The 119,386-nt window shown below is 40.3% G+C and overlaps 1 protein-coding gene across 9 annotated transcripts; it reads left to right on the top strand.

Moving 5' to 3' along the window:
* The first annotated feature begins 1,512 nt into the window (after nucleotides 1-1,512).
* On the top strand, nucleotides 1,513-87,456 carry add3a (adducin 3 (gamma) a). Of its 9 annotated transcripts, none has more exons than XM_058064919.2 (17): nucleotides 1,515-1,677; nucleotides 33,440-33,522; nucleotides 57,643-57,890; nucleotides 67,708-67,846; nucleotides 68,248-68,399; nucleotides 69,635-69,715; nucleotides 74,322-74,471; nucleotides 75,804-75,947; nucleotides 76,219-76,317; nucleotides 76,827-77,003; nucleotides 77,102-77,356; nucleotides 78,113-78,217; nucleotides 78,339-78,425; nucleotides 78,791-78,814; nucleotides 79,311-79,431; nucleotides 81,589-81,681; nucleotides 84,696-87,456. In XM_058064919.2, exons 3-17 carry the CDS (start codon nucleotides 57,693-57,695, stop codon nucleotides 84,944-84,946), a joined length of 2,076 nt encoding a protein of 691 aa, XP_057920902.2. In that variant the 5' UTR covers nucleotides 1,515-1,677; nucleotides 33,440-33,522; nucleotides 57,643-57,692; the 3' UTR covers nucleotides 84,947-87,456. The 9 variants fall into 9 exon arrangements, with proteins under 9 accessions (XP_057920978.2, XP_057920902.2, XP_057920725.2 ...); XM_058064742.2 differs by lacking the exon at nucleotides 1,515-1,677 and adding an exon at nucleotides 26,914-27,226; XM_058064995.2 differs by lacking the exon at nucleotides 33,440-33,522 and having other exon boundaries at nucleotides 1,513-1,677.
* The last annotated feature ends 31,930 nt before the right edge of the window (nucleotides 87,457-119,386 follow it).

A 119,386-nucleotide genomic window follows, 5' to 3' on the forward strand; every position in this document is an offset into this window, starting at 1 on the left:
CTGCTTTTAGAATCTATTTTTAAATGGTACTACTCAGCTGCCCTTGTGACAGGGTTGAGCAAAATAGTAACATACTCTAAGAATAGCAGCCACCCCAATGGCTCATCATTTTGGGCTGTTTTGGGTAGGCTACACAGTTATTTACACACCCAAGAGGGCCCGTGAAGTGGGTTAGGTCCATCATTTGCTTTCGTATCCCTGATTGCAACAGAAGCTACAATTGCGATGTGACTATTTCTGTGTCCCTGCAAAAAGGCACAGCGCAAGCACAATGCAGGTTTACAGTTTGTGTGCGGTACAGCAGAATATGCATCGGATGGGCGGTGGTGTCGGTCAGTTGATTTTTATGTTGCTGAAATGTAGTCGTCGTGCATCGTGGTGCATACACCTCATAAACTGTGCCACACTGTTTTGTTGTAGGCAGTTATTTGGGTTATAAACATTAAAAACACAAAGCTACTGGTAAACAGAGTTTACTTCTTCCAGTGAAACTGGTATAAATATCACAGCGGAAGAGGAGTTAATATTATTGCTGCCTCTCTTGGTCAGGTCAAACCTGAGGTTTTTATGTTGGGAGTGTTCCTGGTCCAAGAACATGACATTTATGTTAACTGAAGATTGTCCTCTAATTGTCCTCTAATTGATGTTAATTAATGACTGTCCTCAACAATTAATTAAACGAGGAATGGGGAATGTAGAATTAACTAGGGAGGAGCAATGAACAAGAGTGTCTAAGGACCGGATGGTCCACATTCAAGTGAGATAAACAATTAAAATAAAAAACAGCACAGTCATTGTTTTCGTCATCTTGAAACTGAAAGAATTCGATATTATTGCTATTTTTTTAAAAGCTGTATGATGTATTATTTTTGTGTTATTTTTTTTGTTCTAGTGTTGGGTGAGCTGTTTAATCATTTTCCATCCATTTTCTATGCCGGTTATGCTCACTGGTCCTGGACTGGTTGCCAGCCAGGCAGTGTTTCATCATTTTGTATTCAGTAATGCACTTTCTAAAAGAAAAAAAAGCCTTGAAATGCATCTGTATAAACTAAAACACTACAAGTTTTATATACTGTAAACTGGATAATCAATAATTAAATACATAGCTTTTCTAGCAATAGCTTGAAGTTACTGGAATTTCACTTTTGCTTTCAGGTGATTGGACCCATTTGACCTCTTTTTCATTCAAAAATATATTTTTAGTTCTTGAACTGCATACCCGCTAGATGGAGCCAGCATAGCATCTTTCAAGTCACACAGGTTTTCCTGTCTAAACACAGCTATTGCAACATTCTACGTGTATATAAAAAATATGTCATGCCCATACAATACCCCCTTAATTATAATAAACTAATGATATAATGATTAAATAAAAGATGTTTTACATCAAATGTTCTGTACATCAAAATTTTGACGTAACACATGTGTCTTTAAAAGCAGCTAAGTATTTGCCAAAAATACATCCCCCTCTGAAAGGAATGGGACTCAACTTCCTGCCATTTAGTGCGACAACGCTTCCGCTTCTGAATGAATGAACAAACACACACGCTGCACTCTGCTGTGTTCTAATTGACTGAATGTCACTGAACGCGTTCAGACCGAAGTCGAACCACAGTCCAAATTCCATTTTGGTTTGGTATATTTGGCTCTGCTGATGATTGACTGACGTCACGGAAGGTAAGTGCGCACCCGTCACTTTCGCTGTCACATTGGAGAAGATCTCACAGTTGATATGTGAGTCATGTTTATTGAAGGCAGTGCGTTCTCAGCCACTCACGTTTGATAATTACAGTGATTTTGGGTTCAAGGTGAGCCTTAAGTGGAATAACCTAATTGTCTAAATGGTTGTCATGTTTAACAACCGCATTCTGTGTGTCTGGCTGCCTGTCGGTATGACGTGCGTCAATTACAGTTCTTCCTCAATTGGTTTGGATTATTTCTTTAAACAGATATTACATTCCCAAAGTAAAAGGTTATTTTGGCCAAATAGTCTTGCATTTCAGCACTTGCAAAAGCTCATATATCTCTCAAAAGTGTTCACTCATGCTTCAAAGCTAATTCTGTGCCACCAAAATGTAACGATCCTTCTAAGTTGCTTTGTATATACTTACAGTACTTACTTCAGTACAACACCAGGGTTCACATGTAAAAGCACCTTTAAAAAAGTAGTTTTTTTTGTCGAGCTGATATAATACATTTGTGTATAAAACTGATTTTCTTTTTTACATGTTAGCATAACAATACCATCCAATGTTTGACGTCACACATTGCACTCAATCTGCTAAGGAAAGTGGAACTATTTTTACTCACAAACGGAACGTATCTTCCACACATTGGAGTAATACGAAAATTGTGTTTAGTATATGGAATAAACCGCAATTTAAACACATAAATAAAAAAAGTAGGAGTTTCACAACACAGATTCCTATCCACATCAGAGCATGAGTTCTAGTTTCATCTGACTGTCAAATAATCAACTCATCCAAAGTTCCACAACATTTATATATGGTATCCAATGAAATGAGGCTGACATGTTCATTCATTCATTCATTTTCTACCGCTTTTCCTCACGAGGGTCGCGGGGGGTGCTGGAGCCTATCCCAGCTGTCTACGGGCGAGAGGCAGGGTACACCCTGGACTGGTCACCAGCCAATCACAGGGCACATATAGACAAACAACCATTCACACTCACATTCATACCTATGGACGATTTGGAGTCACCAATTAACCTAGCATGTTTTTGGAATGGGGAGAACATGCAAACTCCACACAGAGATGGCCGAGGGTGGAATTGAACCCTGGTCTCCTAGCTGCCGACATGTTTTGGAGAGAAAAATATTATACTTGAGAATGGACCATCAGTTTAGATCAGCATGATCTGTTCAATTGGAAATTGTGCTAAATGTCGAATAACGGTGTTATCTGTAGGTTCCTGTACATAATTGTTCACAAAGATGGACCTACACATGGCATGAACATTTGCAATTTGACGAAATGAGTGACCAAATCGGCGACTCCAAATTGTCCATAGGTATGAATGTGAGTGTGAATGGTTGTTTGTCGAGATGTGCCCTGTGATTGGCTGGCGACCAGTCCAGGGTGTACCCCACCTCTCGCCTGAAGACAGCTGGGGTAGGCTCCAGCACCCTCCACGACCACGAGAAAATGAATGAATGAATGAATGAATGAATGAGTGACCAAATCAATTCCGTTGTGAACAATTTCCAGGTTGGTTGGAGGTTATTTATTATGGTACTAGGTTATTTTAAATGTATGTCATTTCTGTTGCAAGAAATGAGCCAAACCAATGGAGAAAAATCTGAGCACAGTGGCCCCTAACTTTATAACTTTTAGGAGTACCAGCAGAACATTTGGGGGCGCACACCGAAATCGACTTGCAAACTCCCGACTTGTAAATATTCACATTTCAGAATGTTGGTGTGTCAGCATCTATTTTGATACCACCATAGTCTGTGGGGTACTGTTATATTATGTGTTCCACACTGTGATGAGCACCTGTTGGTTTGTGATGTGTGAGAAAGGGTGTCAAAGGTGTAAATATTATACTCATTATTTTGCTTTTTCCACTTTTCTGGCCTATAAATGTAGTTAGAATGTTGTCTTCTCACGTTAAATGATGCCAACGTTTCAGATAATGACGTTTGCGCATTTGGAAGTGAGCCGTGAAAGAAGTTTGGCATTGCTCAAAACACTCTGTTTGAAAAGGTGTGGTTAAAACCGTTCCTTTGTGATGTCACAGATGGACGAACTTCCTAATATGGTTCATAATTAGGAAGCACTTTGTGCGTGTGACCAATCCCAGTGGAGTGGGCATGATAGTAATAATAATAGTTCCCTTTTAGCCTGATTCACTGCAGATACAAAACATCTCTTAAAAACAAGTTGATGTTTGACTAAGTTGAAGGTGGCTGCTGTCATTAATTACTTGGAAGAGGGGGCGCTGGCATTATTGACTGTAAATGATACATTCTATTCTGCTGAACTACAGTGTCTGTTAATATGTGGGCTATTTTTTCGTTAACTTGTAATGAGTTGCCGTGACTGTTTATTTTGGACAAAGTTTCTGCTGCCATTAATTTCTTTGCAAGATGAGGTCATGAATTTAATTGACCATCATTATCATGCACACAGTTATTGCGTGTGAACGAGCGTGCCGGAGGTTTCACTTTTGATTATTATACAGTCCATGACTTCACTGTACTTGTATGTGTGTATGGAATAGAGTAGACTACATTTAGCATTCATGCGGCCATAGACTGCATTCACAAATGTCCTGGACTTTAGGTGCAAAGTGGACCAATCACTGTATGGTTGGCTTAGCCTGAGCACAATCAAAGTATGCGTCAGAACAGATAAGCCAAAAGTTGATTTGTCATTGTCCCCAGGAAGGAACGTCAATGAAAGTTGTTTTTGCAGTTTGAATATGATAACAATGCTGCCAACCGTGACAAATCTTCTAAATGCCTTAATTATAGCGGGGGTGTTTATTCCGAGAAAAGTGTTATTAAAGATGGAACTTCAAGTCAAGTCAGCCAACATTCCTTGTATACATGATGCCATTTCACCAGAGAAGTTATCTCAAGGCGCTTTATACATTGAGCAGATATAGAACCCCAACCTTCATACAAAAAGAGAAGCAACTGAACCCCACATGAGCAAGCAGCAACGGAAGCAAGGAAAAACGTCCTCTTGACTGTAAACTAGCCCTGTATTTGATGATAATCAGCCATAAATCTTCAGATTAATCCATTTTGGAGACATGCACCATGTATCGCGATAGAGGCATAGAAAAACCTTCTCATGATCTTCTAAATCAGGGGTCTCAAACACGCGGCCCGTGGGCCATATGTGACCCGCAGGACACTAGTTTGAGGCCCCCGCCTTGATATGAAAGTTTAATGTTAGTGCGGCCCGCGCAAGTTTGATATGGATGCTGTATGGTATCATGTACCCAGAAAAAATTATTACGTTTGATTAATGTTCATGTTAAAGGTTAAATAACTGTTAATAGTTATCCTCCCTATCCGTGTGGAAGTGGTAAGTTTTTGGCTATTTAAGTTTAAAGGAAATAACTTGAAGGCTACCGTTTAGGGCGCTAGCTCTCTAGTTTGCGAGTTAGCATGTGTCTCAAGACCCTGCAGTTGCGCAATATGTTGTAAATAAAAAGAGTATAAATGTGACTATAGTCGTGTTTTGTCATGTCTACAGGGCTCTAATAATATTTTGTTCATTTTAATCTGAAAAAAATAATTTGTCTACCCACCAACTATATGTGGTTTCTTAAGTTTTTATTATTTGCCGTTTTATTATTATTATTATTATTATATTTATTTATTTATTACTGATTGATTGATTTTCTTTATTCTTGATTTGTCTATTTATTTTTCATCTTATTTAGTGTAGAAAAATAAAAAGTAAGATATTTGAGAACAGTGAAATGTTTTATCAGAGCTTTTCTTGTAGAAAATTGGAACCAATCGAAGTTTTTTACATTTTTTTGTTTTTAATAAATGCGTTTGTTTTTTTGTTTTTTTTGGAAAACCTGATGCGGCCCAGTCTCACCCAGACCCTAGCTCCAGTGGCCCCCAAGTAAATTGAGTTTGAGACCCTTGTTCTAAATACAGGTTTTTACCATTGATAGAGCCCCGCGTACAAGAAATAACACCCCTATAGTCACCTTTACACTTGTATTACCCAATATGGTAGACATCTTAGACATAAATACGATGAGAAACGTTAGCATAGACAGTGTACTTTACATTTGAGCTCATTGAGTGGTGAAATCAATGATGAAACAGTTACAACGCTCAGTGTATCTTTATTTAATCAAGTATTAGACATTGTGGAAGTATAAATCTCCCTTGCTGCAGATTGCTTGTATTCTTCCTACTGACTGTCCAGCCATTCATCTTTTACCGCTTATCCGAAGTCAGGTTGCTGGGGTAGCAGCCTCAGCAGGGAAGCCCTCACTTCCCTTTCCATGGCACTTTGTCCAGCTCCTCCCGGCGGATCCCAAGGCGTTCCCAGGCCAGTTGAGCGACATAGTCTCTCCAATGTGTCCTGGGTCTTCTCTGAGGCCTGAGGCCTGAAGACCTGACCAGATGCCTGAGCAACCTCATTTGGCTCCTCTCAATGAGGAGCAGCGGTTCCACTTCGAATTTCTCCCGGCTCCTAGCAAACTAGCAAACTCCTCCACCCAATAAGGTTGTTGCTCAGGGAGGTGTCTTATGAGTTATAACTGACTTCTTATTGACAGAAAGTTCTATAAATCTGATTTTGGACAGTATTTTTTTTATTTCTTAGACATACATGTCTGTGGTTGGAGAAATCCCAGTAGATTTATTGTCCTCCTGCACTTGTGAACTTCAAGAGGACAGAGATGACTTCATCATTACCTCACTCGGTTCTGCTTCGAGGACTTATGAAAAACATGTGACTCCACACTTTCTATACAAGACAAAATGAGTCTCAGATGCCAGTGTTGTTTTCCTTTGTTACAAGATAGCATAGCTGAGTGTTTTATTACGGTGGTTTGCCTCGCTGTGAGGTGTGTTGTCATTTGTCACCAATTTGGCCTTTTTCAGCCTTCAACTCTCTGGGTTTGGTCACAACAATTCATTTTCTACCGCATAAGCCTTTAAAGGAACTTTTCTATTTACCTTGGTATTTAGAAATACTCCCCCTGCAAAAACAACCCAGCCCAAAAGATTTCCCTAGCTTCCAGAAAGGTTCCAGGTTGCCACTAAGATCTTTTTCAATAGTTTCTGGAACTTTTGTGAGCTGAAGAATTTTTATTAGTTGATTGAAATCTGTTTGAGAATTTAGAATTTTAGTTTTTAGAATTTTGTTTTTTGCATTTTACACTTTTTTTTTTTTTACCAGCATAACGTGTCTGCTTTTTGGGTTAGTGAATAAAATGTCAGTGAATTAAATGCAAAAATCCTCTGGATGATTTTGCCCAGTAATTGAAAAATGGATGTAGCCTGGTTCCCTTTTGTAATTGGATGTCACACATTGCTACAAAACCTTCAACAAACAAACCTTCACAGCTGTGCTTGTGATTTAATTCATTTTGTCATGTTATTGTATTCACATGTTTTAATTGAATTTTCTGGGATAATTATATTAAGATTTCCAAATAATTTACATTTATATTTTTTCTTTCCATTTCTGTTAATTTAGACCACATATACACGCATACCGTAAAACACATTCTTGTGATATTCGGAGCTTCCTTGAATGCATCTCGCGGTCAATGGAGTGACATAGAAGTGTTGTTGCAATGACGAATGGACTTGATTTGGACTTCCTGAAGGTCACCAAATGTGAACAGGACCTCAGATATACCTTGAATCTATTCTGAAATGTTCATTAAAATTGGCACGCTTTGTTGTTTTGCATTACCTTAATTCAAACTGCACAGATATTCGATTAGAATACAAAACGATTAAGATTAAGATATGCCTTTATTCGTCCCTCAGTGGGGAAATTTTCATTGCACAGCAGCAAGAGTACAGAAATCAGTTAAGCAGTACAAAAATACACAATATAGAAAAATAAACAATATAAAAAGTATTTGTATTGACAAAAATCACCAGTTTTCCCAGAGTTATATACAATACAGTATGTAGATAATATGAAACGAGATGAGATATATGACCAGTCTATACACTGAGATCTTGCTAGTGAGTTAATATGAGGCATTATGGAAATACTTCACATAGAACTTAGTATATTGCATTTAGTTCCCTTAATATTGCACATGGAGGTTGAATTCTGCAGTTTTAATCGACGCTTGTCATTAGTGTGCTGGTACGTCCTGCAGTTAAACCAATTCAGAACCACTGTTTCAAAGTATAGTTCTGGCAGAAAAAGAAGTGATGTAAAAAAAAAAACCATGAAGTAATAAATCATGTTTTCTGCTTGCAACACACGCAGGAGTTCAGATAATTTCACGATATTCATGTCAAAATGGCCAAAGCTTTTCTGTCTTAGTTCAGTTGCCAACTCAAACTGTGGTTTCACCTTGATTACACTGCTAGGTGCTAATTACACTTTTGTCACGCCATGTTATGTGGCTTCTTGAGTCATGCTATTGTAAAGCCAGAGTTGGAATGCTTTCCGTGGGAAGTTGTGACGCTTTTAGTTTAACCGCATGGTTAATGGCTGTATTAACTGCCAAGATGAGACACTTGGTTACATGTCGGTGTTCACACACAGTACAGTACCTCACAAAAGTGAGTACACGCCTCACATTTCTGCCAGCATTTTATCTTTCATGGGAAAACACCAATGGTGACCACTTCAGGCGCCCGTGAGGCATGTGTTAAAAATAGCACTGGTCACAAATTATCATTATTATTTTGTACTTTAAATTTTGAATCAGAATTGCTTACATTTAATGTATTTTTTAAAATACAGTAAAGTCTCGTTATATCGATATCGGTTAAAACAAATTGCTACTTATTACGATACTATTTTCATTTCCCGGCAAATTTCTAGTCTTTTATGATATAATTAGCTCCGTTAGTACGATACCCGGTTATTATGATAATCCGGTTACTACGATGTCCTTTTCATCTCCCGCCAGCCAATTTGGTCTGCTTATATCGATACAAAAGCAGCTTAAATCAATCTTTGCTTAAGGATTTCAATACCAAAAAAGAACACGGCGAACGGCTGCTTCCAGTCAACTTTATTTTTCACACTTCCACCACCAGAGTGCAGCACACACAGCGGAAAACACCCGTCCCTCGCGCCTACCCCTCCGGGTGGCAACACCTTCCCTATCGATAGTTCCGGGGTGAATTATGTCCCGGTAACCGGTAATCACTACAGCGTAAGTTTATTTTTATTTACTGTAGTACAAAATTTATTGTAGTACAAAAGCATGCTAGATACGCAATCCATGAACTCAAGGAGAAAATTACATGCCATATCAAAGATCCGCCCACTTTTAATGCAGTTCGGCGCAGGATCGGATATATGGATAGTCCGGTTATATCAATATTTTTTCCGACTCCCGAGAATATCGATATAACGAGACTTTACTGTAACGTCTTATAACACCAAAAATTAAAACAAAGATATTTTATGCATAATGAACTCTGACCTCAAGTCAAAGTTCATGTGTGCGTGCGTCACCTCAAACGTTTTCCTCATACAGTGAAGCGGTAATGAGGAGTTAGCTTACTTGTGCAGTTTAGCTTAAAAAAACATGCCAGAAAAGCGTAAAAGGACTTACAATTTTCACAGTGACTGGGAAAAAGAGTTTTTTTTTTAACTTTCTTTTCAAGAAAAATACAGGGTGACCCAAAAAAAAACGGGCCCCAACTCTAATTAGGCCCCGTTTCCTAGTGTTTTGTCTGAATGAAATGAAACTTTGGTCATAACTAGTTTTATATTCAAAACATCACATCAAAACATTAGGTTCTTTGGCCTTTTTTTCTCCGTTCTACAGCATATGTTCTAGATGGCTTCCATTTAGCTCCGTGCATTTCTTGAGGAGCAGCACGAAGTTGTCCATGACGTTCTTACAGACTGAATTGGTAATGGCTCTTATCTCCTCCCTGATGGCTTTCTTGAGTTCCGTAATGGTTCTTGGTTTCCCTGTGTAGACTCTGTCCTTAAGATAGCCCCAAAGAAAAAAATCAGGGGGGGCTTAGGTCCGGGCTATGGGGCGCCCACTCAAAATCAGTCTTGAGACTGATCACTCGAGGTGTGAGAACTTGCTCCGTCTTGCTGGAACCAGAACTTGCTCATGAGCGACGGGTAGATGGTCTGGAGTTCATTCTTGAAGGTTTTGAGGACCTCCACATACCGCTCCTTGGTGACACTTGGTGTCACTGCTATGTCGGAGAACTTAACAAAGTAACTGGATCAGGATATCACTAGGTGCAGGTGCTTTAGCATTCGGTGTGACGGGTCGGTGGATACTTGACCGAGCCTTTTTAACAGATTTGACTGAGAAACTGAACGGTTTGAATCGTGAGCTGCAAGGTAAAGTTAAGACCGTCACTCACATAATTGCAGTAAATGCATATAAAACAAAGACGAACATTTTTCAGTGCTTTTACAGAGCAAAAAAAAAAATGCTGCACTATCCCTTTGTGCGGTGAGTGTTGGATAACAATGCTCCTGCACCTGCAACTCTGGACAAAGCAGTACACAAGTACTCCCAAGTTATTAACAGGCTAGGACAGGTTTTGTGACTTTAATCAACTTGAACCATGTGTGTCATTCATTACAAATCCCTTCATGCAAGTGGACATGACATCCATTGCTGAGCAGCTCACTGCTTTGTTCAACTTTGACGTTGGACAGGTAGAGCAGGGCTCGACAATAACGAAGTACCGATGGCCCGGGGCAAGTTTAAAACAAAATTCGGGCAAGTAAATCCAATCAGTGATATTGTGTTCCTTATGCGGTCTTGCCCCAAAGCTTGGATGTCTTCCCTTTCTGATGTTAATTGTTGAAAATCGTCCTCTCTGATTGCTTAGATCAGGGGTCTCAAACACGCAGCCCGCGGGCCAAATGTGGCCCGCAGGACACTCGTTTGAAAGTTTGATATGGATGCTGTATGGTATCATGTACCCAGAAAAAATTATTACGTTTGATTAATGTTCATGTTAAAGGTTAAATAACTGTTAATAGTTATCCTCCTTATCCGTGTGGAAGTGGTAAGTTTTTGGCTATTTAAGCTTAAAGGAAATAACTTGAAGGCTACCGTTTAGGTCGCTAGCTCTCTAGTTTGCGAGTTAGCATGTGTCTCAGTTGCGCAATATGTTGTAAATAAAAAAAGTATAAATGTGACTATAGTCGTGTTTTGTCATGTCTACATGGCTCTAATAATGCTTTGGTAATTTTAATCTGAAAAAAATAATTTGTCTACCCACCAACTATATGTGGTTTCTTAAGTTTTTATTATTTGCCGTTTTATTATTATTATTATTATATTTATTTATTACTGATTTATTGATTTGTTTATTTATTTTTCATCTTATTTTGTGCAGAAAAATAAAAATTAAGATATTTGAGAACAGTGGAATGTTTTATCAGAGCTTTTATTGTAGAAAATCGGAACCAAAGCACTGAAAAAGTTTGGATATTTTTCTGTTTTTAATAAATGCGTTTTTTTTTTTTTGAAAACCTGATGTGGCCCAGCCTTGCCCAGACCCTAGCTCCAGTGGCCCCCAGGTAAATTGAGTTTGATACCCCTGGCTTAGGTGCAATGCTGGCAATGGGCTCTGTCACCGCTTGTTGGGCGGAAGAAGCGATGTTGATGGAAGAAGTGTGTTGGTTTGTCGGGAGGAGGCATTGTCGGAGCGAGGAGGGGGTCGCCACAGCCTGTGAGTGAGGGATACACACAAGCACACAAGTGACTGTATGCTTGTTCTTGATTTTCATGCTATTCTATGTCTTGACCCTCCATTACATTCACACTTCCTAGTTATTCCTTCTTTCCCTACTTTCTGATTCCTTTCTCATACCATTTGCTCCCCACCTCGCCGGAAAGTCTTATCTTTCGCTGCGACAATGCTCAACATGTGTCAGTTATGTTATGTCTTGTGTTGTGATCGATTGTCAGTGGGTCTTCCTTGAAGCATACTGAACACGTCAGTATATGAAAGCTGATTGCGTGAGTCCTCAATTTTAACTGGAAGTCTTTAGTTTTATACAAGAAAACAAACATTGCAATTAACTATTTCAGGGTCATAATTGGTTGTGAATGCAAGGAAATGGTTTCCTTTCACCACATTATTTACTCACTTCTCGAGGTCACAGCAATGATTTGGTTCCTGTTCCAGTTTGTGCACGCACGCACGCACGCATGCATGCATGCACGCACGCACGCATGCATGCACGCACAATGATAAATCACAGTTGGCAGGTCCGTGCCTGGCTGGCGTTACCGTGGGTACGTACTGTTTGCTGCTGTGTTGTCCTTTTATTTAACTGGGTCAGCTTGTGTACCAAATGATGACGCTCATCCTCACTGTCTCACAGCTAAAACCCTGTCAACACAGCTTAGCAGCGCCTTAATGTTGTGCTTGTTTATTGGATTTATTGTGTTTGAGTGGCCGGATGTGTACCAGAATCTTATTCTACAAAAATAGTCTTAATATAAAAATTAGTTTAAAAGGTAACTGTTTCTAGTCTGTGACATGGTAATTTTTTTGCACAATTACTTATCCTGGATGAGATCATAACATATTAAATGAGCAGAAAGTATTTTTAAAATGTTAAATGGTGAGAAAAAAACAATTGAACCACATTCACTGACCTGCAAAAACAAGTGAAAATGCTAAAATATACAGTACATGCATGGCAGTAGTTATTGTTAATTTGTAAAGAAACAGTGCAACACCAGTCGCTTGTCTGTTGTGGTCTTCCCTAACTGTGCTTTGAACACCTTTTGCCGGTGTACACTTAGAAACCTGTATCACGCATGCATGTTCTTAATCTATACCTTCAGAGAACCAAACGTTCCCTTCAGAATAAGCTTTAACGTGTTTGTGCTTATATCAACTTTTCAGTTTAAACACACGGTTAAATCAAACTACACTTTGTTTACATTTTTAGCTATCTGCTCATACAACAGGGCGGCACGGCGGGGAAGTGGTTAGCGTGCAGACCTCACAGCTAGGAGACCAGGGTTCAATTCCACCCTCGGCCATATCTGTGTGGAGTTTGCATGTTCTCCCCGTGCATGCGTGGGTTTTCTCTGGGTACTCCGATTTCCTCCCACATTCCAAAAACATGCTGGGTTAATTAGCGACTCCAAATTGTCCACAGGTATGAATGTGAGTGTGAATTGTTGTTTGTCTATATGTGCCCTGTGATTGGCTGCCGACCAGTCCAGGGTGTACCCCCGCCTCTCGCCCGAAGACAGCTGGGATAGGCTCCAGCACCCCCACTACCCTTGTGAGGAAAATGAAGAAAATGAAGAAATGAATGCTCATACAACAGTGGCACGGAAACAGGAGTTCAGAATATACATACAGAAAGGATTGAGGCAAACGTATGATGTCATGTCACTTCTCTGGGACTTGTCGCAGAATGGGAAGACTGAATTCCCTTTACCTCGGCATAGGAAATAACTGGATAGGACCCATCTTTTGTTTGGTCCTTGCAGGATGGCCACTGATATGCTTTGGGTGGGAGGTTACACAAACAGCATAGAGATCATGGCTATGTGATATCCTGGTGTACCATGCTTCTGTGTCCTTTTATGGTCAATGATATGTGTTTCAAGAACAATTGTTCCTGACTGTGTAGAGGAGGGATGTCATTCCTCTGGTGGTCCAAAGAAGCATGTTGTTGTATCCCAAAGATGTCATCATCATCATCATCATCACTCTGGCAGCGATGTTTTGTTCCGGAAAAATCTGTTTCATGGCCTCTCGTACAGACAACAGAGGCAAGAGCTGACAAAGACACATGATAAATATACATATAGACATATGTCTATAAACATATAGACAAACAACCATTCATACCACACTCACATTCATACCTATGGACAATTAAGAGTCGCCAATTAACCAGGCATGTTTTTAGAATGTGGGAGTAACCGGAGTAACCGGAGAAAACCCGTGCACGCGCGGGGAGAACATGCAAACTCAATGAACTTTTCAAATCACTATTATTAATTTGATTTATCTCCACCTTACACTATTTTTTATCATTTTTCCACATAATTGTGCTTTGCTAAACAATTTCAAAAGTCACACTGCAGTCATCCACATAATCCCCCGTGTCCCCTTCGCTCCTCAGACTCTAACCTCCTGGCACTCCCCTGTAAGACCAAGCTCCGAACCTGGGGAGACGGAGCATTCTCCATTGCTGCCCCCCACCCTCTGGAAGTCTTTGCCCCATTCACTCTGTGCTTGCCCCGACCTTCCCAGTTTCAAAAAACAACTAAAAACCCACCTCTTTAAATCAGTTTTTAATGTCTTAATGTCAGTATTCATGTCTGAAATAAATTAAGAAGAAGAAGAATGTCTAATGTCTAGCTTTTAGCCTTGTTTTAGCTCTGAATTAATGTTTGGATATTTTATTTTAATGCATCTTTTACTCTGTTTTTACGCAACTCCATTTTTATTTCTTTTTCTCTACTGTAAAGCATCTTTGAGTACTCTGAAAAGCGCTACAAATAAAATGTATTATTATTATTATTATTATTCCACCATTCTGAAAACAAGAATAATCTTTATGTCCAAATTAGTTTGCATTAATATGAAAAAGAACAAGAACTGGGATTTTTTTTTTTCAGCACCCAGGAATTGTGTACAGATCCTCGCAATATCGACTATGCTTCATTGACTATCCGGGCTTCAGAGTAAGTTAAAAAAAAATTTAAAAAAAATTTAATTAAAAAGCACACTGGCAGTGGCCCCCAACCTAAGATTTTAGGAGCACAAGCAGTACACAACAAAATCAACTTGTAATTATTCACATTTACTTTTACACATCATTTTTCCACATTTACAGTATTGATTCAATATATTTTGTTGCATTAAATGAGTCAGATTACTGAAATAATTTATTTCTCAATTTTTCACACCTCAGTGTGACACCGCCAGTACACCTCGAGTCACCAAGGCTGTTGCACAACCTTCACTGCACACGCCCATACATTGTTTTGGGTGAATCTACCATACACTATTCCCAGTTGGCTAATATCATCATAGCGGCAGGCAAGCATGACACCCTCCAAAATAACTTCATACATTCTTTTCATAGATCATATCTTGTCCAACCGTGGGTCAGGCTTCCTGGTGTTGATACAGTTGGTGTTTGTGCAGATAGATGGTTATCAAGGGCAGAGGCCCGTCTGACCCTCCCTTTGGTTGCCGGTACAGTAAGCCTGCAAAATATATATCATCTGAGCATCGTTGCAAAGTACTGTTTGAGTATTTAAATAATTGAGGATTTTTTTTCTACCTCAAGGAATCGCTTACATCACCAACGTGCTTATGTCACCTGTGCTGATGATGAAGGAGGAAGCGGATGTTTGATGGCATGGGTAGATTGAATAGGCGAGAGAAAGTGCCAAGGCAATGAAAGAGAGGAAAAAATGAAAAATACAGAAAATGTTGCCAAACAGCATGTTGAACACTGTGACGTGTATCTGTTGTAACACGGTACTTACATAACACAACATATGTTGTATCATTATCATCATTAAGCTAGCTACCGCCAGAGAGGCAATGCAAATGTGTAAAGATGGCAGAAAGTCGAAACACACGCTGGCATAGACAGGCTTCGCATGTGACAAGCTGTCATGATTTGACTAAACATTTTACGGAAAATGTTTTTATTTGCACGATGATAAGGATCACAAAAGACGCTGGTTCTGGTTCTGTGCCGACATTGGTCGTTCCCAACTTTTCAGTCAGCACAGTAGCTATTGGCTGTCCGAGAAGTCGACAGATGATGTCCTCATCTAAGTTATCATTTGTACAGTAAACCTCGGATATATATCGGACTCGGATATATCGGAAATTCGCTCACAACGGACAGATAAAAAAGAACCAATTTTTCTGTGATGCATTTCCAATAAAAATTCATTGCATATATCGGATTTTTTATAACGGATTTCGCCTATTTCGAACAAAATCTCCAGTCCCGTTCCAATGCATTTCCATTAAATTTCCCTCGCATATATCGGATGGCCGCATCGTGGCGCTCCGATTCGCCCAATCGTGACAATCGTCATTTGCAGCGTTTGCAGCGTTGCCTGCGCGTCCAGGTACATTGGAAACATAGTCAAGGAAGTGCCTTTTCATAACGGATAAAATCCGATTTACGCATATACCGGATATAAATCCGATATATGCGTAAAACGGACATTTTCCGGTATACAATTGGGAACAATTGAATCTGATATATCCGAGGTTTACTGTACGTATATGCTAAAACAACTTCAATATGTTGTATACAACTACAAATAGACTCTTTTTAGATTCTTGATGATGCTGTGTTTATTCCATAGCTCACATGACAGAAGTGAGTATGGTGAATATACTGTATGTAATAGCAACTCCATTTGGACTTTCGAAACTCATCATGGCGGACCTAAACAAGACCTGCTGCTGCTCAATGAGAACACAAAATGCAAAACAATACCTGCATTCACCATAGTAGAAAATTCCGCAACGATGTCAGAGAAAGTCGCTAGTCGCTTTTGAGAAAATATGTTGTCAATTGGCGGTATCGTCAAGCATAAACACTACCATAACAATCGCCAAAACTTGCACCACAACCATTTGAAGTACAAGGAAGTACAAGGTACAAACTCACGCGCCATATCTTGCGGGTTCATTCATTCATTCATTTTCTACCGCTTTTTCCTCACGAGGGTCGCGGGGGGTGCTGGAGCCTATCACAGCTGTCTTTAGGCGAGAGGCGGGGTACACCCTGGACTGGTCGCCAGCCAATCACAGGGCACATATAGACAAACAACCATTCACACTCACATTCATACCTATGGACAATTTGGAGTCGCCAAATTGAGTACCCGGAGAAAAGCCCATGCAAACTCCTCCCTCAGGGGGGCCCGCCCCACTATTTGAGAAGCACTGAAATAAGGAGAGGCTTCAGGGCGGACGAGTGGTTTGCACGCAGGCCTCACATCTAGGAGCCCCGAGTTCAATTCCATCCTCGGCCATCTCTGTGTTCTCCCCGTGTGTGCTTGGGTTTTCTCCGTTCAACTGAGAATTCAGTATCTTGACCAAGGATACTTCAACATGGTCATGCAAGGACAGAGGATCGAACCTGCAACCTTCACTCTACCACCCAAATTATGCCACCCCCACGTACTTGATCATATGAAGATGGAGAAAAAGACTTCCCCATTCAACAGGGCGATACCTCTGAAATGATTGAGGCATGAAGATATGACTTCATGCCAGATCACTAACATTTTTCGGCTTCTAAAAGGATAAACTTATTACCTCTACTGTCTGTCAATCTGCCAGCATGATCTTCCCCGCCCACTCTCGCTTTCATGTCTCGTTTTTCCAGTTTGAGGCCGGCAGCTCTCCAAAGTCAAAGGCTTACACGATCAGCGAAGGAGGGCAGAAGATTACAGTAAATATGAGGATGGTCTTTATTTTCCTCATGCCAGCATTATGTTTGAAAAAAAAACAAAAAGGGGCAACATTTTATTAATATTAATCAATATTAATCAATATTTAGAGGTTGGTCAGAACCTTTCGAAGTTTAACAGAAAGTTTTCATAGCTGTACAATTATAGTTTTGCATGCAGAAAACACTTGGAGATATAAATACTTATATATGACAAATTAAAGAGATGAATGAACATTTAAGGTCACTTTGTTGATAGTTACTATGGTACCCATTATGTCATTGTATGGTCATATCACCTCGTACTTTGGTACGTAACAAAAATACAAAATAAAAATAAATACAATTATAAAAAATTAATGAAATAAAAAAAATACATTTGTTCACTTCCTGCTTTCCTAATATAATTTTTACAGTTACTGATTGTAAAAATTACAGTTACTGATTGTAAAATGGAGGGGTAGGATTTAATAAGCTTTGCTTCTTCCTACTCCTTTTGGACATGTGGAACTGTGAACTGATTATGTGATGCACTCAATTGTAATCTGATGCATGTTCAAATGAAGTAAAACCATTACCATTACCACTTATTTTGAGTTTTTTTGCAGTTGTGATGAAAAAGAAAAACAGAGGCTTGTGATGTTAGCTAGCAAAGAATAGTCAATCGTTGATGACTGTCAACGAACGAGTTCCTGTTGCTGCTTGCCAGGACATTTCACGATAAAAATATTAAGAACATAGTTGTGCTCATGCAGTGTGTATTAACAAAATGACGAAAGGGCCACCATATTGTATGCTAATTGGAAAATGTACGCAAACTGAGGTAACATTTTGCCGTCAATTTTCATTGCTAACCACACATGCTCGCAGTTGTTCCATGGTACTTACATTAATGTGTTTTGTTTATCAGACTACCAAAATGCCCATGCGTATTATAAAAGATTTTATTTTGAAATGGTACAATTTAGTGCCCTTGAGCAACCGGTGTCATTATTGATTTCCTGACTTATTTGTGAGCTGAACATTTAAACAAAATGCTTTTGACCCCATATAAATATTAACATAATACTGAAGTCAATGCTATCAATGTCACAATCCTTAACTCCTAACATAACATATACTACCTCTTCTTTTTCTTATGCTACTTCAATTTGGTTTCTAATTTTAAATTGGTAAACGATGCATGTTGAATACAGGAAGTGCGCCAACGAATGGATTAACAATTGATGTGAAACGGAAAGGGGGTAGGATTTAATAGTCTTTTCTGTCTGTGATGTATTCCACTGTAACTTGTATGCATGTTCAAAATAAAATGAAACCATTACCAAGTCGGCCATGACACTGTGAGGATGACTGGATTGACGTGTAAAATGGTGACTTGACTCACTGAGGAAGAAAGGTGAAAAAAAGTTAAAGTGGCTTTTTAATTATTATAATGAAACATCGTAGGTGGTGAAATTCACAATCAGATTATTTACACATTTTGTCACACTCCTAGGTGACAAGGAAATAGTGAGGAAAACATGAGTGAACTGCACCACGTAGACATACCTCAAGATTATTAGTGTGGGACTTTTTTGTTTTGTTTTTTTTTTTTTTACACCTTTTTCTCATACACCTTAATCATGAGAAAAAAATGGAGCAGACTTTATATGATTTAGAGCAATTTTAGACCAATTTTTAGAGCAGAAATTTTGTATAATTCAGGAATGTACAAATGTAATTTTCTGATGTGGGTGGTGGTTAATTTTTCTTTATTGGCCCATCGCTACTCTAAAAATGAAATTATAGGGTTGCAAATAGCCCCGAGTCCGGACTTTGGACACAACTGATGTACATAAAAATGTAACACATTGTTTTGTATTTAAAACGGGTCACACCTATCACACCGGGTGTTTCCTTGATGGATAATATGTCTTCGGTTGAGTCATGAGCCCAAACCTTAGTCTGAGGAGGTGTGCCTGTTGTGTTGTTCATCTGTTACGTGACTTTCGGTATTGTTGTCTTCCTTCATCCAGAGTCACGTCACGCGGAAAGGGGGCGCATTTATTCACATGTTGACCACAAACTCATGAAGACATCATGAGGCAACACTTATTCTTTTACAGTATGTACAGTGGTGTGAATAATAGTTTGCCCACTTCCTGATTTATTGTTTTTGCATGTTTATCACAATTAAATGTTTCAGATCATCAAACAAATTAAAATTTTAGTCTGGGACAACCACCTTTTTAAGGTCATGGCACTGCACCTCAATTGGATCAGGATCAGTGTGTGCTTTGTTTCATTGTCCTGCAGCAGAACCTAAGTTGGTTTCAGCTTGAAGTCACGGATAGATGGCCGGACATTCCCCTTCAGGATTTTTTGGTAGAGAGCAGAATCTATGGTTCCATTTATCACAGCAAGTCTTCCAGGTTCTGAAGCAGCAAAACAGCTCAGGGCCATCACACTACCACCACTATATTTTACTGTTTGTATGCTCTTAAGCCAGATGTAAAGGGACACTCACTTTCCAAAAAGTTCTACCCTTGTCTCATCAAACCACAGCATATTTCCCCAAAGGTCAAGATATTTTCTGGCAAAATTGAGAAGAGCCTTAATGTTCTTTTTGTTCAGCAGTGGTTTCACATCTTGGAACTCTACCATGCAGGCCCATTTTTGCCCAGTTTCTTTCTTATGATGGAGTCATGAACACTGACCTTCACTGAGGCAAGTGTGTTGTGGGGCCTTTTGTGATCTCCTGGATGAGTTTTCACTGCATTCTTGGAGTCATTTTGGTTAGGTGGCCACTCCTGGCGAAGTTCACCACTGTTCCATATTTTTTATTTGTGGATAATGGCTCTCACTGTGGTTGGCTGGAGTCCCAAAGCTGTAGAAATCACTTTTTAACCAGTCCCTGAGTTGTTTTAACAGAGGGCGCAATTACTTTTTCATATAAGGCATGAAGGTTCGGATTTTTTTCCTCCCTTTTTAATAATTTAAAAAAAAATGGCATTTGGTGTTGAGTTGTCATTGACTAATACTTCACTTTGGTGATCTGAAACAATTCTGAATACATCTGAAAGTGTAAAAAATCTAAGAAATCAGAAAGGATGCCAAGACTTCCACACGACTGTAGGTACAGTACAGTACTGATACAGCCTGTGAACAAAACCAAACCGTGTAGACCGTATGTCTTCTTACAACTGCCACACATTCCCTTTCACCGAGATTGCTCATTGTGGTTACAGCACAAATTGCAGAAGATCCAACCACAACACAATTGTGCAAAAGAAGACTGGGAAAGTTGTGTTGAAATTCACAGACACACACTCATACTGGAAGTAAGTTCTGCACATGCATGCCAACAGTTAGGGAAGCACCGCGCAGTTATGTCCAGCTCAGTTAGCTTATTCATTAGTGCCTCCTCGTGTCACAAATTGAAAAGTGACAGACAGCAAAGAGAGCACTAGTCAGCAGCAGCAGATAAATGACCCGACACCGGTCAACACAGCTTTTTTTTTTTCTTTTTAAAGGTTTCCATTAAGCTAACTGGATGATTTTTTTGCTATTTATTTTCCTAAAACCAGAAATGCATGATCCCAAAAATATTATTGGTGTTCTCTTACACTTTAATATGCAAGTGCATGGAAGCACAATTAATGTTATTGCTCTACCTAGTGTATACACGGGCAAACTACATCTGCATCATCTTAAAACGTCTCGACCAACTGACACAAAAGATCCCAAGAATACCTTAAGTCAGGGGTCTCAAACACGCGGCCCTAGACACTAGTTTGAGGCCCCCGCCTTGATGTGAAAATTTAATGTTGCGGCCCGCGCAAGTTTGATATGGAAGCTGTATGGTATCATGTACCCAGAAAAAATTATTACGTTTGATTAATGTTCATGTTAAAGGTTAAATAACTGTTAATAGTTATCCTCCCTATCCGTGTGGAAGTGGTAAGTTTTTGGCTATTTAAGTTTAAAGGAAATAACTTGAAGGCTACCGTTTAGGTCACTAGCTCTCTAGTTTGCGAGTTAGCATGTGTCTCAAGACCCTGCAGTTGCGCAATATGTTGTAAATAAAAAGAGTATAAATGTGACTATAGTCATGTTTTGTCATGTCTACAGGGCTCTAATAATGCTTTGTTCATTTTAATCTGAAAAAAATAATTTGTCTACCCACCAACTATATGTGGTTTCTTAAGTTTTTATTATTCACTGTTTTATTATTATTATTATTATATTTACCTATTACTGATTGAGGCGGCACGGTGGTCGAGTGGTTACAGCTAGGAGACCAGGGTTCAATTCCACCCTCGGCAATCTCTGTGTGGAGTTTGCATGTTCTCCCCGTGCCTGTGTGGGTTTTCTCCGGGTACTCCGGTTTCCTCCCACATTCCAAAAACATGCTAGGTTAATTGGCGACTCCAAATTGTCCATAGGTATGAATGTGAGTGTGAATGGTTGATTGTCTATATGTGCCCTGTGATTGGCTGGCGACCGCTGGGATAGGCTCCAGCACCCCCCGCGACCCTCGTGAGGAAAAAGCGGTAGAAAATGAATGAATGAATTACTGATTGATTGATTTTCTTTATTCTTGATTTGATTTGTTTATTTATTTATCATGTGTAGAAAAATAAGATATTTGAGAACAGTGGAATGTTTTATCAGAGCTTTTCTTGTAGAAAATCGGAACCAAAGCAAAGTTTATTAATTTTTCCATTTTTTTTTTTTGGAAAACCTGATGCGGCCCAGTCTCACCCAGACCCTAGCTCCAGTGGCCCCCAGGTAAATTGAATTTGATAGCCCTGCTTTAAGTATTGGAAAAATAAACCAAAAATAACCTCCTGTACGGTGAACAAACCACTATCTACTGTTTCTTAGTGGGATACCATAAACAGCTTCTAAAAGTGCCAACATTAATGGAGCCGGCATTCCGCAATGGAATCATACTGGGAAGTGGGTATTGTGAGAACAATACTTGGCAGTGTTTAGTGAGTGTCTTTGCCACAGTCTCCACTGCTGTCCAGCACACATGAAACGCTTAGCGTTGGTCAGACTACACAGAAATACACAGTCGAGACATGAGGTTCTATGTAGAAGAAATTGAAAGTATAAAAAGCATAGTTAAATGAATATTACATTCACAAAACAATACTGTATGTATGCTTTGCAGTAATGAGTCGGGAATTAGGTAGTGAAGCTTTGTTCATGTCTTCAGCATGAAGACTAAAGTTATTCTTGGCTTAAATGTGCTATCACATGGTGGTAATTTGATTAGAGTCCCTGTCAGAGTGTGCATTTAAACCCTAATGAGCTCCTCCTGACCTTGTGCCAGACGTGGACTCATTACATGAAGCGCCAGGTTTGCTTCTGTCACATGAGGTTACAGTCAACATGGGGAATTAAAGAGACAACCCCCACTTCCATGCCCACTCCCTTACTGGAATAGATTCTTGCCTTTGGTTTTCAGTTGACAAAAAAATGTAGCATCAACAATATTTTTGTTTTAATTAATGTACTCACAATGATGTTCAGGTTTATGGGGGGCAGGGGGGCTATAGTGAGCAACGGAGTACGCCATTATTTCAAGAGGGTGATGATATTCCATTGTGATCCCAGCTTTCCGAGTATTTTCATTTAACATACATGTCTGGAAAGGTTAATTCAATATGAATGACATATGTATTCCTCAGGGCGGCACGGCGGTCTAGTGGTTAGCGCGCAGCTAGGGGACTAGGGTTCAATTCCCACCCTCGGCCATCTCTGTGTGGAGTTTGCATGTTCTCCCCGTGCATGCGGGGGTTTTCTCCGGGTACTCCAGTTTCCTCCCACATTCCAAAAACATGCTAGGTTAATTCGTGACTCCAAATTGTCCATAGGTATGAATGTGAGTGTGAATGGTTGTTTGTCTATATGTGCCCTGTGATTGGCTGGCGACCAGTCCAGGGTGTACCCCGCCTCTCGCCCGAAGACAGCTGGGATAGGCTCCAGCACCCCCGCGACCCTCGTGAGGAAAAAGCGGTAGAAAATGAATGAATGAATGAATGTATTCCTCAATCAGTACCATACTTGATGCTGGCATTCTGGAATGGAATGGAATGGCCTTTATTGTCATTATACAAGATGTACAACGAGATTGGAGAGCTTCTCCTTTCAGTGCAGTAGTCAAGTTAAAAAAAAAAAAAGTATATAAAAGTAGAGTAAAAAAGACAATTTGACAAGATATATACAAGATATCCAAAATATACACATAGTATTGCACAGGAGCATATGCAGGAGCAGATATATTAATTTTAGTGCAATGATAAATGGGTCATAGTGCAAATAATGACTGGTGTATACAGATGAGTAAAGTCACATATGAGTGTATTGCAATGGTTGTTAAATAAATAAATATGATCGTGACTTCTTGTCACTACTTTTACATGAAAAACAACAAATTGCTCAATGCATCATATCCCGGTTTCACTATATGCATATTCATGATGCATATTGTGGTTGTTTTATCTGTAATACAAACCTGCCTGTAGTTGTTGAGAAATTTAGAATTGAAGAATTCTTCCATCTCAAGCATGTTATGATTTGTTAATGAATGGTGAAATCTGTTTATGCGGTGATCTTGCACGCTTATTATTATGGCTGAGTGTAATTTCGAACACTGCTCAGTGTTCGTTCTCTCCTCGAGGAGGCATTGCAGACATGCATGACGAGCTGTCTGGCTGTCATAAATAATCTAGATGCACATCCCTTTTTAACCCACAGAGATGGCTTGGACCTTCTGCACATTGGCCTTAAACGTGTGCTAATGTTAGACTAGGCATACAGCTCCAGCTAGTATGGGTGCCTGCCTGACAGAGGTGCTTTATTTTGGGACAGGTATGTAGTTCTTGAGGGGCGACTAAGAAGAGGAATTATGAATAGCTATGCTGATATATTGTTGAAGATGCTTCATGCACAATTAGGATCCTATGCACATTCACTAATAGCATCTGTGCCCACACCATATTTGTGACCTACTTATGCACATTGAATTCTCGTACTTTGCTCCATGATGAGATGTTAACCACCCCTGTTGTTGATCTACACCAGGCGTCTCAAACTCAATTTACTTGGGGGCCACTGGAGCTCGGGTCTGGGTGAGACTGGGCCACATCAGGTTTTACAAAAAAAAAAAAAAAACGCAAAAAAATTTAAAAAAACTTCGCTTTGGTTATTTTTCTACACAAAATAAGATGAAAAATAAACAAATCAAGAATAAAGAAAATCAATCAGTAATACATAAATAAATATAATAATAAAAACTTAAGAAACCACATATAGTTGGTGGGTAGACAAATTATTTTTTTCAGATTAAAATGAACAAAGCATTATTAGAGCCCTGTAGACATGACAAAACACGACTATAGTCACATTTATACTCTTTTTATTTACAACATATTGCGCAACTGCAGGGTCTTGAGACACATGCTAACTAGAGAGCTAGCGACCTAAACGGTAGCCTTCAAGTTATTTCCATTACACTTAAATAGCCAAAAACTTACCACTTCCACACGGATAGGGAGGATAACTATTAACAGTTATTTAACCTTTAACATGAACATTAATCAAACGTAATAATTTTTTCTGGGTACATGATACCATACAGCATCCATATCAAACTTGCGCGGGCCGCACTAACATTAAACTTTCATATCAAGGCAGGGGCCTCAAATTAGTGTCCTGCGGGCCGCGTGTTTGAGACCCCTGATCTACACAGACCCAAATAGAGAGTTCTGCAGCCAATGTCGCTTTGATAAACGGTCTCATAATTAGATGCATCTTCTTCTAGTCCTGGCAAAGGATTAATTGAAAAAGATGAAAGCACATCTGCCACACCAAAAACCCGAGCAAGCAGGCAATCCCTTCCACTTTAAGACTGAGCAGTAGCGGCTGGACTTTGTCTCCCCATAATCCCACACTTTGGGCTTGAATAATTGATTGTGAATTGATTCATGCTCAGCTGGCTCACTTGCTTTTTCTGCCCCCCAACAATTACTGCCTGGTTTGTTTCCATGCTATTCAGCAGTAACGATAAGGTTTTTACCAACTAGCTGTCATGTTCCAAAATAATACATTTCAGGTTTCCTGGTGCACAAACGGCAAGTTATTACATTAAGCTTCTTAGTTCAAACACTACGATTTCGGGGTCGTTAATCAACATCCAGATTGTTGAGATTTTGAATAGGAAATCATGGACACAGAAATGATCTGTTCCAGTGTCCAACTGCTGTCATCATATAACTTTTATCAACTGTACTGACTGTGTGTTTACAGAAGTAAAGATTGTTGCAGTATGTGCTCCAGTGATGTGAGATAGCTCTGAATTTCCGGCAGGTATTGCCATTACTGATCTGATACCAATACTGGTCGCATATGAGCAAATCTTAATTGTCCTGCAGTGTGAATGTAGCCTGTGTTGTTACTTGTTTTTACCAATACTGGGCTGAAAGGGGCTGACAATGTAATATAACGACTGATGTGTACATTGGTATGGTGTGGCTGTCAGTGCATGTGTGGAAGCCTTGAGTGTGAAGTAGTGTGGACATTTTTGAAAAACCATGATCGAGTGAGGGAGTGATTTTCAAGCCGTGAAGGAGCAGCGGACGACCGTGTTACCTTACACATCACATGGTAATTTGAGATTTCCTTTAACTTTTGTATTAAAGGGGACCTAATGTCCTTTTTTTCCACTTTTCTGACCTATAAATGTAGTTAGAATGTTCTATTCTTGTGTTAAATGATGCCAAACTTTCAGATAATGAGGTTTGCGCATTAGGAAGTGAGACTTGAAATAAGTTTTGGATGGCTCAAAACACTCAGTGTTTCCTATCAGTGGGCATGCCCGGAGGCGGGTCATGGGTGAAATAAATAAAAACAGACCAGGAAGCACAAATTAAAGGAAATACAGCTGGAATAGGTGCAGATTCTGCAAAATCTGAAAAGTTTTCTGTGCTGGTTATTGTGTGGAGCTGCTCTATAGGAGATTACAACTCAAGACAGAGGGTCAAAAAATTACCAAGTACCGTAATACTTCTGACTAAAGCAATGCCAGCTCACAACAAGTGTTTATGAAGTTAAAATCAGTGTATTTTGGTTACATTTCTAGGGTTACATTAAAAATTATAAAATGGTTAATGGGATGAGCCGAAGAAAGAATTTTAAGGGTTGTTTTTGTCTATGTAAAAAAGATAATAATAAAAAAAATAAACTTATCAAGGACTCTCTGTGTCTGACCAACAATGGCTTTGTACAGAAGAGGTGAAGGAAACATGAAATAGTTTAGTCTGACAGGAAGGAACAAGCTTTCTTTCAAGGTTAGCCTTGTTTTTGTTGTATTACCCACATCTTTTAGTGACACAAAAGAGAATTTAGACGGCTGTACCATTTCATTTCATTTGATACACACAAAAAATGTGGAAAAAATGCTACCAACTGACTTACGGTATTGGACTGTACAGCTTGGTTGAAAGGGGCTAATGATAAAAGTAATTTATTCTATTAAGAATAAAGATTAAGTTCAATGGATGACTTAGTTTAATGATTTATTTTAGACCTTTAACTTAAAAATACCCTTAAATTGTTGTAATAGTGGTAGCTCAGTCTCAGGAGTTTGAATGGGGTGAAAAAAGCAAAAATATTTAAAGTCAATTTAAAATGATTCTCAATTGTAAAATGTGGGTTTGTTTTCGAGAAGTGTTTTGATTCCAGATTGCCTTCTATGCCCCTCCCCTTTTCCTGTCTTCTCCCGGACGACGACCCCCCCCCCTTCCAGTACTAGTGTCCAGTTCTTGACAACATGCTGGCTAGTCCTCTGCAGCTCTAACTGTGCATTTGCTCTGCACTGTAAAACCAGATAAAGCAGATTTATTTTCTGCTTACAGTCAGACAGAAGAGCACCGGGGCAGATAGGAGGAGGGCAATAGTTTTGCATTGCTGGGCTGGAATGGAAGAAATGTTTTGAGTGGAAAAAGAACGGCAACAGCAGCGCTGGCATAAGACTTCACTGCAGTGCAGGTGGATCACATCCTCCTGCTCCGAGAGGAAGATTCTGAGGCACGCTGCAATTTGCTTTTTTGTTAACCAAAAGGTTTGTTGTCCTTTTCCCTAATCGTAGTACTAGTAGCTGATGATTTGCTTGGTTTGTGTTCTGTACATAATGACCGCAGTGTTCTCCTCCACCAAGGCTGTTATCTCAGTGCCCTCCATTCTTATTGATTCTGTGCCCTTGTGACATTTCCCAGAGCTGCCAGTGCTAGGGAAGTGTGCACAATTTTATCATATGTACTAAAACTAGAGATTTCTGAGAAACTGAACTTAAAAACTCGGATAATAAGCCTCTAACTCAAAACTAAAAAAGGTGGACATTCCACTGTGGCCACTTGAAGGCTCCGTCATGGTAAATGGAATTACAGAACCCCCCTTTTTTTTTTTAAAAGACCTTTTCTACTACAGCGAATAGAACGGGGAGATCATGTGAATGGGCCCGAGATGTCTTTCTGTGTGCACAAGAGAGATGCCGCCCTCTCAAGTGTCAGCATACTTAGTGAGTGGATCGTGAATGTGTTCAGAGAGAGGGTGTTACATGTGTTTGTAGTTTGCAGATGGGGGACTAGGTTTTGTCATCTGGGCCCCATTGATAAGAGTTGAGCTATCACTTGTGTTTAATTCCTCACATCATGTGAAGCAAGTGCCAAAATTCTGGATTTTCTGTAGGTCTTTCACACACACAGACACACACACACACACACACAGCGTGGGGTGGGGTTATACACACATGCTTTTGTCAATGTCTTTTCATCTGTGTCTTTCATTACTCCAATTTTCAGGGCTCCAGACTAACTTTTTTTTTAACTAGGAGCACAGTGGCCCCTAATTTTTTTAGTAGTGCAAGCAAAAAAATTAGGGTCAATCACCAAATTTGACCTTTTTCCTCTCATTTTCACTGTATAAATGCTTACAATAATTATTCTTAGCTTCTGGAAGGTCTCTTTAGTGGCATCATGTACATCAGGGGTCTCAAACTCGCAAGCCAATTTTTATATTAAAATTAGTCAATTGTCTAAATGCCGATTTCAGTGACCTAATTATACCAAACCAGTAGTCACATTCAACCACAGGCTTCACACAACATTCACCATGCTGAGTTATAGCTTGTCTTTTGAAACCAGACCAACTAGGAGTCTCAATCCTTGAAGATTAAACTTCTGGTCACGTCAGAGTTCATAATAGGAAGGTTTTGCTGAACTTGTGTTAAGAGAGTGGCTGGTTGTGATTACAGAGTTCTGACTCCTCCTGTTTAGTTAATTAGTAATATGTATGTAAGATAATCTTGAGCTTGTAAACCAAAATTAGTCGTCATCTTTGGAAATGCATCGTTTTGTTTATAGTTAGAGAACAGATTCTGTTCGAAGTGTAAACAAAAGAGAATCGTCTATTGTAAAGTTGTTTTTCGAGTTTTTCGAGTTTGTTTGGTGAAGTGTAAATTGTAATGGTAATGGTTTTATTTCATTTCAACATGCATCAGATTACAATTGAATGCATCACATAATCAGTTCACAGTTCCACATGTCCAAAAGGAGTAGGAAGAAGCAAAGCTTATTAAATCCTACCCCTCCATCTGGTACTTTTACAATCAGTAACTGTTACATTTGTTCACTTCCTGCTTTCCATAATACAGTTTAAGGTTTTTTTTTTAAATAATGCACGTCGTACCAAAGTACAAGGTGATATGACCATCCAATGACATAATGGGTACCATAGTAAGTGTCAATATAGTGATAGGTATAGCACATCATGACTGGTTCAAGACTCTTGAACCATTGTGTGCGCAAAACATGATTCAAAATTGAAGTACTTGGGTCTGGGACGTGAGTACCCAGGTGGTACATTTGGTGGTTCATGGTAATGTGCAAATGTACCAACAACTGCGTGTCTGGAATCTGGCTAAGTAGAGGAGAGAGTCCCAATCTAAAACTACCATTGACAAATGATCAGCTTGTTCCGGATGTGTGCTGGGATTTGCAGCGAGGTGTTACATGACTTGTTACGTTGACTTGCTTCAGGTGTAGAAAAAGGGTGGAACATCATCTTTCTTTGGATCTTGACTTAAGCGTGAGCAAATACACATACTACATGGTCTACATAATATATATATATATCTACCCATTTCACTGTACATAGTCTGTACTCTCTGTACTCGCGGTATATAGTCTCATTTCACTGTACACAGTCTCTACTTAAACATGCAAGTTTTTTTGTTTTTTTTTTTGAAAGCAGACAATCCAGTTTAACATCCCATGTCAGCCATAAATAAACTTCAATGGAGTTGAAGTACTGATAGCAGCTAGTTAGGTTTAGATTTTTTGCTACGACCAAAATAATTTTTTTGTGGATCTGGGTTTTCTATCATTGTCTCTATCATATTAGGAAAAATGTGTTACAGACATGATTAGGTCTGCATAGTGTTACGGACATAAAGCAACATAAAAGTCAATGAAAATGCAGAATTCATCTGTTGTTTTCTCTCTGTGTCGTCATTTCCTGTGCATCTGGTCCCGAAACAGAATAACATAACCTAAGAGATGAGAAATCTAAACAGTGGCCCATGCCAATGGGCTGGGTGTTCCTCCACCGCTGACACATGTGCAGTGAAACGAATCGTCTGATTTCATAATGCACAGCTAATGACGGTGGGCCCGGAGAACAAAGGCACAGATGTGAAGCAGCTTTTGTGTTAATAAAGAGTTTATGAAGCAGGCATTTAGCAACACTGTTGATATGAATTGATTTGCAGTAGAACATTACATCAGAGAAAAAAAAAACCAACGCATTCATTAAAACCAGAAAAATATACAAACTTTTTCAGTGCGCAACTGCAGGGTCTTGAGACACATGCTAACTCGCAAACTAGAGAGCTAGCGACCTAAACGGTAGCCTTCAAGTTATTTCCTTGAAACTTCAATAGCCAAAAACTTACCACTTCCACACGGATAGGGAGGATAACTATTAACAGTTATTTAACCTTTAACATGAACATTAATCAAACATTATTTCCTTTAAACTTAAATAGCCAAAAACTTACCACTTCCACACGGATAGGGAGAATAACTATTAACAGTTATTTAACCTTTAACATGAACATTAATCAAACGTAATAATTTTTTCTGGATACATGATACCATACAGCATCCATATCAAACTTGCGCGGGCCGCACTAACATTAAACTTTCATATCAAGGCGGGGGCCTCAAACTAGTGTCCTGCGGGCCACATTTGGCCCACGGGCCGCGTGTTTGAGACCACTGTTCTAGGTAGTGGATTGGGCCGTAAGCCATCAAAGTACCCACACAACTGGCTATTTGTCTAACTCTCTCAAATTGGTTTCAATATTTGTTCTGACATGCAACTCCAAAGATTTACGGTGCTGCTACAGCCCTCAACAGAGACTTACATGCAGCTAGAGGTGACAAGGGTTCCGCTTTACATTCTGTGGGTCATGACCTCAATAAAACACACTCGTAACAGGGGTTGAAAGGTTTTCACACCTGACGGTAACTACGACTACTAATCACTGCAAACTGGGGTTCTCAAACACACATTTTTTTTAGACGGAAATAGAAGTAGATTTTCTGCGGGCCACATTTGAGACTGCGTTTGAGACCCTTGATCTACAGTATGATTACCTTAGTGACCGGTATATCACTAGAAAGCACAGACCCTATCTTGAGAAACCATTATTATACATTGTACTACTTGGTAATTTGAAAATAGTATTGCATACCCTATTGCTTTCGACTGCTTCAACATTAAAGGTTTTAAAGCTAATCATATAATTATCATTTAAGGTTTCACATGGAAATTCCCAGCAGACCGCACTGAAAGGCTTAACGGTTTAGACATGCTGTATTTCTACCCAGGTTGTACTCACACCAGGGCAATTATTGCGTGTCTGGGTCCACTTAATACCTAAACACGGAATGTTTGGGTAGTGTTACCGCACTCAGTTACACCCAGGTGCGGCACCATTTCCTCCTTTTGGCAAGATCGGACAAGGTGGTCCCGGGCCCTGGCAAAATTCATACAATATCCTAATGTGCGAGTACTCAAAGCAGATTCTTTAATAGCGGACACAATTCATAATAAAAGTCAAATACAAAGAATCCAAATCATTGGAGAGTGAAATACATAGAACGGTCACTCTCCCCGGGACCTGTACATAATAAAGATGTGTCAAATTTAGCACTAAATAAATAATCTGAAGGACTACAATAAGGGAGACAGTAATCCACATATTAAGTGAGAATGTAATCTTCTTCTTCTTCTTTCTCTTTGGGTTATGTCTTCAGAGGTCGCCACAGCAAATCAATCTACTCCATCCAACCCTGTCTTCTGCATCTGTCTCTCTACCCTCATGTCCTCTTTCACTACATCCATAAACCTCCTCTTTGGTTTTCCTCTACGCCTCCTACCTGGCAGCTCTAAACGCAGCATCCTTCTACCAATATATTCACTATCTCTCCTCTGGACATGTCCCAAATATCTCAGTCTAGCCTCTCTGACTTTATCGCCAAGGTTTCTAACATATGATGTCCGTCTGATGTACTCCTTCCTGATCTTATCTATCCTGGTCACTCCCAATGTTGTAATGTAGCAGAATAAACATATCCTTTAATACCTGCGATTGCTCCTCTTGTATCTAATTCAACTAATATTCGACAAAGTCAGATAAATTTCAGAATAGAAGTGGTGGGACAAGGAAATGGGCCAAAGCACAAATGTACTTTTTGAGTGCAGGCCAGCAGAGAGAGGCGAGATTGTGGCCAAGTCCGGCATGATATATTAATGGTTTAGTGCACCACTCAATTTAGTCATCACTCAATTCATCACTTAATTCATATTAAGTGTTTTATGATACAACACAGTCCGATAAAACTGCAAACCACAATCTTGGACCAACAGGTGATTTGAGCTAAAATCATGTGAGCAGTTTTATGCTGAGAGTATACTTTCAATGTGTAAAAACCAACAGTCTGTCTTTGGACTACTATAACCACAAAGCAGAAACAAAAGGTTTCTCTGGTGGTCGTCAAGTTTATTGTGTTTTTTTTTTTTGTTGGAAACAAAAGTTGACATTTAGAAGTTTACACCATATTATTACAGGTTCATTGGCGTGTGTGAGAAAACTCCTTTTTATTGTGGCTTCCTTCTTCAAAGCCTTAATATTGGCTTTGATCTCCAATGTTCCTCATCAGTGCAATGATAATAGTCCATTGCTTGTCTCGTGCTGGCTGTGGTCTGGCAGGTAAATGGACTGAACTTATGGAAGTCATTAAAATTCCTTGAGAACACTTGGGACGCTTGTTTATTTTTCCGCCCAAGCTGAGTGGCAAGTTGCCAGGATGCTGCACTGTCCTTCCTTCTTTGTCCACAGATGAAACTGAAAGTGAACAGGCAGATGGGGGAAGAAATGAAGACAGATGGGTAGAGGATTAAATGATTCAGTTCAGGGTTGTTGTTTTTTTTTGTTTTGTTTTTTTTGTTTTTTTTTAATCACACCCATACTTTGGAATTGCAGGAAGTGTTTCTTTATTTGTGGTACACTTTATTTATTTTTTTATTTTTATTTTTTTAATTTTATTTAAGTTTTTTTTGTGTGTCTCCTGGGTAAACCATTCATTATTTTTGCCTTTTTTTTTTATAAAGGGACTCCATATGCACCATGGTAGATTATTTACATCACCCACCAGCTGTAAATCTTCCATCATTTTTTTTCTGTGGAACAATCCCCAGTTCATTTTTAAACACCAGATCTGAGAGCAGCCCAGTGTCACAGTGGGCGTTTGCCATGATTGGTTAAACAGAAGTGAGGTCTTAAAGGGGAAATGAATGTTCAGCTTTGGTTTTTAGAGGAGTCTGTATCCTCCATCAGCTACCTTGTAAATCAACCTTGAAGAATATCAGTTGAGTCAACGTACTGTACATTCCACCTCCTGCTCAGAATGTTGCGTCATTACTGAGAAAACCGGCAGATCCTTCCATCAACTCTTCGTACGTATCTAAGAAGCAGATTGTAATGAGACCATGGGGAGGGAAGGGAGTAAGAGAAAGCGGGTCTGACTTGATGACTTGATGCATTGCTAGGATATCGTCACACACAGCTGAAAAATGTATCAGAGTGAACTCTCCTACTTCGGCCTGTCAGGCTAATCAATAAATTGATTAATCAAACAAAAAATAACAATTAAGTCAATAATTCTATGCTTATTTTTTTCTTTTTTTGTCCTCTCTCCTTACCACACAGGCTGGATGACAAGAGGGTTCACTCTGCATCTTTCTGTGTTGGATAGAACAGCGAGAGAGAGAGAACACTCCTCTTTGCTTGAGGTGGGTGTGCTAATGAGTTTATACAGAGTTCAAGTCCACCAGGTTAGTGTTAGCATCCATTTGATTTTGGCTGTGTGTGCAACTTCTACTTTTGCATAAACATGACATGGTAAACCGAATATTTGTTAGTCGCCTCCAAGGTGACAAATAACGCACCGCACCTTTAATAAACTGATTCAAAGTGTAGAAAAAACACTCAGACGTCCACCCGGTTGAATGAGTTTCTCAAAGGAGAGAGTTTAGCCGTCTATAGGAGAAAACTTATTTTGGTTATTCCCTACCACAATGGTCATGATTGGCTGGTAAATTGAGAGCTATGTGTCTTTTGACTTAGCTCCTTATTTACCACAACAGAGTGATGCAGAGTCCGTATGACTAGGTACTTGAACTCCTCCATTTGTGGCAGGAGCACATTCCCGTCCCAGAGATGGCACTGTTGAGAACCCTGAGCTCTGGGGAATTGAAGTTGATTTGATCACATTAAACACTATTGCGATTGCTCTGATGGTGCAGTTTGTTTGATCAAGTGTGAACGCTTTCGCCGCATATTGCTATTGAATTTACTGCAAGCTACTGTATATAGCAGGGGTCGCCAACCTTTTTTGAGGTCGAGGGCTACTTTGTGAGCACGGATGGTATTAAGGTACTACATGACCCGTTTGCGGTAAACTCCCAAAATGACAAAACTGCACTTTTTAGTAATCAGAACAAAAGGAATAGTAGTATTAACACTATGTGAAGCGACTTCTCACATATCAATGTTAATTATTTTCCACAATAATGGTGACAAAAACATATTTTTTAACAAGAAACATTTATTTATGTGCTCACATACTTGAAAGTCAGAGAGAACACCTTTCTGTGATTTTTTTTCCACCTGCCTAGTGAAAAAAGTCCTTTGTTTGTCCAAAGCTGCCTTTAACAAACGGGCCTTTTCCGTCCTTAATGCGCTACCGTGTGGGTAGCTCGCATTGACGCTTTCATGACAAGTTTTGAAGTGTCTCTCCACATTGTGCCGCTTTGGTATTGCAACAGTCGTCCCGTGAATAAGACGCATACATTTTTCTTCAAAATACGTAATGGAAAAATTCGTCCTTTTTCGCTTTTCTGCCATGTTTTGGGGGCTAAACTGCACGAGTAAGCTAAGCTATGGATAATGACGAAATATACTCTCATCATACTTATATCCGGGAAAAAATACATTGTCCATAACAGATACTCCTACAACAAGTATCCGGCTTGTGCCTAGTAATCATAAAGGTTACATTTGTTACATTTGTAAACATCACATGTTTACAAGGAGTACATGTTTACTGGAAATAAGAAGAGACCAAAAAATACACAATATACTCCATGTTAAGTAATACCTCAATTAGATAATGATTAAACTAAGAATACATGTGAGTATAAAACTGACAAACTCCTTTGGGACATGTGGCACTGTGGATTTGAATTATGCAATTATGTTGTATGCAACTTGTATGCATGTTCAAATTAAATTAAACCATTAATTAATGTTCATCAAACAAACCCACGCAAATAGTGTTTGAGGAAAAGGACACAATTAGAATAATTAGAGTTGTTCCATGACACTTGAAAAAGTTTGCAGCTACCCGATGACATAATATCCACTTTCTTGGATATGGGTCCTTTTTTGTTGTTGTTTTTGCTTTGTTTTTTGTTTTTTTAGTATTTATTAACACATAGATCTGTCATGATAGTGGATATATAAATTTATCAAAGGATTAAAAAAGATATGAAAGGAGAGGGAGAGAGGGACATGAGTGGAAGAAAGGTCTCTTCTTTGGTGGTCTTGTTATTATGTGGTTGCCATGGAGATTGAGGCCCAGTAGAAATGCTGATAATTGCCCTTTTTTTCAGGTTCAAGTGAAATGATGCCTTTTGTGGATATCATGAATGTAAACATCAGTTTAGCTTGAAGTCTTCACATTTACTGCCAATACGGAGACGCACACTCAGCATTTAGAGAGCAATTGCTTATGAATGAATTTTCCAATCCAAAGGACACCCACACATTCACACCGTCCCGCACACCCTGGCTTCAGCAGAAAGTTGTGACTTCTGGCATTGAGTCACTGTCCCTCTACTGGACCCCGCTTCCTGACAGGAAGCCTGTCCTTCCTTCATGCTCACTCTCACACATACACACGCACAAACATGTGCAGGGTGGTCACTCAGGGAACCACCGCATAATATTGATAAGGAGGCACGGATGAAAAACAGATACATTCAGGAAATGATGGTTAAACTACGCCCCAGCCTTTACCCCCTTCTTTGAATGTCGGATGTCCCATAACTATTTTTTTCACACACTGTTTTAAAAAAAATAATATATATATATATATATCCACTCTCGGCCATCTCTGGAGTTTGCATGTTCTCTCCGTGCATGTGTGGGTTTTCTCCGGGTACTCCGGTTTCCTCCCACATTCCAAAAACATGCTAGGTTAATTGGCGACTCCAAATTGTCCATAGGTATGAATGTGAGTGTGAATGGTTGTTTGTCTATATGTGCCCTGTGATTGGCTGGCCACCAATCCAGAGTGTACCCCGCCTCCAAAGACAGCTGGGATAGGCTCCAGCACACCCGCGACCCTCGTGAAGAAAAAGCGGTAAATGGTGAAATGGCTGCACGGTGACCGAGTGGTTAGCGCGCAGGCCTCACAGCTAGGAGACCAGAGTTCAATTCCACCCTTTTCCAACCCATCTCTGTGTGGGTTTTCTCCGGGTACTCCGGTTTCCTCCCACATTCTGGGATAGGCTCCAGCACCCCCCGTGACCCTCGTGAGGAAAAGCGGTAGAAAATGAATGAATGAATGAATATATATTTATGTAAAGATATGTGTATATATATGTATACATACACATCATATCAGATATATTGCAATATATCCATTTATGTATGATAATTACATTAACTATAGTGAGCACATTGCAAATGTGTGATCGGGTCTGTTTTTGAAGGAACATGCAACCCTAACAAACATGACTTTCTATTTTCTGGTAAACCGGTTTATTATTTTGTGTTTGTTTAGTTAAATGCACAAAATAAGTAATTTTTATGGAAAGACAATGTCAACATATTTTGTAACAAAATCAATAGCAAACATGTAATATTTGTGCAGAACCGCTTCATTCGGTATTCAATTCAGTGCTTCTGCCCATTTTTTTTTTTTGCACCTTTTTATACTGCAGAAAATATGATATAGTGTATGAATATTGTATTCGTATTGATTGTTGTCCTTAATTTTATTTAAATGTTTTTGCTGTGGCGGTCGAGTGGTTAGCATGCAGACCTCACAGCTAGGAGACCAGGGTTCAATTCCATCTCTGTGTGGAGTTTGCATGTTCTCCCCGTGCATGCGTGGGTTTTCTCCGGGTATTCCGGTTTCCTCCCACATTCCAAAAACATGCTAGGTTAATTGCCGACTCCAAATTGTGCATAGGTATGAATGTGAGTGTGAATGGTTGTTTGTCTATAAGTGCCCTGGCTGGCGACCAGTCCAGGGTGTACCCCGCCTCTCGCCCGAAGACAGCTGGGATAGGCTCCAGCACCCCCCGCGACCCTCGTGAGGAAAAGCGGTAGAAAATGAATGAATGAATGTTTTTGCTGTTACTATCAAGCATGACCCCCACTTACATGTGTTTTGCTCCACTTGAATTAGCAGAAATATTATAATAATATAAAGCACAAACACACATTGGGTAGCTCCCCTAATGCAGGACTTGGAATCTACAACTATTTGGTTCTGCCTTAGCAGAGATGGACAGCTAACACATCCTGGACTTGTGTCCAGGATGCTCGATGTGCTTGTTATGAGGCAAAGAGTCCCTTAGGATTCTGCATCAAGATGCTTGACCTTGCTACATGTCATCAGCATTGCTTGCTGTCACTTCCCTCTCGTTGATGGATGTTTTGTTTAGATGTGCGTAACAACCCCCCCATAAGGCTGTCAGGGTCCGGAAACAGAGGGTCTCACCAATGCAAAGTCTTTTCCCCTCAGATCTGGCAGCATGTTATTGAGCGGTCAGATATAATAGAAGGGGTCAAAGCACAGAGCAGGGACAGTGACTCACTGAGAAGAACTCTTGCTTCTTTGGCTTCCTGTCATGGTACAGACACGCTGACAATTTCTTTCAAATCAAACAAAAACTCTTCAAAGCCCCCTCAACCGAAATCAAGCCTGTCGGGACCACCCGTTTGTTCCATGGTGCTGCACAAATGGGTCCAAGATGGAATAGAGCAGGGGTCTCAAACTTGCGGCCCGCGGGCCAAATGCGGCCCGTGAGACGCTACTTTGAGGCCCCCACCTTGATACCAAAGTTTAATGTTGAAATGACAGCTTAAAGCTGTGTGCACACCGGACACAATTAACATGATTTTGCCCCGCCCAATCTGTTACCCTACCCTGTTTTGCTTTGGATTAGCAATGAAGCTAAAGGCTTATGACGCTGGGTACAAATAAATGCAGGAAATGATTTGGAATAAAAAGGAATTTAGACATCAAGATAAAGCATCTCATCAAACATGTTGTTAAAGTTACGACGCTGAGTACGATGCTAACTTGCTAATTGGGTAAAATTATTAAGTTTCATTAATGTTCCTGTTAAAGGTTAAATAACTGTTAATACTGTACATTTGAATCTGAAAAAATAATTTTTCTACCAACTGTATGTGGTTTCTTACGTTTTTCTTATTTGCTGTTTTATTATTATTTTACTTATTTATTACTGATTGATTGATTTATTGTCTTTTTTCTTAATTTGTTTATTTTTTTTAAAAAATCTCATTTTGTGTATAGAAAAATAAAAATTATGATATTTGAGAACAGTGGAATGTTTTATCAGATATTTTGGTGTGGAAAACCGGAACCAAAGTACTGAAAAACTGTAGGGTATAGCAGAAGCAAAAGCATTGAAGATAGTTTTTTTTATTGATTTTTTTTTTCCAGTTTTTAATAAATGTGTTTTGGGTTTGTTTTTTTGAAAACCTGATGCGGCCCGGCTTCACCTAGAACCTAGCTCCGGTGGCCCCCAGGTAAATTGAGTTTGAGACCCCTGGAATAGAGTGTCTTCCTCAGAGCAGCATTGTTTTTTTGGCCTTATTTGTTATAGAAGATGTTTGCATAAACGCAGAAAAAATGACATGGTAAGCATAACACTATGGACACGGCCTAAAAAGAAAAAAAAGTGTGTAATTCCAATAACTGCTGGAGAAAACCACTGAATGCTTGTGATGTAACTGACTTCATTCATTCAGACCCACACTCTTGACATCTGAGTGCAGCGCTTCCGTTTGATCCGGATTGCTTGGCCTTTACAATAGAGAGTTAAAGGCCCATGTGGTCAAATGTTTCTAAATGCCAGTATCCTCTTTAATTTGTGGATGTGGGTGCCTTAAAGGAACCCATTGACCTTGGAAGAAGCTTCAACAAACGGGCCTTTTCTTTGGTAAAGAACTGCCTGCTGTTTTATTCCTCTTTTTGTTCCAAGAGATGTCAAAGTGACTCTTTGTCTTGTGTCCAGGCTCCAAACTGTACGGAGGCTCATGGGGATACTGTTAGGTGTAGCGGATATTATGTAACAGCACAACCTTCATGCCGTTGCACGGTACGGCACATGGTGGTTCATACGCAGTGTCCTTGTCTCCTTATGTCCTCGATCCTTCACACTTTCTTTGACTTTTTTTTTAGTCTCACTGTCTTTGCTACTTTTTCGCTGCTGGGGTGGGGTCACTGCTGGCTTGGGCTGTTTGTTTGCAGTCGTCTTGGAAACTGTTGAGCGTGTGACGATGAGCGAATAGCCTTGTGTGTGTCAATGTGTGTGTATTGGCTTGATGGGACCGCAGTATTGGTTCACTCATAATGACCTCACTCGAGAAAGAGATCCCAAAATATCACATTTGTCTGCTCCGTCAGATTGTGTAATGGATAGTCCCCAAACACAAACCAGCCCTCGGGTCGACGGCCTTTAAATGTTGTATGTGGAACACATGTCTTTTTGACAGAAGTAATGATGCATAATGGATTTAGAATTCCGAAATAGAAATGAAATATCATGGAAGTGAATTTCAGCAAAGCGGGACAGAATAAACTAAATATTTTCATAGAGCATAGAAACCCTGTTATGGCTTTCTAAATACGGGTTTGAACATTGTTAGAGCCCTGTTTACATGAAATAACAACCCAATTACGGGATCTAGCGAGCTAACTAGTTAGCCTTTCCAATTTGCTTATTCTAAACATAAAGTGTTTTAAATGGAGTGGGGAGGAAGGCCAAAGAAGCCAAATACTTACCACTTCCACCCAAAATGAGAGGATAACCTTTTTTTTTTTTCTCCATTCGGTCTCAGCCAGTAGCCAGTCTCCATGCAGCGTGAAATGTAATATAATCTAATGTCATGTCTCATAACATTACTGATGCCTAGTGACCAGAATACTACACGTGACTTGTCTCGTAATACGCCATAGTCAAGTACAAAATAGTGATCATTTATTCATATTTTGTTCTAAAACTTTTGTTTGGTCTAGAGACCAGTGCCACTGAGGAAAAGACAGGACGCAGAACTGGACGTAGCAGAGATGAGGATGCTAAGGTTCTCATTGAGAGTGACCAGGATGGATAGGATCAGGAAGGAGTACATCAGAGGGACATTACATGTTAGAGGCCTTGGAGATAAAGTCAGAGAGGCTAGACTGAGATGGTTGGGACATGTCCAGAGGAGAGATAGTGAATATATTGGTAGAAGGATGCTGCGTTTAGAGCTGCCAGGTAGGAGGCGTAGAGGAAGACCAAAGGTTTATGGATGTAGTGAAGGAGGACATGAGGGTAGTTGGTGTGAGAGAGACAGATGCAGAAGACAGGGTTGGATGGAGGAGATTGGTTTGCTGTGAAGGGAAAAACCGAAGAGAAAGAAGAAAGAAAACAGAGAGTGAGCTATATTTGAACCACAATATACATAGCAAAGGACAACTGTACTTTAGGTGCAAGTACAGTGAAAATATCAAAGTTTCACATTCAATTTGGGTTGAGAAGTGCCTCAGAACGGATTGTGTTTTCACCTTAGTTGTTTGCAAGAGGAGAAAATTTTTATTTGTGTTCCATTGTCTTTCAACATGTATTTATTTCCATTATTGGGTTAGGGTTGTTGGGTTAGGGTTAGGGTTGGGTCATTGAGTTACAATGGGTTGAGCTCCACTCTTTAATTACAGTAATACTGCTTCTGAATCAGTTGGAGTAAAGTCTCGTTATATCGATATTCTCGGGAGTCGGAAAAAATACCGATATAACCGGACTATCCATATATCCGATCCTGCGCCGAACTGCATTAAAAGTGGGCAATAATGCACTCGACATTGTTCTATAGTATAGAACAATAAAGTTGACTGGAAGCAGCTGTTCGCCGTGTTCTTTTTTTGGTATTGAAATCCTTAAGCAAAGATTGATTTACGCTGCTTTTGTATCGATATAAGCAGACCAAATTGGCTGGCAGGAGATGAAAAGGGCATCGTAGTAACCGGATTATCATAATAACCGTGTATCGTACTAACGGAACTAATTATATCATAAAAGACTAGAAATTTGCCGGGAAATGAAAATAGTATCGTAATAAGTAGTAATTCGTTATAACCGATATTGATATAACGAGACTTTACTGTATTTAGGTACCGTTCACAGTTCATGACAATTTAAAGCAAAATACCATAAGAAAGAGAACAAATGCTGTCTGGTGAAACTAACGTTAGTGTTGTTGTAGGTGTAACTCTTCAGTGCTGTTTTGGCTTGTTCCGTACAGTTTTCTTTGATCTGTGGTCCATAACAAACAGGAACAGGCTTGTAGAGAACATCAGAGAGATCTTTAAGAGGAAAAAGTAGAGTCTATGTAAAAGGATTCATGTACTTTGAAAGTCTTTCTCAACCAGGCACTGATGTCAATGGGAGCTGTGAGGGAATGTCAAATAATTCACACACAAGCTAATTCAGCACTCGGCTCCCCTTTGTGCTGCGTCTCCATGGAGCAGTGATGGTTGTGAAGCTATGTTCTGGGCCTGATTGTAAACCCGGCGACTCTGTGTGTGCACATACGGTAGCGGTTAAAGGAGCTTAATTGTGTTTTGGAGGGTAGTGTTTTCAGTTCCAAGCAAGTCATCTTCATCCAGTTTTAAGATCTGATCTGGAGAGATATTTACAATGATCTTAAATTCTATGTATACTTTGAAATTGGTGAAATGGAAATGCCATTGTTCTAATATTGATGAATAGTGATTAATAAAATCATTGGTCTTTCCTTGGCCACACAGTCAGGAGATCGGGAAGACCTGGGTTTGATTCTGTGTTCGGGCATCCCTATGTGGAGTTTGCACGTTCTCCCCGTGCATGTTTGGGTTTTCTCCGGGTACTCCGGTTTCCTCCCACATGCCAAAAACATGCTAGGTTAATTGACGACTGAAAATTGTCCATAGGTATGAATGCGAGTGTGAATTAAGTTCTTACAACAAAAGGAACAATTCTAATCATGTTTCCATTGTCACACATTTCAATGACAACATCTAGGCGTACACGTTCATCAGATTTGAGCCAATTTCATGCTGGAATTGCGGTTTTCAGCTCCAAAAATAAAAGGAGGTGACCTCCTCCTTTCATGGCTCTGATTTAGAGTAACCGTCTCTCGTGGAAAGTGCAGATCTGGAAAGTATCGCATGAGGCGTGCATGCTTTGCCGTTTTGTGTCACTCTTATCCAGGAGTCCCCTAAACTTGGTTGTCATTAACTGTAAAATGTTACATCTGCTATAATCATTTTACAGTGACGTTAAATGCATATGAACCGCCTCACACTCGCATAATTATAGCTTGCCCTCCTTCGACTTACATCTGGCACTTTGGAATAGAAAAAAAGCTATACTGTATATAGATGAAAACTGAGGTCATTGTAATGATTTACAACTTTACTAACTATTTTCATATACTCACCAAAAGTGAGTGTTAAATTGATGTCATACTGAATGTGAAATACTCAAAAACCTGTTAAGTTTAATTTGAGCTGACATTATCGGAACCTGATTGCTTTGTTGAAAAGCTCATTTAGTTCATTTACAGTCAATCCCAACCATTAGGGGTATATATGTGGTTCTGTATGACCATGCAGTTCTAGTTGATAGTGCTCATCTCATTACAAAATATGCAATCTATTCATAATTCTGTAGCAGTTAATATGTTTGCATGCACTAAAACATTATGCACTAATTCTCATGGCTGTGTTCCATGGAAAGTCATGAGCTGCCATTTGGTCAAATGGATAACGTAGTTAACTACAGCTCCTACAGCTCAAGAATAAATAAATATAATAATAATAATAATAATAATAAAATGGCAAATAATAAAAACTTAAGAAACCACATATAGTTGGTGGGTAGACAAATTATTTTTTTCAGATTAAAATTAACAAAGCATTATTAGAGCCCTGTAGTCATGACAAAACACGACTATAGTCACATTTATACTCTTTTTATTTACAACATATTGCGCAACTGCAGGGTCTTGAGACACATGCTAACTCGCAAACTAGAGAGCTAGCGACCTAAACAGTAGCCTTCAAGTTATTTCCTTTAAACTTAAATAGCCAAAAACCTACCACTTCCACACGGTTAGGGAGGATAACTATGAACAGTTATTTAACCTTTAACATGAACATTAATGTAATAATTTTTTCTGGGTACATGATACCATACAGCATCCATATCAAACTTGCGGGGGCCGCACTAACATTAAACTTTCATATCAAAGCGGGGGCCTCAAACTAGTGTCCTGCGGGCCACATTTGGCCCGCGGGCCGCGTGTTTGAGACCCCTGATCTAGACCCTCAATTGAAGCTATAGGAAGTGTTTTTTCTGCAAAAGGCAGATGTACTAAATATTGATGTCATTTTTCTGTTGGGGTGCCCAAAGTTATGCACTTGCCTACTTTTGTTGAAATAATTATTGCACACTTTCTGCAAGTCCTATAAACTTCATTTCACTTCTGATCTATCACTGTGTTTGTCTGCTACATGGTATATTTAATTGAAATGGATGATCCCAACAACCAGTGATTTTTAAAGGGAAATCTTGAAAATTATCAAGGGTGCCCAAACCTGTGTCATTCCTCACTAAATACTGTAAGGTTTGACTAAGCAGGTAATTGTACCCATGGATGCTCTATGTCTCTTCATAGAAAATGTGTGGAGACAAAGCATGTCATAAAAGTGTATGATTTGTATTAATATCGGACCAATATCGGTATTGGCCTACATTCAAGTTTGCAATGACAGTGTCATATCAGAGGTGAAAAAGTGGTATCGGCACCCTCATCCCTTTGTCTCTTTAACGCTTGTCCTCAGCTGTCTGTGTCAATATTTGTCAACCCCATAGCCACAAGGCCGATGTGTGGTCATCCCCCACATCCTCCTTGTCTCATTGCTAAATAACACAGCAGTTCCGACACCAACATTGATCATTGCTCCAGGAGATGAATGAGACTGAGTCTCGGTACATTAGACATTAGCGTCCCACTAAATGCCTCCTTAACTCTCAAACATGGATTAGCGGCTGCTTAACATCACTCCCACTCTCACGTAAAAGTAGACAGGCTGTTAAGAACGGGATAAACAGCTGAGTGACAGCTTTCTCAGTATGGGTGTTTTAACCTGTGTGGGTCTTTGCATGTCTGAACTAGATTTTTAATGCTGCAGGCTTTAAAAAAATATCAAGTCTATAACCTACATATAGTTCCAAATCTGCTATCTGAGTCGTAAAGGCTGATAACAACACAAAGAGACACCCCGGCCTGCTGGTATGTCTCTGTCTCTGCATCATAGTCTTTTGCTTTGTTATTGATTGATTTTTTGTTGATGATTATTATTATTTCTTTAACTGAAGCTGTATACATTTAGATGCAGACCACTGTATGATGAACTTTGTGTTGGCTGTGATGAACACTTTGTAGATTGTTTTTTCTGTGAAAAATAATTTTGTATTCTGAGTCAAAAAAATACCAAAAAAACAATTCTAAAACATTTTGCAAGAAGTGTCACACTGAACACAAAAAGACCCAAGTCATGATGAATATGATGTAATCACAGTGTTTTTACACTGAGCACATCAGTGTTTAACTGGTTCATATAAATGTTTGTTCATATAGTGGTTTGTGTGCGTCATTTGGAGACAAAACACCATTTTGAGAAGAATGAAGATTTAAAAACTCAACTGTAGAGGTTTTATAAAGAGGAATGGTCAAAAATTCCTTCAACCAGAATCTAGACCAGGGATCTCAAACTCAATTTACTTGGGGGTCACTGGAGCTAGGGTCTGGGCAAGGCTGGGCCGCATCAGGTTTTCCAAAAAAAAAAGAAAAAAAAACGCATTTATTAAAAACGGAAAAATATACAAACTTTTTCAGTGCTTTGGTTCCGATTTTCTACAATAAAAACTCTGATAAAACATTCCACTGTTCTCAAATATCTTAATTTTTATTTTTCTGCACAAAATTCCAGCCTTGAATGAAGACTGTTTTGGATGTAAAGTTTCATTTTGCAGAAAAATTGAGGGGTTTTCAGAAATGTGTGAGTGATTTTTTGATTTGTGTGTAGACTTCTGAGAATATGAGGCATCCTTTCACAAAATGTGTTTAAACAATCGAGAAAAACTGTAACTAGGCACAAGTGGTTGCTTCTACAACCATTTTATTGTCATTCCTGTTGAGATATCAATGTGCATCACTAGCATACCTTGGTTGTTTCACTACTTCAAAGTAAAATAATGGGGCAAAAAAGTATTTCTCGCTCTCTCTTAATCATAACATATTTTGTTAAGAATGACCGCATTTACCAGTTTCCCACCAGCTCTCCACCCCAGTTTGCCTTTTTGTTCTTGGGAAAAAGAGCAGGGGTCCTAGTCATGAGCTCAAGTGTTTTTGCATTCCTGTAAATGGATACCGGTATGCATTTAGCGCAGGTCCTCCTCTGTTGGGTTTTGTTTCTTTCTTGTCCACAGCTTATTGGAAGGGTCATGGAGGGTGTGAATGACTTCAACACAAGTATGGGGATTACTTCAAGGTGCAGTCGTAGGCAGCGTATACATTAATCTTTTGGTTTAATGAAAGTACACGCAGAGGCGGAAGCGGCGGGCCGTCCTCTCTGATGAGCCAATGTGAAGCAATAAGTGATTTTGGTTGCCTCTGAGCTGTGATTAGTTATCTGTAGGAGACAAGCCTGCAGTTATTTGTCAGCCATGGCTGTCACCACTTTCCCCCCTTGAAATAGTTGTCATGGTGATTTCTGTTTACAACAGTCAAATGGGAGGTAATCCTGCACTCGGCGGACACATTAGAAACATCTGCCCAATGAGATCCAAGATCTGTATCAAAAAGGTTGTTTATACCATGCAGACATCCGCCAAAGTCAGCAGTTGGGACAGTTTGCTTACACATGCCCATTTGACTCATTTGATTAAAAGATGTGAATATGTTTGGCAATGCATGATTCGCTTCCATGCTATAAGTGATATGAAGCGTCATAAGCTGGAACTGACAGGTCACTGCCACACAACACAAGTACAGTAAAGTCTCGTTATATCGATATTCTCGGGAGTCGGAAAAAATACCGATATAACCGGACTATCCATATATCCGATCCTGCGCCGAACTGCATTAAAAGTGGGCGGATCTTTGATATGGCATGTCATTTTCTCCTTGAGTTCATGGATTGCGTATCTAGCATGCTTTTGTACTACAATAAATTTTGTACTACAGTAAATAAAAATAAACTTACGCTGTAGTGATTACCGGTTACCGGGACATAATTTACCCCGGAACTATCGATAGGGAAGGTGTTGCCAAATTGGCTGGCGGGAGATGAAAAGGGCATCCTAGTAACCGGATTATCATAATAACCAGGTATCGTACTAACGGAGCTAATTATATCATAAAAGACTAGAAATTTGCCGGGAAATGAAAATAGTATCGTAATAAGTAGTAATTCGTTTTAACCGATATCGATATAACGAGACTTTACTGTAATTTAAGAATAGCTTTCATACCAGAACATGTTAATACCAAGTCCATGTCCTTTTGCTTCTCAGCTCTCTGTGTCACAATCGATTGCATCATGATTTTTTTTTTTTTTTAATTTTTGGAGTTATGTCTCAAAACATGAGGGAGATAAAAAAAAAAAAAAAGGCTGGCCGCAGCCCAACACTGCAATAAAAAGTACCCGTTTCACAAGCTGCACCCTGCAATGTGATGTTGGCCAATCGCGACCATCCAGGATTTTTCACCAATTTTGTAGTTCTTACAGTGAGGTTTGACTGTACTATCATAAAGCATGAAATGTGTTTGTAAGTGTGTGGTGGAAAGGAATGGACCGGGGAATTCAAGAAGGTGGATGATTTGTGGATGATTGTGAAACGGTGCAGAACCCAGAATTCTTTTTTTTAAATATGTCTTTTGTTCCCATTCCAAAATGTGCAGGTACATTTGTTAGACATATGCCAGAGGTGCACAGTATGAAGGTGTACATGTTGAGGCTGATCCAAATGAGGATTGACTTGACATTGGCTGACTTGGCATTATTATATAGATTTGCGATTTAGAAACTTTTTCAATGGGAATTTTTTTTATGCTTTAATATTGTACTGAGCAGCCAGACTACACAAGCGATGGGGATGCCATACAGCTTCATGTCAAACGAATACCAACTATCCCTTTAAAGTGGCATGCTAAATAATAGATAATAATAATAATAGAAAATCACTAAGTCAGAGGTGGAGAAGTGGTAAACAAACAGCACCTACGTTCGCTCCCCTCTCTGTGGAAGCTTATTTAGCCGTCTCTTTTAATAAAAAATGCATGATCAGTGAGTCACCAACACTCTCTGTTGTATGATAACCAAAACGGTGTATGAAAACTGAGACAAGGAATACAGTATATGTTGTTTAACGACACTGTTACACAGGTGATTGCAGTTTCATTGCAAAGTGAGACCAGGATATTTGGTAAGTCATTCCGTATTGCGTCTTGTTGAAATACCCCACCCGGCCCTTAAGGCTTACTGATTTTATGCATCCTGGAGCCTGCAACACCCAGCCCATGACTGATAACAACATTTATGAATATTACATTACATTACATGCAGTAATGAGAAGTGAGTTATACAGGGACTTGTACCTTTTAGGTATGAAGAGTCCAAACTGTCCATCACTTTTATCATGATAGACCTAAACCCTTAAAGCGTTCATGTACTAATACTGTAATGCTGACATTACATCTATCATCCCCAACCTCCCACACTTACAACATACAGTACATACATATTTGTCAAATATACATATTTTTTTTTTACATAGTAGAACAGCAGATGCCAAAGATTAGCAAGAGGGAGGCAGGGTCACATATTTCACATATTTTACACAAAACAAATTTAGATAGGCAGAGCGAGATTATGGTTAATGCATCACCCTGGCAGGTTTATGGCGTAGGAGCAGGTGAACAGATAGTGTAGAGTTTTTTTTTTTTTTTTTTTACATGCCTCAACAAAAGTTCATTGTGAGTTTAACTGATAGATGACACCAAGTATTTGTTTTATGACTTGTTATCACCCGTGGCATGTCTTCTTCGTTAAACGTTTTGGTGCAGAAACCTGCTGCTCAAGCCCTGTGGCAGAACACAAGACAATGAAACACATGCAGTATAGCAAGACATAGTTAAAGTTGAAAAGAAATCATTAGGAAGTAGATGATTCTGCTACTAACGGCGATTTAAGCAGTTCCGTTCGTACCACACGGAAGTTGAATTTTGGAGTAAGTCGGAACTGTACACAGGATATACAAGGATATACAGTACAGCAATAAAAACATTCCTTATCTGTATGAGGGTTGTGCATGGAAGTCCATGGAAAATGCAGTTATGGTAAAGTTTGAAGGCATGAATGAGGGTTTCAGCAGCATGAAGATGGAGGGAATGGCAAAGATGGGCAATGTTTTTTTAGATGGAATATGCTGAGATTGCGTATGTGAGATGAAGGTGGTGGTGTCAATGAGGAGGGAGAAGTTGTTGGTTGTGCTTGTGAGGGAGTTCGGCTTGATGATGTGATTTGTCACAGTTCAATTGGAGGAAGTTGAGCTGCATCCGTGACTTTACGATCTGACACATTTGTAGGTTAAATAAAAGGCAAATAAAGTAAAGAAACACAAAAGTGTTTTTATTTTGGAAAAGTACATATAATGCCATTCTATTTCATTATATTTTTAAAATTTAAATTCTGGCGGTGTGAGGTCGACCTTAGTTAATTTTTGTTTCAATGCAGATCCAGTAGCTCTGAAGTTGGGAACCTGGAACGGGATCATGTCTACCAAGATTGGTAATGGTAATGGTAATGGTTTTATTTCATATGAACATGCATCAGATTACAATTGAATGCATCACATAATCAGTTCACAGTTCCACATGTCCAAAAGGAGTAGGAAGAAGCAAAGCTTATTAAATCCTACCCCTCCATCTGGTACTTTTACAATCAGTAACTGTTACATTTGTTCACTTCCTGCTTTCCATAATACAGTTGAAGGGTTTTTGGTTTTTTTTTTGTTTTTTTTTTTACCTCGTACCAAAGTACAAGGTGATATGACCATACAATGTCATAATGGGTACCATAGTAAGTGTCAATATAGTGATATATATAGCACATCATGACTGGTTCAAGACTCTTCATCCTTGTATTTAGCAAACATCAACTGCTTGTATTGTTTCTTGAACTGGCTCATCGTTGTGCATTGTTTGAGGTCCTTACTCAATCCATTCCATAGTTTGATTCCACATACTGAAAAGCTATGGCTTTTTAACGTAGTCCTAGCATATAAGTGTTTCAAATGTACTTCTTCCCTGAGATCATATTTCTTCTCTATTGAAGTGCAAACGGAACGCTCGTTGTTTTGCAGTTACAGATTCGTCAGATTTGATAAACGTTTCCACAATGAAAGCACGATGCTCACCAGTCCAATGGATTGGACTGTAAAAGAAAAGAAAAACAATGACATTATAAAGAAACTAAGCAAAATGGCATTATATGTACTTTTTGAAAAAATTTTGCCTTTTACTTAACCTATGAATTTTGCCTGACCGTGTATGTCTTTATAAATCATTATCAGTTTGCAGTCATAATCCAGTCATAAGTCCGGTTGCCTGAAGGCAGTCCGGGTCGTGTGAATGAGGGACCTAAAGAAAGCCAGGATTGTGGAATGTGGATGAGAGACTAGATTGTGAATTGATCAAAGAAAAATGAGAAACGAAAAAGAGCAGAGAGTGAGAGAGTTAGAGAGGAGGAGTAGGAGGAGGAGTAGGAGGGGTGATTATCGTATGAGCCTGCTTCTGATTGGTCAGTGTGTGTGTGTGTGTGTGTGTGTGTGTGTGTTTGCATGGACCTATGTGAGTGTATGTGTGTGTATGTGCGTGTGTGTGAGAGCCACTGGGCGGGGGATTAAGCCTGCATCACGTGGTTCCTTTAGCTTCTTTCGCACACAAACACACACACACACACACACACACACTCATTTCCAGAGGACACACACACAGTGATCCTCTCACATACACACTCCCAGCTGTTGATACTTCTTTCTCAAATGAACGACGAGGAGAAAAGGATCCCGCACAGGAATCCACGAGAGAAAGCAGCTCCGCAGTTTGCTTACCAAAGAGTATCTGAATGGAGGCTCTAGACAGACAAGTACAGTGATTTGTATTTCTGATTATTTTGGTTCATATCCGGCTGCTGCTCTGGGAGTTTTTTTGATATCAAGCAAAAGGGAGAAAAAGACATGTGCTTTTATTTTTGCTTTGCCACCTACCACCCCTGCCAGTTATTTCCTTATCACTGACCAAGGAGGAAGTACAAGGTTGGTTCTGTTACTACATAAATATATACGTATGTATACACTGTTTTGGCTTTTGGATTCCACTGTCCTAAATCTGTCTGCAGTGGTGTGTTTTTGACTACCAGCTGTGTTATAGTCCCCCACATGAATGAAACTCAAGCATGTCCTGTGTTGTGTACCGTACGTCTACCACATCTGCCAGGCTTCCAGTCATTCCATCCCTGAAACTGATGTGCAATTTTCGGGGAATTCCATGCTAGCATTGGGTTTGCTCGGGTGCTTGCTGCTGCACTATAAACACACATGGCGCTAACTGTGCAGTGAGTGTGAGCGCCAGAGGAGATTATCGCTGCTTATTATCTCATGTGTGGAGTCTCTATGCAAAGGGCGGCACAGGTGGAGGAGTACAACACTTTGGAGTTATTTTCAGCAAACGTAAATAAATGGTTTCTAAAAGTCATGCATAGTGCGCATGGACCTTTATTGGCAAAGTGTAAAAACGCATATCTGCATTTGTGTGTCTTTTCTCCATTTAAGCTGCTGAGCTTTTGGCTCACACGCGGCCTTAAAATTGGAACACACCACTTTGTTTATGTGTGCATATGGGCATGCACTGATGGGTTTGGTCTGTAAATCACCGAGTAGACTTGGGATGTGGGTGTGTGTATGGATATAATTAGCTGCCGTACAGATTCTTTCCTGGTATTGTTACAGTTGGCGTAGTAATGTAACCCGCAAGGCTGTCTATTTTTAGAGGTGGCAGCCCATAGATACACAAGCAGTCGGACTTTGAAGTGTTCCCCAAGCATGGAAAAAATATGTCTGCGGTATTGCCCTGCAGTGTCCCTACTGCAAACTAGAATGACCTCCACCAAGGACGAAATAGTCTACACTTCCGTACATTCCATGTGCTATTATTATTATTATAGTTTTGCATTATGTAAACTCGGTGGAAATTATTATTTATCATGTCTTGAAGCAACTGAGGCACTACTTGGCTGCCGCCAGCAGAGGCACTGTGAATTTAGTCTCAACTAGACTATACGGTAAACCGGAACCAGAAGTCAATATCCTCCAGCACTGCTGCCCATCTGTGACATCATCAACTCTTGACCTTGTAGTTCTTTGCTAACTAACAAAGTTATACCACAAGTCTAGTATAGTAGATAACAAAGGTGGTAAACACGATTTAATTTCAGAAGTATGGATCTTTGTTGTTCCTCGTCGACGCCACATAGCCATCAACAATCAAGACGTTAAATTATGATTTATGTCTTATTTGTCATTTTATGCACTTTAAATAGTTTTGTGGGCGGCACGGCGGTCTAGTGGTTAGTGGGCAGACCTCACAGCTAGGAGACCAGGGTTCAATTCCACCCTCGGACTCCCCGTGCACGTGTGGGTTTTCTCCGGGTACTCCGGTTTCCTCCCACATTCCAAAAACATGCTAGGTTAATTGGCATCTCCAAATTGTCCATAGGTATGAATGTGAGTGTGAATGGTTGCCCTGTGATTGGCTGGCGATCAGTCCAGGGTGTACCCCGCCTTTCGCCCGAAGACAGCTGGGATAGGCTCCAGCACCCCCCATGACCCTCGTGAGGAAAAAGCGGAATAAATAGTTTTGTGCATCATATCATACTAACACTGAAAAAACATTTTTAGGTGTGTTGATTTGATTTGCATTATTCCTTATGGCAAATGTTTCGGTTTGAGTCAGACCGCCTGAAACGAATTACACTAAAAGTCCCACAGCCCAGCCAATTTGGCTTTTCTAACTCTCATAGCAGTCAAGTGGCTGAGTTATTTTGTAACTAACATTCTAACTGAGGTGTGAGCAGCCCATCTTGTCACCATTGTTCTGTAAATGAGGCAAATACAATAAGTTAGATATGGTAATACTCTCGACCAATGAAGAGTTATCTACAATGTATTTGCCAGATTGTGGCAGAATGGTTAACACTGTCAGTAGATTGATGAGACCAGGGTTGGAATATCTGCTTGGGCATCTGTGTTCACTTTATTACTCAATTAATTGATTATTTTAAACACTTAATTGTAATTGATGATAATTATAATTCCTTCATTCATTCATTCATTTTGTACTCCTTTTTCTTCACGAGGGTCGCGGGGGTGCTGGAGCCTATCCCAGCTGTCTTTGGAGGCGGGGTACACCCTGGACTGGTCGCCAGCCAATCACATGGCACATATAGACAAACAACCATTCACACTCACATTCATACCTATGGACAATTTGGAGTCACCAATTAACCTAGCATGTTTTTGGAATGTGGGAGGAAACCGGAGTACCCGGAGAACATGCACACTCCACACAGAGATGGCCGAGGGTGGAATTGAACCCTGGTCTCCTAGCTGTGAGGTCTGCATGCTAACCACTCATCCACCGTACCAGTTCTAATTCCTTGAGAAATTCAATTTTGTCATTCATATAGTACATTCTTATGTGGGACCAATGTATGCATTAAAATGAAGTAAATCCTGAGGATTATTTTTCTTCAGTGATGCTAATACCAAGTAGCGTTATTTTAGTTTGAAAAACAAAGGTGCGCTTTATTTAAAAACACCAGAAACACTTTATTGTATTCCAAACCAGACAGCCTTTTGCTGTCAATTGGACCTTCCTGGGACTTCTGTTGTTTTATTGATGCAAACCGAGGTTCCATTGTCTTCTGTTGCTCTGCCTTAGCTCAGAAACATGCTGGATTATACCACACAGCCGCCCTCAGTCTCCTCTCGAATAACAGTTGTCCCAGTCTGACCATGCTAACGGTTAAAAATCTCCCACCATTGTTGTTGTCATAGTGTGTTTCCGCTGATGGCAAGTTACTGTTTTTAAGTACTACAACAATACATTACCTCCTCGGTGGAGGTAGTTAACGTTCAAAGCAAGTGGGGATGAGAATAAAGGTTAAAATGGGTATAAGATAGATCGTGGAAGGTTGCGTCGTATATGTTGTCTAGCTTCTAACCAGCTACAAATGTCATTAGAGCACTGCGGCATCATCATGAACATTCCTGCTCATGAACAGTAAGCTGTCATAATTGGGACAGAAGGCGGGAGCTGTTTCTACGAAGAAGAAGAAGAAAAAAAATGCAGTCATGCATCAACGTCACTGAGGTCTCATGTGACAAAACACTTGTCAATCAACAAATGTAACATAATATAACAGCTCTGTAATATGACTAGAAGGATGTCTAGTTGAATTTCAATTGTTATTTTGGAAGCAGCAATTAGTGTTGCTGCTGAGGAGAGCTGACCAGGGCTTGTCAACCCTAATTCATTAAAATGGGTCAAACACTGATTCAATTACCACCATTTTGTTAATTGGTCTCATTTGAACTCATAGATGCAGAAACATTCTCCCATCTGTGCCAAAGGGCAGAAACACACACAGGTGGCCAGACTGTAAACACAAGATTCCAGCGGATCAACTGTAATTGTGACTAAATCTTTACCTCTTATGCAATAGCATTCTGTTGTGTGTGTGTGGATTTCCAGCACTCATTGATTTAGCTTTTCAACGAGCTGAGAAAGTTTGGCTTCAAGACTGCTTATGTCAAGGTAGTGCCGAAAATGAGTGAACAAGGGTTGGGGGTTCTACACTGAAGGTCATAAGGTTAGCGTTTGCAGTCACATAGCCTCAGGGTACAGGTTGCGGTCCAGCACCTCTTGAGTAAACACAGTCCGAGTCTTCTCTCTGCTGCTGATTCATAGATGCTTCAACTTGAACACCACTGTGCCCCGGCGCCATATTTTCTCAAGCTCCGGAAAAAGGAAATGGCTGCATCAGTGATGAACACAGAGATTCATGCAAAGATGCAAAGCTTTTATGAGCATTAATCCAGTCATCATTGGTTTCCCCACAAGAATAGTCTCGCTCGTCATTGATGACAGGCTGAGTTCACGATGGGGACAATGATCTTTTGAAGCACACAAAAGGAACGCTAAAGGAATGCTAGTTGAGTTTAGAGGGGGTGTCCATATTCAAATGACGCTGCAGCTTTCGAGACATTGTTGTCGTCTTTCTTCATTCTTGGTATTTAGCAGATTGTTGGAATTTGGTCTAATTATTCCTTGTCAGACTTTGCTTGGCCTATTAGTAAAATCCATTCATTCATTTTTCTCCGTTTATCCGGGTTGCGGGAGGCAGCAGTTTCAGTAGGGAAGCCCAGATTTCCCGGTCCCCGGCCACCTCTTCCAGCTCCCCCGGGAGGACACCAAGGCGTTCCCAGGCCAGCTGTGAGACATAATCCCTCCAGCATGACCTAGGTCTGCCCCGGGGCCTTTTCCTGCCTGGGCATGCCCGGAACACCTCACCAGGGAGGCGTCCGGGAGACATCCGGACTAGATGCCTGAGTCACCTCAACTAGCTTCTCTTGATGTGAACGAGAAGCGGCTCTACTCTGACCCCCTCCCGGATGACTGAGCTCCTCACCCTTTCTCTTAGGGTGAGTGCAATTACTCTACGGAGGAAACTCATTTCAGCCGCTTGTACCCACGATCACGTTCTTTCAATCATGACCCAAACCTCATGACCAAAGGTGAGGGTGGAACCATAGATAGACGGTCCGGTAGAGCGACCGCATCATCGTCTGTCGACCTCCCACCTTCACTCACTCGTGAACAAGACCCCGAGATCCTTTAACTCCTCATTCATTGAGAACCATCTAATTTGGAGGTGTTGAGTCTCATCCCGGGCGGCACAGTGATTGAGTGGTTAGCGCGCAGACCTCACAGCTAGGAGACCAGGGTTCAATTCCACCCTCAGCCATCTCTGTGTGGAGTTTGCATGTTCTCCCCGTGCATGTGTGGGTTTTCTCCGGGTACTCCGGTTTCCTCCCACATTCCAAAAACATGCTAGGTTAATTGGCGACTCCAAATTGTCCATAGGTATGAATGTGAGTGTGAATGGTTGTTTGTCTATATTTGCCCTGTGATTGGCTGGCGACCAGTCAAGTGTGTACGCCGCCTCTCACCCAAGATAGCTGGGATAGGCTCCAGCACCCTCGTGAGGAAAAGTGGTAGAAAATGAATGAATGAATGAGTCTCATCCCAGAACTTCACACATACTGTATATATTCATGTAATTTAAAGCAAAAATTACGTTATTTTTTTCAAGGCATTAAGAAGAGAATTGAAAGACACATAGTATTCTAGGTGTCAGTAATGTTACTATAAGTTTTGGTGAAACATACAAGCTCCAGACTTGAACACTGGAACAACAGGCTTTTATTGCAGGTTTGTATTATCATAATAACAATGCTGCGTTCAGGCCTCGGGCATCTATAGTGAGGACTCACAGTGAACACACACAGGCGTTGTTCTGTGTAAACCTCATCCCAAACATTATGTAAAGCCTGAATATCAAGATATGTATTACACTATTGTTGGGTATAATATACTTTATCAAAATAACATCAACCGTAACAACTCTATGACATCATAGACATCATAACGGGGGCTTGTCTATTATCATACAACGTCTTCTTTCTCTTTCAGCTTTTCCCTTCAGGGGTCACCACAGCAAATCAATGCAACTCTTTTAATGAAATCGGACTCGTAGACCTGCTTATAAACGCCTCAAGTACGAAACAGCCCAACTCTGTTCACAAATTATCCTCAGCCATCTGTGTTGTATACGTGGTTCCGATATGGGCTCATTCGTCAGAATATGAGCTTTGGTCTGTGGCTGGTTTTTATCCCAAATAACCAGGGTCCTGTGTTTTTTAGAACATGGGCCCTGATGCCTTTTTGTTCACCACAACGGACATTCTCCACCAGATTTCAAATCCATCCACCAAAGTGGTGGCCTGGTTAGGAGTGAATTTTAAGCTTTTGGGGTCCAGGACCACCAAAATATTATATTTTTCGCGGGTCTTGATGCATCTGCAAATTTTGGTGAGTCTCCACGCATGTTGAGTACCCTACACGGGCGATTATGAGCAAAGAGGAATAATGATTTTTTATTAAAACAGTGATCTTTGTGTCACTCTTCTAATGTCACCCATGGTTTTGAGTACCTTTTGAGCTTCCTGTGTAACTTACCGATCTGTGTCAGCCCAAATCCTTCAAAGAAATTGTAAATAGAGAAAAGGAAGTCCTCAGGCAGAGCCATCATAAGCGACATTAGCTTTTGATGATGTATAAAAGCAAGATTCCTTTTCCTAAATAATGTCTTCCTCTCATTCGTTTGCCCTTTGAACCAAGACGCCATCTGGTAGAGCTCACATAGGCCCCGCCCTTCCCTAATACACCAGCAGCTTAGCCTCTTCTACAGCGGCCAGTCCAGCAATTTTTATATTCTGTCCGGCTCCACTCTCCCTCAGTGAGTGTTCATCTGCTTACCTTCCACTTCAGGTTTTTGTTTGTGTTTTATAACAATAAATCAGTATAAATATAGTAGCTTGCATTTTCAAACTTCGCTAAAAATGTGACTGTCAGCATAAACTCATATTTTCTGGTTTTTTTTTTTTACATGAAAAGTGCTGTAGGTTGCATGCATTTGTTAGTACAGTCCTCCCTTGCTACATCATGGTCAAAACGTTGCTCCCTCATTCAAAAAGCAATAAATGATCGCCGTTTTGTGGTTGACTATGGCTTAAAAATGGCGGCACTTTAACTATTACACCCTGCGTGTATATAACACCTTAAAGAGGCATACAACAGTCAAAAGTAATCATTTCAGCTATGGCAAAGCATGCTGGGAAGTGTGTAATCTGCAAGCTTTTCCAATTACACATACAACAATATACAGTTGATTTTGCTTTCACATCTTACAGTTGTAAGATTGTCAATGCTAATGAGGCATTTTCACAAAATCGGACCATACTATTATTTTTTTTTTTTAGAGCTTGAATTATTGGTGCATGTCCAGTAATGTTGGCAACTTCAAACAAGCATCTTTGACAATTATAAGTGTCCTTTGTTCACCAATTATGTTGGTTAAAATATGTTAAGTACGTTAAAATAAGTTTTGAAAATGTCAGGATAAATAATAAGAAAGATACAAAGTTCAGGGGGGTGAGGTTTGGCCCCGCTGTGCGATTTGAGTTTGACACCCCTGCACACACACACACACCCCTGCCCCACACACTGAATATTACTTTCGACTGACAACATTTTTTTTCTTTTTTGATGGGCTACTTATTTTTAACATGTTTTTCCTCTTGATTTCTTCTCCCCAGGTCAAATTCATAGCAGCAGCCATTCAGCCAAGAACTGAAGCCAACCAGGCATGAGCGTCGACAGCCACCACCAGGGGGTTGTGACCTCCCCTCCCCCACCCAGCGGCGGGATGAAGGAGCGCTACTTTGACCGAGTCAACGTCAACGATCCGGAGTACCTCAGAGCCAGGAATATGTCGCCTGATCTCCGGCAGGACTTCAACGTCCTGGAGCAGAAGAAACGAGTCACACAGATTTTACAAAGCCCTGTAAGTTAAAATAACTTAATTTTTTTCATCTCTCTATGACAATTTTTATGAAATTGGTCTGATCAGTGAGCATCTCAAACTGCTGTGGACTATGCAGGTCATGTTAAAACTGCAGTGCTCCAGGATACACGATTTCATTTGCATGTAAAACTGCAGTATATGTGCAAATATCAGCTTGGAAGCAAAGAGGATGCAAAGTCATTACTGTGTTTAGTTGCATATAAACCACAAAGGTGAGTACGGTGACCCCTTTTTACAGTTAACTGGTTCCAGACTAGACTGTAAGAAGTGGATTTCTGCCAAGTAGGATTCCTTCTTTATAAATGGAAGTTATGGCATCGAAAACCTGTTTACGATCTTGTAAATATATCCTTTAATATTATTAGGGCCCTCTAAACATAAAATAACGCCCATATAGTCAACTTTACATTCATATTATGATATTATAATAGTTTAGCTCATAGGTTTCTAGCCTTTTTTATGAGAGCTACTTTTACAAAGTGAGAACTAGGGATGCCGCAATCCACATTTTTTGGCTTCCGATCTGACAAATTGGGGGAATTTTTAATGTAGTTATTAAAACTGTTCTTCATAACATTAAAAATAATGCAACCAAAGTATTGCTGAATGTAATCCTTATTTCACAATATTGTTTGACTTTTGTAACAAACCTCTGCGACTGAGGTTCTTAATCCAATAAAAAATCCAACCAATAAAAGAAAAAAAAATACTTTAAAATACGTTGAGGGTACGACTAATCATTTGATATAGTTATAGATCAATTTGTGGTGTGATTTTTAGAATATAAATTGTAAATTGACTCCTAGTCCCTAGTATAAACGACTAGACTAGACTAGACTAGACTAGACTTCCCTTATTGTCATTGCACAATAACACTGCAGTGAAATTGCCAACGAAATGTTGTTGCCTGGCTCCCGTGTAATTAATAATTAATAATTAATAATTAATAATTAATAATTAATAATTAATATTTAATATTTAATATTTAATAATTAATAATTAATAATTAATAATTAATAATTAATAATTAATAATTAATAATTAATAATTAATAATTAATAATTAATAATAATAATAATAATAATAATAATAATAATAATACATAGTACATAGTACATAATACATAGTACATAATACATAGTACATAATACATAATACATAATAAATAATACATAATAAATAATGTGGAGAATAAATAGATTACATCAAATATGAACAATGTACAGCGTAAACAGTAATTTGTACAAAAAAATTTAAATAATTTAGAATAAATAATAATAATTTATGTCCTTAATGGGGGGGTGCAGGGAACTAGTGTTTAGAGCAGCACTTCCTGTGCGAGCTCCCCGTACAATGACACAGGAGTCCGGGTACAGTGAGGGGGAACTGCCGCTGTAGCTGTGGAGCCGAATATCCAACGTGAAACTAACTTCGCCATGGTACACCGCTGACATGTATACATGACGGTGTTGCGTTTTCTTCTTCTTGCGGTTGGTGGTAGTAGAGTAGTAGAATAGTTCATTTGACAATGGATGGTCATGTCTGTGATGGAATGGTAAGAACACCAGAAAAGTGTATTCTTTTTTACGTATTTCATACATAGCACTGTACTCTATGAAGTATCTGTTTGTTAAATTGAAATGAGTCAGTATGACATTTAATATGATGTCATGCTGCTGTTCTTCAGTAGCAAGGCAAGCCAAGACATGCTTTTTTGTCATGTTGGCCATGCTACACTTGTACATGCTCAATTATGTGTTAACTCCTATTATTTGTTGCATGACAGTAAGTTCTGTGTTAAAGGCCTAATGGAGAACCCAATGAACCCATTCAAACATATAGGCTAATAGGTTGGTTTAGATAAGGACATAATCTCTGTACTTGGCCCTCTTCTGCAGCCCAAAGATCTGTAAAGAAGTTACAGCATGTTCAAGTATCATTTTGATAGTCAACACAGGAACAAAAAATCCCTAATGGAATAGGCCAAGTACCACACCCTCACTCAGCTTTACTTTCAGAATTCCACAAGTGCCCTTCAGGCCAACAGCCGTCATGCCAGGTCAAGTTCTGCTGAAGTTGCATTCAGGGTGTTTTCTTGCCAGCACACATAATGCTGCTGTTTGCTTTCAGAATCAGAAATGGTTTATTGCCAGGTATGATCAAAAACTAGGAATTTGTTTTGGTGAAGTAGGTGCAGACAAAAAAATAATGAAAATACAAAATACAGTAAAGTCTCGTTATATCGATATTCTCGGGAGTTGGAAAAAATACAGATATAACCGGACTATCCATATATCCGATCCTGCATTAAAAGTGGGCGGATCTTTGATATGGCATGTAATTTTCTCCTTGAGTTCATGGATTGCGTATCTAGCATGCTTTTGTACTACAATAAATTTTGTACTACAGTAAATAAAAATAAACTTACGCTGTAGTGATTACCGGTTACCGGGACATAATTCACCCCGGAACTATCGATAGGGAAGGTGTTGCCACCAGGAGGGGTAGGCGCGACGGACGGGTGTTTTCCGCTGTGTGTGCTGCACTCTGGTGGTGGAAGTGTGAAAAATAAAGTTGACTGGAAGCAGCCGTTCACCATGTTCTTTTTTGGTATTGAAATCCTTAAGCAAAGATTGATTTAAGCTGCTTTTGTATCGATATAAGCAGACCAAATTGGCTGGCGGGAGATGAAAAGGGCATCGTAGTAACCGGATTATCATAATAACCGTGTATCGTACTAACAGAGCTAATTATATCATAAAAGACTAGAAATTTGCCGGGAAATGAAAATAGTATCGTAATAAGTAGTAATTCGTTTTAACCGATATCGATATAACGAGACTTTACTGTATACAGAATAAACAGTATAAATATATGTACACAGTCTGTTTTTTGTTTATTCCGGAAGTGCAGTGATTGTTTTTCCTAAGAGTCCAAACTGAGCGTTAATGTAACGCATATAGTGACCAAGAAGGTCCCGATTCTTGAGAATTAGTCAACCTCTTTTGGATCTACTTTAAGGACAATGTTAGAGGGTGATTTTTGCCTGTTTGTTGCAACTGTAACAAACTGAAAAGACTGCAATTATAGTTTGCAGTTCAAAAGCAATGAGGTGTTGGATTGCTGACTTTATTTACATCCCTGACAGGAACTTAATGCCAACACTCGTGAGCTGATTTAAACATAGCTTGGTGTCCTGTCCCCTGCGTTGCACTTTGTAATTTACCCTTTGAACACTTCCAGTCACCCTCAACCTGTCATTTCAGACCTAATAGTGTCTGGAGTATTTGTCCAGTGCTGTTGACTCAAGGCTGGTGTCCAACTAAAGTGCTCTTCACCTTGCAAATGTGTATGTGTGTCCTTTATGAATGTGTGCCCTGGGTAACCAAAGTATAGCAGCAGGGACAGATTGATGGTAAATCAAAGTTGGGTCATTTATGTGGTAAATATGCCGTCAAAGCTATTTAGGTTGCGGATGAACACTTCTCACACATTTCTAAGATAAAAACATTAAAGGAATATTTTATCTTGTTAGAGTATTATGTCACCCCTATTCTACACATACAGTAAACAGTGTTGTTTTGTTGACATACTGTGATGCATGTTATCATAGCGGGGCTGCTTGTATGCTATGGAAGTAGACAAACAGACTTTTTATACTCCATATTTAAGAAACTGAATCACAAAATACATGCATTTTGCTTACAAATTTTTATTCAAGGAATTCAATGAGATACGGGTTTGATTCCCCACCAGTTTCCTCCCACATTCCAAAATGGTGTGAATGACTTTATAGGGTAGGGTGTGAATGGTTGTTTGTCTATATGTGCCCTGTGATTGGCTGGCGACCAGTCCAGGGTGTACCCCGCCTCTCGCCCGAAGACAGCTGGGATAGGCTCCAGCACCCCCCGCGACCATCGTGAGGAAAAAGCGGTAGAAAATGAATGAATGAATGAATGAATCACAAAATGCATGCATTTTGCTTACAAATTTTTATTCAATGAATTCAATGAGATACGGGTTTGATTCCCCACCGGTTTCCTCCCACATTCCAAAAACATGCTAGTTTAATTGGCGACTCCAAATTGTCCGTAGCTATGAATGTGAGTGTGAATGGTTGTTTGTCTTTATGTGCCCTGTGATTGGCTGGCAACCAGTCCAGGGTGTAACCCGCCTCTGGCCTGAAGACAGCTGGGATAGGCTCCAGCATGCCTGCGACCCTCGAAAATTAATGTATGAATGAAATTTTGTGTCTAAAAACGTTGTGATAATAAAGAAACAAATTAACCATCATAGCTTGTAAAAGTAGTTTATAATTCAACTGTTGTACTTGTACTATCTCATTAAACTGTACTACATACAGTATGTATCTAAAGTTGTGATGTAGGTGTAGGGTGAAAAAAAAAATTTAATCAAGTCTCTAAGACATCTTGTCTGTTGTTGATGCAAAAAATAATGCAAGTAACAGAACTTTGATTAACTCCCATTTTAACTTATGGGAAAACTTGATTAGGCTTTTGTATGTTTAGTTTTTTGTATGACCTTAAGAATAATGACAAAAATGTAGATTCCACTGTACTATATCTGAAGAGGCTTCTTCTCCTTGCTTGTCTTCCTGTGTTTGCTTTGATTCCAGTGTTCCAGGACTCCTAGATTACATGTTTGTGGTACTCAGATTGCAGGTTGCATTTAAAGTCAGACCAATATAGACCAGGCTTGAACCGACTCACACAAATCCTTCATCCATCCTTTTTTTTTTTTTACCTAGCATAATGTCAAGGTCAATTGATTTCGGGTTGTCGTACATTACTGCGACTTATATGTATCTTATTTATGTATTGCATAAAACTAAGACCGGAACAACATCAAATTAAAAGCAGAAATTAATCCAGACCTACCATCCACCAATAGGAGGCTGAGTTTGTTTTTGTTGTTTTGTAGCAGGCGGTGTGCTAGCATGAATTAACTTGAGGTTGCAAACAGAACAAATACACACTCAATAATGTCATCAAACCTTACATGTATGCATTTCCACATAGGATCAGCATTTGGAATCAAACAAAGTGAAAAATACAGTATAGTAGTCTATCTATGCAGTGTGGGAAAAAAGTTAGTGCATGCACAATGGCGTGTTCAAGGACCGCTGAACAAAGTGGGACATATTGCCGCATGCAACAGACATACAAAAATGTTGGGATTTCTAACTTTATATTGTTGTTTAAACACAATAAAGGCCCGTATTATACATTTTTATGAAATACAATGGGGTGTCTGTTCAGTAGAAATGAGAAAAACAGCTTGTGATGTGCACAACAATGCATATTGTTACCGTAATGAAATATGACAAGGGATAATAATAATGCTGTAATATTAGATTTAATGGAACTAATGTGATCATGGTTTGACTATACTTGATTTATTTGTTAAATAGAGCTGGATGATTTGTGACAGTTCCTAGAGGTTTGAGAAAACCTTTTCTTTTCAAGAAATACTTGCAAGGCCTGTGTCTTTGTGGCATCTCAGAACTCATTAGCGGCGACTCCCTTCGTGGTGTAAGAGGTCAAAAGATTAGATCAAATGAAATTGAATTTGAGTCAGAGTTTGTTATGCCGCTTCTATTTTCTGCATCTCTTCACATCATCGTCTGACAAAACGGCTGTTTTGTTGTCCTCATCAAATCAGAATTTTACTCATCCCTTTTACGATAGTGGTTTCTCTATAATAAATTGTGAATATTATCTCTTTCATCTGCCACTTTGTGCAAACATAAGTGAATGATTGATAGTGCTTTAGCAGATTATACCAAGAATCACTTTGCATATTACGGCTGCACTTTCTTTTGTCTTTTCTTTTGTCCCTATGGTTTCTTTTGTACAACATTACTGTACCCTATAAAGTCAACTTGAACTCATACGTAAGTGCTGAAGCACTTCTCTGGTACAGTATAAAGTCTGCAGCACTCACTTAAACTAGACTCACACAACTTAAACTAGAAATACATTCCATAGACAATTACAATGTATCCCACTGAGAATCCTCCAGTAGTTTCTGGATGTTTATGCTCTATGATCGGCTGGTGACCAGTCCAGGTTGTACCCTGCCACTCGCCCGAAGACAGCTGGGATAGGCTCCAGCATGCATACGACCTTAATAAGGATCCAGAAAACGGATGGATGCATAGAATTATGCACAAACTGAACTGGAGTCGTCAACATACAAATATGACAAAAACGTGACAAAATCACCTTGTTGTTGCTTGCGTGAGAACTTCCACAGAACAGGACCTTTTGCACAGATGCACACAGAGAGGGTCAATTGGGGGAATCGATATCACTGTCAGGCCTGAAGGGAGACACTCCTGATAACAGTGTTACATTGTTTGTTAGCTTGTAGAGCAGCATTCTGCTGACATAACTGGCTGGACTGGGCCTCGACAGGCTTAAGCTTCAGGTCTTCCATCCTCCAGTAATTATTTTCAAACCAGTAATGAGTTTTCATTGTATATTATTAGTTTTACTGAACGTGAAATAAGTTTAGGCACGGCGGTCAAGTGGTTAGCGCACAGAACTCACAGCTAGGAGACCAGGGTTCAATCCCACCCTCGGGCATCTCTGTGTGGAGTTTGCATGTTCCCCAAGGGAACATGCGTGGGTTTTCTCCGGGTTCTCCGGTTTCCTCCCACATTCCGAAAACATGCTAGGTTAATTGGCGACTCCAAATTGTCCATAGGTGTGAGTGTGAATGGTTGTTTGTCTATATGTGCCCTGTGATTGGCTAGCGACCAGTCCAGGGTGTACCCCGCCTCTCGCCTGAAGACAGCTGGGATAGGCTCCAGCACCCCCACGACCTTCATGAGGAAAAAGCGGTAGAAAATGAATAAATTAATGAACATAAAATAAGTTTAGGCACGGCTGTCGAGTGGTTAGCGCGCAGACCTCACAAGCTAGGAGACCAGGGTTCAATCCCACCCTCGGGCATCTCTGTGTGGAGTTTGCATGTTCCCCAAGGGAACATGCGTGGGTTTTCTCCGGGTTCTCCGGTTTCCTCCCACATTCCAAAAACATGCTAGGTTAATTGGCGACTCCAAATTGTCCATAGGTATGAATGTGAGTGTGAATGGTTGTTTGTCTATATGTGCCCCGCCTCTCGCCCGAAGGCAGCTGGGATAGGCTCCAGCATACCCCCGACCCTCGTGAGGATAAGCGGTTGAAAATGAATGAATGAATGAATAAAATAAGTTTAGGGAAAACTTCCACCCCCTTCCTTGAGGGTGCATGACAGGAAATAATTGAGAACCGCCGCTTTATGGTAATAGCAAAAATCAGTTTCAAATAATATTATATTCGCTTTGCATTGTTTATGCTGTTGCTGAAGTAGGACGGTCTTCCCAAATATTTATGAAAGATCCACTTTCAGCCATGGAATTAATCTGTTTGCATGATGGAGTCAAATCCCTGTCGTCGTAATCTTTTTGAGAATACACACACAAACTGCTGAGCAGATGCTTGCATGTGTGTGTACATGTGTGTGTGTACATGTGTGTATTTGTTCATGTGCCTTTTGAAAGGCTACAAGCAGCTTTGAGTTCAGCGTGGATTGGGGGAATTGAACTGATGATACTATCATAGTCACAACTTTATGTACACCTGCAGATTGTTATGAATCAATTTAACCTCTCCATAAGCTGATTACTGACTTGCATGAGAGGGGAAGACTAGTAGAAACCCTTATTATGATGCAGTGCTCGACTCCAACCACATGTCGATAGTGAGCACAGACACAAAACATCAATCCCTGCAATTCAGCCTCGGCTCTGTCGTCAGGACAGCTAATGTGATGGAACGCCAATCTGTTAAAAAGAACTGTCAGAAACAAAACTCTGACAAATCACAGTCTTATCCGCTCAGAGTCGGTCGCCACAGCAAACTCGCCACTAGGGACATAGGAATGTTTGGCCGTGGTTCAGAACCAGCAGTGCATCAGGACATGCACAAGATTTCTCCAATTTTGACAAAATATCTTTGCATGGGTCGGATTTATTGGCATTCAAGTTGCAGAGATGCAGTGTTAGAGATTTCCCTGTCTGCAGAAACAACTCTACAGGGAATGTCTTAAAAATACTATTAATAAATCATACCTGTGACTAGACGCGGTTCTTACTTGGGAATGGTGTCATGACCCATTTTGCTAATTATGCAACACATTTACTGAACTAGAGAAGATCTGAGAGAGCACCATCGTTCTCCCCATATTGTGATTCACACCAAAATAATAATCCTATGGGTTTTTTTTCCAAGTGCTCTGACTATTTTTTGTGGAGGCAGAAATTCTCTTATCAGGCAATATTAAAGAATTATTCCTGATCCAGATCACCACCAATATGTATTCATTCATTCATTTTCTACCGCTTATCCTCACCAGGGTCGCAGGGGGTGCTGGAGCCTATCCCAGCTGTCTTCGGGCAAGAGGCGGGGTATACCCTGGACTGGTCGCCAGCCAATCACAGGGCACATATAGACAAACGCGGTTCTTTTGACAAGACAGCGCTGAGCAGGCTTGTGTTATGTCAGTCGCTTATGCATCAGGTGTAGCATGACCGCTTTTTTTAATATACAGTAAAGTCTCGTTATATCGATATTGTCAGGAGTTGGAAAAAATATCGATATAACCGGACTGTCGATATATCCGATCCTGCGCCGAACTGCATTAAAAGTGGGCAATAATGCACTCGACATTGTTCTATAGTATAGAACAATGTCGAGCTTTTATATTGATATAAGCAGACCAAATTGGCTGGCGGGAGATGAAAAGGGCATCGTAGTAACCGGATTATCATAATAACCGGGTATCGTACTAACGAAACTAATTATATCATAAAAGACTAGAAACTTGCCGGGAAATGAAAATAGTATCGTAATAAGCAGTAATTCGTTATAACCGATATCGATATAACGAGACTTTACTGTAATATATAAGAATTGTGTTAATTTTCAGTTGGCAGTACACAGACAGCGGTAACAGTAATTGATTGACTGGACCATAACATTAGGTACACCTACACAGTCGCTGCATCAGACTTCTTTCGTGCACGGTGCATTTTGCAAGAGCGCCATATATGGCTTCTTTTGTCACTGCCGGTGTTTTTTTTTGTTTTTTTTTTATTTGGTGAGATAAAGTCCCTTGGAAAACATTGCTTGAAATACAGATGTAAGCCCCACCCATTTGCAGTCAAACCACGCCCACTTCCGGTTTATAACCCGCCCTCCCTGTATGACAGTTACGGATACAGATACTTTAGACGGGTGAACAGATGATACGGGAAGTGGTGTACTTGCTCATCCCTACTGGAAATGCATCCAGTCAAGCATCCCAAAACGATTTTTATTCACCTATCCTCAAAGTGGAATGGAAAACAGAGTATTTTTTACACTTTTATCGGTTTAAGAGATGACTGTGGTATGACATGAACACATACACACAGCTGTAGCTCACACTATTAGCTGTTAAGCCAATCATTGCTCGGTTTTTTTCATCAGGCACCACTCATCTTCATTGAGACCGCCTTCCCGCTGATTGTGACGGACACCTAAGGAGCATGACTAATCTGTGATTAAGTGCTCCTCGTCTTCCTGTCTCACTCCATGTTCCCACAGTCTTTATTCCACATTCTTTTCTCTGTGTTCTCTCCGACTTGGCATGCCATGTTTTTCTTTTTCTTTTTTTTTTTACACAACTATTACACATCGCCTCACCCCATCATCTGATATTTTCCTCTCCTGAACTGTTTCAACTCCAGGCCTTCAAAGATGAGTTGGAGAGTCTGATCCAAGAGCAACAGCGTAAAGGGAACAACCCCACCGGCCTGCTGGCCCTCAGACAGATTGCTGACTTCTTCATGGCGAGTTCAGTGGCCGGTTTCAGTACTTCCCCGCTTAGTGAGTACTCATTGTTGTGTGACTTGTTACTATAGCAACCAGTCAACAAAATCAACTGCACATGTTTCCCCACTCCGACGACTTCCTCCCCCACGACGAAGCAAACTTGATAACACAAGTTTTTCAATCTTCGATGCTGATGTCCTGACCTGAGACCAGCCAGCAGAAGAACTGTACATTTTTCTCTTACTTTTGATTCTTTGAGTTATGACTGCTTCCACCCGCACGTGTGGAATGCGAAGCAAATGCTGAATCATGTTAAAGAGATTACAGCAGTTCATTCATAAGGAGTATATTCAACAACACATAGCAGCAGTGAATATGTCTAATACATCACTGAACAAAATCAATCCCAGCAAGTACTTTGTTGTTCTTAAGGTGATTTATGTTCTTGATTTCAGGTTTGGGGATGGTCACTCCCATTAACGACCTGTACGGCGTGGAACCAAGTACCATGGTGAAAGGAGAGAAGCTGACACGCTGTAAACTGGCCAGCCTCTACAGGGTGGTGGACCTGTTCAGCTGGGCCCACTTTGCCAGCTCCTACATCACTGTAAGAGTCTACACAAACCGATTTTCAACTGAACAATATATGGCACAGAGTGCACACCTCGGTATTAATATCACAGTTCGGTTCATTTTTGGTACATTAAGAGTACAAAATACAAACCATAAAATTACTCGGCCAATGAATTAAATTCTTGAATAATAAAAAAAAAATAGGTAGTAATCGTAGTTTACTGCTTTTGTCTTATTTTCTCATTGTCTTATCATCTGTGTATATGTAAGAGTTGTCCAAATCTATTTACATATATTTTTAAAACGGCTGCAATAATGTTCTACAGTACACATATTGTATGTAAAAACAAATATTTGCAGTGTTTCCATGGCCTTCTTACTTCTGAACCAGACCAATCTGTTTAATTCAGTCCGACCCTCCACTAGGTACGCCCACTCCGCTGTGATTGGTCACACCCCTTAGCGCTCCGGAGGACTTCCGGATTCGTAGTTTGGCGTTTACAATCTGCAGCCCATATAAGGAAGTCCGGATCGCACTGACGTCAGTGGAACTCAGTGTTAGAAAACCCAAAACGTCCTTCAGGGCTCAAGTCCAAATGTGCAAACCTCATTATCTGATGTTTTGGCATTGTTTAACATGAGAATACGACATTTACAGGTCACAAAAGTAGAACAGCATAATGGGTCCCCTATAAATATAGGTAATGGTAATGGTAATGGTAATGGTTTTATTTCATTTGAACATGCATCAGATTACAATTGAGTACATCCCATAATCAGTTCACAGTTCCACATGTCCAAAAGGAGTAGGAAGAAGCAAAGCGTATTAAATCCTACCCCTCCATCTGGTACTTTTACAATCAGTAACTGTTACATTTGTTCACTTCCTGCTTTCCATGATACAGTTTAAGGTTATTTTTTGTTTTTTTTAATAACGTACCTCGTACCGAAGTACAAGGTGATATGACCATACAATGACATAATGGGTACCATAGTAAGTGTCAGTATAGGCATGATGACAAAGCGTTAAAGCAAATATTCTTCGGCCCTTTGGTGAGATACTCAGAAAAGTCTCTAGTTAAACTAAAATTCCTAATTTCAGTATGCGTTACCAAATGACGGATCTATTGGGTGAATGCTCTACTTGCAGGTACACTTTTTATGGAAATAGGTTTTGTCATTTTTGCTTAAATCTGGGAACGACTGTAACAATCTGACAAAACCTCTTAGGTAGGAAAGAATAATCAATTCTTTTATTTCCTTCTAAAGGCCCGAATCAGCAAAGAGCAAGATCACATCCTCATCATTCCCAGAGGACTGTCATTTGCTGAGGCATCTGCATCAAACCTGGTAAGCCTCAGGCCTGGAGCCAAACTTATGACCTCCTCCGAAAACAGTTTGTCTTTCTGTGAACAAGATCTTGACTCCTGAATTAATCTTTTGTGAATGATTGCAAGCAAGGGAGTTTATTTTAAGGAACAATTAAGATCCTCAAGGGAATGAAAGGAATTCTTCTTTCCGTGTCCTTTGGGTAAACTTTGCTTTTGCCTGATCTTCAACTTCGACTGATCCACATAAAATAGAGCACTAATGTTAATAATTAACATTATTAACACACCTGTGACCTTCACAGAGTTCAGCTTATGCGTTTATTGTTGCTGTGAGTAGTTCACTGCCAAAGCAACTTTTTCAAATGTATTTCCTGGAGAAAAAGCAGACTACATTCTATTATATTTACATTGTCTGGCTTACATGGCGCCTTTTGTCCGAGAGTTCTGTCATATTGACTCAACCGACCCTCTTTTCTGCCATGTTTGCAGTCGCCTAATAAACAAGCTTGGTGGTTCAATAGTACATATGTGGTCAAATCGTTGAACTTTTCATGTCAGGAGATACGGGTGTAATAATCAGCCGACAACCTTATGTCAGCTACTTAATGTGCAAGAGAGAAGGTAGGAAGTTAAAACAGCTGACTGCAATACAATGGGATTATAGCGACACCTGAGTTTTTGTTATTAATTTATTCCAAAATGATTATGTCCAAAATGTACAAAAACTAAGGCAATTGTTAACAAAAATACATTTCATTGTCTTGTCACCTGCTTTATGAAATTGCTGGCATTCTCACCCTTTTGGCCCCCATGACGGGTTATTTAGTAGTACACTTAAAACACAGAGCAAACAGACTAGTTTGTTACATTAACCAAGACAGTGTACAAAAACCAAGGTAAAATATGGGTGGCGCAAACTGAACTCATTTGAAATCTGGGGTGTACGAAAACATAGGATTGACTGTATAATTCCTTTTTTATTTAGACTTTTTTAGGTACTGCTGTGTCTGATGACCAATTAAAAATACTATTAAAAGCCACTGCTTGTGTGTTTAAAGTTTCAATAAAAAGCAGCAGCAGTATTGCCTAACTTTAATGTAATATAACAAATAGAAAATTAGATTGGTATTCGTATTGGCAAATATGCAATTTGGCAGTATTTCTATTAGATATAAAACATTTTTTGGGGCTTTCAGAATGATTAGTTTTTTTCCCAAACATGCCATGAAGTTAACCACACTCACTATATGTCTCATCCTAAATGGAAACCAAACAGAAAATGAGCTTGAAAAATGCATTTCCTTGAGCTTTTCAATGCTGTTCTTTTCATTCACAAGGGCAGCCACAATTTGGGCTTCTTTGCATAATAATGGGAAGTATAAAAAAAAAAAAAAGACGTCTCTGGGACATCTGGTTTAAGTTAACTACAGAGGAAAAGGGCTGTGGCTCCTAATGTGATAGTTAGTGGACTCGAGTCCAGATATAATGCAGTAAATCTATATAACCTAATCTATATGAGATATATATATATATATATATATATAAAACGTTTGGTTTATTACCAGGGCGGCACGGCGGTCGAGAGGTTAGCGCAGACCTCACAGCTAGGAGACCAGGGTTCAATTCCACCCTCGGCCATCTCTGTGTGGAGTTTGCATGTTCTCCCCGTGCATGTGTGGGTTTTCTCCGGGTACTCCGGTTTCCTCACACATTCCAAAAACATGCTAGGATAGGTATGAATTTGAGTGTGAATGGTTGTTTGTCTATATGTGCGCTGTGATTGGCTGGTGACCAGTCCAGGGTGTACCTCGCCTCTCGCCCAAAGACAGCTGGGATAGGCTCCAGCACCCCCCGCGACTCTCGTGAGGAAAAAGCGGTAGAAAATGAATGAATGGTTTATTACCTATGTGGATATTATTGCATTGACGGGCATTACATCGGCTTCGAACACTCTTACTTTGAGCTATTGTTTGTAGTTAAAGTTCAAACTTTGAGAAAGAAAAGATTCAGACATTTAAACTGTACATCAGTTTCATTTTTGTGTCTGATTTGTTGTGTCTCAACTTGTTGCAGACCTTTATGTTAACTTACGTTTCGATCAATTCTCTGTTTGAGAGCTCCAAGGTCAACTTGAGGCCACTTCCTTTGGTTCAGGGGTTCTGTTTCCCAGGCATGAATAATGTTATTATTTAGTTGATGCAGCTGCAGACTTGACGTTTGATGGTGATCCAAGCCATCAGCTTCGCATGAGAGCTTCTGCCTGTTATATTGGTCAGGTTGCTTCTCTCAGAGGTCCCAGTCCCAGTGCACTCGAGTGGCCATGCTGTTTTTAAACATTTCTTATCACCTCAACACCATTAAGCGTGTCTTTTCTGACACGTCCTTTGGCATCTCTTTGTTATATTTAGACTTGCTGCGTAAGTCATGACGTGGCCTCTCAGCTGTAGGGTCGTGTGACTGAGCGGCTGCTACTGAAGGACGTGACAAGGTGACGTGCAATGTCACCGGCCATGTGATGTAACCCAATCAATGATGCATTGTCTGACCAGCTGGCTTTGTCTGAGCGTGTCCACATCAATGGTGGCGTTGGTGCAATCATTCACTTGGCTCTGTTTTTGAAAAATCTGTCAATTATGTTATAAATATAATGAAGAATGTGATACATTCTGTGACTGCATTTGTATGAATGTACAGCAAAACCTCAGTGAGTTTTTTTTCCGTTAACATTGAAAATGTATGTCAAAAGTTTGCTTTGGTCGCGCACATTTTCCGATTAGCATACAATATTGTGCTCGTCTTGTTGTATTATTAATACACGACATGAGTTCTAGCTCAGGGGTTCTTAACCTTTTTGACGAGGCCCAATTAGTTTCAGTGCAGAGTAGCCTGGGAGCCATTAAATATTAATATAATATATAATATAATATTTAATTGATCTCATTAATTTTTTCAATAATAAATCAAATCCACTCAAAGTTTAACAAGCTAACAAGCTAAAACCAGATGTTGCTCATCCTTACAAAGCCGTACTTGATGAAGTCAGGATTGTACTTAGGTCAAAATTTAGTCTTTTGGGGTGCCGACTGGCACCGCTTATCCTCACTAGGGTCACAGGGGTATGCTGGAGCCTATCCCAGCTGACTTAAGGCAAGAGGCGGGGTACACCCTGGACTGGTCTTATTAGTAGTATTATTATCATTATTATTATTATTCATTCATTCATTCATTTTCTACCGCTTTTTCCTCACGAGGGTCGCGGGGATGCTGGAGCCTATCCCAGCTGTCTTCGGGCGAGAGGGGGATTATTATTATTGTCGTTGTTATTAATAATTAATTCATTCATTCATTTTGTACCGCTTTTTCCTCACGAGGGTCGCAGGGGTGCTGGAGCCTATCCCAGCTGTCTTCAGGCGAGAGGCGGGGTACACCCTGGACTGGTCGCCAGCCAATCACAGGGCACATATAGACAAACAACCATTCACACTCACATTCATACCTATGGACAATTTGGAGTCGCCGATTAACCGAGCATGTTTTTGGAATGTGGGAGGAAACTGGCTTATTAATAATAATAATAATAATTATTATTATTATTATTACCACCATACCAGTCCAGTTCAAATGAGTTTGACTCTGCCCAGCCTTTTAAATTAGAACACATTGAAAGCATGAATCAGTGTGGGGGGAAAAAAAGACATGGATTCACTGTGTTCCACAGAATGAGGTGAATGTGTTTCATCACCCCCCCCCCCTCCCTCCCCCCGACTGTATGATGGATGTCCTTTCCTGTTGCAACAACTCACACTCACAGTTTGTGTTGTGAGAGCGAAATGTGATCTTGTGGTTTTATGCTTCATATCAGAACAACATGTGGCGGCAACGATGCAACGATGGCTGCCGGCCACAGACGTTTTTCTGTTTGTGATTAACTTTCAGCGAGAGTCTGACGTGCGCACATGGTCGTCATTGTCTTCTCTTCCGCTTCATGCCTCCCCCTCTTTGGCCGGTTATCTGTCTTCATTTTTTATCATGCTCTCCTCTTCTCTCCTGTAGGTCTACCTCCCTCACCCCTCAAATGGAGCAATAATGAAGTTGAATGTCTTCATACCATACGTTGCCATGTAGCTCATAGATAAGAGTAATTGATTATGGGATTCCTGCTGTTTGTTTTATTGTGTAGATAATCATTCATGATTATTTGATCCAGTCGCGTTTTTACAGTTGGAGGTAATTGTACTTACAGTAGAAGGTCGCTCTGCAGCATCAGAGGGGTCATCCATGTGATAGTCAGGTTTTCTGTATTTCGGATTTTCACAGCTTTCAGTCTTGTGGACTTGATCACATTTTGGATTGTGTCCTCCATCAGTCAGAGATGACTTCTGTTGGACCTGAGAGAGTCAGAATCTCTGTTCTGATTTAGGGTTCACATCAAACTCATTAAAGCATGCTTTTTTGTATGCTTAGTGCACTAAGCACTTAGTGCAAACTTAAAGCTTAGTGCACTTCAAGCCATCATGCTGCGACAGAAAAATATAATTGATAAGGAACTCAAATCTAGAGATACTGCAGAATTTCTTTCTCTCTCTGTTGTATTGACCCCAGCTTGTCTCCTTGTTTCCCTCCAGGTGAAGGTCAACATCATCGGAGAGGTCATCGAGCAGGGCTCAACCAACCTGAGCATGGACTCTGCTGGTTTCAGCCCCCACGCTGCCATCTACGCCATGCGTCCAGACGTCCGCTGCGTCATACACGTGCACACTCCTGCTATGGCTGCTGTACGTTTGCGCTTACACCAATTCACCACTTTTCATGCAAAATATATCATCGAAGTAACACATTTTGAAGCATACAAAGTGTGATGTGTTTTGATGCAGAAGCTTCTGGAATCAATGTTTCATCTTACACATTTACCTCAGATGTATGTCATACGTGGTGTTCCTTCATACAGATTCATACAGAACACTAAAGATGGAACAAATAGGGGAAAAAGTCTATTATTGAGTATAACATTTGTATATTTAGTATTTGGTTGGCTTTTTTTTTTGCTTGATTATAATACAATACATAAATCTAAAGTATGCATGCTAGTACATACATGAATGATGCATACCAGTACGCACATTCTCACTAGCCGTGGATTTTTATATACATTTGGATGGATACGTAGGCAGTAGCATATATGCACTTTTTATGTGTAGTCATGGTTTATACCAGGGGTCGGGAACCTTTTTGGCGAAGAGAGCCATGAAGGCCAGATATTTTAAAATGTGTACCTGTGAGAGCCATATACATTTTTTTAAACATTGAATGCAATAAAATGTGTGCATTTTTATGTAAGACCAACAGTTTTTGATATAATGGGCTCTAATTACGTAGACCAGGCACACTACCCCACGCCAATGGGGTGTGGCCAGCACACTTTCGTGAGCAGCGCAGTGTCTAATAATAAATCAAATACTTGTTGCCATTAATACAACTTCTGCTGCTGCATAGTTTTGCACCATACTCCGTATATTTCATTCTTTTGGCCATCTTTGCCAGAAGGCTTGGTTCTGCAGCTTTAGCTAGGTGACTATTTGACTAAAGGAGAAAAGTTTATATTTACATTTACCGGATTACTCAGTAATAATCGAGTTTTGGTGTTTGACCTGGAAAATATCAGGAAAGATGAAAAAGTTGTTGATTTTTAATATTATTTTTGACAGTCATTTCTGTGTTGTTTACTTTAAAATGTTAGCAAAAATAAATTTTTATTGTGGTAAGAAATGCTTGAGAGCCAGATACAGTCATCAAAAGAGCCCTACCTGGCTCCCGAGCCATAGGTTCCCTACCTCTGGTTTATACATTTGGGGTGTGTTAAAAAGCAGAGTTACACTGCCATCTACTGTGTGTAGTTGGAACCACAGGGTACAGTCCAACTAGAATGTGATGGCTGTTGGTGGAGTGCCACCAATACTAATAGAACAGATCCACACTGTCACTCTGGGTCATCTGATAATAGACTTTTTTTTGTTTTTAGTGCACGCTCAGCTGAGCAGTGGTGTCATGGGGAAATATCATGTGGAATAAGTGCTTTATTTAACTTTATTTTTCCTTTCCGCTTTTAGGTGTCATCTATGAAGTGCGGCATCCTGCCCATTTCTCAGGAGTCGCTCATTCTGGGTGACATCGCCTACTTCAACTACCAGGGCAGCCTGGATGACCCAGAGGAGCGCAAAGAGCTGCAAAAAGCACTGGGGCCGACTGCAAAGGTTGGAAAACCTCAGCCGTTAATTATCTTTAGTATAATTTGGGCTCTACTTGTGACGTATTCACAATGCTTGGTTTAGTCAGAACTGACCTAAATATAAATTTCCGTTCCATGTTCCTATGAAAGTGTCTCAGTGGTTGGTGAATTGTTTTCGAGGAAGTCAGTCACATTATTGTAATACATTTGTATGTTAGGTGTATTCTGTATTCTGGAAACAGGATGAGTTCTTATATAAAGTATATACAGTAATAAGTGTGTATGTGTTTTTAAAGGTTCTGGTACTGAGGAATCACGGCATGGTAGCTCTGGGTGAGACCTTGGAAGAGGCCTTTTACTACATCTACAATGCACAATATGCCAGTGAAATCCAGGTATACACACACACTTCATTTTAGGTGATAGCATATTTCATAATAATATTCATTCCTTTGTGAGGATAAGCGGTAAAGAAAATGGATGGATGAAGAGTACTATACTATACTATACTATTCTATACTATACTATACTATACTATACTATACTATACTATACTATACTATACTATACTCCAAACATCCTGGGTGACTACCCGGTCAAGCAAACAAAAAACAAAACATTAATCCCAACAGCAAAGCCCAGCTTAATTTTGCGAAATAAATCCCCTAAGCATGTTTGTTGTCCAATGTGTGATTTATTCCTTGTGTTGTGGCTTTTCACTGACCAGTAGAATGACTTTTACTAAATGACATTTTTCTCCCCAGACGGATTAGGATACGTCCTTGCTTTGCACGCTAGCAGCAATAATTCAGCATTGAAAGCATTTTAGACATAATACTATATATTGCATGGATGTAAAAAAAAAAAAAAAGTAACAGTTTGTTCCTCTGGACTGACTTTTTAGGTGAACGCTATCTCGTGTGCTGGCGGCATAGACAACCTGATCTTGCTTGACCAAGAGAAATACAAATCCCGTGTGTACACTGTAGCCGCAGAAGTCTCCGCAGTCATACACAGTCCGTTCAAGTGGAAAGTTGGCGAGATGGAGTTTGAGTCTCTGATGAGGATGCTGGATAACCTGGTGGGTGTACATGGATTACTTTGGAGTGTCACTGTGGCGTCCTGACACTGAATCCGAGCTTCCTGTCTTCATGGTGACATTTATGATATCCCTTGCAGGGCTACAGAACCGGTCACACCTATCGCCATCCCATTGTGCGTGAGAAACCGAGGCACAAGAGCGACGTGGAGATCCCCGCCACCGTCACGGCGTTTATGTTCGAAGAGGACATGGACCCGACACGATTGCCCTTCAAGTTTCTACAGCAGCGACAGCAGAGGGAGAAAACACGCTGGCTTAACTCGCCCAACAGCTACACCAAGGTCAACGTGGAGGGCGGACATGAGCGCTACAACCACAACAGGACAATCACGGTTAGCATACGTTGGCACTTCATTTGGTTAATTGGCGACTCCAAATTATCCATAGGTATGAATGTGAGTGTGAATGGTTGTTTGTCTATATGTGCCCTGTGATTGGCTTGGGGTGTACCCCGCCTCTTGCTGAAAGACAGCTGGGATAGGCTCCAGCATGGAGCGACCTTTGTGAGAATAAGCGGTAAAGAAAATGGATGGATGAAGGGTACTATACTATACTATACTATACTATACTATACTATACTATACTATACTATACTATACTATACTATACCACTCTAAAATGTTACATTGCCATCTAGTGGTGGAATAAAGGATTCATTCATTAATTTCTACCGCTTTTTCCTCACGAGGGTCGCGGGGGTGCTGGAGCCTATCCCAGCTGTCTTTGGGCGAGAGGCGGGGTACACCCTGGACTGGTCGCCAGCCAATCACAGGGCACATATAGACAAACAACCATTCACACTCACATTTTGGAGTCGCCAATTAACCTAGCATGTTTTTGGAATGTGGGAGGAAACCGGAGTACCCGGAGGAATTGAACCCTGGTCTCATAACTGTGAGGTCTGCGTGCTAACCACTCGACCGCCGTGCCGCCTGGAATAAAGGATTATATTTATATATTTATTTATTCATTGTTTTACTCATTGTTATTGGAATATGTTTGTATTTGACACAAAATATATATTTGACATTTTAATGATTATTGTAACATATAATATAACATATAATAACATATCATTCCATTTCCAGTGGATGAAGGCAGAGGAGACCGGAACCCCGATCTGTATCGAGGACCCCAATCAGTTTGTCCCTCTCAACACGGACCCCAATGAGGTGCTGCAGAAGAGGAACAAAGTGAGTCTAAAGTCCCCACCATCGTGTGAACCATCAGCGTCTGTAAAAATCCGTACTGATGTATTAAACGATGATATTATAACTTTGATGGACAGAGCTTTGGTTTTTGTTCTTTTAACAGATTAGAGAGCAGAATCGGTGCGATGTGATGACATCAGGACCTCGGTCTCAGCACCTCGCTGGTATCCCGGTTGATCAACCACGACGGGTAAGTTGAAAATACACAAAAGTAAAGTTTTTTTTAGTTTTTTTTTTTTTTTAAGTTTGAATTGAATCTAACTGGCCGCTTATCTCTTCACGCCTTGTTCACCCTCATCACCCTGTAAGTCCAGGGTGTGGTCTTCCACTGGGGATATACACAGTTGATAGATAGATTGATTAATATACAGTCAGAGATGTCACTTGATCTACTGCAATGGCCAGTTAGTAACATCATATGGCCACAAGGGGGAGCCTGGTGATCATTCAAGGCCCAAATTAGTTTCTTTTTTAACCTCTCAAGATAGATGGAACTAAATGACAAATGGATAAATAATAATGTTGATGTTTTCTGGTTGGTATCCTGTGTTGAAGGAACTGGTGCAGATAAACATTCTGGTAAATACCCACAATTACCTCTCTTTTTTTTTTTTTTTGTCACATTTGGACAGTTTGGTGTCACTGCGCAAAGAGCATGCTTTGTTGGGCACAGAAACACATTTGCATATGTTGTATTTGTGTATAAATCTTGTGTTGAGTTTATATTCTTTAAGCATTCAAAGGTACAGATGTGGTTTGTGTGCATGCGATGACGCAATGGCGTTTTATGCTTGTCTTGTCTTGTTTGTGCAATGCTGGCTTTTTCCTCATCTGGGTTGAAGATGTTTGGGTGTATAGAGGATTCCTATGAGTCTCGTTTGAGGTGGTTGGTAGTATTTGATGTTGAAACGAGCGACTACTGTCGTAGCGACAATGAAAGGTCTTCTCATACACTCAGCCTCTATAGGGTGTTTTTATGTCTGTATGTTCATTGTTTAATATGTGCGTTTGTACAAAAATGAATGTCTTTTATGATTCTCCTGAGTCTGTCTATGTTTGTGTGTGTACTGTGTAGCCATACGTGCCCACAGAGGAAGAACAGATGGCCCCACTGCCTCCCAACCCTTTCAATGAGCTGTCAGAGAAGGACCTGGAAGAGTATCGCAGAAACGTGGAGAGGGGGCAACTGGGTCTTGGTAGGAGGCGCATGGCAACACTCGCACACACATGCATGTTGTTGTTATCGTTTAATACATACAGTAATGTATAATCCCGTCACGTTGTTTTTTTCCAAAATATATTAATACATTTAGTTGATTTTTGGTTAGTTCTAAAATATATCCACCTATGAATATGTTTGTCCCTAAATGAAGCATTTCCAAGCATAAAAGTGGCTATAGGAGAAATACAAATTCAAGGCATTCAGGATGCATTCAAAGATGTTGTGATGATATGTAGATGCAATAAAAATCAGCAGACTTTACAGGTAAGTTCATGTCTAGAAGGCTCTAATAATGTTAAAAAATATATATTAAGAAGGTTGTAAACAGGTTTTCCACTCCTACTTTTTGGAAATTCACTCATCACGGTCGAGTCTGGAATCAGTTAACTGTGATAAATGAGGGATTTCTGTGTAGCGGAAATGGAAACAAACACCAGGCTATTGTTTGCACCTTTACTTGTCACTTCTGCAGTGGTGCATATTTTTATTTAGACTCTTCTGTTGAAAAAAATATTTTATACATGTGTAGATCATTTTTGTTGCATGCAGGTTAATACCGTTATGCATTAATTAGAAGTTCACTTTAAACATGAACATTGCACGTGTACCTAATGCAGTGGCCCACAAGTGTGTATAGTCCATAGTGAGCAGCAAACACAACACACCTTTTTCATCCCAACAGGCCCTTTGTGCACACATGCACACGCACAGGACAGCTAATGCTAATCATATTAGCAGATGGCGAAACAAACAGACAGAAGGTCTTCACACCCACCTTATGACCATTGCTTGTTGCTATGACACTGGTGCCCCCACAGGCCCCCCACCCTGAATCCCCAGTGACCAATCTGGATGCCAGCTGGAGACCGTCTGGACTAGCCTAAAACACGTTAAACACACGTGCACACAAGGCCAACATGCAAATTGTCCATAGGTATGAATGTGAGTGTGAATGGTTGTTTGTCTATATGTGCCCTGTGATTGGCTGGCGACCAGTCCAGGGTGTACCCCGCCTCTCGCCCAAAGACAGCTGGGATAGGCTCCAGCACCCCCGCAACCCTTGTGAGGATAAGCGGTAGAAAATGAATGAATGAAATTGAAAAAACTCTGGCGCCTAAAGGGTTTGTGCCCCCCCACCCCGTCATAATGCTAGGCTCGACCCCCACTGATGTGACTGAAGGTTTGAGGATACAAGTGCTGTGTTTCACAAAGTAAGCGTGTCATTTTTGTTCAGCATCGGGATTTTTTTGACATGACGTTTGTATGACATCATCAGTGTAGTACATCAATAGTGACTTACCCCCCCCCCCACTTCGAGCCAAGTTCTGGTGGGAGTTCAGCGATGAGGAACGTCAAGCCCGTTACTACTAAGTGGGGGGCCACTTGAGTAAAGACTTCTCAAAACAATATGCGTTCAAAAGAGGAATACATTTGCATCACTAAAATGCATCCTCCATAAAATCACACCTCAAAATTGTTCTCTGCCCAAAGCACCCCCGCGACCCTCGTGAGGATAAGCGGTATAAAATGAATGAATGAATGAATTAGCCAAGATGCTAATGCTGAGCTGCACGTCATCTCAGATGCACTAGCAGTTGCTGCTATAAACCTTTTTTTTCTACACTAAAACAAATGATTGTCCTGAGTTAACTGTGTTCTTTTGACGTGTGGGGGGGCGGACGCTTTAGTCCAAGAAGATAATGATCCTTAAAACACTCTTTTAGGTATGATTATGGTTTGAAAAGAGAATATTAATGCATCTGTGCCTGATGGAAACTCCCAGTTATACAACATTGTCCTTGTTCTAAAGTGCCCCCCCCCCACGTCAGGATAATAATGTTAAAGAAAAAGCCTGTCATTCATTAAGTGATGATTCTGGGAAATTTGCAGAAGAGCATCTGTGCATGTCCGAATCCCGACATGTGTGTGATCACTAATCTCTTGACTCCGCTTCCCGGCGACCTCTCTGACCTTTCATCTCAATCCCCATGCACCCTCTCTCCCCGACCGCTCGCCACCGCTGTCTTGCCGCTCCTTCAATCCCAACTGCAATCTGCTCATCCCGCACTCATAACACCCCCTGACCCCCACCGCCACCCCTACTTGCTACCAAACCCTACCACCCCTGCAGATGGCGAGCACGAGCTAACCTCTGATGACGGCTCCACACTCTCTCAGTCTCTGTCACTCACCCAGTCGCCGCAAAGCACTCCGGCTAAACAAGGTATCAGTCTGTCCATCATAGTGTCTGTGTCTGTAGCTGTCACTCACATTAGTGGTATCGAATCTCAGCAACACAATGCTCAGACACACTAAATATGTTTTGGGGTTTTTTTGTTTTTTTTTGCTGCAGAAAGATTCTGTTTTTTTTTTGTCATATTCACTTCATAGAAGCCATGACTCACAACAGCAGTTTAAAAAAACAACATAATAAAAATAAAAAATAATTATTAGTCATGCTGTGTCGTTAGTAACTTGGCTCACTGTTGCACCACACGGCAGAAAAAATACAAAACGAGTCAGCGGGACTATTAAGAAAGATTTAATAGGCTTTCCACTCTGCACTCTTTCTCCATTTCAAAGAAAGAAGGGATCGTGTTAGTCACATTCAAAACGCTGTTTCATTGCCAATTGGGCTCTGCTGCCCAATACTGCAGAGGAAAGGACAAGGGAAGTTGGCAGAAGTCCAGATATTCATTAACTTTATGGGGTATTTAATGGTGAAAGAAAACCTAGCACCATCTTCTGGAATTTTTGGTGCACTGCTGCATGGGGTTGCGGGGGGGTGCTGGCGGGGTACACCCTGGACTGGTCGCCAGCCAATCACAGGGCACATATAGACAAACAACCATTCACACTCACATTCATACCTATGGACAATTTGGAGTCGCTAATTAACCTAGCATGTTTTTTTGGAATGTGGGAGGAAACCGGAGTACCCGGAGAAAACCCACGCATGCACGGGGAGAACATGCAAACTCCACACAGAGATGGCCGAGGGTGGAATTGAACCCTGGTCTCCTAGCTGTGAGGTCTACGCGTGAACCGCTACTCCACCGTGCCACCCTCATGATCTAATTAAGGTGTCAACATGTGTGTTTAAAAGCTAGTTTTACGCCAATTTATGCAATAATTATTTTTTTTAGTGCGTTAAACATGCTGTCCGTGTTTGCATGTGCGCCATCATCATCGCAGAACGACGTACGAGGCCAGCGGCATGACCTCATAGAGGAGCTCCTCCATAACTTTTAAATAACGACACCACAGGATTGACTTCCTGTCAGCTTTCCTCTCGGCACAACACACACACAATCACACAGATCCTAACAATTAACCCCCCCCCCCCCCCCCCCCCCCCCCCCCCCCCCCCGAAGTACACAGGCTCAGGGGACCTATATTTTTAACGCCATGGCTGCGGGATCGGACACTTGTGATGGAATCGGGTCAGTTGTTACATGCTTCATTTTCAGTATGTTTTTTTTTTTTTTTTTTTCTCAGGTTGAAAATAACTTGAGAAGTAGCGGTATGGTTCCTTTGCGGTTATCCAACACCGGCGCCCTGCTTCCTGGGGCCAGTAGAACAGATGTGACAGTAGCAGGGTTTTAACACGGACATTGGGTGTAGTCTGCTAGCCCAGACCTACATTGAAAGGTGAAAGGAGGACACGTTCTTTAGGCTATCGGGTCACCGAGGCTTTACGCTGGCATGTTATAAAATATGTAGAGCACAAGGACGGCGGAAGTGCAAGCACACACCTGTACTGGTGTTTGTGTATCCGAGCCAGCAGTGACACATTTACTATAGCAGTGAAGTGTACCACATTAAAAGCATGGACTGTAAATCCTAATCAAGTCACATTTAATGCGCCCGTGTCCTAGTTTGAACTAGCAAAGGCTGCTTCATCCACCATGGGGAACATCCAACTGGAACATTAAAATGTCTATATTCATTTCCCATAACCATAAATAATCAGATTGTATAATGTTTTAAAGCTTTATAATATTGTATTATAATATTGTACGCTTGCCGTGTGTCTAAAAAGGATATTTTTATGGGCATCTCTGTTACACACTTTTTTTCGCCAGAAGGTAACCCCCCCCCCCCAAAAAAAAAATCACGGATCTGCTACTACTCTAGTATTACAAGCTAGAGTGTACTTATAGTATATATGTTGTAATTATGTACATTTTTTGTTCCTGTGTTGCACATCTTTATGGTCTTTATCTATTTCCATAACATATTTTTTCACTTATACATTACACATACTGACCTGTCATCAATGTTTGAGATATTATAGTATATATAATAATATCCCTTTATTTATTATCTATTGTTTATTTATTATTTATTATTTATTATTTATTATTTATTATTTATTATTTATTATTTATTATTTATTATTTATTATTTATTATTTATTATTTATTATTTATTATTTATTATTTATTATTTATTATTTTTTTATTATTATTTATTGTTTATTATTTATTATTTATTATTTAGTCAGTGATAACACAACTGAACATAAAAATGCACTTTTTAAGGGAGAAAAAAAATCCAATCCTACATGGCTCTGTGTGGAAAAGATAACTGAGATTAAATTAGGTCTATAAGTTTGGAAAAGGTTAAGCCATTTTTAAAGCTTTGGGGCTCCAGCTAACCACAGCGAGAGCCATTATCCACAAATGACCAAAATATGTAACAGCGGTGAACCTTCCCAGGAGTTGGCCGGCCAACCAAAATGACCACAAGAACGCGGTAACGACTCATCCAAGAGGTCCCAAAAGACCCCCCACAAGACATTTGGGAAAATACTGAAAAAGTTGAAACATAAAAGTTGAACTTTTAGGAAGGCGTGTGTCCCATTACATAAAAGTAAAAGTGAGGCCACCTTTGAGAAAAAGAACATCATACCAACAGTAAAATATGGTGGCGGTAGTGTGATGGTTTGGGGCTGTTTTGCTGCTTTAGGATGTGGAAGACTTGCTGTGATAAATGGAACCATGAATTGTGATGTACATTTTGGTGAGGATCTGGATAAAGGTGCGAATACAGGAAGTTATTATTTATTAACAACTCTTACAGTCATTATAGATTTTTATGTGTTGAAGTGGATGATAAGTGGAGGCATATCCTCTATTAGAACTAATATTTTAGTCTTTTCTATAGTCTCTTTATTCAGTTTTCTATTCTTCCATTGGCTGCTTGTCCTAACATGTCTTCCTCTTGTCCTCTCAGTCAACCACTCGGGCCTGACGAACGGCAAAGACAACCACTGCGACGTGGACCAAGAGCTGTCCAAGCGTGTCAGCCAGCTTGACACCAGCGTGGAGAGCGTGGAGATCACGGTGCGCCCCGGCGAGAAGATCGAGGAGGTTCTGTCTCAAGAGAGCTCACCTTCCAAGTCGCCTAATACTAAGAAGAAGAAGAAGTTCCGTACCCCGTCCTTCCTGAAGAAGAACAAAAAGAAAGAGAAGACGGAGGCCTGAGCAGGCAAGAAAACGAGGAGAAGTTGGTGTCTTTTATTGTTGTCTTTGTTTTTTTCTCTCCTGTTATGGTTTTGATTATTTTACAATTTTACAAAAAAAAGGGTTTTATATGCTAAAAAGCAAAAATAAGTGATTAGGGTGGAATGCCGTGGGTTGCTGACCACATATGCAGTACTTTGACGTGGGATCCCTGCAGGCTGCACCATGATGCTGGATCAACTGGATCCTCCTGTGTTGTCCTCTCATCTCATCGTAGTCGAAAAACAATTGGATTGCAACAAAACTGCACTGTAGACGTATTGTGGTCCTCTTTGCCCTACGGTTCGAGTCCCCTCACCGAGAGGCTTCATGAAGTCACACTGGACACTTTCCCCCTCCCTTAGTGGCCACAGGGGACGTTTACTCCTTGTATTCAACATGGCTGCAGCAACATTTAGCGTCGTCAACATCTCAAAAATACTATACTGTATATTTATGTAACATTTCACTTTTCCTTCTTTTTTTCTGCAATTTTAGTCAATTAGAATTCATCTCATGAGATCTGATGTTTTTATTCAACGTTTGCTTTGAGTCAGCGTCCTTTTCTACTCATTTCGAAGCTTTTCCAGGCACCAATTTTGTGTCTTTTTTTTTTTGTGAGGAGTGCAAATCATATTCTAAATTAGAGTAGACAAAGTTATATATAACACAAATACACGACGACTGGATATGTCAGCTATAGATTTGTAATTTTATTTTTTTATTTGAATGTGCTTGCACTTTTGTTGGTGATATGTGACCCATTGTAGCGGCTGGTAGTTTGACCAGCGAAGGGACTGGAAAGTATTTGGTCAAAGTTGTGCAAGAAGTAGCAAAAGCCTGGAAGGCCTGGAAATGAAGCCAAGCGAGGACACACGGAAAGTGTTTTTAGCAAGAAGGAAGAAAGGCTGTCTCGGGTGTAAAAATGATGTCTGAACTCAGCAAAAAGTTGTTTAAAAAAAAAAAAAAAAAAAAAAAGCAGGAAGTGCAGTGCTGATACACGTCTAATAATAAGAGAATCACAAGGACTATTAGGGCCACACTGGAAAGTGGAAAAACTACAAATTACTTTTGTTGTTGTTGCAATTTAAATTTTTTACACCAGAAAAATAAAAAAAAAACTCCTCATAGCTCTAATGTGATTCTTGTTAAATGTAAATTTTATTATTTTTATATTAAAATTAGTGATGTCCGATATTGGCTTTTTTGCCGAAAACCTTTTTTTGTGGTGGAATGAACACATATGTGTTGTATAATGCAACTTTTTTTTTTTTTTTTTTTCAGGAAAAAAAAATTATGATATCAACCGATATTGCATTTTTATGCTGATATTGACATCCCTTAATTATTCATTTATGACCGGTTATGCAGTAATAAGAGTTTGACTAAAATTTAGGACATTATTGTCATAATGTTATCTTTATTTTTGCACGAAAAATTACATTTTTGTATTTTAATTACATTTTTTTATATTGCAGTATTTAACCAAATGTACTTTTTAAAAATCATATTAAATTTTTCACATAAAATAATTTCGAATAAATGTACAACTTATTGTGACTTTATTCTTGTACTAATTTTTTTATTGCAACATGATCTTGTAAAATACAATTAGGACCATTTTTAATGTTATAATTAACAATAAATGTAATATTTAAATTGTAGGATTTATAATGTCTTCTTCCCAGCGTGGCCCTAATATTCTGTGGTCGAGAATTATGAAGTATGAAGCAGTGATGACTTTTGTAAAGTGTGTTTATAAAGAAATCTATATATGTATGAGTGTGTTTAAAGCCATATTCTAAGTAGTCCATGTTTTTAAGGGGTTCATGGCCCTGAAAGGACCTCTTGTTGACTCACCCCCCCCCCCCCCTCCCCAGGCGGTGAAACAACACCCCAAAAGTCTTTACAGGTGGTGCTTTTATGTTGAATTGGATCACTCGGCAAGCACATTTCACTCCCCAAAGCCTGCCTTGTGCAACCTTTTTAAATAGTTTAGTAAATGTCAGATGAGCCACAGTTGACCGCCATGGCCGCCACCCTGGCCGTGGACCAATATCCCAGCTTGCAATGTGAACTAGTGGATTTAGAGGGAAGGCTGCGTCTTTTATTTTAGCTGGGTCCAACATTTGGGTATTTTATGTGGAGGGAGAGGGGGTGGGAAGTCGGGCAGCAGCCGGTCGAGGTCACGCAAGTGAAAGATGGAAGGCGAGTTTGTACCAACAATGAGACACCAGCATGGTTACTTACATCTTCTTTCATACCATCTCTCCTCCTGTAAAAAGGATTTGTTTTTGTCATGCTCCATTTTTATGGCTTTCTTTATTCTCCATTAGTTCGCAGAGAGCACTATATTGTAGTATTGTTGTTTATGACGCATTTTAGGAGCACAAATTGCTCCCACATGAACTTATTTCTTTGCACTTTGCGTTACTAATGCCTCTCCCTCACCCCCATTTTCTGTTGGGGAAAAAAAACAAAAAAAAACATAATTTTGCTTTGGCTCACCGCAATGAGCCAAGCGACTTTGTGACCTGTGAACCCTCACCTATAAAAGCTAATCTAATAGTTGTATTGCTAATCAGTGTACATTCACAAATAAACTGTATTTTACCACAACCGAAACTCATTTTCATATTTTCATTTGTGTTATATTTTTTGTGTGTTGAGCATAATTCATTCATGATTACGTTGCCATGACGTGCACACATTTGCAAAGGAATAGCAAAGCCACAATAAGGAATGATGGTGCATATCGTTCCTTTAAATATGCCAAACTTAATCTTTGTATTTGCTGCAGTTGAGTGGAAGGGGAAGTGAGGCGTTTAAAGTCGTGGATGTGCCTTCAATGCAATCGCATGGCTAGCCACCAATATGCATGGAAATAAACCTGACTGCACCGTTCTTAATGGAAAAATGACATATTAGGCTTTTGACTGGAAAGGCCACACCGAAAAGAAAAAGTATTCTGCTGTGAAATGTTATGAGAATGAAGTCCTAATATCGTTATACCAACTTGAATATGAGGACTGGAAAGTATTTTTATTCATATAACTTGGACAAACAATGAAAATATCAATGATTTGTCACATCATCATCATTGATGATCGGGACCTCGCTGAACTTTGGGCTTTCATTCAACGGAAATGTTGACATTTGTTGTTAAAATGATCACTTCAGGCGGCACGGTGGACGAGTGGTTAGCGCGCACACCTCACAGCTAGGAGACCAGGGTTCAATTCCACCCTCGGCCATCTCCGGGTACTCCGGTTTCTTCCCACATTCCAAAAACATGCTAGGTTAATTGGCCACTCCAAATTGTCCATAGGTATGAATGTGAGTGTGAATGGTTGTTTGTCTATATGTGCCCTGTGATTGGCTGGCGACCAGTCCAGGGTGTACCCCGCCTCTCGCCCGAAGACAGCTGGGATAGGCTCCAGCACACTCGCGACCCTCGTGAGGATGAATGAATGAATAATAGATATCAAGGCTGCAAGGTGGACTAGTGGTTAGCACACTGGCCTTACAGCTAGGAGACCCGAGTTCAATTCCACCCTTAGTGGAAGTTCTTTAAAAGTTCTCCGTGGGTTTTCTCCGGGTACTCCGGTTTCCTCCCACATTCCAAAAACATGCTAGGTTAATTGGCGACTCCAAATTGTCCATAGGTATGAATGTGAGTGTGAATGGTTGTTTGTCTATATGTGCCCTGTGATTGGCTGGCGACCAGCCCAAAGACAGGTGGGATAGGCTCCAGCACCCCCGCGACCCTCGTGAGGATAAGCGGTAGAAAATGAATGAATGAATGAATAATAGATATCAAGGACTAGTGGTTAGCACACAGGCCTCACAGCTAGGAGACCTGAGTTCAATTCCACCCTTAGTGGAAGTTCTTTGAAAGTTCTCAGTGAGTTTTCTCCAGGTACTCCGGTTTCCTCCCACATTCCAAAAAACATGCTAGGTTAATTGGCGACTCCAAATTGTCCATAGGTATGAATGTGAGTGTGAATGGTTGTTTGTCTATATGTGCCCTGTGAGTTTTTGTATTGGAAACTAGCTTAATAGCTTAATTACACTTTTTTTTTTACATCTTCATCAGCAGTGTAGTGCATCAACGGTGATTTACAGCACAAGCGCAAATCTGGTCGACTTTTTCGTGATGGGGAACGTAGCTGTGAATAAAGAATTGCCCTTCTTTCTCGTGGCAACCTGTATAGTTTCCTGTATTTTAACTTTAGTGAAAAACTACATGTGACGATGGCGGTAGCGTCCATGTTTGAGCGACAACAATTTGGACAGCACTGTTTGATCTTTCCATCTGGTCAGAGAATTCCTTTTAACATTGGTGGGAATTTTCAGGAAAATTCCCTTTTGTTTTCCAATGCAAATGTTGGCAGGTATGGACTGAGTGGCCGGCACACAAACGGAACCAGACCTTTGTGGGGTACTTTAAAGTCTTCACTGATTGATTCCATTTTTTTTGTATTTAATATCAAGCGTGTGTGGGTACAACTCCAAAGTCTCTTCCTCCACAAACAGGAGCCAAAAGGATATTTTTAGCATCCCAGCATGATGCTAGCTAACACAAACATCCAAGCTATTTAAATGGATCTTTGGGGCCAGACTAGAAACACATCAAGGAGCGAACAGGGAGGATGAAATGCACCAGACCCAATTTCCTGGTTAAAAAAAATCATTGCTGCAGATACTGTATTATTTACCGCCTGCCCGTGCAGCGATATGCGTTAGCGCTGCACGCCACATTATTTGGCAAAGATCCTGATACAAACAATAAAAGCATGACTCAGCGGGATTTTGTGCGTGTCATGATTGCGGCTCATTCCGTCAGCTTGATGGCTGCTGCTGCTGCTGACAAACTCAATGAGCTGCACGCACTTTTCGTTGCTCCTCACTCGATCAAGGTGAGCTCCTTTTGATTTGTGATCATTAACTGGCTCCAGCATATGGAAACACGGCAGTAAAAGACAAGTCAAGTATGGATCCCCTTTGGAGGAAAATTGGTTCCAGATCAATAAGGCTTCATCACAGCAGTCTGCTGTTGTGGCAGGAAAACCTCATATCAAAAATGGAAAATGGCTCCTTATTGTTGATGTTGATGTACAGTTTAATTTTTTTTTAAATAATGCACCTCGTACCGAAGACTCTTCATCCTTGTATTTAGCAAACATCAACTTCACAGGCAGATTTTTGCGTCGGAGAAAACAATGATTGATCTAAACAGGCAATACAAAATACATTTTTGTATTAATTGTCCCATCACATGTGATGTCAGGTCATCATTCATTTCAACATGCATCAGATTACAATTGAATGCATCACATAATCAGTTCACAGTTCCACATGTCCAAAAGGAGTAGGAAGAAGCAAAGTTTATTAAATCCTACCCCTCCATCTGGTACTTTTACAATCAGTAACTGTTACATTTGTTCACTTCCTGCTTTCCATAATACAGTTTAAGGTTTTTTTTTTGTTTGTTTGTTTTTTTTGTTTTTTTTAATAATGCGCCTCGTACCGAAGTACGAGGTGATATGAGCATCCAATGACATAATTTGACATTTGTTCACTTCCTGCTTTCCATAATACAGTTTAAGTTTTTTTTTTGTTTTGTTTTTTTTGTTTTTTTTAATAATGCGCCTCGTACCGAAGTACGAGGTGATATGAGCATCCAATGACATAATTTGACATTTGTTCACTTCCTGCTTTCCATAATGCAGTTTAAGTTTTTTTTTCGTTTGTTTGTTTTTGTTTTTTTAATAATGCGCCTCGTACCGAAGTAGGAGGTGATATGAGCATCCAATGACATAATGTGTACCATAGTAAGTGTCAATATAGTGATATATATAGCACATCATGACTGGTTCAAGACTCTTCATCCTTGTATTTAGCAAACATCAACTGCTTGTATTGTTTCTTGAATTGGCTCATCGTTGTGCATTGTTTGATTTCCTTACTCAATCCATTCCATAGTTTGATTCCACATACTGAAAAGCTATGGCTTTTTAACGTAGTCCTAGCATATGTGTTTCTAATTTAGTTCTTCCCTGAGATCATTACAAATCCTAGAATTTAAATATTACATTTATTGTGAATTATAACATTAAAAATGGTCCTAATTGTATTTTACAAGATCATGTTGCAATAAAAAATTACAGTAGAATTTTATTGTGATAAGAATAAAGTCACAATAAGTTGTACATATATTCAAGTATTGGATGACATTTTTAGGTAATTGGTTATTTTTTAGCCTTATGCATTATTTTAGCTGTTTGAAGATGAACTATATCAGCAAGTTTAAGTATTTGTGATTTTTAGAAATAAGGAGTTAGTATGTTCTCTGTAGGCGGCATTATGAATTATCCTGACTGACCTTTTTTGCAGTACATTTAGCGAGTGAAGATTGCTTTTATAGTTATTAGCCCATATTTCCACACAATAAGTAAGATATGGTCGAACCATATCAGAATCAAATTTTGTTTTACAGACCAGGTAGGCCGTCCTGGTAGTGACGGGACCAAGATTACACTCGTGGATTTTGAATGACGGAGTGTTGTTATGACCCATACGAGCTAAAAAGAGACACGTGTGAAACATGTTACCAAAACAGAAAGAAAGAAATGCACAACATAAACAACGACCGCAGTAATTTATAGCGACTGAATCATCAAATGAAGAAAGAGTGCACTTTTTGACGGGCAGTTGAAGTGCCCTCAAAGCTCCTGCTGACTTAAGCCGTGGAAGCAGATGGAAAGGCAGCTTTATACTCTCTTTACAATCAAGAGCTCCCTGTGACAAATGTTGCCACTGCAAACAGGAATTAGCGGCATAGATTGCCTATGGGCCACAGAATCATTTGTCCGGACTATTGACTCTCTGCTGTGGGTTATATATAGGCCACTCCGTCACACGGTCTTCACGTTGTACAATGAGATTGGGTCCTTTTTCTATTGGAAATCTCATCCTCCAGCTCGGATCAATTCCTCCTATTTCCTCATCACTTGTCAAGGACTCAATTGAATACCGGCGTGGACTGGACTGCTGCTCTTCTGCTGAATTTGTTACATTCGTTTGACGAGAAATGCTTGAAGGTTGGACAAGTTGCTGAGCAAGTTGCCCCAAAGTGGATGCGTGTCGTTTGGTGACGACGTGTTGAAATCTGTAGTGTTCATCAAGCGGCAACACAGTCAAGTTTATAATAGTAACAATTACTTTTATATTTTCCACTGCACGGTGAGCAAGTGGTTAGAGTGCAGGCAACACAGCTAGGAGACCCGAGTTTGATTCCACCTCGGGCATCTCTGTGTGGAATTTGCATGTTCTCCCCGTGCATGAGTGGGTTTTTTTCCCGTGACTGCGGTTTCCTCCCACATTCCAAAAACATGCTAGGTTAATTGGTGACTCCAAATTGTCCATAGGTATGAATGTGAGTGTGAATGGTTGTTTGTCTATATGTGCCCTGTGATTGGCTGGCCACCAGCAGCCCTCGTGGTCCTCATGAGGATAAGCGGTAGAAAATGAATGAATGAACTTGTGTTTGTGACCCCCCCGCCCCCCGTCATAATGCTAGGCTGGACCCCCATTGATGTGACTGAAGGTTTGAGGATACAAGTGCTGTGTTTCACATCCTGTTTCATTATAACAAAGTAAGGGATTTTTTTGACATGACGTTTGTATGACATCATCAGTGTAGTACATCAATAGTAACTTACCCCGCCACTTCATCCCGTGAGCCAAGTTCTGGTGGGAGTTCGGCGATGAGGAACGTCAATCCTGTCACTAAGTGGGGGCCACTTAAGTAAAGACTTCTGAAAACAATATGCGTTCAAAAGAGGAATACATTTGCGTCACTAAAATGCATCCTCCATAAAATCACACCTCAAAAACGTCCATTGTTGTGTAAGAGTTCCACAGTGTTTACATGAGCGTTTTTATGCGGAAAATGAAAAATAGCCAATTTTGTTGCATATTGCAATATGGTTCTCCACCATTCATGAGCCCTACGAGTGTCTTAGTTAGCAAAAAAAATACAAATACTGAGCTACTGGTAAAAGCAGACATTTTATCCCAGTGGGAGACATTGGACGTCTTGCTGCAATAAACAGTAGTAGGATCAATGTGGTATTACCAATAGATTGGCTCTAAGGTGTGGTGAGTGTGTGCATTCTCAGCAGAAAACTGAAGCCCCCCCCTACACAGTTTGTCATTGTGATCTATAGCCCCATGATAGCACCTTTACCCACACAAACAACGACCTTTAACCTCCTTATCACTGGAGACCAGGTTGCAGGACGGCACCAAGGAACAGAAGAAGTTGGCTTTGTAGTTTAGTTATTCAGATTGAAGGTTAGAGGACAAAATGGGCCAGACTGGCGAGTTGGACTGGACTGTAGTGGACTAATGTAGGACAAATAGCACATCACTTTATGGCCCCGGGCCCTGACTCGGCTGGATGAAATGATTAGACTAGACTGAGAGGACTTGAAGTGAAATTGACCACCACTTTGAACTTGGTCAGACTTTCCCGGAAAAGAAATACTTTAAGATTAGCTGCAAATGTACTTGAGCGTAATTCAATAAATAGAAAGCCTGTAGGTCAGGTTACCTGAGGCTTGGGAGAACTAGAGTGGTCTTGCTGCCTTTCAGACATCCATCAAACTCCTGATGTCTTTGCCCCCCCTGGACAAAACCGACACCCTCCACTGGTATTGTTGACTATGTGTGTACACAAACATAACAATCCTCTCCAGATGCATTTATATCTTTTTAAAACCATTAAGTTATATTTATAGTAACATTATACCCCTTGCACAGTAGCAAAAGAATCCTAAATAATGTACAATAAACCTATTACACACAAACTTATCGATGCCCTTTGTGCAGATAGCGTGGGTTTGATTCCAGCTAGGCCAAGCCCCGACAACCAGCAACACCAGGAGTGATTGGGTTGTATCAGGAAAGGGCATAAAAACGACCCAAAATCACATTAATCTCATTATATCGATATTCTCGGGAGTTGGAAAAAATACCGATATAACCGGACTATCCATATATCTGATCCTGCGCTGAACTGCATTAAAAGTGGGCAATAATGCACTCGACATTGTTCTATAGTATAGAACAATGTCGAGCAGCTTAAATCAATCTTTGCTTAAGGATTTCAATACCTTGGTAATACTTTTGGTATTGAAATCCTTAAGCAAAGATTGATTTAAGCTGCTTTTGTATCGATATAAGCAGACCAAATTGGCTGGCAGGAGATGAAAAGGGCATCGTAGTAACCGGACTATCATAATAACCGGGTATCGTACTAACGGAACTAATTATATCATAAAAGACTAGAAATTTGCCAGGAAATGAAAATAGTATTGTAATAAGCAGTAATTCGTTATAACCGATATCGATATAACGAGACTTTACTGTATCTATATAAAACATGTCCTGAGTTTAATTATAAAATATTAGCAAAATAGAATTTGATCTTTTCCTGTTTAAATTGATCCCGGGTGCGTTCTTTCGGCGCATGCTCAGATATGACGTAACACGCCGATCCAGACGTTCTTCACTTTTAAAAATGGAGGCCAGCAATCGGCACTGGACTAAGCAAAGTTTGTTTTTGATTCAAACTAAATTTCAAGACTGGACAGACGAAAAAGTGAAAGAAAAGTGAAAGAAAAACCCGGGGAAGTCGGTATCACGTGATGTTTACATTTTACTGGGCATGCCCTATTGACTATTCTAGTTGATTTTCACGGCGCATGTAGACAAGAGATCGGAATATTCCTTTGTATGGATACCATTGTTTCCGGAAAGGTCATTCGGAAAGAGAAAAAGTGGTGATGTAAAAACATGGCTACTGTGGAGTGTCTGTGGTGTAAAGACTAGCAGAGCAATGTAATATTGGTCCGTGTGGCAACACCTACCTTGTTCCTCCGATGGACTTATTGATGCACGTGTGAGGTCGTGGTGACATTTTGTAACATTTTCGGTTAGTGGTGTGCCACAAGATTTTTCCAATGTAAAAAAAAAAAATGTGCCGTGGCTCAAAAAAGGTTAAAAAAAACCACTGACTTATGGTATACATGATGTCATCCTTAAGCAAGAATCAGGTTGACAATGCCTTTGTGAGGACACTATCATCTTCCGTGTCGTCTATCTTCCTTAGTAAGTAAAAGGGGGAGGAAGATGACTAGGACTGGCGCCAACTTGTGAAAGGGGTGCATGCGCCTGTCATAAAGGGGGTCAATGAGGTACAACCAAGCTACTGCGAGTTAGGTCTTGTGGGATGATCCTCATCTTTGTGTCAGCCGCTATCTCCACAATGGGCTGCTAATGGGAGGCTTGGATTTCCCTAATTGACACTGATTAATGATGAGAATGTAGGCAGATCTTTTTCTTATCTGTACGAGCCTTAATTACGCCTTGTCGTCTGAGAGGAAGTGTGTCCCAATCAGGGGTGTTCTAAAGGGAGGGGTGAGGACAATTCCAAGGGCCCCGGTAAATAGATACACAATTTTGCTATCTGATTATTGCTTTTTAAATATAATATGAAAATGATTTTAACGAGGCGGCACGGCGATCTAGTGGTTAGCGCGCAGACCTCACAGCTAGGAGACCAGGGTTAAATTCCACCCTCGGCCATCTCTGTGTGGAGTTTGCATGTTTTCCCAGGTTTTCTCCGGGTATTCCAGTTTCCTCCCACATTCCAAAAACATGCTAGGTTAATTGGCGACTCCAAATTGTCCATAGGTATGAATGTGAGTGTGAATGGTTGTTTGTCTATATGTGCCCTGTGATTGGCTGGCCACCAGTCCAGGGTGTACCCCGCCTCTCGCCCAAAGACAGCTGGGATAGGCTCCAGCACCCCCCGTGACCCTCGTGAGGAAAAGCAGTGGAAAATGAATGAATGAATGAAAATGATTTAAACGGGGCGGCACGGCGGTCTAGTGGTTAGCGCGCAGACTAGGAGACCCGGGTTCAATTCCACCCTCGGCCATCTCTGTGTGGAGTTTGCATGTTCTCCCCGTGCATGGGTGCGTTTTCTCCGGGTACTCCGGTTTCCTCCCACATTCCAAAAACATGCTAGGTTAATTGGCGACTCCAAATTATCCATAGGTATGAATGTGAGTGTGAATGGTTGTTTGTCTATATGTGCCCTGTGATCGGCCTCTCACCCGAAGACAGCTGGGATAGGCTCCAGCACCCTCCGCGACCCTCGTGAGGAAAAGCGATAGAAAATGAATGAATGAATGTATTTGATAGTAAGAATGAAATATTGACTGACAACCCCCGATAGCTACATGGAATGGTTTGGTCCACTACATTCACACACAGCATTTTGTCTATGTTGCCAGTGCCTAGTAAAATAATGTCTAGTTTGTTTGTTGTTTTGTCGCCAAACCAGACTGTGTGTCATGGAAAATAACTTTTATGCCCACAATAAAATAAGCAACATTTGATCAGTGCAGGTAAATATTTAGTATGTATTATTAAATCTGTCCTCCGTCCCCCGTTTACCAGATTTCACAACAAATTACTCATCAAAAGCCCGGCCTTCCCGTAACTTTACTCCTCCCAGCCCCAGTGAGGAAGGTGAGCAACACTGTGTTCAATGGAAGTCACATAGTTTCATTACAGGGAGTCTGTTGGAATTACAAAGTAAAAGAAAAAATCTCAATACAAAGAAGTTGAATAAATATGTTATTCCTACCAATGGAACACACCGCACGACACGTCACATAATGTCATTCATATCCACCCCTTGAGATGCACGATATGTACACACAGACACAATATCGCACCCCCGGGAGCCGCCAGGGTGTTGTGTCTGGCCGGGATCCCTCTTTTGTGTCATTGGGTTCCTTTCCCTCTCTTTCGGCTCACACTCATCTGCTCCCACCCTTGTTGTCCCAAAACCTGATATTAAAAAGGGATTACAGAAGTGGGTAATTTCCTGCCATCCTGAGAAGCATTCCTCTCCTAAGAAGACGCCCCATCACTCCCAGCTTCACTTTTTCCCTGCTTTATATTTCTTACAGGCTGCCAGCAGAGATTTGGAGGAGGGGGAACAACAACCACAATAACAGTGGGAGGTGGTGAGGGGGAATGGCGGGCACATAAGTCTATTTCTTGCAGTCCTATATGTCTCTTTTCTGTTGGTAAAGATTTGTAAAAATGTATCAATGAAGTTATCGTTCCAAAAAAATCTATTTGTCTGAAAAAGGTTATTAAAAAGTTATTTCTAAAGCTTTGGGACTCCAGCAAACTACAGTGACAGCTATTATCCACAAATGGTGAAGACATGGAACAGTGGTGGCCCTTCCCAGAAATGGCCGAACACAAAATGGCCTTAAGACTGCAACGATGACTCATCCAAGAGGTCTCAAAAAACTTCACAACAACATCCAAATAACTGGAAGTTCCAAGAATTCCAAGATGAAAACCGCGACTGAACAAAAAGAACATGTAGGCTTTGCCCAATATTGCCAGAAAACATTTTGAGAATCCTTTGGGGAAATATTCTGAAAAAGAGCATCATACCAACGGCAAAATATGGTGGTTGGTGAGATTAATTTAGATCTATCAGTTTGGAAAAGGTTGTAAAGCCATTTCTAAAGCTTTTGGACTCCAGCTAACCACAGTGAGAGCCATTATCCGCAAATGGCCAAAGTATGGAACAGTGGTGACCTTTCCCAGGAGTGGCTGGCCAACCAAAATGACCCCAAGAATGTAGTCATGACTCATCCAAGAGGTTACAAAAGACCCCACAAAAACATCCAAAGGAAAACACTGGGCAAAAACGGCCTGCATGGCAGAATTCCAAGACGAAAACCACTGCCTAACAAAAAACAACATTAAGGCTTGTCTGGATGTTGCCTGAAAAATACTTTGGGAAAATACTCTGTGGTCAGACGAGACAGAAGTTGAACTTTTTGGAAGGTGTGTGTCATTTTGGGAAAAGAACATCAAACCAAAAGTAAAATATGGCGGTGGTAGTGTGATGGTCTGGGTCTGTTTTACTGCTTCAGGACCTGGAAGACTTGCTGTGATAAATGGAACCATTAATTCTGCTGTCTGACTACAAATTGTCCATAGGTATGAATGTGAGTGTGAATGGTTGTTTGTTTATATGTGCCCTGTGATTGGCTGGCCACCAGTCCAGGGTGTACCCTGCCTCTCGCCCAAAGACAGCTGGGATAGGCTCCAGCACCCCTGTGACCCTTGTGAGGGAAAAGCGGTAGAAAATGAATGAATGAATAATAAAAAAATCAAAAAGGGGACCAACACTTTTTACCACCACTGTACATAGAATAGAAAATCATTGTAAAGGTCACTGCAGGTTCAGAGAACGTGTCATTTATTATTTTTATTATTATCATATAGTAAATAAGACTCCTGAAAGGTTGTGACAAGTGAAAATGAGGGTTAGAGAAGGCGTGATACAAGAAGTATAGCTGTTGATTCATCCCGTTCATTGTTACGTCGTCCCACCCTCTGCTTCCCTCCCACTCAGGAGTCACACTGACCTCCATTCACTGCATACTAACGAGGGCTTCGTCACCCCATGATAGCGCTACACAACACATTGTACCGCGAGAGCACGTACACGCATACAAAACACTCTTTCATGTGCCTATTTCTAATCACATGTTTTAAGGAAAACAATCTCTCCTTTGACACACACACACAGGACACAAACAAGTGATGCAGAGATCACTTTATTTTTTTATTTTTTATTTTATTTATTTTTTTTTATTATTTTTTTTTTTATTTTTTTTATTTTTGTATTTTTTTATTTTATTTTATTTTATTTATTTATTTTTTTTTTTTTTTCGATTGAAAACTCAATTGTTATTGCATTGAATATTTTGTATAACATGTGTAGTCATTCTACCCGGATGACTAGTAAAAAAAAAAAAAGTGTGCAATACACACACACACAATTTGACCAACTGCCATAACAAATTTTACCATGTACATTTCTTGCATATTGCACCCTCTTTCGTGTACATATACATTATAGAAAACGCAAATGACCCCTTTGACTGACACGCTGGCACACAGCCCTCTTGTGCTCTTCTTCGTTCCTTCTCCCTCTATTAACACACACATTGCACACAAAACACGCTATATGCTTTCTGTACAGTGTGGACGACATCTGCCAAAGTGCCTGCGTACATCCCACCCGCCTATTATAATGCACACATTGTGGTCAAGTCCCTGCGGTTCTGAAGTGGGCTGACAAGCGCCTCACTGTGCCTGAGGTCTCTCCAGATAAGCCATTGTAAGCCTTTTCAATATCACAATATAGGCTCCCGCTTCGACAAGACAGGATATGGGTTATTGGGTCAAAGGGACGGAGAGGCTGCTGTGTATTACATAGGAATTATGAGCCGGCCTCCTCTCATCTTGCCTTTCTGCCATAATCACCTGCAGATTATCCGTCATCGAATGCTGGCCTTAATCAAAGTGCGCTTAGGGAAAGTAGACAAGGCATGTTGACATGTTGTGGTGTAGCCTAAACACGGTAGGGATGGTCTCACCGCTAATCACACATATGGAAAACGCTATGACCGTGTTATCGCAGCACAACTGTCCAAACAAGGGCAAGTTATCTAAAGCAGCTAGTCTGGGTCACTACGCAGAAGGCTGCTTATGTCACTGAAATGTTGCTTTGTTACCAACCGACCTAAGCAAAAGTCAATATATAACATGAGATGAGATTTACTGTAGTTTTTACACTTTTATTTGTTGCTACAACACATTTTTTGAACAAACACAAAAAATGCAAAATACAGTAAAGTCTCGTTATATCGATATTCTCTGGAGTCGGAAAAAATACCGATATAACCGGACTATCCATATATCCGATCCTGCGCCGAACTGCATTAAAAGTGGGCGGATCTTTGATATGGCATGTAATTTTCTCCTTGAGTTCATGGATTGCGTATCTAGCATGCTTTTGTACTACAATAAATTTTGTACTACAGTAAATAAAAATAAACTTACGCTGTAGTGATTACCGGTTACCGGAACATAATTCACCCCGGAACTATCGATAGGGAAGGTGTTGCCACCCGGAGGGGTAGGCGCGAGGGACGGGTGTTTTCCGCTGTGTGTGAAAAATAAAGTTGACTGGAAGCAGCCGTTCGCCGTGTTCTTTTTTGTATTGAAATCCTTAAGCAAAGATTGATTTAAGCTGCTTTTGTATCGATATAAGCAGACCAAATTGGCTGGCGGGAGATGAAAAGGGCATCGTAGTAACCGGATTATCATAATAACCGTGTATCGTACTAACGGAGCTAATTATATCATAAAAGACTAGAAATTTGCCGGGAAATGAAAATAGTATCGTAATAAGTAGTAATTCGTTTTAACCGATATCGATATAACGAGACTTTACTGTACATTACAAATTATCAGATTATTCCATCACAACCCATTTATTTATTAATTCGTTCATTTTCGACCGCTTTTTCCTCACGAGGGTCGTGGGGGTGCTGGAGCCTATCCCAGCTGTCTTCGGGCGAGAGGCGGGGTACACCCTGGACTGGTCGCCAGCGGGGCACATATAGAAAAATTAAAATTAAAATTAAAATTAAAATTAAAATTAAAATTAAAATTAAAATTAAAATTAAAATTAAAATTAAAATTAAAATTAAAATTAAAATTAAAATTAAAATTAAAATTAAAATTAAAAAAATAAATCTTTAATTATATATTAAATAAAAAAGCATTTTTATTCAATTCATAATTTTGTTGATCAAAGTATATCTGAGTGCCCTTCAAGTGGTCAAAAAGCGAAACTACCGGAGATATGGTGGAAGGGATTGTTCATTGTAGGTCAGTGTAACCTTTTGGGTAGCGCTACAGTACAGTCTGTTTTTTGTTGATGTTGTCAAGGTCTTTTTAAAGCACCGCACACGGTGTATTGCAATGTGTGTATATATAATAATATTTATTACCATCTGCACTGCAATCCCGGGTAAACATAAAAGTGTCACCGATTTTATGTTTGCGTTCTGTTGACTTTATACTTTATTTGTATACTTGAGGTTATAGTGATTGTAACTATTGCACGCATCCAGTTAGAGATTCATTACATTTAATTGAACCGACTTCTACTGGCAGGTTGGAGCGTCTCCCTCCCTCAAGCATTCCTTCCACCTTCGTAACCGTGCATGTGACCTGGTGAGGAGCAAGGGTCATGGGCCAGTGTTGAGGGGGCGTTAAGGTTTTGGAATGGGGGGTCCATCAGCTATAAGCCTTTCTTGTTATAAGAAGAGCCCCCCTGTCTGTCGGCTCTTTCTTTAGGGAGCTGAAATGAACTCCATGGGAGGGCACAACGCACCGTCGCAGGCGTCTGCTTTGCACCACCCCGCCCCAAAGCCAAGGAGGGCCAGCCATCTGCGCCCTTTGTCTAAGGAGGGAGGAGGGAGAGCGCACCCTATTTATTTGCTGCCCCTGCGTACACACACAGAGTTGGTGATATTTTTCAAAATGGAGGCGAAAGAAAGAGAAAGAAAGAAGTGTTTGGCTTTGGCCCCTCCTCTTCGTCATATGTATGAAATATCAACGTTCCCTCATCTTTCTTCTCTTCCATCACACAATGAGTGGTTGTGTTTGCTTGGGAGTTGCCGAGTGACTTGCTGAAATTGTTCACATAGCTCATTGTGTCTGCCCAGACTTTTATTTTTTTTTCAGAAAGGGGAGGAGATTGGGTGTCCAGACCCCCCCCTCCCCCCCGCCCCCCTGAAGGAGCACGCTTGAATAACTCTGCAGAGTACTACCTTTTTCCCCAAAGTCACTTTCACTATAATAGCTTATTCATCATGTCTGAGCATTTGAATATCAAATACAGCATAACTAGAGTAGCATACCAAAAAAAAAGAAGTGTCATTCACAATTAAACTCATCTTAACTGGCGCTGAGTAAAAGAAATCAAATAGGGGCCAGAAGTGACATCTGACACATAATCAGCCATGGAAATTGGATGCTAAAGGCCCATTGCAGTGTTTAAAACCTCCCTGGGAATAAATATCGCCGAACAGAGCGCACCACTGGGAGGGTTGAACAATGCAAATCAAATCACCATTCAAGGCCCCTTAAAAGTATGAGGTGAATAGAAAAATTGTCCTTTGCATTTGATAGAGCACAGATGCCCAATAGGGACGCAACTCATAAACCAAGCTTGGCTCCTTCTGGCTTTTTGTACTGTAGTAAAAGGAGAATGATAAGCATGCTATCACTCTAGCTCCATTGTCTGTGGATGGTGGTTCAGTGAATGGAAGACCTACTTTTTTAGCTGTGGAGGTTTGAGGACCCTCTCTGCCACTCTGTCCCTTTGCCCCCTCCACCCTATTGTTTGGCTGGGCCTCCACCTCGCTTGAGGCCCATGCTAGACCTACTTACCCACAAACAGCATACCACCGAGGTCATCCTGCTTCCACTAAAGGTCAATGGGAGAATGGAGAGTAATGCAGTTTTGCAATGTCAACCCAGTCTCGATCGTAAGATTTACGTACACTTGATCAGTGGGTCATTGTGTCAACAAGCCCTCAAAGACTTATTTTGTGTGGACATAATATTTGCAGAAGGAAAAACATAAAGAGTTTTGTATAGAGCAGGGGTCTCAAACTCAATTTACTTGGGGGCCACTGGAGGTAGGGTCTGGGTGAGACTAGGCCGCATCAGGTTTTCCAAAAAAAAAAAAAAAACGCATTTATTAAAATTTTTTTTTTTTTTTAACTTCACTTTGGTTCCAATTTTCTACAAGAAAAGCTCTGATAAAACATTCCACTGTTCTCAAATATCTTACTTTTTATTTTTCTACACAAAATAAGATGAAAAGTAAATAAACAAATCAAGAATAAAGAAAACCAATCAGTAATAAATAAATAAATATAATAATAATAATAATAATAAAACGGCAAATAATAAAAACTTAAGAAACCACATATAGTTGGTGGGTAGACAAATTATTTTTTCAGATTAAAATGAACAAAGCATTATTAGAGCCATGTAGACATGACAAAACACGACTATAGTCACATTTATACTTTTTTTATTTACAACATATTGCACAACTGCAGTTTCTTGAGACACATGCTAACTCGCAAACTAGAGAGCTAGCAACCTAAACGGTAGCCTTCAAGTTATTTCCTTTAAACTTAAATAGCCAAAACTTACCACTTCCACACGGATAGGGAGGATAACTATTAACAGTTATTTAACCTTTAACATGAACATGAATCAAACCTAATAATTTTTTCTCGGTACATGATACCATACAGCATCCATATCAAACTTGCGCGGGCCGCACTAACATTAAACTTTCATATCAAGGCGGGGGCCTCAAACTAGTGTCCTGCAGGGCCACATTTGGCCCGCCGGCCGCGTGTTTGAGATCCCTGGTATAGAGGCTATCTTAGTGGCCGTTTACCGTCCATCAACTAGGGTCGTGGGTTTATGCTGGAGCCTATGCCAGCAGTCTTTGAGCGAGAGGCGGGGTTCAATTCCACCCTCGGTCATCTCTGTGTGGAGTTTGCATATTCTCCCTGTGCAAGCGTGGGTTTTCTTCGGGTACTCCGGTTTCCTCCGAGTTGTGCAATAGAAAAAAGGCACTAGTGCAGAGCAGACATTAAAATGAGAAGAGTCCTGTGGTCTAGATTTCAGAGTTGCACTTTCTGATTATATTTTTGATGCCAAAATGTATAATGGTGTTACTTCCAGCCTTTTTAGACGTCTGTTAAAGCGTCAGCATCTAAAGTCCTAGGATTTATTTTTCAATATAATGTGATCCAGCCTCCACCCACACGATGAAAGCAAGCCTAATATTAACTCTCAGTCTCCGCTACCCTCTTTTAATGCCAAGCTAATTACTGACATTATCATCTGCTAATCATACATTTGGTTTATGCTTTAAAAAAAGAGAGGAAGAAGCCTGCCTGCTGTTGCTGGAATGTTTTTAATGATCATTTGTCACATTTTGAAAAATCAGAACCCAGACCAGGGGTCTCAAACTCAATTTACCTGGAGGCCATTGGAGCTAGGGTCTGGGTGAGACTGGGCCGCATCAGGTTTTCCAAAAAAAAAAAAAAAAAAACGCATTTATTAAAAACAGAAAAATGAATAAACTTTGCTTTGGTTCCGATTTTCTACAATAAAAGCTCTGATAAAACATTCCACTGTTCTCAAATATCTTACTTTTTATTTTTCTACACAAAATAAGAAATAAGAACTAAATTAAATGAACAAAAGAATAAAGAAAATCAATGAATCAGTAATAAATAAATATAATAATAATAATAAAACAGCAAATAATAAAAACTTGAGAAACCACATATAGTTGGTGGTTAGACAATTTTTTTTTCAGATTAAAATGAACAAAGCATTATTAGAGCCCTGTAGACATGACAAAACACGACTATAGTCACATTTATACTCTTTTTATTTACAACATATTGCGCAACTGCAGGGTCTTGAGACACATGCTAACTCGCAAACTAGAGAGCTAGCGACCTAAACGGTAGCCTTCAAGTTATTTCCTTGAAACTTAAATAGCCAAAAACTTACCACTTCCACACGGATAGGGAGGATAACTATTAACAGTTATTTAACCTTTAACATGAACATTAATCAAACGTAATAATTTTTTCTGGGTACATGATACCATACAGCTTCCATATCAAACATTAAACTTTCATATCAAGGCGGGGGCCTCAAACTAGTGTCCTGCGGGCCATATTTGGCCCGCCGGCCGTGTGTTTGAGACCGCTGACCTAGACCAACCTGCTCAATGCTACAAAAATAATTTGAAGGGGAATGGTTTATGAAAGTATATGTCATCATTTCACAATGTCATGGTGCAGCATTTCTCTTTATACAAGTTCCCAGTTTCCTCTCTGTCCTATTTACTTGTTTTTTCCGACTCTTCAGTTTGTAAGATCAGCAAAGACTGTCGATGCGATCCATTTCTTCCCATCATAACTCGCGTGACCCGGGCACCTTGCATGGCAGCGTGCGAGGTGGCAGGGTGCGTTATATCGCTGACAGAAACATCGAAGCATTAGACTTATAAGGATTTAGCAGCTGCGGTCATGAGTTGAGGGGGCAGGGAGCAGACTGTCATTACAGGGTTGGGTGGCTGTCTAGTATGTGACCGGGACTGGTATGTTTGTATGCATGTGCCTATCTGATAGCACGTGCAGATGCATAAACATTCCTCAAAAGGGGGGCCTATGTTTAGGCTGTCGCTCAGTGCAGGGAATTAACTCTGTGCATGATTTTCAGATGGAACAGTTTATAGGAAAAGTTAGGAGAGGCCTTTTTGGGATGAACTAGAACATTTATCAGCCAGGTGGCCCGTTCTCAGGTTTAACATCAGTGTGTTGATGGCGGACTGAGAATCGGAATGAATACACACAACAATAGTAGCACGCAACACGTATGATGATGTCACCATGAGGCCAACACACCATTTTGGTAGTTGATGTCTTGAATGAGGGGCGGCACGGCGGTCTAGTGGTTAGCGCACAGACCTCACAGCTAGGAGACCGGGGTTCGGTTCCCTCGGCCTTCTCTGTGTGGAGTTTGCATGTTCTCCCCGTGCATGCGTGGGTTTTCTTCGGGTACTCCGGTTTCCTCCCACATTCCAAAAACATGCTAGGTTAATTAGCGACTCCAAATTGTCCATAGGTATGAATGTGAGTGTGAATGGTTGTTTGTCTATATGTGCCCTGTGATTGGCTGGCGACCAGTCCAGGGTGTACCCCGCCTCTCGCCCGAAGACAGCTGGGATAGGCTCCAGCAGCCCCGCGACCCTTGTGAGGAAAAAGCGGTAGAAAATGAATGAATGAACGAATGAATGTCTTGAATGAGGGGCGGCACGGCGGTCTAGTGGTTAGCGCGCAGGTTTCAATTCCACCCTCGGCCATCTCTGTGTGGAGTTTGCATGTTCTCCCCGTGCATGCATGTTTTTTCTCCGGGTACTCCGGGTTTCCTCCCACATTCCAAAAACATGCTAGGTTAATTGGTGACTCCATATTGCCCATAGGTATGAATGTGAGTGTGAATGGTTGTTTGTCTATATGTGCCCTGTGATTGGCTGGCGACCAGTCCAGAGTGTACCCCGCCTCTCTCCCGAAGACAGCTGGGATAGGCTCCAGCAGCCCCGCGACCCTTGTGAAGAAAAAGCGGTAGAAAATGAATGAATGAACGAATGAATGTCTTGAATGAGGGGCGGCACGGCGGTCTAGTGGTTAGCGCGCAGGGTTCAATTCCACCCTCGGCCATCTCTGTGTGGAGTTTGCATGTTCTCCCCGTGCATGCATGTTTTTTCTCCGGGTATTCCGGTTTCCTCCCACATTCCAAAAACATGCTAGGTTAATTGGTGACTCCAAATTGCCCATAGGTATGAATGTGAGTGTGAATGGTTGTTTGTCTATATGTGCCCTGTGATTGGCTGGCGACCAGTCCAGGGTGTACCCCGCCTCGCGCCCAAAGACAGCTGGGATAGGCTCCAGCACCCCTCGCGACCCTTGCGGTAGAAAATGAATGAATGAATGAATGTCTTGAATGAGTGTTTGCTTCTGAGGTCAGACTCCAGTTCCAACGGAGATTCGAACCTGACTGTGACATGCTAACCGCAAGGCCACCAATCTTGGTGCAGGTCTGCACTACACCAGACTTTGACTAAGGTGAAGCTATTGAGCTTATTCTGAGATGGCTCCAGCCTGACTGCCGTCACCACAGCCTCTTAAGAGCATCAAGTTAATGGTTCAACTACTGCACTGTCTGTCAATGAGTCATACATCTGCTAAAGAGTGTGTCTAAAGACCTTGCATGCCCACTACTGCCCTTTTGATTCGACTTCTCGGCTTGATAATGGGCGGAGCTATGCCACTAATTACAAAAATAATGGTACTGATATCACAGAGTCATTATTGTAACGCCTGGGTGGCAGGAGCTGGATTGTAGGAGTAAATTCATGTATTTTGACTCATTACATTAGTCAGAATATACATGAGAATAACTCTCTGAGGAGTGCTGCTTCTTCCGAGAAGAAGGTTTGACCTGCATTTACCCTCCTCCCCCACTCCACACTCACACTACTAACTCACAAATACAGCTAGTCTTACTCATTTGTGGACAAAATTGGTAATGGTAATGGTAATGGTAATGGTAATGGTTTTATTTCATTTAAACATGCATCAGATTACAATTGAGTGCATCCCATAATCAGTTCCCAGTTCCACATGTCCAAAAGGAGTAGGAAGAAGCAAAACTTATTAAATCCTACCCCTCCATCTGGTACTTTTACAATCAGTAACTGTTACATTTGTTCACTTCCTGCTTTCCATAATACAGTTTAAGGTTTTTTTAAATTATTTTTTTATTTTTTTAATAATGCACCTCGTATCGAAGTACGAGGTGATATGACCATCCAATGACATAATGGGTACCATAGTAACTGTCAATATAGTGATATATATAGCACATCATGACTGGTTCAAGACTCTTCATCCTTGTATTTAGCAAACATCAACTGCTTGTATTGTTTCTTGAATTGGCTCATCGTTGTGCATTGTTTGATTTCCTTACTCAATCCATTCCATAGTTTGATTCCACATACTGGAATGCTATGGCTTTTTAACGTAGTCCTAGCATATAAGTGTTTCAAATGTAGTTCTTCCCTGAGATCATATTTCTCCTCTCTTGTAGAGAAGTATTGGATGACATTTTTAGGTAATTGGTTATTTTTAGCCTTATGCATTATTTTAGCTGTTTGGAAATTAACTATATCAGCAAGTTTAAGTATTTTGATTTTAGAAATAAAGAGTTAGTATGTTCTCTGTAGGCGGTATTATGAATTATCCTGACTGACCTTTTTTGCAGTACATTTAGCGAGTGAAGATTGCTTTTATAGTTATTATCCCATATTTCCACACAATAGTAAGTAAGATATGGTCGAACCAGAGAGCAATAAAGAGTGTGGAGTGATTTCTGACTGAGAACAAATTTTGCTTTGTTCAATTGAGTACTTTAATTAAAGAGCAAACCTCATTTCCGTAATTTTTCTGTGGTTAGTTCAAATCAACAAATAAATACAGCTTGCAAGATATAAAGTTTTGTAGTTTCTGGTGTACAAGCGACTACTTTTTTCTCACAGATTGAACCCTGTAGCTCGTACAATGATGCGGCTAATTTATGGCTAAAAATTACATTTCCCATGATGTCTAGAGTGCAACTTCAGCAAGTAGTGACATTGACGAAGTGGAAGCATTGTTGTCAACTTGGTGTCTTTGTTGCTAAACCTGGTGACTTTGCAAACCCCTTTTGGCAACAGATTTTCTCAAAAGCGACTAGCGACAAATCTAGTAACTTTTTCTGGCGTCGTTGGAGAGTTTTGTGGTATTAGGAGACTTAGAAGAGGAAGCACATATTGTTATACAGTTTCTATTCTCCCCAGCCCAAATCAGTCAAAATCCGTTAGTGCACCATCATTTTCCGCGGCACACTGAAAGCATACTGGAGCTCTACACATCCAGGAATCATGCATGTAGGATGTACGATGCCGATGGGGTGGATAAACATTTCTTAATATTCATTAAATGACTACTCATTACACTCAAGCCTCATTCACTTGGTCACTTAGCTTTCAGTGTGTCACAGCGTGTGATGGAAGAACGTTGTGTGATAAATGAAAGTAGTCCTAACTGCAAGATAAAAGGTCCAAGCTGGAGGAGAGTCAAGATGCAATTATTATGCTGGCAAGACTTTGTGAGGCGCTGGCCGAGATTAAACATTAAAATTGATTTTGATGATGTGATCAATCGGCAATTTTATATCAACAAACCAAGAATCGAGTTTATTTGTACTTCAAATGTAACTAAGGTGCTTAACTCACTTTTTTTGTCTCTTCTAAAGGTTGTGCTATTTTTGTACAGCATTTTTTACAGCACATTACAGCTAGGAGACCAGGGTTCAATTCCACCCTCGGCTATCTCTCTGTGTGGAGTTTACATGTTCTCCCCGTGCATGCGTGGGTTTTCTCCGGGTACTCCGGTTTCCTCCCACATTCCAAAAACATGCTAGGTTAATTAGCGACTCCAAATTATCCATAGGTATGAATGTGAGTGTGAATGGTTGTTTGTCTATATGTGCCCTGTGATTGGCTGGCGACCGGTCCAGGGTGTACCCCGCCTCTCGCCCGAAGACAGCTGGGAATGAATTAATGAATGCATTTTTTACAGTATGTGCATTTGCTCAAGTGAGGGTGAGACAAGAGCAACAATGAAAGGGAAAGAAAGAGGCTGACAAAGTGTGTGATGAAGGAATTATGAGGTTGTTCATTTGTGACCTGAAGAAGACGACTTAAGTGGTTTTAGTTCCCAGAAGAAGGTGGACGGCGATGTAACTTCATGTTACATTTCATTGTTTGGAAAAAAAACATGTGTTGTCACTTGAGTATAGATATATACTATAACATACAATGTATAAAACAATATAATTTGTACAAGTTGAAGGCAATAAAATATAACATGTTTAATACCTGACAAAATAGCAAAATACCTGACAGAAAATGGTATTCAATTCACATTTTTGACAAGATTTTGTCTCTTAAACCTTTTATTAGCTGATGAACAGTCTATTACACTTTAATGGGTGTTTCCAAAAAAATGCTTGCTCCTTTCTTTTCACTCCCATTTTTTTTTTTTTTTTTTGCATTTTGAAGCTCAACTTGGAACCTCCTTAAGATCCAAAAGGGCATAATGTAAATTTTTGCACTTCTTCAACTGATGTCGATTAGGCGTATATGTGTAGCAAGACATTTTATATAACAGGATGTAATACAGTTGAACAGGCCAAACTGAGACATTTGGAATTTGGACCCCTGGCCATCTGGGTACATGAAGCCGTATATACACACACACACACACACACGCACACACACAAAACCAACACACAGGCAGCGCGCCTTCTCCTGCTGGGCCCCGTCTTATCCTAATGGGATTGCCATGGTGGAAGTATCCCAATAATGCAAATAATTAAATCAGCAAGGACGCAAAGAAAGGTTCCTGGTCCGCTTGCTGGCAGCAAACCCCGGGCCAGACTGAACGTTCTACCCCCTCCCACAGACAAAAAAAAAAAAAAATCACAGAGCGGACAGGAGGGGGAGGAGGGAGATTTGCAGACAGACTCCAGGCGGAGGAAGGTACAGGAGTTAGAAAGGACAAAGTAACTGGCAAAACAAAGAGCACAAATGGGTGATGGGTGATTTTGGTAAAATTTTGGTACCAATACATGCTAGGTTAATTGGTGACTCCAAATTGTCCATAGGTATGAATGTGAGTGTGAATGGTTGTTTGTCTATATGTGCCCTGTGATTGGCTGGCGACCAGTCCAGGGTGTACCCCGCCTCTCGCCCAAAGGCAGCTGGGATAGGCTCCAGCACCCCCCGCCACCCTCGTGATTATTGATGGGTGATTTTGGTAAAATTTTGGTACCAATACCGAACAGATGCCAACTGTTTAGCATGTTTGCCACTCAGTCAGGTGATCGGAAAAACCTGGGTTTGAATCTCCGTGTGGAGTTTGCATGTTCTCCCCATGCATGCGTGGGTTTTTCTCCGGGTACTCCGGTTTCCTCCCACATTCCAAAAACATGCTAGGTTAATTGGCGACTCCAAATTGTCCATAGGTATGAATGTGAGTGTGAATGGTTGTTTGTCTATGTGGGAATGTGGGAGGAAACCGGAGTACTTGGCTTTGTGATATTGGTGAAAAAAGCTAATTATTACTATGAACTTTTGCTGTCGTTTCCGTAATATTTTGACTTTATAGTTTTTCCCTAACCTAATTTCTGCAAAAATGACAACTTTATTTTGGTTTTGTTGGTTTCTCATCATATTACAATGAAAAATAATGTATTTTTCTTTTAATATTTCCACTCCACTCTAATAAAAGGACATTATATTTTCTCATAATATTTCAAATTTATTCTCACAAAAATGTGACTTTTTTTTCATAATATTTTGACTTAATTGCTGATTTTTTTTCATTTGCTGTTTATTTTAGAATTTGGATGCACGGTGGAAAAAGTGGTTAGCGCGCAGACCTCACAGCTAGGAGACCTGAGTTCAATTCCACCCTCGGAGTTTGCATGTTCTCCCCGTGCATGCGTGGGTTTTCTCCAGGTACTCCGGTTTCCTCCCACATTCCAAAAACATGCTAGGTTAATTGGCGACTCCAAATTGTCCATAGGTATGAATGTGAGTGTGAATGGTTGTTTGTCTATATGTGCCCTGTGATTGGCTGGCGACCAGTCCAGGGTGTACCCCGCCTCTCGCCCAAAGACAGCTGGGATTGGTTCCAGCACCCCCCGCGACTCTCGTGAGGAAAAGCGGGAGAATATGAATGAATGAATAATATAATATAATGTAATGTAATGTAATGTAATGTAATATAATGTAATATAAACACATACATAAACCTATTTAGTAAAAGTATTGGACATGTTGATGTAGCATTGCTATGTACTGAAACAGCATTGAAACTACAACACTATACTTTTGTCCATAGAACATTCAGACAGGTAGGCAGCGAGCAGAAACATTCAAATTCTTTCTGTGCTGTCAAGCAAAACAGAATGTGAATATTATTTTCTTCTGGTCTCACCAGCCTGTCATTTATCCACACGGGCCCCAGACAAAGTGTCTCAGCCGCACCTCTCTCTCCTAAAACTGTAAAAAAAAAAAACAAGTCCCGCACATCATGCACCCCCTGTCTGATGTGGGATGTCGCCACATTAGCAAAGGACCTCAGGGCTGTGTGTTTCCTCTGCAAATTAGAGAGATGGAGCAGATGAAGACCAGAAAAGGAGGGCGTGCGTGGCATGCAGCGAGGGAGAAAGAGAGCGCAGGTTCAAAGGACTAATGACCGGTATGGAAGGGCAGCAGTAATGGGGGTCATGTAGAGGAACTTTAGGGATGAAGGAAAAGAATAAGAAAAAGGGACATGAATTCAACATTGCAGGGCCTCAACTTACTCATTTGCTCATCCTTGTAAAGTCAGTGAGGTCAGTGTCAGTCAGTGGACTGTCAAACCATTAGAACTATTTGCATAGTGGGGGTGAGGAGGATGTGGGGGGGTGCGGGGGGGAGCAAAACAAGAAAAACATATACAAACGAGGTTGTGAGGATATTTCCTATAGGGATGGATGTACCAATTGTATCAATACATTTGTATCAAAAGCATTGGTATCAAATCAAAAGTAGTCTGATGAGATTATTATTTTCACAGACGTCTTTGTTTTTGTTGAGCTGTTCACATTGCTACATTGTTAATACTGTTACAGTATATCTGTATACAGTAATCCCTTGTTTATCGCAGTTAACTGGTGCCAGACCTAACCGTAATATGTGAATTCCTGTAATGTAGGATCCCTTATTTATTCATTATAATAAATGTATTACTATTTATAAATAATTTTCATCATCAGAGCATGGAAAACCTGTTTACGATCTTTCTTCAATACATGAAATAACCCCTATAGTCACTTTTACACTAGTATTAGTGTTAGACATAAGCAGACATAATAAGAGTAAATACGCCATTTTAAGGAAACTCATTCATTCGTTCATTTTCTACCGCTTTTTCCTCACGAGGGTCGCGGGGGTGCTGGAACCTATCCCAGCTGTCTTCAGGCGAGAGGCAGGGTACACCCTGGACTGGTCGCCAACCAATCACAGGGCACATATAGACAAACAACCATTCACACTCACATTCATACCTATGGACAATTTGGAGTCACCAATTAACCTAGCATGTTTTTGGAATGTGGGAGGAAACCGGAGTACCCGAAGAAAACCCACACATGCACGTGGAGAACACGCAAACGCCGAGTGGGGGATCAAGCGGTCATGTCTTGTACCGCCGCTATGTCACTTTATCCTCATGAGGGTCGCAGGGTATGCTGCTAACCCAGCTGACTTCAACTGAGAGGCGGGGTACACACTGGACTGGTCGCCAGCCAATCACAGGGCACATATAGACAAACAACCATTCACACTCACATTCATACCTATGGACAATTTGGAGTCGCCAATTAATTATATTATATTATATTATATTATATTATATTATATTATATTATATTATATTATATTATATTATATTATATTATATTATATTATATTATATTATATTATATTATATTATATTATATTATATTATATTATATTATATTATATATATTATGTGTGTAAGAAATTGAATTAAAGTGTCTTTCCTTGGTTTAGTTGTGTGCATGTCTTGGAAAATGTATTTGTGTAATCAGTGATGGTTCGTGCAGTTAGCCGCCCTTTTGTTTTTGTGGTTTATGTAAGCGTCTGCCAAAGTATTTGTGTGCATGTGTACATTTTTGCATGTTGCAGGGTTTTTTCTTTTTTTCCTCTTTCCCGCCGTCCATTGTCACCAGATGTCTGTGCCTGGGAACAGAAGTGAACAATGGTCACAGAGAGCCAAAGGGCAATTGCTTGGGGAGCGGTGACATCAGTCTGTCATCTCACAGGTTTGTACTCCACCCGTCCCGTCCCCCCCTGAAGCACAACAGTGTTTGTGAGCTGGTTAGAGCTGTTTCAAATATGTGCTCCAACACTTAGTGGGAAATATCCCAAAATGGAGTACGGAGGTGAGAATTGAGATGTGCAACAGTAGCGGCATACGCAGTGTTTGGGTGAGGAATAGGGTGGAGTGCAGCTATCTAATGTGTTGTTTTGATACAGTATCACGAGGAAGGGTTGAGAATATCCTGGAGTGGAGATAAAAACCCAGGAAGCCTTTCCCCTAGTGTGTAGTCATTTTGAGCCAAACAAAAGAAAAGCCTGAGTGGGATCTTGATAGAAGAAGAAGATAAGTATCTTCATTAGAAAGCCCCTGACAAAGCAGGGAAACAGATCACAGGGGGGAAAACAAGCATACAGGCTGTAGTGTCAGCGTGAGATGAGTCCAAGAGGCTGACACTGCTTTGTCACTCTCACTTTGTCATTTTCCTCCCGTCGGCCTGACGGACGGCGTTTGGAGCAGACTGTAAGCACACACAAACACCTGTGCTTGCTCACTGTCAGTTTGCACAGCGACTCTTGTAAATATATTGTGTGTAAAAACACGGCGGAGGCTATTGTTGCTGCAGCTGGGGCTAATTGAGCCTCGGGATCCATGAACGTATAAACGCCACCCTGGCTGGTTCGTGGTGGTGAGCCAAAGAATTACATAATTGGTTCCTACCGAGGGAACAACAGCAGGCATGACACGTATTCAGTGTTTGTGTGTTTTAGGCTTGACCTCCCACGATGAACCGGTATCGCATGAGAAAGATGAGGACAGGAGCGAGAGGTTAAGGATGAGGGTTTCTTTCAGAGCTCTTGTTAGCCCTGGTTGCTGCATGGAGGTCAAAACAAAAGAGGTTGATTTAGGACAGCTCTCACTTTAAGGCTCAAGCTATACTCACGGGAAATGCCATTTATGGAGTAAATGTATGAATTTACTGCATTTTTTTTCTTCCTTTATTTGGGCAAATATATGAAACATTACAGTGCATTTCTTACATCAATCAAAATATAACTTTCCATTATTTACATTTGTATTCAACTATCTGATAACAAGCCCAAAAGGAGTAGGCTGAAGCAAAAGCTATTTTTATTAGCTAAAGTTATTATTATCATTGTAATATTATTATTATTATTATTCATTAATTCATTTTCTACCGCTTTTCCTCACAAGGGTCGCGGGGCGTGCTGGAGCCTATCCCAGCTGTCTTCGGGCGTGAGGCAGGGTACACCCTGGACTGGTGGCCAGCCAATCACAGGGCACGTATAGACAAACAACCATTCACACTCACGTTCATACCTATGGACAATTTGGAGTCGCCAATTATTATCATTATGATTATTGTTATCATCTTTATCATTATTACCATCATTATAATCATCATTAATATTACAATTTCCATCATTATAGTTAACAATTTTTTTATTTGTTTTATTTTTAATTATTTAATTTTACAGACGGGGGGCACGGCGGTCTAGTGGTTAGCGCGCAGACCTCACAGCTAGGAGACAAGGGTCAATTCCCACCCTCGGCCATCTCTGTGTGGAGTTTGCATGTTCTCCCCGTGCATGCGTGGGTTTTGTCCGGGTACTCCGGTTTCCTCCCACATTCCAAAAACATGCTAGGTTAATTGGTGACTCCAAATTGTCCATAGGTATGAATGTGAGTGTGAATGGTTGTTTGTCTATATGTGCCCTGTGATTGGCTGGCAACCAGTCCAGGGTGTACCCCGCCTCTCGCCCAAAGACAGCTGGGATAGGCTCCAGCACCCCCCGCGACCCTCGTGAGGATAAGCGGTAGAAAATGAATGAATGAATTTTACAGACTTCATTGCTTCTTGCAGAGTGCTGTATCATTTCATCTGTTATTTTCTGAAATCCGCAGTCTTTGTGTGTCAATTTATTAGCTCACTTTTTTGTGACATTTACTTATTTTCTGGATTGCATGTGTCTAATCTTGTGCATTAAAAAAAATCAAGAACTTGAGACTGTGTCTGGACAGGTGACCAACCCAAACATCAGTATCTTTTTGTTAAACGCTACCTGAGGTTTTTAGACATGCATTGATTTTATAAATCTTTTATTAAACCACTGATTGATAATTGGAATTCCATTGGCTAAGTTTTCTCTCTAGGATCAAAAGGCCAACATGAGAATATGAAGATGAAGGGTTTGAATAGCCAAACACACAGGAAAGGTCAGTTGCATGAACGACTACTATAAAAAATCTCTGAAGGGCAAATGTCATTTTGTACGGATTTTAGACTTGTAAACAATGTTAGTCCATTTCTATACATACAGTATTAACCACTCTTTCCACCATTCTGTCGTTCTTTATATTCTTTTCATACTGCCTCGGTGAGAGCGAATAGAGCCGCAAAATTGAGTGTTACCTAATCACACAGGAGAAACTCTTGCTGAAATAGTCTTTGTGAATGATGTAAGTCATTGACATTTATGAAAATGTGAGATTTCACAGGCATACCCATTATAGCCGCATCGTTTTATGACATGGCTCACATTGTGATGTGTTTCATTTAGTGGGAGCACTACATCGTCACCCCTCGGAGATGATGTTGAGTCAAGGGATGATGCAAAATGGATCCGGCAAAACAGGCTGACAGTAGTTATTGCAAAGTGAAATTTTCCATTGTCAACTAGCATCATAACTACTGTGCTCCTTGGAAAAAGTTGTATGGCAAATACTGAAATGAGTCATCATGATTAATTTAATTTTTTATACCATGAAGCAACAACCAATGATTGACAGTATTAAAAGGGTACAGTTTCACCGTCTTGGTATGGAAACACCTGGAATTTTACTGCTAAATAAACCTAATTCATCTAACAATATTAACAAAAAATACACTCCTAATTTTTACATTTTTCACTGCTCCATCTTAAGTGGAGTTTCAAAATGCTAAATACAAAATGGGAGTGAGACAACAACAATTGAGTAATTGCAAACACCATTAAACTACAGCTACACACAATAAGCCCCGCTTTTAACTCGTGTTTTAACTGTGTATAAACCAATGAATGTTGTATTTTAACGTATCTTTTACTCTGTTTACTTGCTTTTATTCAACTCCATTTTTCTGTCAAGTGTCTTTGAGTATTTTGAAAAGCGCTAAACAAATAAAATGTATTATTATTTTATTATTATTATTTTTGTGTTTTATAGTACATGTCCTCCATTTTCACAGACAAAGTTCATTTATGCTGGAGCCTATTCCAGCTGACTTTGGGCGAGATGCATGGTACACCCTGGACTGGTCGCCAGCCAATTACAGGGTACATATAGACAAACAATCATTCACACCACACTCAAATAATCACACAATCACCAATTACGCACGGGGGGGGATTCGAACCCAGATCTCCCCGGTCTGACCAACATGCTAACCGTGCGGCCTGAGACAAAGTTTTTCAGAGCAAATTCCACTTCTGTGTTTGAGTATCCAAGGTGGTTGTCGTGTAAACAAACATCCAGAGGAGCAGTTTCATCCATGTTAAGTTGAATACAATGTCATGTAAACGGACCCTCAAAATAGGAAGGCTTTTCAACAGGCTTCCGTCTGGACAGCTTACAAAGGGTGGGGCAGGGACCTTTCGAGATTCCCCCCGTGTGTTGGACTTGAAAGTTTCTGTCTGTGTGAACTTTACATCAAACGAACACGGGCTGCTGCTGGCGCTTTGAAGTGGCAAAGGGGAGCTCAGAGCTGAACATAGGCCTGCCTTGACATGTTCTGGCTGGAAATGGACTCTACTGCAGTATGAAAATGGCTTGTCAAAAAGGCCTACTGAGATGGTATGGGATCAAGGCTGCAGGTTGCTGTACCTGTATTTTCATTAAGTTTATATTGAATTATTTGTTTTATTTTTAAGTGTTTACGTTTTTTATGACATTTTTGCAGTTACTGGAAATGTGATTTCTCTTGGAGATGAATTAAGTATCTATCTATCTATCTAGTACATCTGTTGAAATATGTGCTCCCTGAGGGTATTTTATGCTCAAAAGTTGTAATATTAAATATTCTAAAAGGAAGAATGGAGTGGCAAAACAGTCACATACTACGACTGCTTTTACAGCAAAGTCTCGTTATATCGATATCGGTTATAACGAATTACTGCTTATTACGCTACTATTTTCATTTCCCGGCAAATTTCTAGTCTTTTATGATATAATTAGTTCCGTTAGTACGATACCCGGTTATTATGATAATCCGGTTACTACGATGCCCTTTTCATCTCCCGCCAGCCAATTTGGTCTGCTTATATCGATACAAAAGCAGCTTAAATCAATCTTTGCTTAAGGATTTCAATACCAAAAAAGAACACGGCGAACGGCTGCTTCCAGTCAACTTTATTTTTCACACTTCCACCACCAGAGCGCAGCACACACACCGATTCCCGCACTTCCTGGTTCACAGGTCATGCTCAACCCGCCCCACATCGCTGGCCAAACACATGCCTGCAACAGAAGAACCAACTGACAGCATACACACCTATTCCAACGAAGACACAAGCGTACAAATACATGTATTTAATTGTGTTGTATTCAGATATCTTTTTATCGCTTGCAGTAATCACTGTTTTTCATATGTACATGCTGGCGTTCCACGAACGAACGCAGTTGGTTCCTGTGCATTATTGCCCACTTTTAGTGCAGTTCGGCGCAGGATCGGATATATGGATAGTCCGGTTATATCGGTATTTTTTCCGACTCCCAAGAATATCGATATCACGAGACTTTACTGTATTTTCTTTTGTGGGAGTAATATTTAGCTGATTAAAGTAACAATTATTGGTTTTGACCTTTATTGAATTATGCTGAACTTGGATGGCGTGACTGTAGTCTTGTCTTTGTGATTGACAAGCTGCTAGTTCAGGGTGTTCCCGACCTTTTGTCCAAAGTCAGCTATGATAGGCTTCAGCTCACCTAGGAAAAGGCAGTAGAAATTCAATGAACTCTTATGTCAAGATGGGGGTTGTGTATGTCGTCAAAGTAGTATGTGTTGATTCATGTAAATGAATAACGACATTCTTCAAATACACTTAGAAAATACACTTTTGACAGTCGCTTATCTTGTGAGTCTTTAAAGATGTCGGTAAAGTGGTTGGAGTTGGTGATTCCCATCAAGAGAAAAACATTTTCATCTGTCAACGGCATTTTTTTGTGAACATGAACGTGAAATATCTGCTAAACTGTTGCTGAAGCTAGGAGGACCAGGGTTCGATTCCACCCTCGGCCATCTCTGTGTGGAGTTTGCATGTTCTCCCCGTGCATGCGTGGGTTTTCTCCGAGTACTCCGGTTTCCTCCCATATTCCAAAAAACATGCTAGGTTAATTGGCGACTCCAAATTGTCCATAGGTATGAATGTGAGTGTGAATGGTTGTTTGTCTATATGTGCCCTGTGATTGGCTGGCGACCATCAAATGTATATATCTAATTCTATTGTCATTTACAAATTGAATGAAAAACACTACATTAATACTGAGTTTCTTTTGGTAGGAGTTTGTTTACCCAAGTAAATATTAAAATAGTATGGTTTGATGTGTGCGGGTCATATGCATGAGTGACTTTATTGTTGTAAATTTACGACTTTATTCTGAAAATCTCCCACCATTGATAACATATGCAAGTCCGTGGTTGTGTTATATTATGTTTTGGTGAAAAAATATACATATATTGGGCAGCATGGCGGTCTAGTGGTTAGCGCACAGACCTCACAGCTAGGAGACCAGGGTTCAATTCCACCCTCGGCCCTTGTACTCCGGTTGCCTCCCACATTCCAAA

The sequence above is a fragment of the Doryrhamphus excisus genome, linkage group LG9 (genome assembly GCF_037039965.1).
Source record: "Doryrhamphus excisus strain RoL-2023G ecotype Guam linkage group LG9, RoL_Dexc_Guam_v1.1, whole genome shotgun sequence".
NCBI classification, from domain to species: Eukaryota; Metazoa; Chordata; class Actinopteri; order Syngnathiformes; family Syngnathidae; genus Doryrhamphus; species Doryrhamphus excisus.

What these genes read in the sequence shown, in the direction of transcription:
- add3a (XM_058064995.2), top strand. Translation starts at nt 57,693, where the DNA reads ATGAGCGTCGACAGCCACCACCAGGGGGTTGTGACCTCCCCTCCCCCA. An exon ending in CACTGGGGCCGACTGCAAAG is followed by an intron (nt 75,948 to 76,218) that starts GTTGGAAAACCT and finishes GTGTTTTTAAAG; the next exon opens with GTTCTGGTACTGAGGAATCA. An exon ending in CGGTTGATCAACCACGACGG is followed by an intron (nt 78,426 to 78,790) that starts GTAAGTTGAAAA and finishes CCTGTGTTGAAG; the next exon opens with GAACTGGTGCAGATAAACAT.